This window comes from Cryptomeria japonica, chromosome 6 (assembly GCF_030272615.1).
Source record: "Cryptomeria japonica chromosome 6, Sugi_1.0, whole genome shotgun sequence".
NCBI lineage: Eukaryota > Viridiplantae > Streptophyta > Pinopsida > Cupressales > Cupressaceae > Cryptomeria > Cryptomeria japonica.
The window spans coordinates 504,684,157-504,828,335 of record NC_081410.1 but is presented as its reverse complement, the minus strand read 5'-3'; the positions used below and the strand labels follow the sequence as shown (position 1 = coordinate 504,828,335).

At 37.2% G+C, this 144,179-nt stretch overlaps 1 protein-coding gene across 15 annotated transcripts; it reads left to right on the top strand.

Moving 5' to 3' along the window:
- Positions 1-50,296: 50,296 nt before the first annotated feature.
- LOC131052778 (uncharacterized) lies at positions 50,297-105,292 on the top strand. 15 transcript variants are annotated; one of them, XM_057987389.2, is made up of 5 exons: positions 50,397-50,542; positions 50,641-50,691; positions 51,107-51,156; positions 103,837-103,895; positions 104,123-105,292. In XM_057987389.2, exons 4-5 carry the CDS (start codon positions 103,857-103,859, stop codon positions 105,029-105,031), a joined length of 948 nt encoding a protein of 315 aa, XP_057843372.1. In that variant the 5' UTR covers positions 50,397-50,542; positions 50,641-50,691; positions 51,107-51,156; positions 103,837-103,856; the 3' UTR covers positions 105,032-105,292. The 15 variants fall into 15 exon arrangements, 13 of the variants coding, with proteins under 13 accessions (XP_057843372.1, XP_057843380.1, XP_057843374.1 ...); XM_057987397.2 differs by lacking the exon at positions 103,837-103,895 and adding an exon at positions 101,232-101,265; XM_057987391.2 differs by having other exon boundaries at positions 51,102-51,156.
- Positions 105,293-144,179: the final 38,887 nt, after the last annotated feature.

Below are 144,179 nucleotides of genomic sequence, written 5' to 3'. Positions count from 1 at the left end.
ATGTACGATATAACAGGTAAAAGACATTCATAATAAAGAAGGCTTGTGGCAACAAAACCATGACAAGTTGTCATTATGTCAGGTCGCTAGCACAAGCAAACACATCTCCACTCAACACGATGAAAAGACTTGTTATAATCATAAGGTGAGGAACCAATAATCTAATAATCAATGGGGCTTCTCATATAGGATACTCTTTCAATCCTTCCCAATCATCCTTGTGCACTAATTAATGATGTGATGCTATTACAAAAATCTAATTTCAATTGTCTATTTCTACATTTAACTTCTCGAGGTGAAACCTAGGTTCAATGCTTTTGTTCCAAAATTTTAATTTACTAATTTTTCAAATGAATGATCTTTGACTTAGATACCATGTTGGATGGGTTAATTATATTATCAATATGCTAATGCCCTTAATATTTAAGATTATTGTATTTTTTTTTTGCTTGTGTAACATATAGGATATAATTAAATGGCTTATAATTATAGTGTGCGTGTGTTGATGGGCATGGACACATCTTTGATTCTTTTGAAACTTAAGACCCATATATTAATTTTGAATTTCAATGATTGAGTTATTTGACTTTCTCTAGAAACATTGTTGAAGGTAAAGAGCTTGAATTTTGTTTCTTGTGTACTATATAGTACGAGCATCCAATCAAGCCACCATAAATCATTATAAAATTTGTTCTTATTGTGGGCTTGAAAATTGGCTTTTTATAGCATTTTTTTGGTGCTTCGGGCTTAAAAAGATGTGTATAAGGACCTCAAATTGATGACCTACTTATTATTTTATGTGGGTGCTATGGACATCAAACCATGCCTAGAAAACCTTTATTTGTCTTTAAAATGGTTGACAAACTACTATCTGGAATTTGTGATTTGGAACTATATTATTGTTGATTTTTTAGGTCCAGAAATTGGTGGTTTGTATTTTACTTTTTGTGCTATTGACATCATGTCACACATGTAAAGCATATATTTTGACTGCTACAATTGTAGAGTAAACCATAGTAGAATAAGTCAAGCCTCTTTCAAGATACTTTTGCTATAAGCAGAGAGTACACTGAAAAACCTTATTGAGATATACACCTACCAATTCCATTTTCTTGAAAGTTTCTAAACACTTTTCAAGAAATCCAATAAATGTAGTTTCCTCTTGTTTAATATAGGTTCTCATTTTGAAAAGAAAAAAAAGCATTTTGACTTTAATTTCCAATGATAATAATTATAATTTAATACTTTAAGATAAAGTAAAATATAAGATTTTCCATCTTCAATTAAAAAAATAATATAAGATATATGCATGTAAAAATTAACTTTATTAATACAAGAAAAAAAATGATAATCTAATTAAAATTTAGGAAAAGATACTATCTAAAATTTTAATATTATTAATAGTATTAAAATTTAGAAGAACCCAAAGTTTTAAGATACCAATCAACATCAATATGATAATAATAAGAAAGTACTTAAAATAGTATAAATATAAATATTTGAGAGAAATAAAATGTATGAAATAATTCCCTTGTTCATGGGTCGAGTGCATTAATTTGTGGGTCAATCTTAGAGAAAATACGATTTAGGTTCTACTATACATGAGAGATGGAACAAGGTAAATGATGGGTTCGTTAAGGGTAACTTGGGCCTATTGAGGGTAGGGTGTATATTGAGAGACCATTATGGAAATATTTTTGTAATGAAGGCCAAAATGTTGAAAAATTAAACTAATAATGAGGTTGAATTCCAAGCAACCTAGATGACACATAGTATTTGCAACAAATAACATATAAGAGTTCATTTGAAGGGAGAATCTCAAATCATACTCAATGCTATTCAACGTTGACGCACACTAAAATGGAGATTAAGTAATTTTTTTAGGCTCATTTAGGGTTTATTGTAAGATTTGGAAGAATTGCAAATTTCACACACTTATAGGAAGGAAATTCATTGGTGGTCCACCTCACAAATCGAGTGATCAAAATGATTGGGGGAAATGAAGAGATTGGTCACATGAGTGGGATGCATAGGTATTGTGGGATTAGACAATGGCATTAAGAAGGTTTAATGCTTGCACAAAGTGAGCATTAAATGGTGGAGAATGATAGATGGCCTCTGGGCATGGTGGTGCAGTGTCGTAAATTATATACCTTTTACAATTTCTCATTCTATTTGACACCTACTTTAGTGTGATTTCCCTTAGACAATTTGTAGCTCATTTGTGCTCTATGCTACCCTATAACTTTTTTGCTAAGCCCACAAATTAATCATCATTAAATTTTAATTTCTGGACTATGAGATTTAGCCATGGACACTAGGCAAATATAAAGAAAAGGAGAGACATATTAATTGCAAAAAAATGAAGATGAACATGCATAGAATAAGTGAGTGAGTACATAGGAGAGAAATGAAGGTATATAAATGAAAAATATCTTACCTATCACCCTACCTAACTTGCCACGTGGGTAAAACACTTAAGCACCCAAACATGATTATACACCAAACCCTCCCTTTAGTGTAGCTGAGATGAGGAAAAATATTGGGTCCCAACATCAAAGACTAATAAGGTAACCAAGTACAATCTCACCTCATAAAGAATAGAAAACCATATGAGGGATAACTCCCCCTAAACAAGGGAAGAGATGCACTCTCTACGAGATAAGAAAAAAACCTAAATGATGAACTTCCCATAAGAGATAAGAAGGAGAGACATCATGCAACACCCCCCCCCCCCCCCCCCCCTTAATGAAGAATCTCCTCCAGTGATGGTAGATGTACGACAATGAATGTTGAAGATGATCCAAGCCTGCCAAACAACATTCCTCCCCTCAGGAAGAAATAGATCCATATAATTATGCAAGTTATCCTCTCATTCTTGAAAGGAATATGAGAGAAGAAAACTCAAGATGTATGATGCCCCTTAACTTTACTCAAATGTCTCCATGTTGATGTTGAAAGGTAGCATAGTCAAATAAAGTGTTTTAGACCACAATAATGAAGATGGCAATCTAGAATTTGATGAAGACCAATGGATGCCATATCCAAAAGACAACGATGAAACCATCAAATGAAGCTTAATTGTCCTCATGCCAATGTCAAATGGTGACAAAGGATGATGTAGAGATGGAATAAGAAGATCTAAAGATGCACCTATAACATTAAAAGAAGATGATGTAACTCCACAAGATCTATCAAAAAAGAGGATGTGAATGTCCTCTAAGTCTGCAATGTGAGACTCTACAAACAAAGATGCAATGTCTAGTAGAAATGTGTTCCAATAAGCCATCTCGAGAAGATGATGAAAATTCTACTACACTGAACCACTCAAAGTTGTTAAAGAAGCATCACTAAACTCAAAAGTAGAAACAACATATGAAGTGTTCTCAACTAAAGGAGATGAAATGTTCTCAACTAGAGGAGATGATGTATCCTCAATTGTGGAAACAATAATATGTGAAGGAACGTTGTATAGCAATTGATCACTCCCTTAGGATGTGTCTACACAAGTTAGGGTAGTAGGTGACTCAGTGAAGGGCACACCACAATTAGATTAAGATTCAAAATATCCAAACAATTTCTATGTGATGGCCCAAGTAGTGAAAGGACACTCGACGTGCTCTATGTGATAAATATATCCCTCATAAATTGCAATGCCTATTAGTCCATAAACCTTATCATTTTTTCTAAACTACTTGTTCTTTTTATTTTTTCAATGTAGCTCAAGAAAGAATCCAAAGAGATAGGGTAGTAGACTATACTCACAATAGTGATTCATAATCCCTTGTTTCTAAGATAAATAGTTCTATGAAATAAACCTAACTACAAAAGGATGAAATTGTGGTTTTGACATGATGGACCACCCAAATAAGAACTTTATCTTAGTTCATAATTGCAATCCCCATGACATCTCAATTGGTCTCCAAATAAAGAAATGTAAGAAGTGTGGTGGTATACAAGATACCACATGTTACACCTCACTTGATTCAGTTTTAGAGACACCCAATTGGCACTTTATGAGTGTAGTGCATAAGCAACACAAATTGAAGTGAAAAGTGACACTTTATAATGATAATGTGAAATCAACTCCATTGTATTGGGCTTCAAAAGCCACTTTCAAGGAAAAAAAACACTTAAATTGGAGTTTCCAAATGAAAGAGATGAAATTTTTGAGTTTTCTCAGATTGCCTTAAAATATATTAAAACTTAAATGCCTAAAAAAAATTTTAAAACAATTTTGTTGTTACAAATTCAAAGGGAAAAGATGAGAGGAGAAAATCTAGAAAAGTTATTGGGAAGAACCAAGGGCTAAAATACCATGTGACTTGAGGGCTTAATTCAAGTGGAGGCTCTTATGTTTTGAATGCTGAAAAGGTTCACATAGAATGTTGGTTTTCTAAGGCCTCAAAAGCGAGCCAAAATTTAAATTTAATATATGCTAGACTCCTCATGCCTTCCTTTGCTTTTTGAGCAAAAAATAATACGCTAAGGCAATGAAGAGAGGCTAAAAAAAGTACAAATACCAAGCAAATTTATAATATATAGTAAGAAACTGCAAATAATGGAGCTGTTTGCAACAATTTCACCTTACTTCACAAAATTCAAGTTGATTTGCAACATGCATGCTAAAATAGGTCAATTTAAAAACTTGCACAAATTTTTCCGAACTTTGCACACACATTTTCAATTTGACCTCAATTATGTAAATATCAACTGGTTCTTTACAAATATAGCTTCAAAAGGCATCCAAATTTTCAAATAATTCAAAATCAAGTGTAAATTTTTACAAATTTTAGCCAAATTTTACAAATATTCAACAAATATTTGTGAAGATGAAGTTGATTTTAACAAATATCTCCAAATTGATGGAAATAAGTGCATGTTCATTCAACAGTTACACTAAATTCTTCTATATTTCAACAAATATTTTAAATATTGTCATATAACAACAAATTTTTCATATTTTTTCAACATTATTTGAATATATTTGCTAAAAATGAAGAGAAGATAGAAATGATGTTCAAATTTCACCAAATTATTACTGATTTATGCAAGATTTGCACAAACAAGTTGAATCTGCAATTTTCAAAGTCCAATTTGAGGCCCTCACTCTAAATTTCCATGAGAAACTTTTTTGGAAATTATTTGCATCTCTATCGAAATAAGAAAGGCTTTGATACCATGTGAGATTTAGTTGGGAACACTTGGCAAAAAGAAACAACAAAAGAGATTAAATTGTAAAGAAATGAAGATGAATGCATAGACTGAGTGAGTGGGTAAATAGGAGAGGAGTGGAGGTATAGAAAGGAAAAATATCCTACCTACTAGCCTGCCTAACTCGTGACATGGGAAAGATGCCACATGGACAAATCACCTAAGCACCTAATCATGATTATACACCAACAAATACTAGGTCATATGTTTTAATTTGGACTCTGACACACTTTTTCACCTTTCATTGGCTCCCTTCTGAGTGGAATAGGGTGCCCAATTCCATAACTCCTCCAAAAGGTACCCAAATTTAAATCTTTGCAAGTGTTGGCTTTCATCATTTATGATCCAATCTCAATCTTTGCATTTGATTGCTAGTTGTCAGCCTACATTTGAAATGCCTTGTGATTCCTATATAAAGCATATCTTCTATCATTCAAAGGGTCAACAATCTAAAGAAACATTCTATTTAAGCATTCAAGAGCAATCTATTTACAAGAAGCAACAAACTATCAACATTCTACATTCAAGTATAAATTCACATTTGTCATTTGTTATTTTTATGTTATTGCATTAACACTTGTCTAAAAAACATTATATCACCACCTATATCTGGAACTTCGTGAGAGGGTTTCATACCAAGGTAAACTTATCAATTCATTATTTTATAATTCTCCATTTGATTTTCCTCTATCCTTCCTAAGGTACACACTCTTACACTCATCATAGCTAATCTAGAGATGGGATCACCAACACAAGGTTTGACTTAGACAAGCCCCTATATGACAAACCATTATTCTTTATTTTTTGTGTATGTAGGTTTAGATCTGACATCAAAATTAGTACAAGAGTACAAAGTAGACTATTATAGGTTGTGATAGACTTCAAATGAGTGAAAAACTCTGGACTAATTTACTAGGCAGCCCTGTCCTACCACTTTGGGTTGATTTCTGGGAGACAATACTTTAGAGCATCCTAACTATATCCCTGTTCACCTTCATTAGTTTTGAATAGCTTCAAATTAGGATGCCCAACACCTATGCCTAACACTTTTAGCTCCAATTTTAAGATCTAGATTCCTATATGAATCTTTGTTTGATATTTGGATTACCATGTTTATTATCTTTTTGTAATTTATGTTGTTCATTGATGAAATCACTCATTAGTTTGATAGTTAACCCTATATCACATACACGCACTTCAAAATATCAATTCCATTTCAACAAAGGGACAAAATCCCAACATTCAAATCTCTCCTATTAGGACTATAGGTGAACCTATTTATGTTTCAATGTTACAAACAGACCATTGAGATCCTTAGGTTACATTAATTTAAGAGATCTCATTTCCATATGTTTCGGGTGGTGGAGGGGCAACAATGTGAGAGGGGTATTTTAAATAGCAACATAAATCCCATTTGATCGTAGACATAATGAATACCACCATTTTTTTTACAATCAGGTGCTCGACATATGGCTTTCTAGGGGCACATTTTGAATGCTTGTCTCAAAATTATTTTCAATTGTTGAACGAATATGGTCTTATAGGCCATAAAAATGATTATCAATAAAGAGGAAATTGAGCTAGAATACAAATACAATACCAGTTCAAATTGGGTATTTCCCTTTCTGGCATGTCTACTAGAGTTAGAAGAGATCAAGGTTGTCAAGTAGATGATGGAGAGTGTTTTCGGGCCAAGTACAGAGTGGGCTTAAACTAGTGGTTGGAAATGATGGTGGTTAGAAGAAGGCTGGGGAGTCTATGGGAATGCCTTGACTAGAGCTAGATAAATAGAAGCACAAGGAGAGATAAACACAAAATTGATAATTATATAAGTTTTTATCATCGTTTTATATGCAACGTAAAGACTAGTAGTCATCCCATTGGAGTAATGTATGGGGGTGTATAACAATGTAGGGTAGTTAGTGGGTAGACCAAACATCTGCTTAGATATTTGTATGCAAATATTTTCTTACTAGACATCTTGTAATCGAGTGTGGCCTTGTTTTGGCATACTAATCTTGCTCTCTTGTAATAATAATAATAATAATAATAATAATAATAATTAATGATTTGCTAAAATATATTTAAATTATTATAGTGGGCCAAGTGCAGAGTGGGATTAAACTAGCGGTTGGAAATGATGGTGGTTAGAAGAAGGTCGGGGAGTCTATGATAGTAATAGCAATAGCGATAGCAATAGCAAAATAATAATAATAATAATAATAATAATAATAATAATAATAATAATAATAATAATAATAATAATAGCAATAATAGTAGTAGTAATAGTAGTAGTGATAGTAGTAGTGATAGTAATAGTAATAGTAATAGTAATAGTAATAGTTGATGCTCTGCAAAAAGGGCAAGTGTTAGATCAAAAACCTGTGGTAGTGTAACACACAAACAACAAGAAACAAGTGTTAAGGTTAATGTTATTCAACCAAAGATCAACCTGAGTAGGCATATCAAAAGAGACACCAAGAACAAAGTAAAACATTTAACTACGAATGTAAATGCAAGAAGACATCTCCAAATGCATTCTACCATACTCTTGGCTCCTTCTCCTTTGTTCCTCTCCTCTCCAAGTTCCAAACTAGTGTAGCTCTCAGCAGCTTTTTGCACTATGGATGCTTATGGAGGTTTGAGATTGAAGTATTTGCTCTAAATGTGAATAAAAAGCTAATACTATGCTATTGATACTAAAATGATTTATTTTAACCAAAATGACAATATATGAGTTGATTATGCTAAAATGCTCTCTCAAAATGCCTATAGCTTAAATGCATACAAGTTTTCAAGATTATGATTATGAATACTAAATGCTTGAGGATTTGAAAATGAGGAATGTGAGCTCTATTTATAGGTAAAATGGTGCAATGGATGGTTGAGATTGAGTAATCTCAACAAGGGTTAGGATTGAATGATATTCAATCCATGTGAGGGCTTTCAACCCAATCCCAGGATGACAAGTGTCAATGTGAGATAGGTTGAGAGGAGAGGGAATAAGCATTAAATGCTTGACATGACCTAAGAGTTAACTTCCAGGGAGTTAAGGTCAAGGTTAGTTGAATGAATAAATTCTTTATTCAAAGAATAAAGCTTTTATCCAATGGATAAACTCTTGTGCAAAGGCAAAAGGGATAACCATGGTCAAAGCAATAAATGCTTGAGGAGACACATGAGTGCAAGTTGAAATAACCATAAATGGTTATGTAAGAGCCATAAGTGGTCATGTAAGAGCCATTAGTGGTTTTGGAAGACTTTGGAGGTTAGATTGTTGAACACACAAAGCATTAAATGCTTTTCAAAGACTTTGAAGTCTTTGAGAAGTGACTCCAAGTTGCTGAGGAATGTGACAATAATTATGGGATGGATTAGGCTAATTAGGAAGGGTTAGAAGAATCTAGAAGGGGGTTAGGTTTGCAAGTGGATTTGGTGGGTGAGGGAAAATAGGATTTTTATTTAAAATAAATTAATTTATTTCAATAAATGTGTGCAAGTTGCATTTGTAGGAAAATGCAAGTGGGGGGGGGGGGAATAAATGATTTAAATAAATGTTTTATTTAATTTATTTAAAAGAGGAAAAGGGTTAAATGAAATAAATAGGATTTATTCATTTAATTGATTTGTGAATTTGGTATAATGAATTAATTAAAATAAATTGAATAATTTATTTAATTAATAGTAGAATTGTTTAAGATGAATTAATTAAATATTAATTTAATTAACTATGGGCTAGTGGATTTTTAATCAAATAAATAGGAAATATTCATTTAATTAAATTGGACAGATTTATGTGACTACAATAGTAATAGTAATAGTAATAGTACTGAAATTTGGGAGCTATGGCATATAGACCTTGACAGGGTTTCACACACCATGAGGGTTTAAACTATAGAGACGGGCTCAATGGTAAATGGTCTTTGAATAGGAAATGGAATCGCGACTATTTCAGAGACAACTACTTAGGACTCAGAAAATAGTCATGGCCATGGAAGGGTCCAGAGACCATGCAACAAAGAAGGTTGTCGGCTAGAGTTAATAAGAGAAATGACAGGGAATGGAGCACAACAAGATTCAGAGGTTATGAAGCTCTGAACAACTGATAGAAGGTGGATTTAAAGACGGTGCAGGTGAAATTCTGGAAGCCGAAGCCTTTGATGGAAGCCGTGAAATTTTTAGAGGTATTCCCAAACTCAGTCTTCAATAGAGTCCTGATTATTGAAATTTTGAATGAAGAATGGTGTGAAAATATCATATTCCTCAATGAACGCACTCTCTTCCTGAAATGGAGGGCTCATGGCCATCTTTTCAAAGATCAAGGCATGGTGCGATTCCATTTGGGGTGAGGGTGTGGAACTGAAAACAATAGAAAATGGCTTTTTCTTAGTTATATGCTCTTCTAGTATAGATAGGAATTGGATTCTAGACAATGGACCATTCTTTATGGATGGTAAAGGTTTTAATATTCTCAAATGGAAACCAAACTTCAATTCAAAAACAAAAATCATCAATAGGTTTCCATTATGGCTCAAATTTTCAGGATTGCCTCATGAATACAAGGATACAGAAACCCTAAGGAGAATAGGGGAAAACCTAGGAATTTTCAGAAAAGCCAAGGAGTTTATAGATCTTGCAGACTTCGGTATGGTTTTGTGGATCTGCATTTATTGGGATCTGGTTCATCATTTATCGAATACCCTAGAAATCCAAACCGGTTTAAGGATCTGGATACAAAAGGTGGTCCTTGAAGAAATGATGGAATCATGCTCAATTCCTTTGCACACCCTAAAGGGGATTGCAAAATCGGGGACAAAGGAAAACTCAAAGTGCAAAATGTTTTGGCAGAGGATATAATAAGGCTATCGGAACCCAGGGATTGGGAACACCAATGGGAAGCCTTGGATTGGGATGTGCTTCAGAAATTTAAGTAGGGAAGTGTAACTGAGTTGAACACAATATCCTCATTTAGTTTCAGGAAAGGGCTTATAGATGATCTATTTTCCTCAGAATCATCTACAATAGGACTGAAACCCTTCATAACTACAAATGGGTCAGAATCTTTGATTAGAGAGACCAAAAATCAAGGAAGTGATCCTCAAATGCAGAGTATGGTGAAATGTACAGAGGAGAACAACTGGGTCTCTGATAAAACCCAAAAGGATAAACATTCGCGAGATGTTGACCACCTTGAAAATGTAGGCAACTTCACTTCAAAGGAAACTCAAGTTGTCTACATAGCTAATGAGGAAGAGACAATAGTCCCAGAGGTTCAGGCAAAGGACATGATCAAGGGACCCATAGGGGTGTCTCAAGAATGGACACACTTTCAAGACAACAGGTTTTCCTCTCAACCTCTAATAGTCGTTCAGGCACTGGAAGAAATGGTTTTCAAGGACACTCAAATTTCTCCTATCCAAAACCTATAAGCATCCTTTGAAGGAGTGAAAGATAGTGGAGGGGACTTGGTTTTGTCAGACTCAGAGGGAGATTTATCTAATAATCCAGAGGGAGAGGATGACCTAGGGCTTCTTGCTCTAGGAGGCGTTCAGGACGAGATCTCTAGAAATAACTTTGGCTCCAAATGCTAAAGTGGAGACAGGTGAAAATAAGAAAAGAGGACCTAAATCCAACAGAGTTAGACTGGAAATTGCAGGTATTGTTGTTGGCCAGAGTAAACTCGAACTTAGATCAGGAAGGGACATGGTCTCTTCCCAGAAGCAATGAGGTTCCTTTCATGGAATGTCAAAGGCTGCAATGCCCCTGACAAGGTTAGACTGATTAAGAGATGCCTTGATCAATCTCGGTTGGATCTTGTTTGCTTACAGGAAACCAAAATTAAGTCAGAAGATTTTGATACCTTTTATAGTAGATTCAAAAAATGGAAATGTGTCTTAGTTGAAGCTCAAGGAGCCTCGAGTGGTTTAGCCATTTTATGGAATGAGTCCTTAGTGGAAGTTAGCAGTATGAGCTAGGGAAACTGGTGGCAATGGGTGAGAATTTATTCTAAGCAACTTCAAATGCAACTGTTTTTAACCAATGTTTATGGACCAAACAACTCCTTTTAAAAAAATAGTTGTGGAATGATATTTTGAATGCCTTAAACAGGATACTGAAACACCTTTTCTCATAGGTGGTGACTTTAATGCTTTGATTAGACTGTCAGACAAAATGGGTGGCAGTGGTTGGATGCGACGTAGTAACATAGATTTTATCTCTTTCATCACAGAGTCGGGATTAATTGAGATCCCCTTCAAGACTGGGGAATACACTTAGACAAATAGAAGAAGTGGTTTCTTAAACATCACAGAAAGACTTAACAGATTTTTATAGCAGGTGATTGGTCATCTTACCCTTGGACGTGCATTGTTGATATCCTTCCCTTCACGTGATCGGATCATTATCCCATTGGCATCCAAATTCAGGATGAAAAAGCCCCTAATAGATGCCCTTTCAAATTTGAAGCTATGTGGCTTAGGGACAACAATATTAGATCACTGATGGAGGTTTGGTGGAAGCAATCCCCCGAAATATCTAGTAACAAAGCTTTTATATTCTACAAAAAACTCCAAATTGTTAAGCAACAATTAAAGAAATTGTTAAGAGTGTAGAGATGGCCTATGGAAGGGTGTAAGGATTGCTACAGGGGTGGATCCTCTGACCCACCTGCAATTTGTTGATGACACATTTTTGGCTGGAGAGGCTTCGGCAAGGGAGTCTAGAGTTATTAAATAGGTGATAGATAGGTATGAACAAGTGTCACGTCAAAGAGTGAACTAACTCAAATCTGAGATATTTTTTTTCAACACTTCACATCTTAAACAGAGGGAGATTAGTAGAATACTTGGCATGAAGTTGGGAACTTTACCAAGTAAATTTTTAGGCGTCCCCCTTTTTGGAGGAGCAAATAAGTCAGCAATATGGACAAATTTGGTGGAGAGTTGTTTCAACAGACTTGAGGGGTGGAAAGTAAATGGCTAACTTTGGCAGGTAGAATTCTAATGCTTAAAACAGTAGTCTCAGCCATCCCCATATTTTCAGTGACATGCCTTAAAATTCCTAGTAAAATCATTAATGTGATTAAATAGAAAATGAGGAATTTTTTCTGGAATGGAGCTAATGAGCAAGATAAAATCCCATTATTGGCCTGGGAAAAAGTTTCCAGCTCGAAAGTGAAGGGAGGTGTTGGTCTCGGGAATTGGCAAACCATGAATGAGGCTTTGGGAGATAAACTTTCTTGGAGCCTTTACGCTAACCCAAATCAATTGTGGGTTAGGAGAATCATAGAATCTTCACAGTCAGAAATCCCCCAAGGGATTTGCTATTTGGAATTTCATAGTAAGTAGCAGGAAATTTCTTACAGGCCACCTTACATGGCACATTGGTAATGAAAATTCAGCTAAATTATGGGATGACTCATGGGCAGCCTATCCGGTTATAAAACACATGGCTAACTTTTCAGATATTAAAACACATCTATACAGTATCTAGGGTGACAGGGTCAGTGACTATATGGTGGTTAAACAAAGTCAATTTAGTGAAGTCTGGTGCTGGAAAGGCCTTTCAGACACAGGTCTATCAGAACATCAACAATTGATTTTAAAACATATTTTGGATCAGAGAAAGATTTATCTCATGAAAGATCAGGACAAAGTGATTTGGTGTGGATCTAAGGATGGTAACTACTCAGTTAAATTAGGCTATAATATTTTGGAAGGCATGGTGGAAGACCACCCAACAGTTAATTATTTAATTTGGCACAAACACTACTTACCCAAAGCAGGAGCGTTTGCATGGCTGGCTTTAAAAGGGAGAATACTAATAGGTGAAAGAAGGAAATGGTTAGGCCTAGCATGACCGACCAAGTGAATAATGTGTGGGGAAGATGAAGAGGATCTTGATCACCTCTTATTACAATGCAAGATAGCACAAAAATGTTGGATTATGGTAAAAGGTAAATTGCAGTGGCACGACCCATTGCCAAATTCTCTCAAAGATGTTTTTGATAGCTGGACAAGGCTAAACAAGATATCAACTTTTTCAAGCATATGGAACATATGCCCATCTCTTGTGATATGGGAAATCTGGAAGGAAAGAAACCATAGGATTTTCCAAGACAAGTCTGAGGATGTCAGGAGGTTGTTTAGTAGAATTGATCAGGCAATTGAGGAAACTTTGGGGGTTGTAGCTTCACAGATGGATTCTACGAGTATCCCCTTTACTATAGAGTACATGAAAATCCAAAAATCATGGCCTAATGTCAAAGCAAGGCATGGGGCTTGGACTAATAGGAAGAAGAGTAAGAAGTGTAATTCACCGACAGAGTGGGTTCCACCCGAGAGGGAGTGGATCAAAGCAAATTTTGATAGTGCTACTTAACTTGGAGGGGGTCTTTCTGGTGTGTGAGTGGTGTTTTGGGATCATAGTGGCAATTTAGTAAAAATTGGGGCACAACGTATTAAGCAGGGCACTAACAATGAAGTGAAAGCATATGCAGCATTGTTGGCAACTCGATGTGCTTGGAATATGGGGATTAAAAAAATTACATCTGGAAGGGGATTTGCTCCTCATAATCCAAGCTATTAAAAATGGTGAAATTAAAGCATGACATTTGCAAAATTTTATTTCTCTGATCTTAGAGGACTTGAATCAATTTGAAGATGTCGCGGTTAGTCATATCAGGAGGGAGGCTAATACAGTGGCGGATAAATTATCTAAATGGGCCCTATCTTTCAATCAAGAAGAGGATGCATTTTTTGAAGTTTTTGATGGTGAGCTAAATTTAGAATAAGTCTTTCTATTTACTATTGATCCAAAATGATGCCTATATGTTTTCAAGGCAATGTCAACATATTTCTATAGACAACAGTCGATAGAATTTGGTTTCTGGGTGCGAGTGTGTATTTTGTGTAACACAAAATTTATGTTTTTATTCCTTGCTTTTGCAATGATTGGCAGTTTAATTGTTTGCTCCTCATTTTTTTCAAGTGGTGTGCATGCATGATGGTAGTGGTGGTAGTGATATGAACCTAAACATGTGGGTTCTTACAACAAGTTCTCTGTTATGATGACTCTCCCTATGAGAGCAGGTGGTGATGTGATGTTCTCAACGTCGAGCATTTACTATCAGGGGCCACAATAGTTATGGGATTGATTACTCACACGAACTAACTTTCTTTTTAAAGAAGCCAAACTTGTTGTTTCATCTTCAATTTTCTGTTTGGCTATTTTTTTGTTCTTATGTGCAGGTGTTGTTCGGTGGTCAGATGGAGGCCATGTTTACCTTCCAAATGCAGAAGCAATAGAAGGTGCTTTATGGGTCGGTTGAGAATCATAGACTCGAGCTCCTTCTCAAATTCCGATCAGAGGAGGTGATAAATGTGGTGTAGGGGATGCTGGGTTATTTCTTCCAGCAAGCTACTCACCGATGGAAGTGCAATGTGGATATTGCAGCGATGATTTTGTCCTAGGGCCTTGAATTGGGGATTGCCGAGGAGGACATTCGTTGGGTTATGAATTCATTGTTTGAGCATGATTTAATCACGGGAATGGACTCTATCCTGGAATGGGTGTACCTGAGATACGGGTTTGATCTTGGCGAATCTTTAAGAGTCAGATTGTGGTGGAAGAGCTGGGTTTTGTTCCTTTTGTGAGATGGCCAAATATGGTAAACCAAAGACTTTATCTGATTCATATCCGGGTTGAACGGAATTTGCTGATGGAAGGTATAAAAATACACCACTGTGTGTGGGAGAATAGGAGGCCATGGTATCTGAGCTTCATTCCAAGGCGACGACAAAGTATGAGACAACGACCAACTCAGGGTTGAGGTCTGTGCGATTGGGTTTTTTCTCTTCTTCGACTAGATAGGAGGGTGTTTGTCAGTAAGCTTTTGGTTCTCTAATTTTTTCACAGATGAAGCTTCTATCCCTCTCAGGGGTGATTTTGTTTTACTATTGATATGGACACATGACAATATTAGGAAATTTTAACGATAAGGATGGTGGAACCAGTTCTTTGTTGTCTAAGTTCTTATTTTGTAAGGGGTATAGGGTGCAGATTCTAAATTCAATGATTATGTTATGTAAATGGGTAGGTTGTAGACAATCAATAGTGTATGGGTTATTTTGGGCACAAGTTAGGCCCATTTTGTAATGTTAACTTCTTTATTTATATATTAATAAAAATCTTTATTATCGGCCAAAAAAATAGTAATAGTAATAGTAATAGTAATAGTAATAGTAATAGTAATAGTAATAGTAATAGTAATAGTAATAGTAATAGTGTACAACTTGAGTTGGCCTTGTTTATGGTAAAAATGGAAACAAAAATATTGAAAGACTTAATGAATTCAACCACAAAACCCTAGCCTAACAACAACAAAGATCCACCATAACATATGAAGATTACCTAAGACAATGTAAATCAACAAAATCACAAAGATTAAACCATCACATGTCCAATAGGGTTTGGATCTCCATTCTTCCTATCTCCATTGATCTTGCTTGATATATTTGCTCTTAGATTTTATGTGTGCACAAGAGCTCAACAAAGAACGGAAATATGGTTGATAGCTAGATCGCATATGAAAGTTCAAATGCGTAGTTGGGAAGTGCTTAGAATGCGTAGGAGTGCTAGTAGTTGAATAGAATAGATTAGGAGTTGAATAGGATGAATAGGGTTGGTAATGAAGGAAGCATATCCTTGTATAGAAGACACTGTGAGAAATGGAGGAATAAGATTGAGAGGTGTAACAGATAAATGGTCGACTAGGATTAGAGGGTAGGTAGAGAAAATAAGAAAATAATGAGAGGGTAGGTGGTGTAGGAATTAAGAGATGAATGACATGTGTCATGGGTAGAAAAGGTTAATGAATTAATTAAATAAATAAAGATTTATTTAATTAATAGAAGAAGTGGGATCAATTAAATAAATAAAAGTATTTATTTAATTTAGGGGAAGGATAATTTAAATAAATAAAAGTATTTATTTAAATGAGAAATAAGGCTAGAAGAGGATAAATGAATTAATTAAATACATAAAGATTTATTTAATTATAGAAGAATTAGGCTTAAAATAATTAAATAAATAAAGATACTTATTTAATTAGACAATACAATTTTAGGTGTTTAGAGGCCTAGTGGTGGAGAGCTTGTGCTCTTGAAAGAGAGGTCACGAGTTCAAATCCCACAAGGGGGTAGGGTATGTACATCTTATCGGTTTTGGCCCATTACCTATCAAAAAAAAAATAGTAATAGTAATAGTAATAGTAATAGTAATAGTAATAGTAATTGTAATAGTAATTGTAATGGTAATGGTAATAGTAATAGTAGTAGTAGTAGTAGTAGTAGTAATAATAATAATAATAATAATAAGTCACTCATGGGAGAAAAGAATCATTGCTTGTAATTCAGTTTGCTTAGGACAAGCCACCAATAACTTTGTGGAACTTCATGGCTTAATTGAAGGACTCTTACTCTCCAAATAGTTAGGCCTCTTAAATGTGGAAATTGAAGGGGACTTGGCTATTATCATCAATGTAGTCAGATTGCTAGATATTCCCAATTGGAAGCTTAAGGGACTTCTTGACCGTGCTCTTGAAATCTTGGACATGATCAAAGACTTTGCAATCAACCATATCTATCGAGAGGCTAATGGATCAACAAACAACCTAGCCAATCGGGGTGTGGGTGGTGAGAATTTTACAATGTATGATGTGGCAACCACTTCAGCTCCCATTGCCACATAATGTGGATTTGATTTTTATGTCATTTGTCCAATAGGACATTTCCTTTGAATGATTTGAAACTCTCATTTAATGAGTAATACGTAGTAATCATTTCCAATGTCATTCAAAATTATAGGCCACAATCAATTTCCAAGTGGGTTCAGATTTTAAATTTGGCAAGTTATTAATATCACCATATGTGTAGGATCACCTTGAGATTGTTCTATTCATTGTGAGACGATACCCCTCCTCACAAAAAATAATCTATACCCAAGATTGAGATAGAAGCTAGGATCTAGCAATCATAAGTCTGGATTTCATGGAGTCCACTCTACGCCTTTTGTTGAAAAATATGCAAATGTCTTTCCTTGGACCCATCAAGAATAAGAGATGAAGGGAGATTCTGGAATCAAAGGATGATCTTGTCAATATGGCGGTGAGGCAAATCTGAGGGGATGATTTTATTGTGGCAGAGCATTGCTATCGGGTAAACACAAATATCGCTGGAGTGTTTGTTTCCATTCTTTTAGTGACAGGTCTGAAAAAATTTGAAGCCACTATGCTATGTCATGCACTCTTTCAAAAAGAGATCCTAGGTGACCTCAATTTGGTAGTAGACAATGTTGATGAGGAGATGATAGCCTTATACCCTGAAGATTACTTTGTTAGAGATGGGCCAAGGGTTTCAAGAGAAACTGGGCAACACGCCCCCGAAAGACCTATTCTCGTTATCAAAGATGAGGCGGCCTTTGAAGAAAGAAAGCCGAGTATTGCCAGAAATATTGAATTTCTGCAAATATGGCTAGGACAGAAAGCCTCTCCTGGTGGTGATTGGTGGAAGGAGTCTATTATTGTTGAAGGTTATGTGCTTTGGTCCCTTGAGTTGGCTGATCCAAAGAGGAGGAGGAAGTTGTGGAGGTCCCCCAACATCTGATGAAGAGTCAGCATGACTGGTCAAAGTGATTTGTAGAGGGAGTCCAGTTGTGTTGCCAAGCAACCCATCCCCCCACATGGGGATAGTGTTTATGTTGATTAGAGCATGCTAAAGGTGAAAGGCAGAAGAAAGAAGTGTGATCCTGCACTTGGGATCTCTTCTTTAGATAAGGTGTAATCTTCTTTTTCTTTGTTGTCAGTTTGGATGCATGGAGTTTTGTTAAATATTTCCATGCTATAGTAGTGACTGGATAGTTCTCCGTGAGTGTCGTATAGGGCACTATAGTTTCTCATTTTGTTATAGATAGCATGAATTTTGTCAAAATTTCATGCCTTATATCTGGAGGCAGCGTTAGGATATGCTGGTGGTATGGTATTTTCCGTTACATAGTTGTGGTTAGTGCCATATAGGGCACCCAGACTTTGATAGTAGACATGTCCTGCACTTGCAGTATTTCGTAAAACCTTTATTATTATTAATATATTAGCGTTGTGGTTGTGATTTAAAATAATAACAATAATAATAATTAATGATAACAATAATAATAATAATAATTAATGATTTGCTAAAATATATTTAAATTCTTATAGTATTATAATTATCATTTTAAAATAAATAAAATATTATGATATATTCTATGTACAATAAAACTAAAATACTATAAAAGATAAGAAAGCATATGGTTTTTTTATCGAGATAAAAGTTATATATTTTGTATTAATAAAAAGACAATTACATAACTACTAAGCAAACCCCTTACATACTTAATCATCCAAACCCCCAGTGTCTATCCTCCTAATCAACCTAAAAACCATCTATATTAACTTCCTAAACGCTTTTCTCTATCTTCCCTACCCTTCAAAACATAGATACAAAATGAGCATTCTCCTAAGCCCTGATACATATATTAAAATATTAAAGACATACAAATATCTTTACTATTTGGAAGATTCTCCTTTGTTGATTCCTCTACTGAACCAATAGTCCTCCTTCCTGAAATATGGCTTCTTCTTGTTCCTCTTCTTTCCATCCTCTCCTTCCTCATCTTGCATGATCACCTATCTATTTTTTAGACAATCCTTAATATGCCTCCATCCATCCTATGCTTCAACCCTCCTTGCTTCATGGTCATCATCAACAACCCAAATTAAAAATGGCCTCAATGGTGGCTTGAATTCAGCGACATGCACTCACTCTCCATCCTTTGTGATAAATCCTTCTCCTGGTCGTGCCATTACTAAGAAGGCATTGAGACCCTCTTTTCATTCCTCTTTGATACATTTTACTCATCACCCATTTTGCATCCTCCTTTGTTTCCAACTCCAAGCACCAGGCCAAAAAAATGGAGGCCACATTTGCATTTGTCCAAAATCTAAAAGAAGACTTCATGAATTTTTTTCCCAACAACATTTCCACCATGCCTAAGAACTAGGTGTATATGCTTAAATTCATGATTGCTTAACTAGAAATAAAGGATAATCACGAATCCTTATCTAATTAAAGAATTCTAACAAATATCAATGAAATAATGCAAACAAGACAATAGGGTTTATAAAATTCATTCAAAACTCCCTATTCCATGACTGCATATGGCTTTCATTTTTCCTCTCTTCTTTGTGGTATGATGGCTCTCAGATATCGTGTCGGTAACCTACAAATGACACAAAGATTCAAAGTTCGTGATTGTATCGTGATTATTGAAAATGAAGATTGAATGCTCAATTTATAGATTTTTGGGTGAGATTGATTGAGAGGTGAAACATATTGATTAAGAGGTGAACTTAGGTGAGCTCACATGTTGATTGATAGTTGAACTGCTAATTTGGAGGTGGAACATAATAGATTGAATAGTTAATTAAGTTAACTGATTGAGAAAAACGATGATTGAAAGATGAAAAAGAATGATTGGAGGATAATTGATTGATGACAAAGAAATCTTTATTTAGAGAAAGCTAACTAGAAGATAGAAAAAGAATGATGGGAGGAAATTAAAGAAAATGATGTAATTAATCAATTAATTGAAATGATCAATTAAAATAGATGGAATAGTTAATTGATTGAAAGCTTTTTGGAAAAAACAAACAAAGTGGAAGATAGAAATAGAGATTGAAAAGATAATTGATTTAATTAATTAATTAATTGAATTAATTAATTTAGCATGTGCTTGCACTTTGACTTTGATTTTCAATTTAACCTTTGCATGAGATTTAATTCAAATATTGTTTTTTTTTTTTTTAAATTCAATTTGTTATTTGAATATATTTAGAACTTGACTTTGATTTTTGAAATCATGCACATGTATTTGAAATTGGAAGAAATTGGAAGAATATGAATTTGAACTTGGAGAATTAATGAAATTTAATGAAATTAGAAGAAATAATTAGTTAATTAAATAATAAAGATTATTTGAATTAAAGGAATTAAATTGTAATTAATTAAATAAATATTTAATTAATATTTAGAAAATGGTTAATGATTAAATGATTAGAGATAGAATTGAATTTGGAATAATTAGTAAGATGATGAAGAAATAGGAATTTAGAAGAATAAGCTTAATTAAATTAATTAAATAATTAAATAATTATTTAATCAATTGGAGGAATAACTAGTACATGATAAATGTGACATTTTCAGGTGTCTACATTTGCCCCTCTTTGAGACAATATCGGAACGACTTTGTTTCAAAGAAAACGAAAAATTTCTGCCCCAGTATGCCCCGGTAATGCTTGGGGTGTAAATATGTGGAGAAGAAAACGAAAAATTTCTGCCCCAGTAATGCTTGGGGTGTAGATATGTGGAGAGATGGAGGTAGGATGCCCCATCGAGAGATTGTTTATCCATTAAAGAAATGAATGATCACTCGAAAGAAGAAGAATGTGAGATAGAAGAATAGTTAGTTGATTAGAAATAAATATAGGTGATGTGAAGATGATATTGAGATAGAGTATGAGAGAATAAACCTTAGAATGAAAGATGATAGTTAGAAGCAATTGAAGATGGTTGATATGAGATGATGGATTGGTAATGATAGATAGAAAATGAAGATGATGGTTTTCACGAACTTTTGTGCCTTTAGTCATAGCGCAATGTATATTCATCACTGAGCCTTATTATGTAACAATGGAGCTTTGCACATCAGGGTATAAGGAACCAAGATGTAAATATATCTCATTGAAGAAACAAACACGTAGCAGACAAGGAGTGAACCCTTCATTTTGGGAATTACGCTAGGGGTCGAAGTATGTGCGATAGTCACAAGCATAACTATCCTTGACTTAAATGCATAGGATATTTGCTGAATGAACGTACCAACACAGACACCCAGTGGAACTATTTCCCCAGAACTTCATTGGTCCACACCACAAACAAAAAAGAAATAAAAAGATAATGCCCATCACAGCTCCTCTAGTCACTTATGGACATCCTTGAGTAGCAAAGGAACATAATCTGTCACCAAATGATAAAAGATAAAGACTAACTAGGACCAAATTCAGCATCCATACTGATCTGTGTCTTCTTTTTGATTGCTTGATGTGATAGTTGATAATGTATGATCTTAGAAAGTTGTGGACCCCGTTTAAGACCGACCTGTCTGATTTTGAGTGTATCCACTTCTATTTAAGACAAGGTAATGATCACTTGATATGGATAGTTGATACGATTGATAAGACAACTTGATCAGTTGATTGCATTTATCTTTGATTAGATAGTTGTATCATTTGTTAACTTCATGCGAAGTGTTTGCTAGATATTTGCTAGAGTGTTTGATTCTTGCGAGACATTTTATTGCAAGTTTTTTTGATTGATTTTTTATTGTTTTTCGATTTTGTGGATTGATATTTGAATGTTTTTGGTTGATTTTTTCAGGATCGTGTATGGATGTTTTTTATTGATTTTTTTAGGACTTTTTACGATTTTTAGGATTTTTTCACGACTTTAAATGATTTTTAGGATTTTTTCAGGACTTTATATGCTTTTTTAGGATTTTTTCAAGACTTTATCTGAATGTTTTGGTATTTTTCAGGACTTTACATGAATGTTTTTTCAATTTTTCAGGTATGCCCCCAGTATGCAGACCTATATGACATGATGATCTGCATAATGAATGTGGAGACAATGAATTTTCGACATGACTTATTTTAATGCAATATGCATGATGAAGATGCATTTCCTATTCGAACTAGGATGACTGTGTCTGTTTAGCATTTTGGAATACACTAATTGAATTGGAGGTACAAAACATTTCATAGATAAGCAGTCAATCGATCCTTAAGGTCCCTTGGAACATACAAATTAACACACTTAGTGACTAGGATTTACAAATGGAGACGTGGAAAACTTCCCCATTGGTTATTGAAATTTTGATCTTCTTTTGCCCATGTGTGTGCAAATGAGTTAATTCTTACTCTTGTGTTCCCTAAAGATCCTTAGCATCCTATATGACTAGCTACGTGGATTATTCTAACTTCAAAAGCATCCTGAATAGAGCCTCGCTTCTAGCAAGCTTGTAGAGCTCCGACGAGGTTATAGACTGTAATCTCTCAAATATTGCTCCATTGCCAGCAGGAATTCATAGCCCTAATGGAGTTACTCGCATGTTACCATAGTCAAGCTTTTTGTCGCACCTGCATGCATGATATTTCAGTTATATATCATTGCTCTTTTGTCTTGAGATGAATATTTGGCATCACTTTTTATTTTTTTATTTTCCTTGCCTTGACTTGCAAGTAATGAAACCTTCTTGGGTGTGACAATTACAATGACGTTAAAGTAAAATTTTAGATTTTTCACTAGTCATATGATCAACTAGGTGTCTAGAATGAATTAGAGATTATGTTAATGTGTTTGAAATATAGCAATTGAAAGATTTTGGGTTAACAAGTCTCAATTAGTGAAATCAATACCCAACCATAAGTAAAGCACCGTCACAAGGTAGTGTTGAAAATGAATGACCTTAGGACATCAAAGACTTCATGTCCAAATATCTAAGAAATGAGATGACCCTTGTTTCTCTTGAATGGAAACAAATGATATAAACTTGGACAATTGCCTTGTTTTATTGATGTTGCTACATGCAAATGCAGGAATTTTGTGAATGTGATGCATTTGAAAAAGAAACTATATGTAATGCGGTGCTTTGAATAAAATGAGATCCAATGTGGAAAGCAAAACCTAAACTAACCCAGCCCTTAGATATAGTATTGTTTAAGGTGCATGTTGTTCATAGGGTCATTGTGTAGGTAGTTCATTGGTCATTGTTTAAAAAGTTGGATAAAGATGTCTTTTCCAATAGGATCTAAGGACTCTGCTGAGTGCGCATGTTTGACATCTCCAATGTTGATTTCTTTAGTTTTTAGATTTTGTGGATCATCAGAGGGAAATCTCGCTCAGGCACCCATGAATTCAGCTATAGCCTTATCATTTTCAAAGCAATCCAATTGTGGTAGATTCTCTTGCCCCCAATATATCGAGTGTGGGTGTATGAGGCAAATAGATTTTGGTTCCAAAGTTGTGACATGAGCGGGTGCTATGCCTGTTTCTATTGATGCACTTGAAGAGGATGATGAAGTCAACCAGGTATTGATCTCATTAGCTAGTGTTATGCTTGTTCTTGAAGAAGATGATGAAATAATTTGGGTGTTCATTTCATTAGTTGGTGCCATGCTTGTTTCTGTCACCACATTGGCATGTGAAAATGGCACACATATAATCATTGATAAATTGTTCTCTACAGTATGATCAGGATGGGTGATTTCATTGATAAGGATTTCATGCAAAACTTGTGTAGAGGGATTGGGATCATGAGGGGTACTAGGAGAAATGGTAAGTTCATTTGAGAGAAAATCTTGTGAGGAACATGGAGGATTATGGCATGGAGATGAAGGGATGGAGGGATCTTGATTAGGATCTAGAGAAATAATGGGATCTTGTTTAGGACATGAAGGTGAAGGAATACTTTGATCTTGACTTGGAAAGAGATAATTGGGAAGGATGGAAGGGATGTCCTGATCTTGCTTAGGAGGTGGATGTTGGATGGGACTTGAAAGGACACTTTGTTCTTGAGATTAAAGGGTATCATTATGAACGAAATAGAAAAGAGTGAGGGGATCATCATAAGATTCTTGGTCGGTGGGATCTTGATCAAAAATTGGATTAGATGAAAGGGTTTGTTATTGATCTTTATTTATTTCAAAACTCATTTCTTCTGATTTTGAATCATCCTCTTGACATGGGGAAGGAGTTTGGATATGCATGGGAGATTCTTGGAATGTTTCAACACATTGGCCTGATGAGAAAGGGTTTTGAATGAGACTCTCTATAATAGAAGTGTATGATGGCTTTGGATCTTGAATTTTTGAATCATGGAAAGGACTAGCGTCATGACTTGGATTAGATTGGATTTGTATTATGGATAGTCCTTGGAAGGTTGTGTTATTGGATAGAGATGGTGTGGACTAATCTTGTGTGACTTCGAGGTATAAGGAAATGGTGGAAGATATGGAGGCTACTTGAGGCACAAAGTCTTGATGGAAAGAGCCATTGCTAGACATGGGCAGATGACCTTGTTGCATGATAGGTGACACATTGACCATGTTCGATTGATGTCCAAAGGGTGACATGTTTGTAAATACACTTGCATTCGTTTGGGACACCCTTGGTGGTACATTTGAAGATATGGGAGGATATTTTCAAACATGTGATGTGACTAAAGGCATAATTGACCGTGTGATTGTGTGTGACCTTGGTAGTGGTTGACTTGTTTGCACAATTTGTGGTGTTGAGAGTTGTGTTGTTTGTTGTATTGGTTGTTGGACTTGCATTGTTGGATGATGAAATGGTGGATATATATGATTGATTTGGACTTTGGTTGAATGGGATTTGATTTTGGTTGAAAGGGGTTTTAATGTTGGGTTGATGTGATTAATATGATTGATATGTTGGGTTGAAAGAAAAAGAAGGTTAACATGACTCTGATGTTGGTTGAACTGAAGTAGGAGCGATTTTATTGAAGAATGAAGTTTGACCTATTTGAATTGTCTCACAAGAAAAAGAAGGTTGGTCTGATAATGATTCCCTCATGGTTATCACTCCCCTCATCATTTTTTCTAACCAATCCCTATGGTTGTTAGGACTAGTCATGTCTCTTATTTGTTGTTGCAAAGTCTTAAATTGTTGAGATAAAATCTATATGGATGGTGATGGAATAGGAATGGAAGGAATGAATTCTTCACCTTCCTTACGAAATGTATAACACAATTCCATGGTGTTTTCTTGATTGGTTTGGACCTAAGATTGCAACAGATAAGATGTTTTCTCCATTTCTCTAAATGCGACAATGTTTGATTTGTTGAACTTGACAAACTTGTTTGAGTTGAGGTTGAGTTTGAATGATCCTCTAATTGTGTTTTGGATGTTTGGGGTATGACTTTATATGACCATTATGCAAATGATGATGGACTAAGACATACGTATATGAGATCTAAAAAAAGACTAAAAATGAAGATTATAATGACACTAAAATGAACTAGGAGGTTAATCAGACACAAATAAGGACTTATGTGAAGATTTTAACGATGTAAATTATAATGAGGATGATAAAGAGGACTATGGAAGGACTTATGCAAATTATAAGAATGTAAATGATAACTATAATGAGGACGATAATGAGGACTATGCAAGGACTAAGGACTCTAAGAACTCCTATGCTCACAAGTATTCAAAATTTTGGACTTTGTTGGATTTGTCAAATGTTTCAAGGTAGAATCTATTTCAAAGAACTCTGTTTGTAGGACAAGTCTATTTTTCAATTATGAGAACACTATCTGAAGATAAGTCTAGCTGGATGAACTGTGTTCTGACAAACTCTGAGAATTCAGAGATGCGCAAGGTAGGGCCTGAAATAGCCCAAATACTGACTCAATACTGGTATAGCACAACGATACACACAAAAACACGAAAGACAATCTTAGGCTGGATATTGAAAACCATTCAAAGAGGACGTTACGAAATAATAAAACAATATAAACAACTAGAGAGTCTGGCTCCACTTCATGGCACACACTTCTTGGGCATGCCAGTTTCTCGTACCCTGAAGATCCAAAGATATTATCACCGAGGGATTTATGTCTCATAATGCAAGGTACATGAAGGGTATCTATGGGGTACGATCCGCACTCCCAGAATCAATGAATGTGGGATTTGGGCTACTAAATTAGTTCTTGTTGTAAGTTTTGAGGGATCCCAATCCAATGACGGGTTCTCAGAGAAAGCCACTTATGGCTTTAGTTAAGCTTATCGATGTAGGGAAGGCCCCCACATACATCAAATTCACTCAACACTCTAGCCGCTTGACCAGTATGCTTATATAGTAGCTCGAAAAACCCGCTCGAGGATATGCTGGGAGAGATGATATCCCCAACACATCCCAATTCGAAGTACCTTCGTGGGGCGATGAAATCCCCAGTCAAAGATATCCCTCACTACTAAAAAGAAAAAGTGGGTATCGTTATCACCTTTCCCTCTCTCCCAAGACCCTGAAGGCAGGTGGAAAGGTACTTAATGCAACAATAGGTCCACTCCAGACACAATAAAAAGCTCTTTTTCCCTTTAATATCACAATGTGTGATTTATGCTATTGATAAGCCTAATTCACATTCATTTTAAAAGCCCAAACTAAGGTGTGAAATACGCATGTGCATGTCAATTTTAAGCACCAAGCTGAAGTGTGAAAGCATGCATGTCAATTTTAACCAAATTTATTTTAAGTACCAAGTTGAAGTGTGAACGCATGCATGTCAATTTTAACCCTAAAATCCAAAAGTGATTTAACCCTAAAGGATCCTGCAATCAAATTGCTTGTGGTTTCCAAAATAATCTGGGATGATCAAGCCTTCTCTATAATTTCACCACATGTTGCAAACAGGGAATTAGTAACCAAAGAAAAACACAGAAAAACAAAAAACCAAACTACCATTTAAACAAATGCGTGATTATACCCGAGCGAATGCGTGATACTGTTTGAGCAATTGCGTGATAATGTCTGAGCGACACCGTTAAATTGACAATGTGAATGCGGTAAACTGACAGAGCGAATGCGTGAAAAGTATAGAGCGAATGTGTGACAAACAAACAAACAATTTAAAAATAAAAATCTAAAAAGCTCAAATTTAATCAGAAACCCGCAAAAGAAATTGTGAGGCCCTAGTCAGATCTCTCATCAACCATTCTATATTAAGAAAGTCATATTTCACTCTATATGAAAGAACTAGACTGTTGTATCTGTCAATAGCTGATTGATCCTCTAGGTCTTGTATCCTCTTTTCTGCCCTTAGAATTCGCCGATAGCGTATGGCTTGCCTCCTTTGTTTTGTTGTTCTTCGAGAACCTGAAATTTTAAATTTTACCTTATGTGCCATAAGATGTTATATTGAAAGCATCATGAAAGTATTAAACAATCTTCAGATTTACATAATTTAATGCAGAATTAAGACAGAGTAGAGGATATAAAATCAGAAAAACAAGATAAACATAATGCCTAAATAGGTATGACAAATGCATAATGATATCTAGGCTAATGTGTGATCAGGTCTGCATGAATGCGTCACCCTGTCTCAACGAATGCGTAATTTTGTCTATGCGATTGCGTGATTTTGTATGCACGATTGCGTGATGATTAAATCCACCTTTTAAGTTTGTACAAAACCTGCAAAAAATCTGAAAATCTGTACAATCTGCAAAAATCACACAAAAAACATAAAGGGTTAATTAGTTGTTGATTCACATCGGATTCACCAAAATGTACATGCTTAAATTCATCATTGCTTAACTAGAAATAAAGGATAATCACGAATCCTTATCTAATTAAAGAATTCTAACAAATATCAATGAAATAATGCAAACAAGACAGTAGGGTTTATAAAATTCAATCAAAACTCCCTATTTCATGATTGCATATTGCTTCCATTATTCCTCTCTTCTTTGTGGTATGATGGCTCTTAGATATTGCGTTGGCAACCTACAAATGACACAAAGATTCAAAGTTCGTGATTGTTGAAAATGAAGATTGAATGCTCAATTTATAGATTTTTGGGAGAGATTGATTGAGAGGTGGAACAAATTGATTAAGAGGTGGAAATCAGATGAGCTCACATTTTGATTGATAGTTGAACTACTTATTTGGAGGTGGAATGAAATAGATTGAATAGTTAATTAAGTTAACCGAGTGAGAAAAAAGTTGATTGAAAGATGAAAAATAATGATTGGAGGATAATTGATTGATGACAAAGAAAGTTTTATTTAGAAAAATCTAACTAGAAGATAGAAAAAGAATGATTGGAGGAAATTAAAGAAAATGATGTAATTAATCAATTAATTGAAATGATCAATTAAAATAGATGGAATAGTTAATTGGTTGAAAGCTTTTTGGAAAAAAAGCAAAGTGGAAGATAGAAATAGAGATTGAAAAGATAATCGATTTAATTAATTAATTAATTTAGCATGTGCTTGCACTTTGACCTTGATTTTCAATTTAACCTTTGCATGAGATTTAATTCTGTTAGAGTTATCTTTTATTATCTAATAATTATTTATTTAATTATTAGTCTATTATACTCTATGCTTGAGCTAAACTTGGGAATCTTAAAATTCTTTAGGGTTTTCACCTTTAGGGTTTCGAGTATCCTCTTATAAGGATTCTTTCTTTGTATTTTCAATAACAAGTGTAATTATTGAATTGCATTCTTGTTGCACAATCAATATGACTCCTCTTTTCTGGATCTCTAAATTCTGGCCTCCATAGTTTTTTGGCTTCTCTCCTTCTGTGACAGGGTCGCATGCAGGTGATCTTTGGGAACTATAGAGTTTATTTTTCTTCAACTTCAATATGGTATCAGAGCTCCAGATCCGCATGCCCATGTTCTCTTCATTAGAGATTTTGGGCCTTGTTCTTCAGATCTGTGTATTCGGGGGTTTGTGCAGTTGTTTTTTTCTATTTCTGGGGGTAGCTAATTTTTTGGTAAATTTTGGTGCCAAAAGGACCTCATAGTTGGATTCAGAAGGCTGATTCCATGAATTTTGATATATAATTTGCCTATTTTCAGTGACAAGGGCATGTGGGGCATGATTTCTTGGCACGTTTTTCAAGGCACACAAAATCCGTACGGTTGTACCTGCAAATGCGTTAAAAAAAATTCGTCTTACCTTCTTTATGCCCTACAAGAGGTTTTTTTTCTTTTCTTTTGGTCGTAACTTGGTCATGCAAAGGTGTTTTTTCAAAAACCTTATATCGTCGGAAAGCTCTTTCCGAGCTCTATCTTGATCTGGAGGTTTGAACTTTTGATTTTACTTTTTTTTGTGGCATTTTATGCTGTCAAAGCCAGAGGTTCCCTTTTTGCACTCCAAGAGACATCACTTGAGCATCTGAACTCTATTTTTCGAACACTTTATATTGTTGGAAAGCTTGTTCTGTGTACTTTCCAGTCATATGAGTGTTCTTTCCATATTCTTCTTTAGGTATATTTATTCAATTTTTTACTTTTCAGCACTGTAGTGAATATCTTGGGTGTTTCAGCTCCTGGGATCTATTTCTTTGAGTAGGATGTCTCATTTTTTGTTGTTCTTTCTATTTCCAGTCTTCTGTCTCTTCTTATCATTGTAGCATTTTATTTATGCAAACGCACTGAGATAAAGTGCCATCATGCATTGTATACTTGGGATCTTGCACATCTTGTGTCTTATTGTACATGCACTACTTATAAAGTGCCATGGGGGGGGGGGTTGATGTTTGCCTTTTGTTTGATATCTACCTTTGTCAAATGAAGGTTCCTTCCATGACATTAGCCTCGTGATGTGTGCCAATTGAGTGTTCCTTCCATGACACTATGTACTTTCTCTACACCTTTGATGTTCCTGGTTCTTCGTCATGCAGTTCTTGTTGGTCGTTCTTTTCAATGTACCTGTCCCTCTCCCTTTTCAGCATTATGGGGAGGTTTGTCTTATTGGTTCTAATGCTTCCTTGGTTTGATTGATCAGCTCTTCAGGCTTTGGTGTTTCATGCCATCTGTATCTTCAAGTTCAGTCGTTTGTCTTTGTTTGCCATCTAGTTCAAGTAGTGTAATTTGAGGACACTCATGCAGATTATAGTCTTCTCTACCTGGTCATGTTCTATTTCAGTGGAGGTTCTTCAGATCAACAGTTACTCTTCGACAGTGTTTGCATCTATTTCATGCTTCATTGGTGTTCTTCATTCTCTTCTTTTTGTTCCTATCTTCTGGAACACTCTTGTTTGGAGGCCTTTTAGTCCTTCACTTGAGCTTTCATCTCTTCTTGGAGAGGATTTTTGTTCCCATGGGGTTTTCTCCTTTTTCTCCACTTTACAGAGATTTTTATTGTACTTGGGTACCTCATTAGGCCTAGTTATCGGGACCCATTGTTGCTTTCCCGCATTTTTTACATGTTTTTTTAGTCCTTAGTTGTTTTTTAGCTACTCCCTAAGCTCATCTTAAGGGGGCATGTTAGAGTTATCTTTTATTAGCTAATACTTATTTATTTAATTATTAGTCTATTATACTCTATGCTTAAGCTAAACTTAGAAATATTATAATTCTTTAGGGGTTTCACCTTTAGGGTTTCAAGTATCCTCTTATAAGGATTCTCTCTTTGTATTTTCAATAACAATTGTAATTATTGAATTGCATTCTTGTTGCACAATCAATATGACTCCTCTTTTCTGGATCTCTGAATTCTAGCCTCAATAGTTTTTTTGCTTCTCTCCTTCTATAACAGGTTTGCATGTAGGTGATCTTTGGGAGTTGTAGAGTTGATTTTTCCTCAACTCCAATAAATTCAAATATTGAATTTATTCTAAATTCAATTTGTTATTTGAATATATTTAGAACTTGACTTTGATTTTTGAAATCATGCACATGTATTTGAAATTGGAAGAAATTGGAAGAATATGAATTTGAATTTGGAGAATTAATGAAATTAGAAGAAACGATTAATTAATTAAATAATAAAAAATTATTTAAATTAAAGGAATTAAATTGTAATTAATTAAATAAATATTTAATTAACATTTAGAAAAGGGTTAATGATTAAATGATTAGAGATAGGATTGAAATTGGAATAATTAGTGAGATGATGAAGAAATATAAATTTAGAAGAATAAGATTAATTAAATTAATCAAATAATTATTTAATCAATTAGAGGAATAATTAGTACATGATAAATGAGACATTTTTAGATGTCTACACTAGGGGTCTTCAATTTTGAAGATATGCCTCATGCACTCCTCTGTAATGACCCCCTTGAAAGCACATTGTTGTTTTGTAGCCCCTAATGAGAAGTTGGCTTCCATCTTTGCTCGCCCTACAAGCAACTCTGTCTTCCTTTAGTTGAAATCTCCACACAATCCCTCTATCTCCTTTCTGGCACGCCCTCAACATAGAAGTTAGAATTTTTTTTGATTAATTTAAGTTTGTTCTCCTCACTTTGAATGATGTGCTCTTGGAAGCAAAGATACTGAAAAAGTCAGTGTTGAAAGCAGTATGTTGTTCTGCATAGGGGCTCCATCCCATCCACAAGGTATATTCAATGGGAAACTCTGCCTTCACGTATCCCTTGTTATCATCTCACTAAAACTATCAACATCCTCACAAATTGAGAAGGGGATTTTTTCCTTCTCATCCAACCATTTTATATAATCCACATTGTCTAATCCGCACCCCTAGTTTGATGCCCTGTCAGCTAGTACATTACCTTCCCTTATATTATGGGAGAATCTAAAGTCTTGAAATTGTTCTAGGAGGTGTAAAATCAATCTCATATATCTATTGATCTTCCAATTTTCAGCTTCACCCAATTCCATAACATTTACTATTATCTGTGAATTGCCTTCAAGATTTAATTTAGAAACATCAAGATGTCTTGCTAGCCTGATTGCAAGTAGAGTCACTTGAGCTTCAACCTCATTATTGGTTCCATCCTTGAGTCTTTGAGATCCAATAGCTAATATAACTCCATACTCATTCCAAGCCACACAACCAACCCTAGACACTCTAGGATTTCTTTTAGAGGCACCATCAAAGTTTATCTTCACCTATCCTTGACTTGGCCTTTTCCATCTCACCTTTCTCATCTGCTAGGAAGAAGGATCAACCCCAAAGTACCCATTAATAGGCTAAAAGTCTATGATATTTTTATTTATATAAGAAAATAAAATATAATCTAATTAATATTTAAGATTAAATAATATTTGAAATTATTAGTTCTTGCCAAGAGAATTATAGACAGTGGTTGTATTTAATTAGTTACTAGCAATTTTTTTTTAAGGAAATGAGAGATGATAATTTTTCTTATTTAATAAATATTTGTCTTTACCAAAATACAAATGTAAATCTTATAAGAAAATATATTTGAAAAATGAATTATCTTAAATGTTATTGATTTAAAAAAAATTAAGAGGGATTGTCTTAGAACACTTATAATTGTTGAATATATCTTTTTAATATATTATTTTATTTAAACTATAATGTAATATATATTTTTTGGTAAGTAAATAGTTGGAATGGGTCAACTCCCTTTATATTTGTTGGTATAAATAAATATTCATCATGGATATTATTACACTTTACTTAAGTTAACTTAGGATAATGCATATCTTCATAGTTTGGATATGAGACACTTAGGGAAGTGTGCACATAGGGATATAGCTTGTAGGAGAATTTCCACCTTTTGTGGTCTTATCTTGTTGTTACACTCCACATTCAATGGGTCATCCACCTCTTGTGGAATATTATATTATTTCTCCTACCTACCCCTAGTATTTCTTACCTACCCTTGTTTCTCATTGAGCCACATGTCATGATTGTGTGCTCGTACATCCATATGGCCTTGCCTATGTAAGCAGGTTCATATTTATTGTATTGGTTAAATCTAGTTGATCATTTGTATATTGATGAGAATACAGTTTGTTCTTGTCATTCTATTGTCTTTTTTTATGCTTTTCATTGTGCCCTTGATCTTGGCAAAATCTCACATGGTATCAGAGCTATTGGGGTTTCATTGATTGGTTTTGGGAGACATCTTGGAAGGCTTCTATTTTCGGATTTGAGGGACTGCACTTTTTAGGGGCATCTTAGAACATTTTCGACCTCAACATTGCGTCCGAGAGGCCATTTCCATAAAAATTGAGTATAAACTCGACCTATTTTGGCGAAAGTCGAATTTTGGGTGTTGGAGGATTTTTTTGCCCAATTTGGGCGGTACGGTATGGAATTTTTCGGATTTGAAAAAAAAATTCTGAAATTTCTTCTTTCATTTTCGGAGAGAAAAAAAAGGGCATTTTTTTTAAAAAAGGGGTTTTTTATTTTTAAAAAAAAGAGGAAAAAATAAAAATAAAAATAAATATTTGTTTGGGGGTCCGTAGGACCCCCCCTCTGCTCCCGTCGTACCTTTCCACAGGTTTTCACAGGTGTACCCACCAGCCTCGGCCACCGGACACCGCCGCTTCCCGGCCCGTCAGCCTCCGCAACTTCCCCGCCCGTCATCCTTCGCCGCTCCGGCAGCCATAGCCAGCCCTCCGGCTCACCCGTCAGCTCTCTGACACCTCTCGTTGGCCCTCCGGCCCCAGCGCCTCTCGCTGGTGATCCGACCACCGCCACCTCAGCAGTCGGGCCCACCTCCACCTGCCATCTCAGCAATTGGGACCACCGCCTGCCTAGTCAACGCTGCGTTAGGTGCCCAGTCAGCACCATGTCAGCATCTTCTGCCCAGTCAACAACACACAGTTAGCGCCCATTCAACCTGGTCCAGGGGTGCAATGACCATTTTGACGGTCAGACGACCATCAAATTTAGCACAATTTTTTGTTGACATCATCATTTAAAAAAAAATTTAGACCCCTCTCCGTTGAGCAGTTTGGATTTTTGGGTCAACTTAGAAGGCTCATAACTTGCTCAATTTTGCTCCTTTTTGGGTGCAATTTTTTTTTATTTGGGCTAATTTTTTGTGCTCTTTGCAATGGCATGGTTATTTTCTGATTTTGGTGAATAGTTTTTTCAGAATTTTTGGATTCTCTCAGTTGTACCTGTCCAATCCTCAATTTTGCAACTTCAAAGGCTTCGTTTGAGCTCATACAACCTTCTTTTCAAGTGCCATTTTCTTTGAAAGTGCATATTTTTTCATCTACTTTCATAATATATGATCATTTTTCAGATATTTTGAGTGGATATTGTACTTTCAGATATTGGTCTTTTTTGGCATATTTGGTACTTGTAATTTGCTTGGATCTTAGTTTAGATCTCTTGCATTATCAGTTTGAGTCTCCTTTGGCCTTATTGAGTCAATTGTAAAGTTGAAATCAGAAGTCCATTTTGCCATTTTTTTGCAAGTGGCCCATTGTACACGCACTAAGTATAAAGTGTCAAATCATCAATTTTTATTTTTTTTTGGGGGAGGGGGGTTCTTTGATTGAGTGAATTTGGGGGGCTATCTTGTGTGATTATGCTTCTCTTTCCTTGTGATATTTAATTTTTGTTGCAATGAGTCCTCATAAATTTCCACCTTTAACTCCACATAATCATGCATCTTCAAAAATTAAGTATGGAGCAAATTAATGGAAAAAGGTCTCACACATTACATAGATGGAACAATAGCAGCACCACCTGATCCTAATGCTCAGTTAGAATGGCTCACTAAGAATTGCATGGCTCTTGGAACTTTGCGTAAGTATGTATCAGATGATATCAGATGACCTCATTTTTCACACTGAGAAGTGTACTACAATCAAAGAGGCTTGGGATATGTTTCAAAAATTGTATGGTCAAGTTCACGAAATCACAGGTTACAAGATTGATAATGAGCTCACCAACTTAGATCCCAGAAGTTTTGATACAATCCAAGATTATGTCACCAAAGCAAATGAGTTAAGAGAAAAGCTTAAGGATTGTGGAATTGACAAAAAGGATGCTCAGTTGACATTCAACTTGTTGGACAAGCTTGCACCAGAATATGCAGCATTTTTGTCTAGCTTCCAAACTCATCATTTGACAGTGGGGAGTTCCTACACTATGCCTTCATTTGATGCTTTCACCGAAATGTTGATATTGGAACAATTTAAGTTGTTGAACATGGGGCTTCTCAAGTCTTCAAAGTCCAAGGCTTTGGTGGCTAATCAAGGGAGTCAAGGGAGTCAAGGCAAATATTCCAACAAGAAGAAGAAGCAATCTAAGTCAAAGCCACAGCAGGAAAAGGGGCAATCATCCTCTCCATCAAAAGGCGATTTTTCATCCTCTTCCAAGAAGGGGACTCCACCTAAGAAGGATAAACCAACTTGTGCTTATTGCAAGAAGTATGGTCATGATGAGCATCGATACCACGCCAAGCAAGTTGATGAGTTGACAAATCTTCTTAAGAAAAACAACATCAACTTGCCATCCACCTACACAAAGAAGGATTCATCTCCTTCCTCTTCCTCTCAGTCTAAGGGAAAAGGGAAAGCATTTGTGGCTACAATAGGTTCTTCACAACATTGGATACTTGACTCGGGTACCTCTTATCACATGGGTTCTACAAAAGAGCAGTTTTCTTCATTGGAGCCATCAAAGGTACCTCACATTTACATAGGTGATGATACTCAAGTTGAGGTTGAAGGGAAAGGTTCAGTTGACATGGATGATGGAACATTTGAGAATGTTCTTTATGTTCCTAATTTGTTTACCAACCTTCTCTCTATCTACCAAATCACTCACTATGGGAATGGGAAAAAGGTTGAGTTTACACCTGATTCAATTGTGGTAAAAGAACTTGATGATGATACCTTGGTAGCAGTGGGACAAGTCAATGACAACTCAAGGCTTTATTCATTCTCCCACTTTGTGCCAAGTTCTCCTTCTAGGGCCTTGCTTACTCATTCAAATTCAAAAAGTAAGCTATGTCATGAGTGGTTTGGTCACCTCAACTACCGCTATCTTCAGCAGCTCAACACTAAAGACATGGTCACAGGTCTACCTCGAATCAGTTTTTCAAAGGGTGTATGTTCAGGATGTTCCATGGGCAAGCATCCCGAGGAGAAGTTTGATAAGGGGAAAGCTCGGAGAGCTTTGGAAGTTCTTCAACTTGTTCATAGCGATGTAGCAGGTCCATTTCCAGTACCTTCATTTAGTAAGGCCCGCTATGTCCTCACCTTCATTGATGACTACTCCCACTTCATTTGGGTCTACTTTCTTATTCATAAGAGTGAATTATTTGACAGATTTCAAAACTTCAAGACTCGTGTGGAGAAGCAATCCAAGAAAGTGGTCAAGATTCTTCGCACAGATAATGGAAGGGAATATGTGAACAAACAACTTGAGGATTTTTGTATATTTGAGGGGATTGATCTTCAACATTCTGTTGCATACATTCCACACCAGAACAGAGTTGTAGAGCGCAAGAATAGAACTCTCAAAGAAATGTCTAGTTGTATGATACATGCACATTCTCTTGATCCCACCTTTTGGGTAGAGGCTATCAGTTGTGCCACACACATCCAAAATCGAGTTCCTCAGAAAGCTTTGCAGGGTATTATTCCTTTTGAAGCTTGGGGTGGTAGGAAACTGATTGTGAGACATTTCAGAGTCTTTGGGTATCCAACATGGGCTTGTATACCTCCACAGAAATGCAAGGCATTGAAACCTCAGAGTAGGCCTTGCATAATTGTTGGATATACTGAGGGTTATAAGGCATATAGATTGATGGATCTTGAGACACATGAGGTGTTTATTGAGAGGGGTGTTCACTTTCAGGAAATCTCTACTAGCTTAGCCTCTCTACCTCCTCCACCTTTCCCCATTGTGGATAGTGATGTTAGTGATTTAGATGATGAGACTCCTTCAACTCTGACTCATAGGGTTACACCTCCGCAGGGTCCACTTGCAGTTGAGGAGCCTCGTTCTCCACCCCCACCTAGACCTCGTTGGGCTCGACAGACACTTGAGTTAGCGGGTTCTCTTGTTGGGGATCCTTTAGATACACGAAAGACTCAATCACAACATCAGGACCTTCCACATGCTTTCATTGCTACCAATTCTGATCCATAGACATTTCGGGAAGCATCAGGGGTTCCTGAGTGCGACCACACTATGGAGGAAGAGTATAGTTCCTTGATGAGGAACAACACATGGGAGTTAGTCCCTCTCCCTAAGGGGAGAAAGATGGTTCGATATAAGTGGATCTATCGAACCAAGTTTGTAGCGGATGGTAGTGTGGATAAGTATAAGGCTTGGCTTGTTGTGAAAGGTTTCTCTCTGGTTCCAGGTGTTGACTATACTGAGACCTTTGCGCCCATAGCTAAGATGAACTCCATTCGCTTGACACTTGCTATTGGTGCAACTCATGGTTGGGTTGTATATCAGATGGATGTGAAGAGTGCTTTTCTTCATGGGGATCTTGATGAGGAGATTTATATGGAGCAGCCACAAGGTTTCATCCAGGATTCTTCCTTGGTTTGGAGACTAAGGAAATCTATCTATGACCTTAAGTAGGCTCCCCGGGCTTGGTATTTCAAGATGGATTCCTTTTTTCTCTCAGCAGGGTTCACCAGGTGTCATTCCGATCCAAATGTCTACATTTTGCGACAGGATGACTCACACTTGATACTTGTGCTCTATGTTGATGATTTGATCATTATAGGGAGCACCGCATCCATCATTAGCAGTGTCAAATATGTTTTGCATGATAGATTTGCTATGACTGACTTGGGTCTTTTGCACTACTTTCTCAGGATAGAGATTTCACAGTCACCTTCCGGGATTACACTATCGCAACCCAAATATGCTCTTGATCTTCTTGCATGCTTTCATATGGCTGATTTTAAGCCTGCACTGACTCGCTTTCTTTCAGGAGTCAAGCTTGAGGTTCAATGTTTTTTCTCCACCAGTTGATGCCACATTGTATTGTCAGCTTGTGGGTAGTATCATTTACTTGACACACACATGCCCTGATATTTCATTTGCGGTTGGCATGGTTTCTCGCTTCATGCAGGAACCACATGAGCTTCATTGGAAAGCCGCCAAACACATCCTTCATTACATCCAGGGTGCACATCACTATGGGATTCACTATGCAACAGGCACAGGACTTCACTTGGTTGGTTACACAGACTCTGACTGGGCTGGCGATCTTGATGATCATAAGTCTACTTCTAGTTATAGTTTTCACCTTGGTTCAGGCCCCATTTGTTGGCAGAGCAAGAAGCAACATGCTATTGCTCTCTCTTTGACTGAGGCTGAGTATCGAGGAGTTGTTAATGCAGTGACTGAGACCATTTGGCTTTATCAGATTCTCACAGAGTTTGGGTTCACCATTCCATGACCGACAATTCTACATTACGACAATCAGAGTGCTATTGCAATCTCAAAGAACCCGGTCCAGCATCAGCGAACCAAACACATCGAGATCCACATGCACTATATCTGAGAGTTGATTCAGGAGCATGTCATTCATTTGTAGTATTGTCCTATAGTGGAGCAGGTTGTAGACATATTCACCAAACCCTTCACCGAGAGTAAGTTACAACAATTGCGAGCTCCCTTGAGGGTGCGGGATGTTTCATTGGGGGGGTCAACTGACTTCTCCTTCCTCTCTTATGGGGGGGACTTTTTCCACTTTGAGGTTTTGTCCTTCTTCTTTGAGAGTCTTTTGTACATTCATCTCTCTTTTGTGGGGGGGGGGGGGGGGAGTTTTTTCCCACTAGGTTTTCTCCCTTTCTATGTTTGTGAGAGATTGCATTGCATGGGTTTGCTTGCATTTGCATATTATTTGCCTATTGTCCATGGGTACCTATCATGGCCTAGTAGTCGGGACCCATCTTGCATTGTTGACTCGAGTCTTCATTTCCCTAAGTTGCACTTAAGGGGGGTGTTGGTGTAAATAAATATTCATCATGGATATTATTATACTTTACTTAAGTTAACTTAGGATAATGCATCTCTTCGTAGTTTGGATATGAGACACTTAGGGAAGTGTGCACATAGGGATATAGCTTGTAGGAGAAATTCCACCTTTTGTGGTCTTATCTTGTTGTTACACTCCACATTTGGTGGGTCACCCACCTCTTGTGGAATATTATATTATATGTCCTACCTACTCCTAGTATTTCTTACCTACCCTTGTTTCTCATTGAGCTACATGTCATGATTGTGTGCTCGTACATCCATATGGCCTTGCGTATATAAGCAGACTCATATTAATTGTATTGGTTAAATCCAGTTGATCATTTGTATATTGATGAGAATACAGTTTGTTCTTGTCATTCCATTGTCTCTCTTTATGCTTTTCATTGTGCCCTTGATCTTGACAAAATCTCACAATATTAATATAAAAGTGTATTACATTATGTTCATTGTATCCATTTATCTCAATACATATTGAGTAGTAGTTCCAATCCCCTCTTTACCATAGTCCACCTATGCAATTAATAATTTCTATTGATTCCTCTTTTAGTTTGTGAATGAAGGAGCATATAAAAGGTTCCTTCCTGCTTAGCTTTCTTGACTTTCTTTCCCTTCACAAATTGCCAATGGACCTCCTTTTGTCACATCAATGTGTCCTCAATGGAGGATTTTTCCTCCCCTTCAGAGTTGTTCAAACAACCACCAAAAATTTTCTTAGCGTTACTAAGGTTGCAACCAACCACACTAAAATCTTTTTTTCAATGTTGTTGTTTCTCTAACAACCACAAAGTTTGAAATGGGACTCACCCCTTTGTTTGATTTCTGGAAACACCCTTTGTTGGCCACTTTCTTCTCCTCTAAATAACAGTCAACATTAGCACTATTCTTTGTCTTTACCTTGACCCCTTTGAGGCATCACAAAACATCAAGAGCCTTGCAATACAACCCATCAATAGATCCCTTCTCCTTAATGGTCTCTAGTGTTTTTCCATCAACAAATCCCTTCTCCTCAACTGTCTCTAGTATTTTAGACTCTACTATTTCAACCACATAGAGCTGAGGATTTTCCTCTTTCCACTAGGTTGCTTGATTATGACATTTTCTTTTGACATAGTTTGCAACCACATGCCTTGTCTGATAACAATGCCTAAATTTGAGAGGAATTCCTTCGTAATCCATAGGTTGTAGCCAAACCCCATTTGTAGATTTCATACATAATTCTACTGAAGGGGCCCTCTTCATGTTAATTTTAACCAGAATACGAGCATAGGTAGTGTGATTGAAGTCAAGAGTGCCCTCATCCACCCTAAAAAAATTACCCAACATGTCCCCAACAAACTCAAAACATGATTCAAACCATTATTGTAGTGGTAGGTTAGGAAGTCTTACCCATAGTGGAATCTTCTTGAAGGGTTCAATGGCAGGGTTGAAAGTGGTACCAAGGTTTTAGCATTGACATGAACTTCTCCTCCTAACTCTATTAGTAATTACATAAGGCTTTCTATCTATCTTACTTACCATCGAGCACAACCACGAAAAACCCTTGGGCTCCAGGGTAGATCTGAATATCCCCCTCCAAAATGGGGCTCCAAAACTAAGCAATCCATTTGTGCAAATCACTAAGGCTTGGCCAAAAGCCCCTAAATCTCCCAATCAAACCTATCTCAAGAAATAATTTTTCATTTTCTACCACATTTCTATTAACATCCTCATCCAAACAAATTGTTGGCCTGCCCTCTAATGGCTCGATGAATTTTTTATTCATTTCCTTTCTATTGATAACCCTTGATATCTCCTGTCCATGTTGGCCCAACTTAATTGTATCACCCTTGCTGGGAAAACCCTTTTGCACCCCCACATGGCAAGGGGATCTTGTCGAGCTTAGTGCTGCTAAGATTTCCCTAGCCAAGAGAGGGGCCATCAAAGTGATCAAACCCATGGGTCACCATACACTTGGGAGAGCAAGCATTGTCACACCAAACTGTCGAATACTTGAGAGAGGAAGGAGGCACGAAAGTGCTAGAAGGAGTTTGTTGTATTCTGTCACTGGCTCCAAAGAAAGGCTTCCTGCAATCTTCTCAAAATTCCTCATTGACCTTGGCATTGCCCTCCCTCCATTTCTTACCTTGGACACCATGAGAAGGCTAAGGAGCATGTCGGTTCCATTGGAAAAACACAATAGAAGGCTTTCACCCTTGAGCGCAACCACATAAGCCCTAGTCAGAAGCATTGCACCACACAATTCAATATTTATAATGTAATATTTATTATTTAATAGTAATAATAACTATACATTTTTTTTATTTATGATTATGTATTACTATTTAATAGCAATTTGCATCTGATGTGCTATTTTTGATGTTAATATAAGGAGAATACGTAGATACTCCTCTAGTAGCACTTACCATTATATATACCCATAAGATATATTTTTTTATTACTAATAATAACTATACAGATTTATTCAAGCTTAAGGGCCCGACCCAGGTGGAAGTTTCAGTGCCAAATGCTCCTATTATTCATCAAGACTTGGCTGTGGGACCTGTGGTCACTCCTACTCCTGGCCCAGACCTGCCTCCCTTAGCAATCAAGGACCCAATTATGGAAGAATACCCCTTTGCTGAGAGTATCAACAACCTTCTCAAATCTCTTGCAAAGATTGTGGTGGAAGCCTCTAATTCGGCCCATAAGGAACAATGCATCTCCCCGACAGTCAACTCGGTTTCACTGGTTGATCAACTAGAAGATGGTGAGATTGTGAGGGACCCCTCTCTCGCCCGAGAGACAGCTCGCTCCCTGTTGGTGTCTCCCACCCTGAACCAGTGTTTACTCTCACCTGGTGCCCCTGGTGCATCATCCAGTGGTTGTATAACTCCTGTTGATGAGGGCTAGATTACTCAAAGACGCAAGACCAGGATTGCAAAGCTTGATGTGGGGATGAATCTCAAAGTGGGCCAGCCATCGCAGAGACTATCAAGACAAAAGGAAGCCACAAGGGATATTGCTAATGGCAGGCAACGGACCTTGGAGACATCCATAAAAGGTAAGAAATGAAGGTCCTCTCCTGGAACATGAGGGGCCTTAACAAACCCCAAAAGCAATATGCTCTTAAAAAGTGTATTTTTCTGAAAATAAAATTATGGTCCTTCTCCAAGAAGTTAAGATGTTTATGTCCTCCTTTTCCCTTGTTGCTGGTAAAAATTGGCCTGGTGTGAAGTTTGTTATTAGTGATGCTACTAGAGCCTCCGGTGGCTTGGTCACCATGTGGGACCCCTCCCATTTTTTTGGTAGTCTTCTCTCCTCCTCGACCAACCTTTTGGTCTCTGAACTCTCTTCCTCGATGGACTCATGCATTCTTGTTAATGTTTATGCCCCCAATGTCAGATCTGGTAGATTAAAGCTCTGGAACGACATAACTTCTCTAATACAAAATAATGCCAATGCCCACTGGTTTATTGCGGGTGATTTCAAATCTCCCTTGATCCCCTCTGAGAAGTTGGGAGGCCTTCCAGAGTACTCTAACAGCATGACTGATCTAGTTGACTTCATTGGTAGGAATGGGTTAATGGATGTGGAACTATCAGGGCAAAAATTCACTTGGTCCAATCTCAGGAAGGGAAAGGATCTTATTCAGGTCAGACTTGACAGATTTTTCATCTCGGGCAACTATTGGTCCGACCTTGAAGCTCATTGCCCTCCCCAGAATGGTCATTGACCACAACCCCCTGCTCCTTTGGAATACCACAAATGTTGCAAGTAAGAATCATCCTTTTCGATATGAAATTATGTGGAACTCTCATTCAGAGTTCAAGGATTGCATTACAAGATGGTGGAGCACCAACATACCTGGTACTCCTATGTTCAGGATTTCCCAGAAGCTCGACTTGGTCAAAAGAAATGTTTGGGGCTGGAACAAATACACCTTCAGGGATATCTTCAAGAAAAAAAAGGAGCTCAATAGTAAACTGATTGTTATCCAAGAGCGTATTGATCAAGGTGACTCCCTTGAAGCCACCCATATGGAGGAGGTTGCCTTCCGAAGAAAATGGAAGGAAAATTCCCACAAAGAGGAACTCTATTGGAAACAGAAATCCAGGGTTCAATGGCTCAAAGAGGGTGATAAAAATACTACTTTCTTCCACATATCTTCTTCTATCCATAGGCGTAGAAATCACATCTCTTCCATCATGGACGACAACAATAAGGTGGTCAACGATGTTGATAGTTTGAGTAGACTGACTACGAACTATTTTGCCACTTTATTTAGGGATGATGATGACCGAGGGGGCCTGTTGGGGAGGACCTTCTTAACTACCTCCTGCCACCCCTCTCAGAGGAAGATAGCAACCTTATTTTGGCCCGTGTTTCTGAGGAGGAAGTCAAGTCTGCTATTTTTGCTATGGGCCCCTTCAAAGCCCCGGGTCCTGATAGTTTCCCTCTAGTTTTTTTTCAAGATTTTTGGGATGTGGTGGGCCCTAATGTTGTTCTGGCTACTAGAGATTTTTTAAGATTAGGAAGGCTCCTCAACAAACTCAATCACACCTTCATTTCTCTTGTCCCCAAAACTCAGGAGGCATCTACTCTCAAGGAATTCCGCCCTATCAGTCTCTGCAACACTATTTATAAAATCTTCAACAAAGTTCTTGTTAATAGGCTCAAACATTTCTTGGATCCTTTGATTAGCCCCTCCCAGAAGGGTTTTATTCCTGGTAGACAGATTCTTGATGCGGTCATCTCTACTCGTGAGATTATCCACTCCATGGATAAGTGTCATCAGTCGGGGATGGTTCTCAAGCTTGATATCTCCAAGGCTTATGACAAGGTCAACTGGAACTTCCTTTTCAAAGTTCTCAAAGCTATGGGGTTTGGAGACAAACTCATCAAACTTATTGGGGAATGCATATCTACTATCACCTACGCGGTGCTGCTAAACGGGAGCCCCCTGGAGAAGTTCAGGGCCTCCAAATGGTTGCGGCAAGGGGATCCTCTATCCCCTTACCTCTTTATCATCCTAGCTAAAGTGTTGGCCTCTAACCTGAACTCTATGGTCCGCAGGGGCACTCTTTTGGGCATCAAACCTGCCTCTACGCTCCCCCCCAATGTTCTACAATAGTTCATTGACGATACTATCCTTTTTGGTATCTCCTTTGTTTGGGAAGCTAAGGATTGGAAATCCTTTCTCAACACCTATGCTCTAGCATCTGACCACCACATTAACTATGAAAAGAGCAACATTTACTTCTTCCACACTAATGCCCAACTCCGAGATAAAGTCTGCAGAATCCTTGGTTGTCAAAGGGCCTCCCTCCCTGGCTCCTACCTAGGCCTCCCCTTGACTGTTAAAGATGTCTCTAATTCCTTCTAGATCTCTATCCTTGAAAGAATGAAGAAAAAGTTGGTTGGTTGGAAAGGTAGATTCCTGAGTAGTGCTGGGAAATTGCAGCTGCTTTCCTCCTCCCTCTAGGGGATCCCTGTGTACTTTCTCTCCCTATTCAAGATATCTGCGGCTATCGCTGCTAAGCTAGAAAACATTCAAAAGACTTTCCTCTGATGGGAATGGAAGAAAATAAGAGGCTAGCCTTGCTGGGCCGGGACAAAGTTTGTCTTCCCAAGGCCATGGGCGACTTGGGAACCCGCAAGATCTCAAGGTTCAATAAAGCCCTTATGACTAAAATTGCGTGGAAGCTTCTGAACAAGGATATGGATTGGAGTAGGATCATCAGGACTAAGTACCTGGGTAATGCGAACTTCTCCTCTGTCCTGAAAGAGGAGGGCCTTCTTAGGGGTTCCAAAATTTGGAATAACATCTTGAGCTGCAGTGACCCTTTTTCTCTTGGTTTGAGGTGGATTATTGGAAATGACAGGATCATTCTCTTATGGGAAGATTGCTGGTTAGGAGAGAGACCCCTTGCTTCTTCCCCCTCCCTGAGACGACTATAGGATGCCACCAAAGGCTTCTTTGGTGAAAGGGTTAGTGATTACTTCAACAATTGCACTTGGAGGGCCTTGGAGGACTGCTGCATTGACCATCCCTTCCTCCTCCCTGCTGCTAGAGAGCTTTAGAAGCTTTTGGCCAGTATATTCCTCCCCTTGTTTCCTAGGGAGGACAAACTTATTTGGAAGTGGGACCCCTTTGGAGACTTCTTTGTCATAATTGCCTACACCAGCTTACTTAGGGAACCTATTTTCTCCTTTATCTAGAAAGAGGTTTGGAATCCCCAACTCCTCCCCAAGGTTAATTTCTTCTGGTGGACTGCTCTCCTCAACAAAATCTTGACCCAAGACAACTTGGTCAAGCGGGGATTCCATTTCCCTAACAGATGCATCCTCTGCAAAAATGATGAAGAAAGTCTTGCCCATCTCTTCCTCCACTGTGCCTTCACTTGGGAGCTATGGGGGATGGTCTACAATAGGCTTAATATATGTTGGGTAATGAATGATAATTTGTTAAATCTGTCTCAGGAATTTCAGGGCCCCTCTTCCAACTCCCTTATCCAACAACTGTGGAAGCAGATCCCCCCACGTGAGCTGGTGTATATGGAAGGAACGTAATGACAGGATATTCAGAGACAAGGAGGCCTTCATGGAAACTGTGTTTGCTCGATTCCTTAATCTAATTCTTGAGAATATCTTTGTTTCTAAAACCTGGATAGCGTCCAAGCCCCCCTCTACCTGGGACTGGGAAATTGCTAGACACTGGAACCTTCCCTCCTCGTTCTCTCTTGTTGACTTGTCTAAGAGACTTCTAAGACAAAGCATGGTCTGGTTCCCCTCGACTACAAATTTAAAACTCAATTTTGATGGGGCTACCAGGGGTGCCTAGCTGCTGGTGGAGGGGTGATCAAAGCCCATTCAGGGGCCCTTATTGCTGCTTATGCGGGTAACCTGAATGGGAATTCCTCTAATTAGGCTGAAGCGATGGCCTTAGCCTGGGGAATCCACATTGCCCTCTCCATGGGAATCAGGATTATGGACATTGAGGGGGACTTCATGCTTATCATTGATGTTGTCAAAGGGCGAAATAAGCTTAATTGGACAATTGAGCGAACCATCAGGGACACCTTGAGGCTCATCTCCGGGCTTAACTCATTCAGAGTTATGCATATCTACAGGGAAGGCAACTGTGTGGCGGACACCATGGCAGCCATTGGCCTAAACCTCTCAGGGCTGAGATGTTGGAGGAGTCACAACTCCCTCCCAGACCATGTTAACTTCCTCCTCCAGGAAGAGAAATCCAAAATCTCCACTAATGATTGAGCGGCTGCCAAGTGCTTCCCTTACCCTCCTCTCTTCTCTCGGGGCAGTCTAGAGGCGGTGGTTTCATAATTCAAACAATGGAAATATCCGTATGATCCCTTTTGATGTGGTGGTGGCTCGTTCGGCTAGGTTGGCGATGACGCACGCGTTGTTGTGTTGGCATTTTACTTGGGCTTGCAAAGTCATGATGAGGTATGACTGGATTGGAAACGTGTTGGTTGCCGTCGGTATTTGCTGGCCTTTAATGCCTCGTAACCAGGAAATCATTTCTAAAAGTGACTTCATTTTTTCCCATGCGCCCAACTTCATTTCTCATTTATTGACACTGGGCTCACACACTTCCCTTTTCTCTTCTTGGCTTGCTTCTCGAAGGGTCTCTGCAACTTTTTTTGTTTCATGACTAAAGAAGCTTTGTTGGTGGAAGATATGGGGGGCGACAAAGTTAGATATGAACCAGATAATCCAGATGATTTTAAAAATGACCCCCTGGTCTGGAACTTTTGTGTTGAAGGCGGGGTTGTCGATTTTCTGGATTTCCTGAAGGGCCATGATGAGTAGCTCTCGACTGCTTTTGCCTCCTCCTGGTCTGGGAGGCGGGTCTTGATTGACGACATTGCCTTTGATGTCTGAGGAGACTATTGCCCAAGCTACGAAGCTAACACTTGATGGCCACCGCTGGAAGCGTACCGGTCATGTTGCAAACAATGAAGGTTTGAAACGATTCTTTTGTAACCGCGAAGAACCTGTCAAGTTGCAAGGCAGGTTTGTGGGAGGAGCTCAAGCACCCGTGGAACATGATTTGCCTCATGATCATGACGTACTTCACTCTGGAAGGCAGGTATAAGGTATTATACTACTACCATTTGCCCCTCCTCAATCACTTCCGTAACAATGAATTGCTTTGTCTGTCATTTTATTTACTGCACTCTATAGAGAGCTCTGTTAAAGACACTATGGACCCCAAGCATGGGGATAAGCCTCCCTACCTCCTCCACCAGGGCCTTATTTATAGGTTATATAAATTCCATGAGGCTCTTTGCCCCCCTTGCAATCTTTCGCTCTCTCAGCCCCCCATGTCGACTCCCCAACAACTCGCGACCTTGTCTATGGCTTTCCCTAGATTCTTTCAATATCCCCATGAGGGCTTTTCTATGACCACCATGTCCCTGCCTACTTATGCCTCGACTGTCTCCTTATTGGCGATCTCCCCTAATTTAACTCTTCCTGCCTCTCCCAGTGCTTTTCGCTCCCTATCCAAGGGCAAAAGCAAAACCCCCGCTAAACGCAAATGCATTGTCTTTGATGACAATTCCTCCTTTGAGGACGCTGAGAATGACAATCCTTCCCCAGATTTTGAGGTTAAAAGGAGATTCTCCAGGCTTGCTTCCAAAAGCCGTAGAAAGAAGACCCCGATGATTGAGAATCTGGACTCTGAGGAGGACCCCATTGGGGACAAGAAGGAGGAAGGCCCTAATACCACTATGGGGCCCCTGATGGAGATGCTATGGATGTGAATGTGACTAGGGACCCCATGGTCCCAACCACTGTTGGTGCCGTTGATATGAGTATCTCTGAAATGAAAACCCAGGACCTCATTGATGATAAGGATACGACCCCTATGAACACGGACACCGAGGGTCTTATGGGCGTGGAAATATCTGCTAGCAAAGCACTGGAATCTGGTAATTTGGATTCAAATTCTAAAATGACTAAATAGGTGATGCATTACATCCCTTTGATGGGTCTGGTTAATGATAGTGATAACTCCCTTGCTGGTGGCGTGCCCAAAGTGACTGAAGAAACTACGGATGACTTGGCTGTTGAGAACCCCCAGGAGGTCCCTACTCTCTAACAAATGGAAAAGTTGAGCACGGATGTGCTAGACATCACGCAGAGAATTGAAAACCTCAGCCCTGTGCTTGATCTGCAGACTATCAAGGAGGATGTCAACCAACTCAAGAATAAGATGGAGGCTTGGGAAGCCCAAATGGTGGGTCTTAACAAATTCCATGTGCAGGTTTTACATAGTTCCGCGCTCACCCTCTCTCTACCGAGGGAACACTATGCGGAAGGAGGACAAGCAGGAGGCTAGGGACCTCTACAAGTTCTTGTCAAACGAATGGAACAATACTATGGATGCCACTGGGGTGCGCAAGGCACCCTCGTAGTTTGTTTTTGTTTTTGTTGTTGTTTCTGATTTCTAAAGACTTGGTTCCTTTTTGGTGATAGTTGCTGTTAATTGCTGTTATAGTGCTATTTCTGTGCTATGATTTTTAATAGTTTTGCTATGTAAAGGGCCAGTGCCCTTGTTCTCACTGCTTTATTAATAAAAAACCATACAAATTTATAGTTTTTACCCCTTTTATTCAAAAAACTATACAGATTTATAATTTTTATTATTATATATTTTATTACTATATTTAATCTTAAGCTAATATATAATAAATATTTATGAAAACAAATACTTTTTGAGATGGGGACCGTGATAAGTTTGAAGAGTCTCCACTCCATTTAATCCTAACCTATCTAATAATAAATACGTTATTATGAATATAATTATTTAATATATTTTTTTAATTTAATTTCTACCATAATCTAATATTTATTATTTTATTACTAATAATTCTGTTTTTGTATTTTTTTTTTACTAACATATTATTATTTAATATTTTAAAAGTAGATATATTTTTAAATTTAATAAATAATACATGTATTACAATATTTAATATTTAAATAATATTATTTATTATATATATTTAATAATTAATATTTTTTTCTAGTTTAATATTAAATAATATAAAATAATAAATATACTTAACTCTAATCTAACATTTTAGATTATATTATATAAATTTAATGTTATATAATAAAAATATTTATTTTATTTTATTTTATATTATGTTACTGAAAATTTAATGTTATATTATTAAATATTATTATATTAAATTATAATGAACAATAATCAATTTACATATATATGAGAATAATTATTTATTAAGGGAGGATTAAATTCAAATAGATTTTAAATTGAATTAAGGCTTATTTTCCTAATTCATAATAGTAAAAACACCTTCATAAAAATTATTACATAAATATGTAAAAATCATACCAGAAAGCAATTAACATAATATAAAAAAATAATAATAAAGAAGTAACTAGTAATATTAAAAGAAATATGTGCAAGTATGAATATCTTATATAAGCATAAACTCTCATGTCAATGAATACTCTTAGCACAATGAAACAATACAATGAACTCTTTAAACGAATTATGTGTAATTAGCATAAATTGGTCCTCACATAGATATGGTTGGGAAAATATGTTAAACATGTGCAATAAATATAAACTCTCAAGTTTTAGAAACATCATGTACAATCTTCTTAGCAAAGCTCCAAAAAAACTTCTAGAAACAATACACACAATCTTCTTAAAAACACTTGAAAAATTATAAGTGTCAATTATTATAAACACACGTGCAATATTACATATAAATTGGGAGAATTGATCTCGACAGAGATATGGTTAGGAGGATCCATCCTGACATAGATATGGTTTGGTGAATAAGTTAAGCACACATAATAAATATAAACTCTCAATTTTTAGAAACAATACTGGTTGGGATAATTGATCCCGACATAGATATGGTTGGGAGGATCCATCCCGACATAGATATGGTTTGGTGAATATGTTAAACACACATAATAAATATAAACTCTCAATTTTTAGAAACAATACTTCTCCCCACAAAGATATGATTGGGTGAAAAAGTTAAATAAATGTAATAAATATAAACTTCAACATTAAACTGATGTGAACATAGATATGGTTGGGTAAATATGTTAAATAAGTATAATAGATATAAACTTCAACTATACATTGATTCTACAAAGATATCTTATACATTAAACTGATGTGAACATAGATATGGTTGGGTAAATATGTTAAATAAGTATAATAGATATAAACTTCAACTATACATTGATTCTACAAAGATATCGTTGGATGAATAAACTTCAACTATAAATTGATTCTCACCTAGGTATGGTTGGAATAATATGTTAAACAAGAATAATTTATTCATAAAACTAAAAAATTTTAAGAAGAAAAAATACTAGGACAACTCATACCCACCCAAATAGCCCAACTAATGATGACTTTGAAAATTGAAATATAAAATTTATTAGAATAGAACCCTAAAATATGATGTAAATTGTGCCCTAAAGATTATTTAATGCACCTTTTACTCATTTCATATATATTAATAATTAATAATAAATATTAAAAAATATATATTTTTCTTTACATTTAATGAAGGCAATAAAAAAGATCAGAATTCACACTTCCCAATTATTTTTAGAAATCCCATGAGTTAAACCGCCATTTGACATTTGTATTTGCCATTATCGTAACGCGAGTGATTTATAAACAGCTGGTTTTATCAAATTCCATTACAAATCTAAAGATAGGCATAACGGTGGGTTTTAAAACGACTGGTTTTTTAATTTTATTTTCTGCAGCATATCTTGTTTTAATGTTGTTAACAGGTGAATATTTGTGATCCGAAACATGCAGGAGAAATATTCGAAGCGGATTTTTTTTACATTTTAACCTCACGCAGTATCCGTAAGTATATACACATTACGTATATTCATTCATTCGTTTCGCTTCATATTTAAATATACGGAGTGTGCTTATTTGTAAAATAAGGATCTAAATATACGGATATATGAAGTAAATAGGATTGAAATTTGCCTGGGCGCAATATTTAGTGTTAGATTGCAGTTCTTAAAAAATGCACAGGCGAAGGAAATGGAATATGTTAGAATATTCAGATGGCTTTACATGTTTTCCTTTATGTATATTATAAACAAGATTTATTTATTATTTTATTTTTATTTTTGACCGAGAATCTATCACTTTTAGTCTTGCTGGGCTTCATTTTATTTGGGTCAGTGTCCTTCATTTGTAGTATTATCTGATTTTCTTTTAATATTATTTTTTAAAGGAGGCCTGTAAAATGCTTTCTCGTTTAGTGCAGTTTAAAGCTGGAGACATAAGATTTGCGTCTGTTACAGTAGGATTATGGAGGTACGATTCATAACCTCCACTCTGTATAGAAATTTTTTCATGTTCAATATTCCAGAGGCTTATAAGCAGTTTTTACTTTCTGTTAATAAACCATTCTAATGATGGAATATATAAACTCAGTTAAATATTTGAAAGAGTAGTTAATATTGTTGTTTTTGTTTGAGAAGGATGTCTGTCCCGTAAGTATTTGCTTCATCAACTCAGTCTATTATCAATGAAGCCTCTATAGCTTAGGACCTGCGGCTTTCTTGTGTATATTTTGATGGTGCTTAGGGTTTCTAAGTTCATTGTAACATAAAGTGTAATGATTTGTGTTCCACTGCATCACGGTACCCAAGGCACCTGTCCTATAGGGAGTGAAACCGGAATTTAACTGGGATGTCCTCAAGTTATTCCCATCAATGGGCGATAGATAGGAGGCTGTTTTGCAGCATTCCCCATTTGCGTATTGTTGCGGTTAAGGGATGCCGTATCATACCTTGGACATTTGGGGAGTCGCACATGAAAAAAAACAGGAGGAAGAAAAAAAGGAAAAAAAAAAAGGAAAATTTCATAAAAGCTAGTTTTGCTAAGAATAACTATAAAGATTTTCTAAAAACCTAAATCGAAGAATCAAGATACGTTTTGTGAGTTGTTTGTAATTTTTATGCGTCAAATGGACATGACAATCACAAACATATAGGTGATGAATAGCTATCTTTTTGACGCGATGAATGTAATGCATTTCAGTGCTGTAGTAGCCCGTGGTTTTTATGTAACATTGGGTCTACTGCTATCAACGAGAAACGCTAGGATTGCTTCAAACCTGTACGCTGTTTAAGGTATTCTGATTTGTAATCTTATAGAATTTTTGTGTTTTTAATTTTTTTTCATCCGTCTCTTTTTCTGTTCCCCCCTTTTCTCAATGATTTGGGGAACGCTTCCAGCTGTTCCGTTTTTTTCTTCTTCCATTTTATTGGTCCTTTCAAAATGTACTTGGTGGCATATAGGCAATAGCTATGTGGGTGCAATCGTATTGTTGGTTTACCATAGCAACGTTGCTGCAAAATTAGCTGGAACCAACATAACTCATCTTATTTTTTTCATTTCAAAAGTATCACTGAAATAATCAGTAATGTGGCGTCATAGTGTTGGGTATGCAGGGATAGGAGATTGGCAACTGATATTGGGGATTAGTGGAGGCACCTTCAAGTTTGAAGAAGTGATTGGGTGTAGTGACTTGGAGGACATATTTGTGTATGGCGAAGGTTAAGGCCCTTAGGAAGAAACAAATGACATGTCGGATATTTATTTGTTCTTTTTTTGGTGGAGCTGAGTGTCCAAAAGCACCTCAATGAGATCAGGTACTTCTTGATGTTCCGGTGGCATATAAATATTCCCTTATTTGGGTGACATCTCTGGCCATGTTCCCAATGCTCCTAGGGCGTTAGAGATACCCTTGCAATGTCCATAAACATACTGGGGACATAGTTGATGCATTCCCAACCCTTGGATATGAGCACTCGAGTAATATTTTGTCATGGGTACTAATACTGAAAGTTTTCTTTTCTAGTGTTAACCAATTTCAAGCCCTGCTTAAGGATAATTTGTAAACTGAGGTGGCTGTGCCATCCTCACAGACATTAGCAATTTGGATTTAATGAGAAGCTCTCAAAAACCACAAAATGCTCCAATATGACCTATAAATTTATAATGGATGCCAATCACCGTTACACATGCAAATCAAGGGAAAATAGAGAACATGTGAGACATGTGGAAATGAAACAATCTTGCAGTCACATACATTTGCAATAAGAAGGTTAATTCTGGAGAAACCCTCAAATGGGTATAGAACTCTAGAAAGAGAAAGCAAACGCTCCTTATGGCATTAATCTACAATTGTACCATAGTTTTACATTTCTTCAAGGGCTTTTACACACATCCACATCCTGTCCTGAAAATGATATAGGCCTGCAACAGTGAATCAAAGGACTGCAACCTCTGCAAAAAAACAAGGACCTATACCACCAACTCTGAGAAAGGATTTGCTACTCCGTTTGCAGCAGTCCAAGGAGCTAGTTGCTTTAACCCCACTGGTTCAATGTGCAACCTGTTCAGAGAGTTTTACCACTGCCCAAATGGGACAAGAATGGCTGCTCAACTGGTTGCTTTATGGATTGCTTTGCCACACTTAAAGCAGCATACTTTCTCCTTCTTTTGACACCCTCTGCTAACTAGCTTTAGCTAACCAATAGCTTGCTTGGCTTCAGCTTGCACTATCACCTGACAAGTGTGGCTTCAGCTAACACAGCCATCCAGCCTAAGGTCCCAAAACAATGGCTTCCCACAATATAAAACAGGGAGGCTTTTCTTCCCTTGAACGCTTCACATTCTGCCTCTGCCCCTTGAGATTTATGCTGCTCCAGGGAAAATGAATGGTTGCTGTTCCTAGCTGTCACCTGCAGCCATCGATAAACAATTGTGGCCCTGTAGGGAAATGATGCTGCCAGCAAAGAGAAAATACACACCTTCCAAAGAAGGAGAACAAATTTGCTGGGAAGAGGAATCACTTGTGCTAATGAGGGTGGAATACACAACCAGGGAAAACAGTTGCCACCCAAAGAGGGAAAACAATTGCCGCTAAAGAAGAGGAACAATCATGCACCCGTGAAGGAAAACATTGCCCATGACAAGGAAAATGGTTGCCGGCCAAGACAGGGTAAGTGGTCACTGCCTTTGAAGCTAAGTTACCAGAAACGAGAAACGAGAAACGCAACCGCAACGGCAACGTGACGAGAAACGGAATATTTAAAGGTTGCTTATAAGAAACGTATCTATATATATATATATATAATAAAAGTATACACATATACAAGCTATTATTATAAAAAAATATTTTACATAAATGAAATAGCATGAAGTTTTATATATATTTTCATTAAAAAACTTTATTCTGAAACATTAGTGGTAGATATTTATATTAGGAGATAAATTATTAAGATATTGCAATGCATGAATTGCAGATAATTATATTGAAATATTTTACATGAGGCTGTATAATTAATGTTAGTTAAAGTTATATATTTAATGTAACTAACATGACTTAGAAAACTATAATCTGCCTCTACTAGTTAATCCAAAGTTAAGCCATGAAACATGCAATTTCACATGCCAAAAAAAATCAGTCTGTCAATGTTAACTCAATAAAAAACAATTACTTTATTGTCAAATCTGTTAAAAACATTTACTTTACTGTCAAACCTGTTAAAAACAATTACTTTACTGTCAAACCTGTTAAAAACAATTACTTTACTGCACTTATAATAGAAAACAATTATTTTACTGCACTTATAATGAAAAGCAATTATTTAATGACAAATCGAAAACACTGGAAAACACCTTACAAACGAATTTCCCTGCAGAAACGGCCGTTAGAAACGAGAAACGCGTTTCTCACGTTGAAACGCGAAACGACGGGAGACCGTTGCGTTTCTGGCAACTAAGCTTTGAAGGCTGCTTTATCCTTTGCCGCAGCATTGCTGCAATCAATAATATTGCCTCAACTGAAGTGATTTATGTTGTTAAGTGTATCTTTTTGGATGACTGTAACAGAGATGATGCTGACAATGGTTAATTGACAGCTGGAGTGATACTTATCACTTGCAAAGCTGCTGCAGGTGAACTTGCAGCAAACTGAAATGCTTGTGGCTTTTGCTGCAGGTTAACTTGCAGTATTGCTGCTGGTGTCTTGCAACTTGCTCCAGGTAACTCTCAGCTTAGTCTTGCTAGTCGATCTAAATTGATCCACTTTTTAGATAAAAGGAGGATCATAACTCCAACACACATGAAGCAATTTCGTACTGTGATACATTTGAGCTTGAACCTAGGTTTACATGTATTAAGAATTGTACTTCAAGCTTACTTCACATCCACTTAACACTATGTTAAAGGTAGTCAATAGCATCACCTATGACATATGGCGATTAATATTGCAAATTCATTAATAGGTTTGACTTATCATACTCTAGGATCATTCATAAAATGGTCTACATTCTTATCATAGCCACTTGCAATTATTCGACAAGGCCAAAACTTCTGTGGAAGATTGAATTGGTGCAAGGGAGCTTGCTATCTACTAAAAAGGATTGTTTAGAGAGAGTATGTATAAGTTTTGTTTCGACAGGAGAGTAAGGAAAGTTATTTCATATTGGGTAATGTGTTTATGTCTGAAATCGTAATCCAAGTATTTAAGCACAATATTTGTGAGTAACCTTTACCCAACTCAAACCACACCAAAACATTAGGTTTCTAGATGTGCTTCCAATAATACCAAAATAGAAAATCCTAATTGCAAGAATCACCATATTGTCTAAGCACTTGAAGGATTACTTTTCGAATGAATCACAAACAAAATTATAATATAGAGAAATGTCATTTGTAAGTGATATGTACGAAGAGTATTGTGAAATCTTATTTATAAGTACATTTTAACAACACACGCCTAATATGTTCCTCATAGAATTGGAATCCAGGATCCTTCTTACGAATTGCTTGCTTCATTTGATCAAGCATGCTATCAAAAGTCTCACAAATCTTTGCAAGGCTAGGAGAGCATGTATCCATGTACCTATACCAAGTGATATGATAGAGCAAATATATCTGCAAGCAGCATTTAAAATTTATAAAATTTAAAATTATGACATCAGCAGTTAATAATGTAAATTAAAATTTGAAAATAGAAAGTAAAACAAAGTACAAACTCAAATATTTTTTTTACTAGATGTTGGACCACCAATTGTCATTAAGCACAATTTCTCTCACTACCTTCCCTTCTTCTGTCTTTGATTCAGCCCACTTTTTTCACTCTTCATAAACCACCATTGATTGAAGAGCATTTTACACCTCCAACATCCTCTCTAGCAAAATAAAATAGCTAGCATATCTAGGCTCAATTGGTTTGAGGAATTCTTTGTTTGAATAAGACTAGAATAGTGCAAGTGAAGTATGGTGATTACATACAACCATTTGTATGTGTCTAGCTTCGGCCACTGCTACCTTCAACCAATCTATTTTGCCAACATCTTTCAAAGCATTATTCAAATCATGTACATAGCATGGAGTCCAAAAAATGTGTTTGTAAGCACTCAACCATCAAACCAGCTAACTTACAAACATGAGCTGAATTTGTCACAACCTGCACAACATTACAAGACAAATTCAGCTCATGTGTCTAGCTTCGGCCACTGCTACCTTCAACCAATCTATTTTGCCAACATCTTTCAAAGCATTATTCAAATCATGTACATAGCATGGAGTCCAAAAAATGTGTTTGTAAGCACTCAACCATCAAACCAGCTAACTTACAAACATGAGCTGAATTTGTCACAACCTGCACAACATTACAAGACAAATTCAGCTCATGTGTCTAGCTTCGGCCACTGCTACCTTCAACCAATCTATTTTGCCAACATCAGCATTATTCAAATCATGTACATAGCATGTAGTCCAAAAAATGTGTTTGTAAGCACTCAACCATCAAACCAGCTAACTTACAAACATGAGCTGAATTTGTCACAGCTTGCACAACATTACAAGACCCAACCTCCTCTATGTCCTTTTTCAAAATGTCAAATTGGTAATCAACATCCTCATGTTTCCGAGAATAATCAATAGCTCTAAGAAAGTATGAACCAACCGGGCATGTAACAGTAATATTAATGAGTGGTCGATGGCAAATATCAGTTCACACATCCATGATAATGGAATAGCCAGTCCTAATCAATGTTTGTCTCATCTCCTCCATCAACACCTTCACCTTGGAATATTGTTTGTCAAGGAGGAAGTATGCAATCCATGTTCTCTAGGGGGAACATAAGAGGGTCCAATTCTCATTGCATTTGTCAAATAGCTTTGAAATAAGGAGACCTTGCCAAAAATTTGGCCACTGAATCATTGACTTGCTCACATTTTTGCAAATTCATTACTCTTACCATTGTATTTTTTTCACATGTAATAGAAGTGGCCTTTCTATTCCCTCTATCACAACTCTCTCCAATTGATACATTGGAATAGTCATATTGATCAATAGATGACCGTTTCTTATTGTGAGTAGTACTAGTGATTTTTGGCTCACTAATTCCAACCAACTTTGCCATTTCAACCTGTTGTTCCAATGTTATATTTTCACAAACTCTAACCCCATGTCCGCTCTTACTCAATAGATGGTTTCTAACCCCAATATATCTCCCACGGTAACCAGTTCTGCAAATATGACGTAGCCAATGCTTGCTGCCCTCTGTATTTTTACCCTTATTGACTGTTGAATTGGTGACAAATTAAAGCAAGGGTTTTTTGGGGTTGAAAGGGCCTTGTGCAAATTTTTGAAGAGAGGGTGAAGGGCATGCAAAACGGTCTTGTGGAGCTTCAATAGAACATGTGTTTGGATTTTCAGAATGAGAAGAAATGTCTATTTTGTTTTCTTTATTTCTTCACTGCCCTCATTCACATTGACATTAGTGAACTGCTGCAAGTGCTCATTGTAATGTCCCTACTAGTTAGAGATCATTAACCTGCAAAACAGATTGTTAGAACACAACTAACATATATATATATATATATATATATATATAATCTAAATTGCAATCTAACGTAAATACTTAATTAACATATTCATAATTTTCATCTAATAAAAAGGATACGAATGCCATACGAAAGTATGTCCTTAGGCGGCCGTTAAGCTCGCCTTCTTGGAACCCCTCGGTCCCAAGCCCTCCAGGAAATCGAAGATGAGTTCGAATCCTGTCTTGGGTGTAACCTCTTACACCCAAGCCACCCAAGGAAGACCCTTGTCTATTCCTTGCCTTAGGTGATGCCTCCATCATCCAAGTCCTCAGAGGGGATCGGCCAGATCCGTTGAGTCCTGTCTTGGGTGTAACCTCTTACACCCAAGCCATCCAAGGAAGACCCTTGTCTATTCCTTGCCTTGGGTGATGCCTCCATCATCCAAGTCCTCAAAGGGGGTTGGCCAGATCCGTCTCTTCTTAGTTGAGTTTTAAACAACCAAGCCATACATTTGCATCTCAGTTTTCAGTTCATAGTCTATCCCTTTGTGTTAACATGGATTCCTAATGTATTCTTTAACTTATATATATCAATGTGCTTTACCATCTTTAACATATGCATTACATTTCATTAAATACCTTTGTATTACATAATCCTTCCTAATGTGTAAACTTGTGTATACAACAATTACATGATTATATCCTTTACCTATATTTAATGACCAGTGAATACTATACATTAATTAATATATATATATTCCCTAGACTACAATTAACTTCATCTATTAATGAACATTACACATTACCCATTAACTAATATTAATGAGTATCACACATTAACTAATAATGATGACATTTCATATTAACTAATATGAACACATTTCGTTTGCAGTAGAAGACTTCTTCTTCCGTTTTCTCTACTTTTCCCCTCCCTTTTTACCCTTACTGCTGCTACCTTATATAACCCGTGAGGGGTTGTGCCCCTCCACGGGCCCCTTCCGCATGAAGGGGTGCGGAAGTAACCCAACCCATATCGGGTTTATTGAAGTCATGTTTTTTTTTGTAATATATATATATTAAATATATTAAATATTATATATTGTTTCCTTTTTAATATATTAAATATTAAATAACATTTCATTTAAATATATTAAATATTACATATCAAAATATATTTAAATATCTTTCCATTCAAATATATATTAATTATTTAAATAACATTTCCTTTATTAAAACAAATTAAATATATTTCCTTTATTTTTCATAGATTACTTATATTATTATTTTAATCATTTATTTACAATAACCTTATTTAATTAATCCATATATTAATATTATTAAGTAATCAGAACCATGAACTACTGAAGGGTGTCCGAGTAGAAGGCTACGTCGTAAATCCCCTTAGAGTGCCCGATATGTCCTTAATCATGATCATTGACTATAGTGTTCTTAAATGGTGGTCCATGCTAAGCACCACCCTTGAACCCTCTATAATAATGTCTTCCAATTACATTCGCAATTTTGTCTCTTTCAGAGACTTCCACAAAATTGAGGAATACTAGCGATGTAATGTCCGATTAAATGTTAATGTCAATTAGTCTAGATGCTATTCTTGTTTGTTGGAGAAACCATATGATTGCTCGTATGTATTCTTTTTACCCATCCTTATCATTTAAAGAATATTATTAGTTATAACTATTAATAAATGTTAATTCAATAATAATATTTAATAATAAATAAATATTAAATATTTATTTGTTGGTAATTATTATATAATTAATAATAATAACTTCTTCATTTAGGGTCTCTCTCTCGTTCTCTCCATATTTATAACGACCCAGGAGGGGACATGACACTCATTTTGTGATATAACAAACTGAAACCAAAACAATTTTTAAGTTTAATAAAACTAGTTACAATTTTAAACCCTCTCTAATAAGCTACAAAAACTTTAAAAAAAAAAGTGAAATAACATATCTTGACTTTGCTGTATGCTCTTTAAAATTTCCTTATTGTTAAGCTTCAACTCAGGCTACCAAGCTTCAAGTTTTCAATTGCAATGTTATTGAGGCTTAAAATTCGTTGCTTTAGTTTGTAGGGGAGGCATCTCCACCTCCCAAATCTCCTTCCCTTCGGTAAAAGTTTAAAAGTAAAACTGAGAATGAACACACAACAATGGAGGCTTAAAGTTCGTTGCTTTAGTTTGTAGGGGAGGCATCTCCACCTCTCAAATCTCCTTCCCTTTGGTAAAAGTTTAAAAGTAAAACTGAGAATGAACACACAACAATGGAGGCAGTGCTGTAACTCTTCTTAATTTTTTTTGTTTTGCTTTGAAAATATGATTTTAGGGCTTATAAGGGGCATGGAGGGTTTGTGGGACCCCCACCCCCTTTACAACCCTAAAAAAAATTAAAAACTCATTCTTTTTTGCTAAAACTGATTCATAGAAATACTTTTCCAGGGGGGATACCTGGCGGTCCTTGGGATGGTCAGGGAATAATTGAGATGGCCTTGATTGTCTTGAGGATGGCTAGGTGTCCTCTTTGTGTTCCTTGATGTCCTCGATTTCGGGGATGCGTTTGGGGATGTTTCCTACGAATGATAGTTTGGGGAAGACGACAAGGGGAAATTCCCAAATGTTGCACAGTCTCGAAAATGCACTAGGGGACGAGGACGGGGGTTTGAGGGGTGGGGACGCATCCGTGTGGAAAACTCCTCGTGGAACACAGATTTAAATCCCCATGCAAGGGAGTTTGAATAGTACAAAATGGTGGTCACTATACTATAATGTTCAAGCATGTTAAATCACCTTCATTAATGTGACAAGGTTTGGAAATTAGGAGGAGGAGGTGGAAAACTGAGAAGCTTTTCACTTTTAATATCAACATTTGCTGCTACTCTTTAGAATCAAATAATATTTGTAGAGAAGAGAAATTGAGCAATACTGAATTCAGCAATCTATCAACTATTGTATTGCTCTCTTTGAAGCAATGCTTAAAATTAATCTCTTGAAAACTTCCCCCAATAAGCTTAACTTCTTCAATGATGCTTTTATGATTCTAATCTTTAAGTCTACTATTGATGTACCCATTAATTATAACTTGAGAACCACCTTCAGTCTCTAGAAGTCAACAATGCACAGATTTTGCTAACATAATACTTTCTAGATGCACAAGTGCTTCAGCTTCAGCTTCAATGTTGGTCTTAAAGCCCAGGAAAAAAGAACCGCCTCCGAGAAACAATCCATTATGGGACCATTATGCCACCCTGCACTTGCCGGCTTGGTGTTGACTTTAGCTATACTATCAAAGTTGAGTTTCAAAGCCCATCCTTTGGAGGAGTTCACTTCTAAATCTCTTGTTCCTACTTTCGGGTACCCCTTTAAGAAGGGGGATAGGGAAATGTTTTTAGTATTTTACTGGTAGGAACCAAAGTCCAATGTGGCAAGTCTCATACTTTGAGTATTTGCCTCATGCTATCATTGTTGCAGTAGTCCCCTATTCCAAGTTGATGACCTTGCTCTTCTTTTACAAGGTCTTCTATTGAATCCCACATTTTGAAAAACTACATCTGGCTTTTGGAGTGGATGACTATCTGTTGACGTGTATTTTGTACACAATCATACACAGAATAAAATACCCAAAGGCATCTTATCCTCTCTTGAATAAAGTCGCTAACTGCTGAAGATATCGCAAGAAGGATCAGTTAGGATGACTCCAATGTTCTTTTTAGTAGGATCTCTACGTGTGGATAAGCACCAGTGGTCGTTGTGATTGCTGTGTCATCAAGGGGCCTTACGTTGCCGAAGATTTTAAACTAAACAAGCTTTTCAAAAAATATCAAAAGGATAGGGTTTGCAAGAGGTCTAATCTAGTCTAACCCTAAGAATGACTCAATGTGGACAAGACTTGGTGAGATTCTACCAACTTCAATATTGCCATAAATTAACAACTCAATTGAAATTGATGCGATCTTCTAAGGTAACAAATGATTTTTCAATACATCAAAGATCAAGGACACTATCACGAAGTTACATATCCAAGATACAACAATGATTGAAGGTTTAAGCGATTCAAATATCTCCAGTCGACCACGCAAGGCGTTCCTACAATCAGCAAGAAGCTAGTGGTTTGGAAAGCGAATCCTACCAAAGGTCAAGTCCAACACTTTGTCCTTCGAATTAACACACTACTTTGATTGAGAATGATTCAAGAAAATTGAACAACCATGAAGATAACCAAGAGAGTTGCAACAAAATACCATAACTTCAATACTTTATTGATCTCAAAGCCATCATGCACAACAATTGTTTGAATTCCTTTCTCAAAGCTCAATCTAACTACAAAAGTAAATTGCTTCTAAACTTTAATCTCTCCCTAATACATCAATAATCTGATCTTCTAATTTTCTCGTTACAAAAATGAAAGAAATGAGGGTATAAATAGCATCCTCAATTACAATGAACGGTCCAGATCAAAATAAGATCAATGGCCAAGATTATGACACCTAAACCCTAATTAGGGTTTGTTACAACCATTACATAACATTTAATGCTTGACCAATGATAAAATTGTATTGCTTGGACACATGTCCTCTCTAGAAATTTCCACCAATGGATAGCTAGGGTAGGTACATCGGAGTTCGTGCCACCTTCTATGGATTAGATACATTGATCCTGGACATTGTTGAGGTGGACCAATCCGACTGGAGGAGTGATGACTAGGATGCCACCTCGTCTGACACTTGTAGCTTGGTAGATATTCAATTTGATGTCGTTGAGAAGCTATCTTTAATTAGCTCTTGTTCTAACTCCTTCTGTCCTTGATTCGCAGGATGATTGATGTACCTCGCCTTGGAAGGCTGGATTGGAAGAGGTTGCCTTGTCAACGCTAGACTGGAGGAGGTTGCCCTTATCTTTTCTTGATCGTCCTTGATGAGACCGTCCTTGATCTGGCTTGATTTTCCTTGAGAAGAGTCTTTCGACTTGTAGATCTTTCGAGCTTGGGAGTCGCCATCTTGATACCTACACAACATTTCATAATAAGTAACAGATTTTGCAATGTATAACTATAGATTAGAGATTAAATTTAGGAAACTTCATGATAAGTCTTTGAGTTATCATTTCCTAAATATGATCGAGCTATTGAAATTCAAAATTTCAAAATTTCAAAATTTAAGGCCATGACGATCAAAATTAAAACAAGGAATCACATCGCCATACCTCTCTTGAGAGCCAACTCTAAAATGCAAAATAAAGAGATTCGCCTAGGCAAAAATCGATGTTTGGAAGATTCCAACGTGATCCTTTTCAAACTAACGTCCACCTTAGCAATTCGCCACCTTTGGGGTCTTTGACGTGATCTTAGCAGGTTCGCTCAACTCCAATCAAACTCGCACTCCCCTTTGATGAAGCTCGCGCCTTCCTTTGAATGGAAATTCGCACCTTGTAATTGATGAAATTCGCTCCACTTGAACACAATTCGCACTTCTCCTTTACTCTCCAAAATCGCATATGAATGAAGGTTTAAATGATGATTTGAAAATGAAATTTTCACCTTCCTTTATAGGCGCTTACCCCCTCCATTACCTCTAGGCCGACTTTTTTTAAAATAAGGCAATTTAAAACAATTTTTAAATAAAAACCAAGGGCCGACTTTGTAAAAATATAAGATTTAAAATTCAAGCGCTCACCCCAATTTAATTTTTTATTTAAAATAATAATTAATTAATTAAATGCCTTCGTTTTTAATTAATTCGATTTTCCAAGAGGCAAAATTAATTAATAAATGCTCATGCGCAAATTTTAAATGCTATTAATTAAATATTCAAATTTTATCGATTTTTTAGCATTTAATAAAATTTAAGAATTGTGTTAGCGCCAAAATTTGGGAGAGGTAAGGGTACAAACCACATCGCTCTGGTCCCTGGGAGAGGGAGAGGAGCGAATTATCATCTTAGTCTTGATTCTTTTGCCTTTTACGTTCAAAATCTCCATCTTCACGTTGAAATTGACATCTTCGACAAGGATCTTGAGCTTGATTGACTTGATTTCGTAGACGAATGCCCTTTGTGACCATTATCGCCCTGGTCCCTGACTGAGGGACAGGAGCGAACTTCCATTTTTAGCTCAAATTTGTGATCTTTGACGTTCACTTCTTGTTTGTCGCCTTCCAAATGACGTTTTTAACCTTATGCATCTTTGTTTTGATGTGATCTTTGGAAGAAAATGAGTGATGTAGTTAATATCGCCCTGGTCCTTGGCTGAGGGACAGGAGCGATCTTGTCTCCTTGCTCTAGTTGATCACCTTTTAACGTTTAACTCCCTCGCATATCATCTTCTCAAGACACCTTAGACTTTGTGCAACCTTGTACGTCCTTGACTTAGCGTGATTTTTGAAAGAACTGGCTAGTATAATGAATATCGCCCTGGTCCTTGGGAGAGGGACAGGAGCGATTCTTGGTATCCTGGGCTCATCCTTGTTCCTATCAACTTGCAATCGCCTTCACAATGTAAAACGGTGTCCTTTGATCCCTCTTGAACACCTGAAATGTGATTATCATTCAAAACTTAAACCTTTATAGAGATTTCGCTCTGGTCCCTGACTGAGGGACAGGAGCGAATTTGGGTATATAGTATAAATCTTTCATCATATTAACTTGCAATTGTCTTCAAGGTTCAAAATGATGCTCTTTACTCCCTTTCGAACACTTAAAATGTGAGTGGCGACTTAAATTTGGACACATTTGAATATTTCGCTCTGGTCCCTGACTGAGGGACAGGAGCGAACTTGAGCATATAGTGCAATTCCTTCATCTTTGGCGGTCCTTGCAACTTCATTCTTCGTCGAGACACCTCAAAACGTCATCGCCACCTTACACCTTGACTTGGAGTGACTTGAATTTGGGTGGAAGGCAAGATAACTAACATTTCGCCCTGGTCCCTGGCTGAGGGACAGGAGCGAATTTTCATTTTCAAGCTCAATCACACTTTGCCAACTTCCAAAATTATCTTCAATGGACTCGTTGTGCCCCCTTTCATTCATCTTTGGCCTGGAGTTCGTTTTAACTTGGCAAGAAATTGATCCAAGGAAGAAATCGCTCTGGTCCCTAACTGAGGGACAGGAGCGCCTAGGCCAATATGGAGTTCATCAGGCGTCTTTCAATCTTCAATTTGGCTTCAACAGGTTCGTTATACCTCCTTTACTTGCTTCAAACTCAAAACTTACTTGATCTTCACTCGAATTTTGCCCTATGAGGAAAATCGCTCTGGTCCTTGGGAGAGGGACGAGAGCTATCATCAAATTTCGCCCTGGTCCCTGACTGAGGGACAGGAGCGAATTAGTTTCTAGGCCAAGTTTTCCTCATGTTAGTGCTTTCAAATTATATTCAACTGATAAAATGCACTTCCTTGGTTCTCCTCAAATCGCGAAATTGTTGAAATCTTGCAAGGACAAGGCAATGCTGGATTTTAAGCTCCGGTCCCTCACTGAGGGACAGGAGCGATTTTTGCTCCTGGCACATTTCCATGCTTGTGAAATTCTTCAAATTATATTCAACGGAAAGAACATGCCTCCCTTTATCACTTCCAATCCGAAATTTGTCTTGATCCTGCAGAGACAGTAAAATTTTGAGAAACAAGCTCTGGTCCTTCACTGAGGGACAGGAGCGATTTTGCTTCCACAGGCCAAAATATCATGATTTCAAGGGTTTAGTCACTTCACAAGGCAACAACAAGACCTTCCCAATGCCCAGAATCAATTATCAAAATTTTCAAAATTTGGTCAAAATCACTCAATCGGACAAATTTGGACTTTGCATTAAAATTTCGACTGAAACTAGACCAACTTGCTTGGCCTCTGGCGAATTCACTTTATTCAAAATTGCATCCTACGGGAGGAAGCTCAAAAGCTCACAAGGCGGACTGGACTCTGGCCTGAAAACGTCAAAACGGGAACCCTAAGGCTTGACCCTAATCCAGACAACTGACACACTAAACCAAAACCCTAAAAAACGAAGAGAAAGGCGAGCAAAACGAGCAAAAAGAGGGGGTCCCCATTTTAATGGGGCGATGTGTGAAATGGTCACAACACTATCTAATATTAATGATAAGAGTCGCCCATCTCAACAATCATCATGCATTTAGCTGTCGTAGAATCATTAGACTGAGAGGCACCGTTAAGCAGAGAGTGGTCTAACATTAACTAGAGTTAAGAGCCAAGCAAGAGTGAGTTGGAGGAGATAGTTGAGAACCCTTTAAAGTTGCCTCAGCTTTGTATTACATGACTTATGATAGCATTTGATCTGTACATGGCTAGAGGAGGGGTGGATTTAAGGCATAATTTTGCATCTTCTTCGTGCCATTAAGGCAATATCTTCCTTCTGTTGATCTAGATTGTTCCTGTTGAACATAGTGGTATGGCATGTTCACAATCACTCCAAAGAAGGAACTTGGGAGTGGGTAGAGTAATGGTTGCCAAGGCATGTTGCTTTGCTTGTTGCCTCACGTATTAACACACCTCCATGTTTAGATTCATCTTAATGCTAGTGAAATTTTATAGATTCTCAGAGCCATTGTAAAGGAAATATGGGCTATGTTACTTGATTCTCCAGAACTGAAAAGGCTTTGGTACTGATCTTGGTTTTGGTTCTCCCCAAAAAAGCCTTTTTGGCAGCATATTTGCAAAGAATTTAACATTTTTGGTTGTTTTTGGGATGAACCTACATCAACGGTCTGTTGAAAGTTAAAAAAAAAGAACTAATTTATCCTAAATAAACTATAATCTATAAACCTAAAGATGTTTTGAATTTTGCAATTTCTAAAAAATGTTTGTTTTATTTTAATTTTAATCACAGACCATATTTGATATAATGGTCATTTTTGTTTTTAATGTATGGATGTTTCCAAGATAAACTGTATATAATGTCCCTAACAAATCAACATTTTTCATACTTGTACCATTCTCTTGGTAACATACTTATCCTTAACATTCATACTAGAGTCACAAGCAATATCATTAAGGATAAGATTCTAGTTGCTTATCCAATATTCTGGATATTTTTCCATACTCTCTAGCCAACTCTATAATCTCCCATGAGAGAGCAATTTTGCCATTTTGTCATTGAGCTTGTTAGCTATCTGCCCCTTATGCATAAAGACTGCCTTTTAAACTGTTGGAACTGATAAAAGGAATGCCATATTTATGTTATGAAGAGATTGATTTTCCCTTGATTTAATGGACTCTAATTTTTCATCTCCGTTGAACTCTTTCTCATCCCGATGATGAATCACGGAGTGTGATTCGAAACGTTGACGATAATTTTTTTTTTGGCACACAATCGAATCCAGAAGCTCTAAAAGAATTATGATATGGATTGTGGAAATCTGATAGCATTAATTAATGGACTCTACATTCACCTTAAGAAGGTTGGTTAATATTTGAGTGTTTTGGAAATATAATTGAAGGTAACCCCAATTTTCTTCAAGAAACAATCTAGGATTCCAAAGGGACAATCCTGGATAATGCTTCCATTTACAGGCCTACTTGTGTTACCATGTGAAGCACAACCTGTTTTAAGCTTAATAAAAGGGAGTTCAGGGGTTTAATAGCTCCAAAATTCTTGCAGCTTATTGCCCATTGGCCTATGCTCCTTTGTCAAGGATGTATGAGGGTTTTTGCATGGTAAAACTAAGGCAATAAATCTTGGGAAGCACAAAGCTAAGTTTATACCAAGTATGGCATACAGGATATTGATATTTGGTGGCTGCTTTGGGTATTTATTATATCAGAGTGGCAAATAGTTTGGTACCTATTGTGCAAAATTATAATTTGTTAAAGTGGTTGAAATTCTAAAATAATTTTTTAGAAAGAACATGGAATCTATGATATATTGATTACACTTACACTTGCCACTTCTTGGCTTGTCGAAAAGGCTTTTATGAGCAGTTATTGACATGACTATGTTTTTGAAAGTTTTGGTTCCTTATTAATGTCTACCTATTGTTATGCTGCTTTCATTTTTTAGAATTTGCTGGTAGAGACAGAAGATCAGTGTGCATGAGTTTTCTAGATAAAGGATAAGACATGTATTACTTTATCATTGCAAATGATTGTTAAATTCTTTTGTTGCAAGTTCATCCACAAATCCCTGTAGGGGGGTCAAGAAACTATACCTGAAACGTCTTAAACAAAAGAGGATAGAACACAGTTTGAGTTTGTATATACCATGTAAATTGTTGACCTGTTGAAATTTCAGAACTTTATCTTATGTACTCATTTACTGATTTTTGGGGTTCTCGAGTGATTATTCACTGAGTAACTGATTATGAGTCTTTGGGAATCAACTGCATGGCTTTATGAACCATAATTAGTAAGGCTATTCTATTGCTACCTCTCAAACATGAATCTTACTTTGTAAGCATGCAATTTTCTCAACATTTGCTTAGAAGATGGTAAATTCTTTTGCTAGAAATAAGGTTTTCAAGTGTTTAAACTGATTAGAGATAGTTGGAAACAAATGAAAGAACAAAACAAGAAGTGATTGTGAAACATCACGAGAAGCAGAGTACAAACACATGGGATTGCCTTAGAGAATGCAATGTGGGAAGAAACTCAAAAGAGTTAGGCAATTAGACCTCGAGGCATTATCTCTGCTACAATCACAAGTGTTTGGCCTTATTGAGGTCTTCAAGGACACCAATTTGGAAAGTGACAGTCTTACCATTTGCACCGCTTTTTAACTGTCTCAAAAATACACCATTCTACTGCATTTAACTCTCTATGCCCTAAAGAAAGAAGAACTAATTGATTTTTCTCACTTAGCTTCAACTAGACTCAATAGGATTGCTTCTAAATTCTTACAATGATCTAGAGGGTTATATATATACAATTATAATACTTAATGCTTAAAACAAAAGCCACAAAACTAGAAAATACTGTTAGGGTTTACTCAGATTGGAGCAATAAACAATATTAATTATAATGCAGAATAAAAAAGACATAAAATAATAATTCACAATAAAACAAATTTAATGTGGCTCACCCAATGCTGGCTACATCCACAGAGAAACAGCTGCCCACTTTCTTTTTATTATCCAATGAAGAGCAAATTGCAATCTGATAGCTTTTTACATTCTACAGCCACTTATTTATCAAGTGTTTTTGGTGGTTTGCAAAGGTCAGTTTACATACCAAAATAAAAATTTACTCCTTTATTAAGTAATGGGCAATTTTTGCTTCAGGGGCACTGCCCCTAGCAGCCCCTGTTGGGGGCATTACTCTCAAATCCCTACCATGGGCTTTGTTGACGTGCATTTTGTGACCATGCGCAACACAGAATAAAGTTTGCCAACAGTCACTTTACTTTTTCTTGATCAAAGTCTAATTGTATGCTAAGATCGTGATAAGTTCAAACAATTAACTCCAAGGTTCCGATTATGCAATGGATGTGACTCAGTTGGCTTGATGTGATATCTCGGTAATCCAAGGGGACTTACGCACACTTAAAGAAGAGATAACAATTTTACGACTTTCAAGGAATTTGATCACGAATGATTTGTCAATGAAAAACGTTTTTTTTTGTATTTTTGATTTGAAAATGTGGAAAGTAAAATGGGAGAGGGTTTAGGGAAGCTATGCTAAATCTAAGAACAAAGGAGACAATGATTGCTTGAGTGAAACCAACCACACTTTGCTTCGTCAACTTCGTAGAACTATGCAAAGGCGGTGCAATCTTCAAACGATGTGCAAGAGATTTTCACAACACCAATGAACACCATCAACAAACAGTGCTCATCTGATGAGTGAAGTTAAACTTTCACATAAAAAAGGCTCAGACTAACCTTGCACTGTTAATAACAATCAGCTATTAACAAAAGGTATGAGCAAAGATTTCACTACAAACAATATCATCAATACCGTTCATCTAAATGCTGAAAATAAATCTACTCTAAGTGAGGAAAGCAAGACCATGCAAGCTACAAAACATGACTAGTATACACCATCAAAAGAACAATGTATTATAGTTTACTTCTGCAATAGCTCATCACAACAATCTTAGACTATCTCTCCTCCCTTTACGAATGAGGGGATCACCCCTTTATATAGGCCTCAAGCCTTGATTACATGCAAACCCTAATTAGGGTTTGACCCAAAAGATTCCACATAAAAGATGCAACAAGCTAGGAATAAACAATAAATGCCCATCATGCCCACTTACAATAAATTCTTTTCTGCCCCCCAAAATGGTGTCCATTGTGCATTAAATGCACCATTCTCCATCAAATTCGCCTAGCTTGCAATAAATATTCCACCATGCAAAATCGCCCATAATGTCATGAAAGCTCTATCATCTCATAAATATTCCAGCCATGCATGCACCATTATGTCAAAAGATTCTCGTCCAGAAATGGACGTCCATTATCTTGCTCATTAATAGCATATGCAATGAACCTGGTGACGACAACCTCCAATTATCCTACGGAGACACTTGGCATGCTTTCCATCCTGAATTCCATCAAGGCAATTTCTTCTTTGCACTTGGAGAAAAACTTCTCCCATTCTGTGGCCATTTCCCAAGTCTTTCGCATTATGCTGGAAAATAAGGAAACATTTTCTAGATGTGCCTTGGAAAATGATTCCACTAAAAAATACTCATGCAATCTGTCCCTTAGGAAGTCTACTATCAATTCTCCCTCAACTAGCCTTCTTGCGAATAATGCCTCAACCCTGTTGAGGATTTCCTCTCGTACCTTCTTGATTGAGTCCTTCAAAGTCATAGACTCCATGCTGAATTTTTCAAAAGATTCCCTTCTAGTGCAGATGACATAAAGCCACCGTGGGAAATCATAGATTTCATTCTCCTGGACCACTTTTCCATCTATCAGTGTCTGCCTAGGAACTTTCATTAATGCTTTGAGTTGCGAAATAGTTAAATCTTGATAAATGTGCACATCCTCCCATCAACTATCCACAACTTCCAACCTGTTCAGGATTGCATGAATTTTGGAGTGAAGGCGAGCCAAGTTCTCCCTGAATCCTCCAGCTGAAGTGAAAACACCTTCCGCCCACTCCTTAGAGCATTGAGCTCTTTTCCTAACTTCTTCAACGTCATTAATGGATTCTTTAGGAAGAGAGGAAGGAAGAACAAAGAATGGGTCTTCCTCTTTGAGTGTCTTCCTCTTTGAGTGGATGTTTGAAACTCCGCACATATTCACACAATGCTCGGTTTTCACTCTTCAGCCTCTTGCACTTCTCTTTCATCTTCTTCATTTTCTCTTTCATGGCCAAGGAAGATTTTTCAAAATCTTCCACTACCTGTGTCGTGGATGCACGCCCCAAATTGACTTCTCTGGTCACATATTCATCGGCCGTGATCTCATTTTTGCCTTTGTCTATTGTAGACCCAGCCAAGTGCAACTTTCTGAATCTAGACTCATCCCTTGTAATCTTTGAAAATTTCCTGGCTGCCTTCTTCTCTACCGGTTTATCCATCCTACTCAAAAGTCTTTCTAGTTCTTGCGAGGGATCCATTTCCTCTACCGACACTCTTCTCATTTCTTTCCCTAAGCCAATCAGGAGCAGTTGCCGTCTGATCCCCAACTTCCATATGTACTTGCTCTTGTGAAACTTCCTCCATGTCTTCGAGAATTGTATTAATGAAAGCATCCTGGTCTCATTGCTCTGGCCTGTGAGGAAGCTCTTGCCTTTGAATTCTCGACTGAACAGGCTCGTGAGAAGTGTCAACGTTAAGCAAGTCTTGTGCTGGGATATCACCAAGAAAATTATCCAGAGGCTGATTTCGTGGAATCTCCTGTGCAAACATCTCCACTTCCTGCACACTGGAGGAACTAGCCGGCGATTGTGCCTCTTCTACCCTTGGCCTCTTCTGTTGAGGCTCTTCCAGTTGAACTTTTGGCTAGACTTGAGGTTGGGCATCTTTCCTCTTCTTTGTTTTGGACTTCTTAGGAACATTCATTTCTTTACTATGTCCAGCTCCTTCTTGCTGGATTTCTCCTTCTTTAGCTAGGGCTTGAGATGATCCTTCTGTGGTGTCACTATGGGAATCCATATTCCCCATCAACTAGTAACTAAGGCGAACATTTCCATCTTTCAGTGTCCTGATGTGCCGGTCCACCCAATGTCAGGTAAATTTTAGAACTGGCCAAGCCAAAATATCTAAATCATCAATTTTAGGTTTTAACCAATTTGGAGCCTGGATAGGTGTATCCTTCAACTTTTCAAATCCTGGCTGTATCACATCTTGATCTTCCTTCACCCGATCTGGCACTTGAATAATTTTACCAATTCGGATCATGTCAAGGGGCAATTTGGAAAACATTCTTTTCCCGATCTCAAGATCATCCTTGGCATTTGCCCAAAAATTTTCCAAGTGAAATTTGTGTGTGAACTTTATTCTGGCGACCATCCTGATTTTGTTATATGGATCAAAGTAGGATCTGGTCGTATGGAATGCCAAGTGATAAAATGCCAATTCTTCCATAGACTTTTCAGCCGCTGCCAATGACAGACACAATTCCACATAGTTTGGTCGCCTACGACAATAGGGAATTTAATGGACAACTTCCTTTTCTTCTTCTGAATCATGTCATAAGTTGTCAATTGTCTGGTGAGTTCCAACAATACCATTTTATCCGAGGGATACCTTGGTAATTTGTATGGCTGAAAGGAAAATCCTTGGACCCGAATATAAGTAAAATTTGAAAATTGAATGTACAAGGCTCCAAATTTCTGTATCAGTGCCTTGGCCTCAGGCGATACTCTTGTGTGAAGTTCACCCTGCAATAGTTTGGTTAAATACATTGTGAACGTATCATTCACCAGCTTGAAAGAATTAGTGCTATACAGGTGCAATTGGGGAGAGCATTCGTGGACTTTAAACTACCTTGGTCCACATCCCATAGGTCCTTTTCTTGGTAAGCCATCGAAGCTGCCCATCCTTGCCAGCGAATAAATCACTTACGAGCTCATGTAAAAGGACTGGGTATGCTTCTCCTTCAGATTCTTCAGCTGTTCATGCACATAATGGCTTATCAATCTCGCCCAATTGGCATTCATAACTTTGCCAATGAAGAAGAACATCCAAGTCTCAAATGTGAAGACATGCAGACATCCCATTATCCTATTTAACATCATTACAAGGTCCGCATATTCTTGCTTGAAGTCAAAATTAGTGATCTGTTTAGGCATCTTAGAAATATGGGGTCTTGACTTTTGCATCCAAGTCTTGTTAATAATCTCATCACATCTTTCAACACCAGCCTCATATACTGCTGCTGCCCTATCCTTGAGTCTGTTAGTCATGGAATGATAAGCCGAAATTCCAAAAGTTTCTCCAATAGCTTTGGCGGTCAAGTTAGCCAAAAGCTTGCCATCTGATGTCAAAATCAATTCTAAACATTGAATGGTTGGAGGGAAGCCTGCAGTTGAGACAATTCCGCTCTTGACAAATTTAATAGTAGTAGGTGATGGAGCACGTCTAATCTTTCCAAAAATCCTGTGCTTGAAAACTCCTAGTTGGAAAGTTCCCAAGTTGGTGTCACTGATTTCCTTCCACTTGGAAATAATCTTGGACTCTGAAAGGAATCCCTTCATCTCGTTCTTGATCTGTGCTTGCTGGGAAGTAGCTGCAATCTTGACGGATTCTGCCATTCCTACAAAACAAACTAAATTAACATTAAAATCATCGTAAGGAATTAAATAAAATTATGGAGAAGAAGTCCTTGGTTGATAAATTCCTAATTCGGAATAAAATAGAACCTCCGCGAACAAGAGCCTCTTGGAAAATAAATAAATCCTTCGAATCTGATTTTTCTCCACTTCTCTCTGACTTCAAATTTCTCCAAATCGCGTGTGAGAAATGAATTGAAATTCATCGTTTAAATAGAATTTCTTCACCAAGTTGCTAAGTTGGCGAGGGGTTAAACATAGCAGTTGCATGTAAAATGTGTCATACTTTCCTTGACAACTTGCCATGCAAAATGGGTCCCGCTGTTAATGTTGAGTTCAAAAAATGGAATTTTCCATTGTTCCTTAAGTCGTGCGTCATAAATTTGGAATATCCCTCTTGCATGTTGCCAACTCACCCGATTGTGAGAATTTTTCCATTTTGAATTCAAAAGGATATCTTTGAAAGATTTTTTTTTATTCACTTAGAATTTCTTTGACAATTTTATTCATTTGGAAAGAATTCTTGGAGAGAGAAAATTCCTGGAGAGAGAATTTTATTTGGGAAGAATTTTTTGTGCTTTTTGAACTCATGTCCTGAGGGAGATTTTTCATCAATTTTCAAAATTTCCTATTTTTAGAAATTTTTTCAAATTCTAGTTTTGGAGTTTAGGAGAGAAATTTTCCTAACTTGACCAATTTTGTCTTTGCCTCGAAATTTCTTCAACTTTTGGGCGAATTTTTTTTCTGAGAAGGATATTTTGAACTTCTTCCCTGAGGGGATTTTCCTTTCCTCCTTATCCTTGACTTAATTTCCATGCCCCTCTTTTCAGCTTCTTTCTTGGGTGTGGATTGACCTTGTGGAGGAAAAATCATGCTTGGAGAGAATTCCTTCCTTACCCTTGCTTCAACGTGTATTTTTTGCCTTGGGCGTGGAATCTACCTCATGGAGGAATTTGTCTTGGGAAGGAGAAATCCTTTATCACCTTGCTCTAGCGCTCCTACTAGGACTTGGGCGTTGTTTTGCTCATGAGGAGGAATTTGATGCCGAGGAGAAATTCCTCTTGACCCCAGTTTTGGCGCTCTCTTACTTGACTTGGGCGCTGTTTCCATGTGGTCAAGGAATTTTGGTCAAGGAGGAAAATTCCTCTTGACCCTCAGTTTGGCGCTCCCTTACTTGACCTGGGCGTTGATTTGATAGTGTGGAGGAAAATTCCTCCGCAACCCCATTTTAGCGCCCATCTCCCATGCTTGAGCGCTAGATTGACCATTTGCAGGAATTTTGGTCATGGAGGATTTTTCCTCCATGACCCCATTTCGGCACCCATGCACATGTGGAAATACATTCTGCCATGGCAAGGATTTCCTTGGACTTCGCTAGACTTGGCCATTTTTGCTCATTTCCGGATTGGGATGCCATTTTAGGATTGAAGTTATTTTCTTTGCCTTGGAAGATTTTTCAAAGCCTTTCCACTTTTGGAATGAATTCCACACTTAGCCATTCTTGATCAATTGTCTGCTTTTTCAAACTTTTTGGATTTAGGCAAATATTTAGGAATGTTCAGTCTTCAGTGTCGGGACCCCTGCCAGTGAAGAACCTACCAAAAATAGACTTACTAATAATAGTAAGTTCTTCAAAATGTCAAAATTAGGGCAAACCAGGTTAGGATGACACTTACTAAAAATAGAATTTGCTAAAAATAGTAAGTTTGATTTTTGGCAAAATAAAGACAATCCAGGAGGCAGTGAAATCCCTAAAAAATAGGAACTTTCTAAAAATAGAAAGTTGTTCAGAATTTGCTCAAATTTCACTGGTAGGTTCCTTGAAGGATCTTGATTTCAAAGCAATGTTTAGTTTTTTCAAAACCCTAAGGAAAAGGCCTCAAACGACTTGCAGACTTGATCAAATTCACCCAAAACACTTGCAAACCAAGGAGATTGAAGAGACTTCTGCGAAAAGGCCCAAAGAACCAAAACCAAAAGACCAAGAGGACCTAAAAAGTAGGGGGTCCCCATTTGGAATGGGATGATGTGTGATAGGTCACAACAGGCTCCAACCCTGGGCTCCCATTAATTGATATGAGGGGAAAACTCAGTTGACAAAGTCATCAAAATTTAAGCTTGGTAGCATGATTAGTTGCCATGTACCATAAAAAATCATTGGAAGTCTCCTTACATGTTTAATTCTCTTTATTAAAACTGCTAGATCAGACATGACAAATTTGCCACTTATAGGCCTAACTGTCACTTTCAGTGTCTGGCAGTTCCACAACAGTCACCTACTGCATCTGACAGTTGTGTCATTTGCAGAATTGCCTCTGTTTTCCCATTGTTTTTTCTTTGAACTAGTTTCAACTTTCAACTTGACCTTGAGTTGCCTGAGTCACTTTATCCTTTTTAGACTTATGCACAACTATCATTCTTCACTCTTAGTTGAATTTGATTGTTTTAGAGTGTTTCCGAGTTGTATTTTAGTCAGTTTTACTAATAATGAGGATAGTGGCTTAGTTGATTTTACAATCTTTCGTTATCTGATTTGGGTTTCATGTCCGCAATTAGGAGGGTCTTTTGGTCCCTTAAAACTTGGGACTCAAGAAATGAGGAAACATTTCCTGCTTCTGAAAATATCACTTGATTTTACTTTGCAATTGTCGTTTTTAACCAATTTGCCAACTTGCTTGCTTTCCTCTCCTACATGTTCTCACCAGTTTTTGCAAAGCATATCCATGTTCAGCTCTTCTTGAGCATTTGGAGTACGGTCTTGGTCTTGTATGGCACGTGATAAAAGACTCTCTTCATAGAAGGCTTAGAGAGAGACAGGTTCTTGACTTTCACACTTGAAGATATTTTTCTATAAATAACAAGTTCAATCTGAAAGCATTAAGTGCCCATATGTGCAAAGAATTCAAATGGACCATACCTAAGTGGTTTTCAATTTCTTCACCTTACTTTGGGGTCACTTTTTGCCCCTTACTTGGAACTTGTGGTCAACCTACTTGTCATTGCTGGCTTTGTACTTAGCTTGAGGCTCTTTCAACTTCTCTTGCACTTGGAGGATAAAATTTAATTTTTTAATTAAAGCTGAGGGAAAAAGGTAAATGATGAATAAAACAAATAATATATAATTGGTTAGGATGGGGTAGAGCCAAGTGTGGTTGAGTATGAGCAAATTTAGGTGTCTACAAGTTAATGAGTTTTGGATAGCTGAAAAACAACCGCCTACTAAGGTTCTATGTTTTGAACATATTCCTAACTTGGATTAATATATTCTTGTTTGCCCTTGTTCATTACTCTCACAATGCTACATTGTGAAACATATTACCATATTACATGCCAGACTAATTTCAATATGTAAATTCACTTCCATGAACTTATAACATTCTTTCCAAGGGGCCATCAAACCTTTTGTTCCTTTCTTGATGTTACAAAATTTTGGGCTCTTGACATGTGCTTGTTTGAAAATTTATTTTCAATTTTGATGTTGCTTACCTTATCCATTTTGTTTCATTACATCAGCCGAAATTCCTCTGTGACAAATATAATTCTTGATTTCATAACATGGATTAATATGTGACTCTCACTTTGCTAAGCTGTTAACCTTTTTTAATGCAAAAATCCATTCATATATGTGAACTCACTTTCATGAACATCAAACATCCTTTCAAAGGGGCCATCCAATCTTTTCTCCTTTTTTGATGTTACAAAATTGTGGTTTTTTGACATGTGCTTGTTTGGAAAAAATGTTCTCAATTTGGAGTTGCATGCCTTAACTTTTATTTTGGTTTATGAGCCACTAATTCCTGTGTGGCATAAATCCTCTATTGCAAGGGTCTTTGATCATCTAACAACTTTACATTAGGCTCTTTAATTTGTGTATTTTGGTGCATTGGTATATATTAATTAACACATTCATTCTATCTGATTAGCCTTCTCCCAAATTCGTTGGTTTTGTGACATGCCTTGTAAGAGAAATAACATTGTTTTGGAATTTATTGTTCTTGAGGGCTGAGGCTATTGTTGAAGGAGAACTAGTAGGCATGAAAAAATAATAAATATGAAACTGTCACTGAATCTGTGTGCCAAGCCGGTGGATCTGGTTTCATTTTGATCCGATTCAAGAAATAGTTTGGTGCGGTAGGGATTTGTTTCATGTAATGTGGCTGGCTATAAATTCCTCAAGGAAGTTTGATAATCAAGAGTTTCATTCCCATCCCAAATGGTACTACTGCAGAATGGAACAAACGAACAATATTCTGATTCAACTTACGGGTTGGAACGACTATATATGGATAGTGAGCTGTGGCTGATGACAACCACAAATCGATAGATTGGTGTGTGTGACCATAGGATTGAGGCAAATGACTCCATATTGTAGATATTGAGCTGATAGCCTATAGTGGGGACAATGGTAGTTTTGTCTGCTCAACCAAAACCATTTCAACATTATATTATTATACTTATAATACTGATATTTATATATTTTAGTATTATGAGATAATATTTCTATTAGTATATTAATTATTATAATAATATTATTATTATATTGATATTAAATTATTTATATATTATAAATTATAATCTTATATTATATTATTAATATTTGCAAATTATAATATTATATTTATTTATATATTACCATAGAAATATTTTTTAAATTAATTAGTTTATTATGATATTATATTATATTATAATTTTATTTATATTTTATATTGTTTATAAGTATTTCTCTATATAAAAATACTAAGAAATATGTATGTTATTTCTGCTTCATATGTACACACACACACACACACACACACACACTAAGATACCGGTTCTTGGCAAAATGGGCTGGGTTCGGGTCCTGGTTCTTGCCCGGTCCTAGTTCTCCCCGGGTTCTCCCTGGGTTCCACCTGGGTCCTGCCCAGGTGGGTGGGTTCTGTGTGGGTCAGAACCTAGCCACCTGGGCAGAACCCGGGCAGACCTGGGAGAACCAAGGCCCTCGGGTTCCCAAAAATGGGGCCCACGGGTCATAAAAACACAAAAATCAATAAAAAACACCTTTTTAAATATTTTTTAACATCTAAATCCTAATTTCGCCCCTTATGATACATGAAATGCATCAAAACATATATATAATTTTGAAGTTTGAACATATATATATATATATATGTACGGACATACCCGTACCCAAGATTTTTTTTTGTTTTGTTTTGCCGAATCCTCGAATCCGTACCTGTACCTGTACCCGAACAGTAACTTAGTGTATTTATATATTTGTGATACACACACATATAAATATGTTTCTCTCTCTCTCTCTCTCACACACACACACACACAACACACACACACACACACACACATATATATATATATATATATATATGCACACACACATTTGCGTTTTTAATTTTTTTTAAACCCAAAATGAACCCAAACCCCCAAAAGAGTTTGCCGAATCCATGAATTAAATCTGTGAACCCAAACCAGAATTCAAACCAGAATCAGCAACATAGATAAGAAACAATGAAAAGAATCAGTTTTGGAAAAGAGAGGCCTCTATTTGTGTAGGTAGGTTGGTAGAAAAGAACACATTTACTTAATGAGATCAGCATCCTTATGTTTGTGACATGCCTTGAAAGATGAAAATCATCATTTTCACATTTAGTGTTCTTGGGACTGAGCCAATTATTGAGAAGAACTAGAAGGTATTAATAAATTTGAACTTTGAAACCATAAAATATGAAAAAAAGAAAAAACAAAACAAAACAAAACAAAAAAACTATCAACTTTGCAAAAGTAAGCCCTCAAACTTTTGCAGGTATGTTGGTACAAACTATCACATACTTTATATGAGATCAACTTCCTTATTTTTGTGACTTGTCTCGAAAGAGGAAAATTATCATTTTGACATTTATTGCTTTTGGGGTTGAGGTACTTGTTGAAGCAGAATGAGATGTCACAGAAATATGATGCAATAAAATTCTCTTCTGTTCTGTAATAAGTGGGGCATCGGAAGTGAGTAGTAATAAATTATTGAGGAGAACTAGAAGGTATTAATAAATTTGAACATTGAAACCATAAACAAACAAACAAAAAAAAAACCAATCAATTTTCCAAAAGTAAGCCCTCAAACTTTTGCAGGTGTGTTGGTACAAACTATCACATTCTTTATATGAGATCAACTTCCTTATTTTTGTGACTTGTCTTGAAAGAGGAAAATTATCATTTTGACATTTATTGCTTTTGGGGTTGAGGTACTTGTTGAAGTAGAATGAGATGTCACAGATAAATATGATGCAATAAAATGATTATCTGTTTTGTGAAAAGTGGGCCATTGCAAGTGAGTTGTAATTTCCTCCCAAACTACTTGGTTTTGTGACATGCCTCTTAAAACGAAAATCATCAGATTTATAATTTTCTATCAAGGCGGTCGTAATTCTTGAAGAACTAGAAGGTATGGATAGCTATGAAGAAATAAAAGTTAAAATGAGATATGACTCATATTTTATGTTCTGCAGTACTGCCAAATACTCTCTAGAGGTCTGTGGTACATCCAAGGACCAATATTGTCAATCCGTCTTACCAGACGCTGCACATACCTTTCCAGGAGGGCAGGGCAATGTGGGGAGATCATTCGTGGTGCTATCTGAGCATGAACCAAATATTTGGCTTTCAACGCTGACTTTGTTAGGCTTCTAGACACCTATAGATTGAATCACTAAGTTCTACTCACAGCATGCAGCTTTGCCAAGTGCCAGCAATGTTTTTCCCTTTGTCTTTGGGGGCCAATCCCCCCATATGACTTGAGGTTTCCCTTCATGGGTTGGGGCAGTGCCCCACAAGTGAGATTAGATTGCAACATTGGCACCATTCAATCTAATTGGTTTCTTAATTTTTAGCCTTTGTAGATAAATAATGTTATGTAAACATATTTGCATCTCCAGATAACATATGATAGACATTGAATATCATGAGGATAGATGTAAGTGGAAGAAGACAACAATATATCTTCCTTGAGATTAAGCCATGTACTGAATGCAGCTGCTAATAAGTATTTTTATTCCAATTATATTATCTTTCCTATGTGTCTTTCTCTGATTAATAATTACCATCTTTGATTTATTGTTGGATTTTGCTTCTGTATAACTATATAACATCAAGATTCTCATAGTTCTAATTCCAGAGTGATGTTCTTTAGATATTTCTTGGGGTCTGGATCAGTCTTGTTGCTTCCATCTCCTTGAGCACTGAAGTATATTCTCTTTGCTTCTAACTCTGTTGTAGTTTTAACAACTCCTCTCTGTATCACGTATCTATTGGCTACAAATATTCTCTCCTTAGTGCCCAAAATTTTGGTTTTCTTGCAAAAATTTTCACAACTTGTTACTTGATTTTCAATTGTTAGTGACGAGGAAACAAGATTGTAGGCTGTGGGTATCTTATAGTTATTTAGGATAACTTTTGGAGGGTTCTTTTTTATGGGTATCTATCAGTTTGTTTGTGTGATATTGAAGCTTAGAACAATTAATTGGTGAACCCAAGCACATTTTGAAAAAATGTCAGGAGTCATTCAACTGAATTTGTGTTCATCAAAAAGCATCTTTTGTTTTTAATCAGAATATGTAAATTTTCTAGTTCAAATTTCAAGATTTAGGATGGTTCCAGAATTTCCCATGATTTAATTTGATGCAGATCTGGGAGTATGTATGTATAGTGAATCAATATTTTAGGACTCTAGGAGTTCTATTGTATCCCCTGTTAAAAAATGCGGTGTGAAAGAACCTTCATGAAACCTTGAGCTGCTAACTTGCAACTATGCCAACAGCTTTTTTAAATTGTTTGTGACCTGCATTCCCTTCTAAGTAGATTTCACTATTATCTGTGCTGAGCCATGGGAATATTTGTTGACTTGATGGCATTTCAGCATTTCAATCTTCTCAAGCCTGGATGTGCTTGTTCTGCATTGACAATTCATTAATGGACTTACTTACTGAAGGGTAGCTGTTGATGTGTTTTTTAGACACCTCTAACATGGAATAAAATACTAAAGTATTTTAACCTCTCTTGATCGAAATCACCTCGGATGCTAAATATATGATCAACCAAGACAACTCCAAGGTTTCTATTGTCAGGTCTTGATGTGTGGGTAACTTAGTGGTTGATGTGATTGCTGTATGCACAAAGGGACTTACACAATTGTTCTAATGAGACCTCAGATCTTCATGAATAGAAGGATTTTTTGCCACGGTTTTGAAATGACTTATGATTTAGCAAGATGGGCACTTGATCCTATCCCTAACAAAGCTTTTGAATTAAAATGCAAAAGGAAAGGGATTAGCAATTCTATTCTAATCCTAGAATGCAAGAGATAGTGAATGACTCTGAAATTCTTCCAGACTTAGTTTTGTCATGCAAAGAACAACTCTACAAAGCTTAGTGCAATCTTCTAAGGTAATTAACAGATATTCAAATTTATACCCACAACACTAACACCATCCATTTGATGCATATCAATGAGCAAATAAAAATCGAAGTTAAGCCTAGATCAAATTCCAGTTGACTGCACAAAGCAAAATTGCAATCAGCAAATAGCTAGTGGAATGGATAAACGAATTTCATATAGATTCATTCAACAATTTCTTCATTCAACCAAAAATACTTAAAGCAAAATTCTAAACTAAATTGAGGATTAAAGAACCACACAATACTCCAAGATCTCATAAAATCACCCAAGTTCAATGATTATTTCAATTTTGGCAGCATCTAAGTGACAATTCTCAAAATCTCTCCCTTACAAATGAGAGAAGGGGTTTATATAGAGTCGCAAATGAAATGAATGGCTAGGATTCATTTAGAATCAAGGGCCAAGATCATGCCAACACAGCCCTAATTAGGTTTTCTACCAAAAAATGGAATCTTATCCATATCATAAAGCTCGATGTATGAGGTCCAATTATTGTTTGTAACTAGGCTCAGAAAAGGGGGTTCGGATTGCCTAAGGCAACATCCGAACCCCTAAAGGGCTGGGCCCCCCTTTCCCAAAGTTTAACGTGTAGGGCTGGACCCTTCACCCCAAAGAGGGTAGCGTGCCCCTAAACAGGGCCAGCCCTATAATGACATGCCACACTAAAACCTATATTGGCACCAAACATATTTATCTAATTAAGGCCGACTTGAAGGTTATATGCTCATATAAATAAAGACCATTTGCCAAGATCAATTCACTCAATCAGTTCATGCAATCAGCGAAATCCATCTGCTCCTTGGTGTGCGAAATTAAGAGGTGAACTGGGCGAACTTATTCAAGAAAGACAAAGCTATTTTGGTGTTCCTAATTACTGTTAGATGGTGCATTAAAGAGCAGACTTGGTGAATTTAGAAGTGCAGACCTGATATAATAAAAGGGCAGATCTGATTCATTCAAATAAGAGGTTGAAGATCCCAGATTTGAGTCACATGACTGGAGCTAAGTATTGTATTGTTACAATTCAAGATTGAATACATAATCTGACCTGTGGGTCTTTAGTGCTGGGTTTTTCCTCCTTGGAGGTTTTCCCAGGGTAATTGTGTTGGTCTCTTGTGCACTTGTTTTCTCTCTTTCATTTACTTGCTTATCATTTACTTAATGTTATTCTGAAATTAAATACTGAAAGTCTGATCGCTGGTCTGAGACACAAAACCAACATGGTATCGGAGCTAAGGTTTTACTAACTTCAGATTTCAATAAATTATTTGTTGCATCTAGTTGCTGTTTGTTTTCAGATTAAAATGTCAGGTTTTGAGGGGTGAAGATAGACTTGATGGAGCCCTTGATTTTGCTGCTTGGAAAGTCCGTATTCTATTGATTCTTGAAGAGAATGAACTGCTTAAATTTGTAGAAGAAGAAAGGCTGTCCCTTCCTGAAGATGTTGAAGAATTGAGGCAATTCAAGAAAGACTCTCTCAAGGCTAGGAAGATCATAATTGAATTAGTCAAGAATCATCTTGTCACCGTCATATCAAAATTTGCTTCTGCCAGGGAAATGATCAAACACTTGGAAGGGATGTATGAAGTTAACAACCTTAGCAGGGCTCTTGCTCTAAGGCAGCAACTACTTCACATCAAAATGAAAGAAGCCTCAATCATGGCCTACTTCATGAAGATCAATGAATTGAAGGATAAGCTAAGTACTCTTGATTGCCAAATTTCAGATAAAGATCTTGTTATGATTGCATTAAATGGTCTACCTGATGAATGGGAACCATTCATTCGTAGCATTGGTGGAAGAGCTGAATGACCCAACTTTGAGCGTCTCCAATCTGATTGTATTGAAGAGGAATCTCGAATTGAGGTAAGAGGAAAACTCAAGAACTCTCACAAAGATGATAATCATGTTCTCACAACTAAGTTTAGGAAAGGTGGGCATTGGAAGAAAGAAAAGAGAAGCAAAGATTTTAGATCCTCTTCCTACGATCCAAGGAAGAAGTCAAGAGATTCCTCCCACATTCGTTGTTTCAGATGTGATAAGTATGGTCACTATGCTAGAGATTGTCAGAATGATCCTAAGGAAAGGGAAGCCAATTTAAATGAAGTCGTTGAACAAAATGAGGACTATCTTCTTATCTCTGTTCTATCGAGCAACGTTCCTATAGACAATGATACTTGGATAATTGACAGTGGAGCCTCCAGACACATCTCAGGTTATCGTGAGCATCTTTCAGATCTGATAGAAAAGGATACCAACCTTCATGTGGTAATCGATGATGATGCTCGATATTCAGTAAAAGGTTCTGGTACTACTTTAAAACTAGATTCTGGTATTTCCTTACAACTCAGTGATATTCTTTTTGTACCTGGAATTAAAAGAAATCTTATTTCCATTTTTGCTTTAGAAGATAAGGGTTTGCAAATAGCATTTTCTGAAGGGAAAGTACTTGCTTGGTCTAAGAAATCTAGTTTCAAATCTGCTCGTGTTATTGGAAATAGATGTGATAGTTTGTATAAGCTTGTAGCTAGCCCAATTCAAGCTCTCATTCATGAGGCTCTTGAATCATGCGAGCTATGGCATAGAAGACTTGGACATCTGCACTTTCAAACTCTTCCCACTCTTGGTAAAATGGTTAAAGGTATGCCTAAACTTAGTTTATCTCATGATGATGCTTGTAAAGGTTGTGCAATTGGTAAGAATGTGAAGAGCCCATTTCACAAAAGTGATAGTAGAGCTAAAGAAAAGTTAGAGCTTATTCATTCAGATTTATGTGGTCCTATGTCTGTAGCATTTCCTAGCGGTTTCCTTTATTATGTTATCTTCATAGATGATTTTTCGAGGAAAACATGGATTTACTTTCTGAAATCTAAAGAGTCTGACGAAGTCTTAAATAGATTTAAAGAATTCAAAGCCTTGGTTGAAAATACTTCTGGAAAACGAATTAAATGTTTAAGGTCTGACAATGGAGGTGAGTACACCTCAGGTAGTTTTCATGATTTCTGTATTGAGACATTAATTAAGAGGGAGTTCTGTGTTCCCTACAATCCTCAACAAAATGGAGTTACTGAAAGAAAGAACAGGACCATTGTTGAAGCTACAAGAGCCATGATTCATGATCAAGACCTGCAACCCTTCCTATGGGCGGAGGCATCCAAAACAACAGTTTACATTCAGAATAGATGTCCTCATCGTGCTCTAAAGAATGTAACCCCTGAAAAAGCTTTTACAGGAATCAAACCTGACATCAGCCACTTAAGGATCTTCGGGAGCCCTGTGTATGTTCATGTGCCTAAGGAAAAATGAACCAAGTTGGATCCCTCTGGAAAGAAAGGCATCTTAGTAGGATACAGTGAATCTTCCAAAGCCTTCAGGATCTACTTTTTAGGTCAAAGGTATGTTGAGGTAAGTAGAGATGTAACTTTTGAAGAAGATATTGCATTCAAAAGATCTAAAGGCTTATTATCTGATAATGATGATATTGTGACTGAAAATCAAGAATCAAATGTTGATACTAACCCTGAGATACAGATGAGTCCATTGACCTCTTGGATTAGGAAGTTCAGGATGATCCATTAGAACCCATGGACTCTACAGATATACCTAAGGATATTGTGGTCAGCAAGAAGAGGCCACTTTGGGTTAGAAACACCATTCAAGATGCCGAAGGATTTTCTGCTTCCAGAGGAACCTTCAGAGATACATAGAGACCTCAAAATCATGCCAACTACATTTCTGTAATGTGCAACATCATTAAGTCGAAGAAGCTATGACTCATCGTGCTTTGAAATTAGCCATGGATGAAGAGTATGAGTCTATCATCAAGAATGATGTTTGGGACATTGTACCCAGACCCAAAGGTAACTCTGTTGTTTCCTATAAATGGTTATTTAAAATTAAGCATAATGCTGATGGTAGTATTGAGAAATATAAAGCTAGATTTGTAGCTCGTGATTTTTCTCAAAAGGAAGGAATAGATTATGAGGAAACATTCGCTCCTGTTGCTAGATATACTTCTATTAGATCTATAATAGCTATTGGTGCAGCTAAAGGTTGGGAGCTATATCAAATGGATGTTAAGACAACTTTCCTCAATCGTGTTATTGAGGAAGAAGTCTATATTGAGCAACCAGAAGGTTATGTAATACATAAAAGAGATACTCATGTTTGCAGGTTGAAGAAAGCCTTATATGGGCTCAAACAGGCTCCTCGTGCTTGGTATTAAAGAATTGATAAGTACTTACTAAGCTTAGGATTTCGTAAGAATGATGCTGATGCTAACCTTTACTTGAAAATATGTAATGATGATATGCTAATTCTAGTTTTATATGTGGATGATTTATTTCTCATTGGTGAAAATAAACTGATCGTGAGATGTAAGAAAGAATTAGCCTCAGAATTTGAAATGAAGGATTTAGGTCTAATGCATTACTTCCTAGGGTTAGAAGTATGGCAAAAATCCAATGAAATTTTTCTAAGTCAAGGAAAGTACACTATTGATATTCTGAAAAGATTTAGAATGATGGATTGTAAACCTATGTCTACTCCTATGGAATCTAACTTAAAGAAGTTGAGTGCTTCTGCAGCTAACTCTGATTTTGCAGATCTATCTGAGTACAGGCAGTTGATTGGATCCTTGATGTATCTAGTCAATACTAGACCAGATATCTGTTATGCTGTGAATGCTCTCAGTCAGTTCATGAGCTTGCCTAAACTTGTTCACTTGGTTGCAGCCAAGCACATTCTGAGATACTTGCGAGGCACTATTGGTTATGGGCTAAAGTATTCACTTAATACCTCAATTTTCTTGGAAGGCTCTTCAGATTCAGATTGGGCAGGAAGTGTCGAGGACAGGAAAAGTACTTCGGGTATCTGCAGTAATCTCTTGGGCATGAAGAAAGCAATCTTCGGTAGCATTGAGTACTGCAGAAGCTGAGTACATTGCAGCATTTGTTGCATCTAGAGAAGCAGTGTGGCTTCGAAAACTTCTTTTTGGATTATTTGGTCAACCTAGTGGTCCTACCACTATTCATTGTGATAATCAAAGCTGTATAAAGATGTCAGTAAATCCTGTGTTCCATGACAGGTCCAAGCATGTGGAAACTCATTATCACTTCATTCGGGATATGTGGTGCAAAGAGACACCATTTAACTGAAGTATATTAGCACAGATGAACAGGTTGCAGATATTCTTACCAAACCCTTATCCAGAGTGAAGTTTGAATACTTCAGAGACAGACTTGGTATTGTGGAAAATGAAACCCTGGTTGAGAGGGAGTTTCAATCTTAGTGATTCTCTACTGCAGAGTTTTGTCCATTCTTTGCTTGTGTGCAAGAATGGAAGGTTCCATTCTATGCTTGTGTGCTAGATGGAAAATTGTAATTATGTAAAGACCCACTTGTGTACTACACCCTCCATGCTTGTGTGCTAGAACCATCCTATGCTCGTGTGCTAGGTGGAAGATGTAATTCTATGCTTGTGTGCTAGATGGAACTCTAAAGGTTCAGATTATGTATTCTCTTCTTTCCTAGTTAAGAGGGAGTATTGTTTGTAACTAGGCTCAGAAAAAGGGATTCGGATTGCCTAAGGCAACATCCGAACCCCTAAAGGGCTAGGCCCCCCTTTCCCAAAGTTTAACGTGTAGGGCTGGACCCTTCACGCCAAAGAGGGTAGTGTGCCCCTAAACAGGGCCAGCCCTATAATGACACGCCACACTAAAACCTATATTGGCGCCAAACATATATATCTAATTAAGGCCGACTTGAAGGTTATATGCTCATATAAATAAAGACCATTTGCCAAGATCAGTTCACTCAATCAATTCATGCAATCAGCGAAATCCATCTGCTCCTTGGTGTGCGAAATTAAGAGGTGAACTGGGCAAACTTATACAAGGAAGACAAAGCTATTTTGGTGTTCCTAATTACTGTTAGATGGTGCATTAAAGAGCAGACTTGGTGACTTTAGAAGTGCAGACCTGATATAATAAAAGGGCAGATCTGATTCATTCAAATAAGAGGTTGAAGATCCCAGATCCGAGTCACATGACTAGAGCTAAGTATTGTATTGTTACAATTCAAGATTGAATACATAATTTGACCTGTGGGTCTTTAGTGTTGGGTTTTTCCTCCTTGGAGGTTTTCCCAGGGTAATTGTGCTGGTCTCCCGTGCACTTGTTTTCTCTCTTTCATTTACTTGCTTATCATTTATTTAATGTTAATTTGAAATTAAATACTGAAAGTCTGATCGCTGTCTGAGACACAAAACCAACACCAATGAGATGTCATAGTCATCAAGCAAGCTGTCTCCTAGAAGATTCTTTCCTCTATCCCTCCCTTTGGCTGCATATTCAATGAATCTAGAAATGACTGAATTGAGCTCTTCCATTGTGACACTTGGCAAACCATCCTGCTGCAATTCAATCACATCCAAGGCATTTTGGTTCAATCATTCCAAATTCAAACTGCTAGTAGTGCTGGCATCTTGTCCCAATAATTCCTCAATTGAAGTGAGGATCTTTGATTGTATCTCTAAGATTGATCCTTCCACTTCCATGCACTCATCTTTCGCATGATCAAACATTGATTTCTTCATTGCCAAAGAACAATACCATCCATGGAAATCATGCACACTTCCCTCCTGAATTACTCCCTCTTGGATCAATGTTGATGTAGGAATCCGCTTCAACACCTTGAGGCGAGGAATAGTCTTGTCTTGGATTGGTGGAAAATCTTTCCATATTCCCTCCAAGCATTGCTTCCTATTCACGAGTAACATTGTCCTATCGTAGGCATGGACAAATTGGACTAGGAAGTCCTTTGCTTGCTTCGAAATATGTTCTATCCATTTTCCAACCTCTTGATATGTACTCCTCATTGCCTCGTGATCATTAAGTGACCCTTGAGCAATAGCAATGGGTGGAACCATAGTTGGACTACTTGCGACTTGGCTCGACTCGCCAAGCCCCTGAGAAAAAAACTCGGCAAAAACTCGGCGAAAAACTCGGCAACGTAAAAACACGCTTAATTTTAATAAAAAATGCATTTTTTTTTGCAAAATTTAATGAGAAGATGCATCCAATGAGTCAATAAATAATAACACAAAAGAAACAAGCTGATTCTAGATATATTTAAATGCAAAGTGTCTACAAAATCGCATCCTCATGAGGAATGCTGATGGCTGGAAGCAAAATAGTAAATAGTTTTTGTAAAACCAAAAGTAAATACATCGTTACAAATTACAATTACAACTTCCTCTTCCTAGCTCTAGCTAAAACTATTTACTATTCCTCTTCCTCTTCCCAGTGGAGATCTTCCCAGTTCCGAGGGTGAGAAAAAGAGGGGTAGAGAGATAGGTCTAGATCTTGGTGGAGATTTACAAACGCGCAATATTTGAAATTTCATCATTCATACTGATAGTTTCAAACTTTCAACTCTAAAATGTATAATACCAAGATTTCTTCAATTCTAATTATGTTGTTATATGGAGCCTAATCAGCCTCGGAGGTTAAATTTTCCCTACTTCCATCAGTGCAGTTTCCCCCTATATTTTTCGACGGGGGTTTGGGGGCATCGCCCCCAGTTGGGGTCAAGGGGCATCGCCCCTTGCAGGGTCGAGGGGCAGCACCCCTCGAGGCCAAAAATACTTTTATTATTTTATAAAGGCGTCGGGTGTTATAAAGTATAAGAAAGGAAAAAGACATATTGAAATGCCACTTATACTTAAATGTTATATTTCATGTGTATATTCTGATGAAGAGAATGAAACTGACCTGAAAAAATAAAAAATGATAATTTTTTGAAATGTTTGGGCCTCTTTTTTTAGTCTAGCTGAGTTTTTTAAAGAAACTTGCCGGGTTTTTGCTGTGAGTTAAAGTCATAAAAACTCGCAGAGCTCAAAAACTAGGCGAGTTTTTGAAACTTGCCGAGTACTCTGCGAGTGTGCCATCTATGGGTGGAACAAATGTAGGATCCTCATGCCTTAGGGGATTCAACAACCCCTCAATGTATTCCTCGAGTTTCTTATTCTCTATTTCTAACATTTCCTTTTTCTCTTCAACTCTATTTAACCGCGCCTCAATGGCCTTGGTAGAATCATTCAGCTCCTGAAACTCTTGTTGTTTTGTGGATGCTAACATTTCCTTTTTCTCTTCAACTCTATTTAACCGCGCCTCAATGGCCTTGGTAGAATCATTCAGCTCCTGAAACTCTTGTTGTTTTGTGGATGGTCCAAGATCAATTGTTGTAACCTAATAGTCCATGTGAGTGATCTCATCTCTAGGTTTGTCAACTGCTGGGACAGCCACTTGCAAAATGCGGGATCTTGAAGCATCTCTAGTAATTTTAGAGAACTTCTTTGCCTTCTTTTCTTTAGCCTTACCAATTTGGGCTAAGAAGTCATCTACGTCTTCAATGGGCTGCATTTCTCCAACTTTCTTCTTTTCCATATTGTTCATCAACCAATCAGTGATTGTAGAAAATTCCATTCCATCCTCGAGCTAATGATTGTCATCAATTCCTCTCAAGGCAGAAAATACCTCTTCATCAGCTCTCCTCTAACTGAGGTCTTCCACATCATCTCCTAAATGGACCTCAAGCTGAATGGTTGGAGATCCTGGTTGCTGTTCTTCATCTGCATGTGGTGCTGATTGAGCTGATGCGTGCTCATCTTGATCATTATCTGGTAGGATCTTCATGTTGGAACCTTGTTTGGATTCATTGTCTTCTTCTGGTATAGCATTTTGCTTAACAAATGAGGAACTCATGGTAGACTGAGAAGCATCGAACTTGTGCTTCTTTTGTCTGGATTCTTGACTGGCAATCTCCTTACCCTTGCTTGTGTTCCTCCAGCTGTACTCGTTCTTCTCTTAGGAGCTTGACCCTCTTCATCATTGTTTGTTCTCACATCACTTATAGTTCTTTCATCATCATTAATAGAAGACTCAACACTTTTCATTTTCTCATAGGTCAAAGTGGTACTCAACCTCTTTAACTTGTTGATTTGTTTGTCTACCCATTCCCTGGAGCAATTATTCACTTCCCTCATCAAAATGTTTAAGTCTACTACTTTGGGCTGTGACCAATTAGGTGATGGAACCAGCTTGTCTTTCTCCTGACTACACTGAGGATGAATATGATTCCCATCATCTTTTACTTGATCTGGAATTGAGAACAATCTACACTTCCTCATGAAGTCCATTGACATTCAAGACCACATCTTTCTCCTAACTCCAAACTCATTTGTAAGATTTGCCTAGAGTCTTTGATGTCAACCTTGTGTGTAAACTTCTCTCCTTTGGCTATTAAAATCCTTTGGAATGGATCAAAACGGCTCCTAGCCTTGTATATTCCAAGACGAAAAAATTCCAATTCTTCATTAATTATAGCTGTCGCTGCTGTAGTGGGGCATATTTCCATCATTTTACCAAGCATGAGAGGAAAAGTTATACCCTGCCTATGCTTTTCTTTCTGTATCAATCAAACTTTGATAGCTGCCTCACCACCTCAAGGAACACCATCTTGTCTGTTAGATACTTGGGAAGCTTGTAAGGTTTGGAGGTGAATCCTTGGATCCTTATGTATGTGAAGGTAGGGAATTGAATAAACCATGATTCATTTTTTTTTCTACTAATGACATTGCCTCCTTGTACAATCTCTTATGTACTCCACCTTGTAGCAACCATGTGAGGTACATGGTGAATGTATCATTCACCCTTCTATACTGTTCTTTCTCATGTAGGTGGAGTTGCGGATAACATTCATACACCTTATGTTGTTCCTTCTTGTTCCCGACTTCACCCTTGCATATTAGTCCTTTGTATTTGATGTGTCTTGCTAGCATGCATACCAAGTAGGAAGTCATGTAGAACGACTTCGTTCTCTTCAAGTTCTTGAACTGGATATCCAAGTTATCACTTATGATCTTCGCCCAATTTATCATTACTATTCTAGTTGATATCTCCTCAATGAAATAAAACATCTATCTCTCAAATAAAGCTCCTTGAGGTGCTCCCATGATCTTGTTGAGTAGGAAGATCATATCACTAAACTCTTCTATGAAATCTGAACTTAGGAGTTTCGTCGGTAGCTTGGAATGGTGATGCCTTGTTTCTAGGACCCACTCATTGTTAATGAGAGTTATACATGCATTTGGTCCTTTCTCGAACATAGCTTGGGCGTCCTCCTTAGTTCTTGTTTGCATGCCCTGGTAATTGGGAATCCCAAATGCTTCTCTTATTGCATCTTCGGTGAGATATGCAAGCACCAACCCCTTAGGTGTTAGGATTGTTCTTGACTGTGGGTTGTAGTGCTTGGCATACTCATCCATGAGTTCATTGCATTGCATTGTTGATGGGAATCTAGCTGCGTGGTAGATTCCATTCTTCATCATGTTAACTGCCAAGGGAGAGGGTAGTTGGTTCTTCGTATCTTTCGTTTCATCTTTTTCCTATCCAGGCACTCCATGTTGGTGTCTCCAACCTTCTTCCACTTGGAAGATATTTGAGATTCCGGGTAGTATTCTTCAAGTACTTTCTTCAACTAGGTCTTCCTTGCAGCTATCCCTTCTTTTGACATTGTACCTGTATGAAGCTAGAAGTCAACAAATTTGAACAAATAATTTTCCACAATTAACCTAGGTTCTGATTTTAATTGATTTTCAGACTTATTAGCTTTCTGAAATCAGAAAATTGAAACTATGTAATGCTGATTCTGGAAAATACAAAGGATTCATTCTAAATCTGGAAATTTTGCCTTAAGGAAACCTGATTTTCAGACTTATGGAAGGTTTGATTATAATTTGTAAGTCTGAAAATATCTTTCAACTCAGAATTAGGAATGATGTCGCAACCAAATTCGCTGTCTAAGTCTGATTTCTGAGTGTGAAAGTCTGAAAAATGCCTGAAAATTGTCTTATCAGCCGAATTTTATTCCTTTCCTTGTGTGATTCATGTGGTTGATACAATCTGCATTTGTATTGGCTGAAATGATGTGATTTTTGTTAGAATTCGTGAAATGCGAATCCCACAAGCCCAATTGTCTTCTGCAAGAATACTTGTCACACATACAGAGAAAATTGAACAGCAAAGAGAATTGAAGACAATTAATAATAATTGAATGTATTGCTTTGAAATTGCTTATTGCTTGAGTAACAATGAAGGATATGACATCCTTATAAAGAAATCTAACTCTAAAGATAGAAACCCTAAATGGTGGAGTCTACAAGATAGACTGAGAGTTTGAAACACAATGCATGAATAAGTCATGTATGTACAAATAGCATAATAGACTAATTAATGCATGAAACTCTCGAAATCTAAACATAGTTTGCTTTTTCTAGTTTGCATTATGCATGGAGATAAATATTAATTAATTATTCATAATTAATTAATTAACTAACTAATAAATGCCAATAATTAATTACTAAGGCATCGATTATTTAGTGAATTAATGCAATTAAGTGAATAATTAATATATAAATTATTTACTCCAACACCCCCCCTGAATGCACAACTGGGAGAGGCAAAGATGTAGGAAAAAACATGCAAAGATGAATGCAAGATGGGTCCCGATCTAAACCCTGATGAGGTACCATGAACAAACATGGAAGTTTCTCAAAAATAGAGCAAAGGAGAAAACCCTGAATGGGAACAAAACTCCTCTCCAAAAGAGAAACAAAAGACAAGCATGAAGAAACATTGAAGCATGAAGAAGCTACAAACGCTGTCGTAGTAAGATTGCTATGATGGTGAAAATCTAACCTCTAGAAATAGGAATGTAAGAGTGTCGATATGGTAAGTATTCCATCTCACTGACAATGCATGAGTAAATGGCTGCTACATCTCATAGTACATAGGAACAAGTACGTAAGTGCTCCATCTCACAGACAATGCATGGGTAAATGGCCTTGCATCTCCTAGTACATAGGAACAAGGACTAAATACATAGAACACTCCAACGTGAAACCAAGGAAGCATTAGCAACAACAGTAGAAACCCCCCCATAATGCTGATAAGGGAGAGGTATGACAAGTAGTGAGAATCTGAATGCTTTTCTCCATGATGCTAAAAAAGTAGAGATTTGTGCCAAAAACATGGAGCTCGGATCACAGGAGAGCAGAATAGGGCCAGGAAGTCATTGATTACTTCAGAAGGAAGAGACAGTGGGCTGGAAAGCTATTTGCAAAAATGGACTTGAGATCTGGATAGAGCTCTGAATCACCTTTCAGACGATATCTCATTTGCGAAAAATGGAGTGTAATGTCCCTTAATGGGACCCTCTAATATTGTGTCCTAGAATCACACTTTTTAATATATAGTGATTACAATAGAGAGACACTATAGTTATAGGAAAGCATTTATTAAACTATCATTATGACATTATTATATTATATTTCATTAACAACATTGTATTATGTTATCTGTATTATGTAATAACAATATTATATTATATTATAGTTTTATATTATATTACCAGCATTATGTTATATTGGCATCGTTATATTATATTATATTATATTATAGTATTAGATTATGTAACTTCCTTGTCATATTAATAGTATTGAATTGCGTCATACCATATTAGTATTACTTTATGTTAACAGCATCATCTATATTATGTTAATGGTATTATATTCTCAGATTCATACTCAATGTGATTCCCAGACAATATAATAACAGAGGCCTTTGTCTTTTCTTATTTCCGTATCCATTATTTCTACTCTTAAATCTATCATAAACCAAATCACCGACTTCTCACAAGTCTGTCATAAATTCTTTATATACACTTCATTCTTTATTTTCTGATTTCTGGTGCATTCGTATTGCGTATCCTATACCTTTATATGTTAAACAGTCATAAGCAATAATACAATGTGTATCAGCAATGAACAGATAGAAGTAACATTCATTATGCAATATTTAACAATCATAAACGACAATACGTTACTAGTCAGTAGTATACAGATATAAATAGTAATCATTATGTCATGTATGGGGAACTCATACCACAAGTACAGAATTGAATCGAACTGCTGTATATTTAATCTCTTATAAATGCTAGTATCTTATCCCCTTACATCCTCCCCCCCCCAAATGAGTTTCTCTTCTCCCGTATATACCTCACGTTTGAGAAAGTCACAACTTATCATTTCATGCCTTTTGACCTTTCATTAACTTTAATCAAATTTTAATTATATTTAATTATATTCTTTTATATTTTAATTTTAATTTTTATATTTATTCTTTTGTATTTTAATTTTATTATTATTTATTATTAAATTATATTTCAAAGTAGGGACATTACATGGAGCCGGATGCACAAGATATGCCCTCGGGAGTGCAAACAGCAACTTCTGACTTCAACTGGCAAAAAAACTTGCGAAATGAAAAAATCAGAAAAAAATACCTCCATATCTGGATAGGGCTCGGAAAGAGCTTTCCAACGATATATGGTTTTCACGATTTCGACTCCGTATGTTCAAGTTATGAGCAAAATACCAACTGCTTCTTTTTTGAACTTTGAAGGGCTAAAAATAGAGAAAATAAACTAAATTTAGAAGAGCTCCAAATTTAGTGGGTCTGTATCGCTGACATCATGCTGACATCAGCGGCTGGAAAAGCTACTAAAGGTACTTTGACTTCCTTTATTTTAATTGATTAAAAAATTAACCTTTTTGAAAAAACATGCACCCACTTGATTTTAAAAAAAAAAATTAAAAAACCAACAATCAATTTTTTTTTGGAAAATATTTCTCACGTAGGTGCAGGTATGGCCGTACGGATTTTTGTGCTTCAAAAAACGTGCCAATAAAAAATCATGCCCCAGATGCCCCTGATGCCGAAAATAGGCAAATTATATATCAAAATTCATGGAAACAACCTTCTGAATCCAGCCGTGAGGTCCTTTTGGGCTAAAAAAGCTTCGAATTTTCAGGTACCCTCTGGAACAAAGAAAAACACTCAAACTTCAAACCCTTGCAAAATGGACTCTGTATATCGGATTTCAACGAAACGAAAAGCGATCCTGCTTTATCGAGCCTTCTGGAACTGATGGTGAGCTCCAATTTAACCCAAGATGAACAATTTGCTGTGTAAATGCAAATAATCTCCAAAAAAGCGAACAAGAATCTTTAGATCTGGAGCTCTGATACCATGTTAGAATTCGTGAAATGCGAATCCCACAAGTCCAGTTGTCTTCTGCAAGAATACCTGTCACACATACAGAGAAAATTGAACAACAAAGAGAATTGAAGACAATTAACAATAATTGAATGTACTGCTTTGAAATTGCTTATTGCTTATTGCTTGAGTTACAATGAAGGTTATGGCATCCTTATAAAGAAATCTAAGTCTAAAGATAGAAACCCTAAATGGTGGAGTCTACAAGATAGACTAAGAGTTTGAAACACAATGCATGAATAAGTCATGTATGCACAAATAGCATAATAGACTAATTAATGCATGAAACTCTCGAAATCTAAACATAGTTTGCTTTTCCTAGTTTGCATCGATTATTTAGTGAATTAATGCAATTAAGTGAATAATTAATATATAAATTATTTACTCCAACAATTTTCCCTTGAGGTGATGGCTGGCAATGGCATCTTCAGCTGGCAATATCGTCCCCCTCTATGTGTTGCAAAACATCTTCAATGGTGATGTCATTAATGCCTTAGGCAAATGTTGCACCCTTTCCTCTTGCTGGCCTAGGTGATTCTGATCTCCTTCTCTTTCAGCTCACTTGGCATCAAATCAGCAACTTAATGATTATTTCATTGCTTGCTGGTATGTGTTTATTCAACACTTCACCTCTCATTTTCACCACTTAGCCAATGTGGGAAAAATAAAATGTCAAACCAGCCAGGTGAGGATAAAAAGATATGCATAGGGACATTAAAATTCAGTCACATTTCCCCTAGTTTCGTCCACCAAATGAAATGGTGGAGATCGATCTCCATCTGGACTGATTTGTCCTTAAAATCCTCACTTAACTTTGATCTTATTCCCCTTGGTGGAAAATCGATGCTCATTGGGACACTTAAATTTGGTCAAATCTTTGTAATTCAGCCCCAAGTGGAAAATTGACCTCCATTAGGACACTCTATCCATGTTATTTTTGCATCATTTGATCCTTTACTCAAGTGGAAAATCAATCCTTAGTAGGACACATGATCACTTTTCCCTCAAGTAGAAAATCGTGGGTCTTCCTTGTATATTTTCATCTTGTAAGCTCAATGGAAAAATGACCTCCATTGGGACACTTTATTTCCATTGTTTTGCCTTGAGTGGAAATTCTTTAGTTATCGGGACTTTTATTTCCATTGTTTTGCCTTGAGTGGAAATTCTTTAGTTATCGGGACTTTTCACAATAACACCTTCATTTGCTTGTAAACTAAGTCCTGGAGTGAAAATTTGACCTCCATCAAAACTTTACTTGTCCTTGACATTAAATAGGTAATTTGATGCCCATAATGGAGTGGAAAAATGTCCTTCATCGAGACTTCGCTGATTTTCATCTGGATTGCTTAGTGGAGAAATGCTTTCCATCGGGACTTTGCTGATTTTAACTTAACTGCTCAGTGGAAAAACGTCCATCATCAGGACTTATTTGATTTTCATGCTTTTTAAGTCCAAACTAACCCAATTTCATCAATTTATGCAGTGGAAATTCTATTTTCATTGGGACTTTGTGAATTATCCCAAGTTTTCAAGGGTGGAAAATAAAAGTCCATTGGGACCTTGTGCATTTTTGAGCTCATTTCACCTCCTAGGAGTGGAAAAACGACTCCTATAGGGACTTTTAACATTTTCACACAAAATTCACATCAGTTAGCAACATTTTCATCATTTTTCGCTCAAATTCTAAGGCAAATTGAAACTCACTTAGCAAGATAGATTGACAAGCTAAGGCAACCTGACACTTAGGATCATTTTTAACATTTTAAAAATCTTTTTCAGCATTTTGATCCTATTGGCTTCAAAACTTAAAGATTTATCATTATTTGCATCATGAAGACCTGAAAACACGACCATATCCAAGGAGGAGACTCGGACATTTGAAGCTCAAAATTGTCCTTTGATTGCCAAAACCCTAAACTAACAAGACCGGAAAGTAGGAAAGAGGGGGTCCCCATTTGCAATGGGGCAATGTGTGAAAAGGTCACAACAGTAGCCTTCTCCTTTCTGGCAATAAAACATTTGTGATGGCTAGAATTGAGTGCTGATGTGCCAAATTAAATTGGCATAATAGAGCAATCTGTTGCTAAGCCAATGCTAATAGAATAACCAAGCATGTTTTTCAACTGCGTGTGATTGCTGACAATTGTTCTCAGTAGAAGTAGTTTAGGTATCTATAATATTTGAAGGGCTTTCAGTCACTTTCTATTTGCTGTCTTTTAAAGTATTCAAAGCTGGTGTTGCTACTGAGGAAATTAATCTACTAAGTGTGTATTTTTGTGGTCTCCCACTGCTAATTTTTAAAATAAAAAAATTGAGTTGATTTATGGATTACATCTAGAATGTTCCTTTCCATGCTATCATTGGAGCAAAATTTATACACATGGATTGGTTATCCCATTGGTATTTGTAGTGCAGTAATGTCCCTTTTTGGGATTTACCTGAATTTAGTCCTGAAACAGTAATTCCAACTTAAGATGAGAAATGCAATATATTTATAAATATAACTTTATAATAAAATTACCAATCGTAATGCCCTTTATGGGCTATCCTTGGTTTAGGGCCTGCAAACAATATTAATTACTAGAGATTGACATGAAAACATTAAATATCAAGAATCCATGATAGCATCTATATCCATATAAGCATCATTCATATTTAAAACAATATACTCTGATATCATTAATATTTAGTCCAAATTCCAAGCGTATTCCTATAGTTAACCATATTAAGAATACATTGGAAATGCTCACAACTAGCAATCTCAAGGATAGTCGTCCTTGTATTGTGAGAGCATGGAAGGATTTTAGATCCATTACATCCCTCAGTCCACCTTGGAGGCTGGTTGTCTTCCTTGACCGAGCCCAATAGCATGGAATAGATTTATGGTCCATTTGGCCTCTCAGCCCACGAGAATGGCAGGATCTTCAGTCCATCTATATTGGGGTAGTGTGCTTCATAAGATGCATGAAGACTGTCCTCTTCAACCAAGCCCAAGAGCACAGAGTGGATTATGGTCCATTTGGCCTTGTGGCCCACGAGCATGGTGGGACCTCCAATCCATCCATCCATCTAGAGGTGGCATACTTGATATGAAGAATGATTGGTCCTTTAGCTCTCCTGAACTTGGAAGGCTGGCCGTCCTTCCTATTTGCAAGACACTTCCTTAAAATTCAAAACTGATTGCTCAAGGAGTTTTCTAGAGTATCAGTGATTGCTTGATTTCTCTTTATCATCATTTCTTGAAGAATTGACGAGTGGATACTTAAATGATACTTAAATGAATTGATCTTGAATGATTTGATGATAGAATGGTTGATGCTTGAATAGTTGATGTTCTCATGATGGATGTTTGATGATTTCCCTTGATTTGATTATTTGATATATTGGTGAATGAGGATTGAATGAATGCTACATACATAAAGTGACGAGTGATGATTGAGTGAGTGCTGATTTGATGTATTGGTGAGTGATGATTGATAAGTGATCCTTGAATGCTTGGAATGATTTATCCTTTATACTTTGTTGGTGAAGGATCACCACCTTTCATAAGAATTGAGTCGCCACTCTCCGTTGCTGCCTTCTGAGAATAATACATTATTTTCCAAATTGATCTTTCTTGCCTCTCCTCAAATGAAATCTTCTCCCCTTTATATATCTTCCAATTTGAGGGAGAAGTCACACCTTTTCATCATGTCTGCAAGAGTCGCAACCTTTCACAATTACCACCCTTTGAAAGAGTACAAACCTTTGTAATTTCTGCCCTTCGAAAGAGTCGCAACCTTTCACAATTACCACCCTATGAAAGAGTACAATCCTTCATTATTTTTGTCCTTTGAAAGAGTCAACTTTATTTTCTTCCCAGTAATCCTTCCTTGATTGACATGCTCTATTCTTTCTTCCTTCTTCCATATCCCCTTTCAAATGAACTCTTCTTCCTTTTATATCTCATGTTAGGGAGTTACAACTCTTCATTTCATGTCTTTTGACCATTCATTAAACTTGAGTAAATTTTAATTATATTATAATATATATATATATATATATTATATTTAAATGCTATTATTATTATTATTTATTATTAATCCTATTTCAAAAAGGGGGCATTACAAGTGCTCTCTTTCCTTGTTAACAAGTGGTTTCATATGCATTCTGAGGATGTATCTATTACCAGAACTTAATCAATGAATCAGTTTTATTCAATTTCAGAAAACCCAAGCTCTACTTATAACAAAGAAAATATCTTTCCTCAAGAGTACTTGTAAGGTGTTCATGTTATGCTTCACTGCTTTCAATACATATGGCATTCAATGTTGATGGAGATTAAGATGGTTTGGCTTCTAAACAAACTTTGTATCTACTATGTTAAACAATATAAGTGGCATGAAATTTATCTCAAACGAAAACATAGACAGGAAAAGTGTCACATGTATGGATTATACGGAATAATGTTTCTCTGTTTTCAATAGACATGCCACTGGATGTTGATGGATTAAAGACATGAAAAGATTAAGAGGTGTTGATTTCTAAGCAAGCTTTGTATAATTTAATATTTTGTGATTGAATTCTCTAGAATGCACTGAAATTGACCTCCATCCAAATATATAATGGAAATTATGTTGCATCCATTAATGTTTACATGCAGTGGACATTCATCACTTTTTTATGAACTACAAGGAGAGTGTGTGTACTTTCTTTAATATGAATGTCCCAAATCACGACTAATTGGATGGATTGGGCATTAAACTGATCAAGATTTTCTGGACAACAATCTTGATCTCCTGTGTATAAGAAAACACAATGGATGAATTAGTCTACAAGATATATAAGGAACTGTAAGGATGAGCTGTGGTCCTTATAAAGTAAGTTATGCCCATGAACGTTGTATTCAAATTTTATAGAAGGGGATCATCAAATTTCACAAGATCTCAATTAGGGGGACTAGTATTAAAGTACTAGTTGACATTCAAGGATTTAGATCATATTACTTTTCCTTTCTTAATATGGGTAGCCCGCAGAACCAAGATAGTTGTTCTTTATTTTCTGGGATGTACATTCAAACTGGTTGCTGATATATGAAGTAACAACTGAAGCTTATTTGGCATTCAATAAGAATGTTAAAACATGGTCACATGGGATACTTAATTGATTTGATCTTTTGTTGAAATATAGATTTTCATGTAAATGAAATAAGGATTTGAATCCTTAGCATGTTTATTTGGTTTATTTTCAGGGATGCACATTCAAACTGGTTGCTGATATATGAAGTAACAACTGAAGCTTATTTGGCATTCAATAAGAATGTTAAAACATGGTCACATGGGATACTTAATTGATTTGATCTTTTGTTGAAATATAGATTTTCATGTAAATGAAATAAGGATTTGAATCCTTTTCATGTTTATTCGTAGGATAACATTTTCATCTGTAAACATTTCCTTATATGGGCTTGGATTTTGGTTAATGATATTTGTTAAGAATTATGCTTGCTTTGTTTCCAAATCATTAGTGCAATCAAATTTTCTAGAAGATAAGTCCTTGTCGCTAAGAAAAGAAATCTGGTTCATGTTCTTCATATATTTTTATGTCTAGCTTGGTAAAAAATATAGCAAAGGTGGGATCAGATTCTAGAAATTCTAATTCTGTATGTTATCATGATCAAAAGCCAATGAGATAGTCCAAGGGGTTGAGCTTAACTGGTTGAAGTTTAAACTATTGAGTTCTCATCGTGGAGTCCCGAGTTCAATCCCAAAGGGACATCTAATATGGAATTATAAGTTGTGACTCTGTCTTCCACAGCTGGCTTCTAGTGTGGAGATGATTTTTAAATAAGTGGATGGTCTTCCATAGGTGGTTTCTATTGTGGTTGCTTGAAAGAAGCTGGTATTAGTGTCATTGTTATGCTTGCAAGAGCTTGTATTGGTCTCTTGTTGATGCTCGTAGGAGCATAATATTTGCAAACGATTATTAATATAAACAAAAGCCAACGAGATGCACCAGATTAGAAATTGTTATTTGTTAGATTGATTTTTTCAGAGGTTTTGAAGAATCTAGAGTATTGTAACCTCAAGTACGCTCATTTGTACTTTATAATATTATTCCTTCATGAGCAGGAATCCAATCCTTGATTGTAAACATGATGATCCCTTACTTTGATGAAATGAACAAATGACTGCTAGCTGATTTTTCGTGCACAGTTTTCCAGTAACTGCAAATTCTTGGAAAGCCAAATAATGTTCTAGGCTGTCCATTCCAATGTCTTTACTCACTTCAGTGTTCAAATCTGGTCATCTGCTGTATAGCTGCAAAGAATATCAAGGCAATAATACTTGTACAATTCATTTCTTAAAATATGGTTGCTTGATTGCCTGTGCATGGGTCTCCTATAAATAAACTAAACTTGTCCATGGTGCTTTGTCCAAGAATCTTCTGTTTATTTGTTAATTATAATCTACATTGTTTGCAATTGTTGGCTACGTTACCTTCATTATGCTAATGAGTTGAGTATTTATGTTGGTATCTATTCTTATTAATATATTTAAGTATCTTAGGTGTGGTGCTCAAGATCCAGATGAAACTAGTGAAAGTTTGTGTATATGGTGGTGCTGGCTACTATTGCAGTAAATAATCAATATAAAGACCTTTTGTAGAAACATGTGAAGGATCTTCGTAGTGATTGCAAAAGAAAAAAGCTCTTTTATTCCTACAATGAAGCAGTCAAATAGATTTATGGATGATGATTTTTTCTGCTTGAACTGACTGTGAGGCATTGTAATGCTTATGAGATCATGTTCCAATATGAGAGATGTATATCATATATAAAAATCAGTTTCATCTTTTGCTGCATGTTACTTTAAGAAAGATACAGGGGTCTAATGGGTATGCATTTTAATCAGCTAAAAGTTGATTGGACTATTGCGTTCGATGTGTTGGTTGATTTGGTAAGTGGAGTTGGGGTTGTTTTGCATGATCTAAAACTCTTTTCTTTATTTCGATGAAGAAAAATATATATACAAATTTTTATAAAGTACAAAAACTCTTTCCAAGCAAGTGCTTTTAAGGGCAGATTACAATCACCTTGTCAAAGGTAGTCCTGCTTAAAACTATGGTAAAGTAAAATATATTTCCGGGAAAATTGAAGGCAACATTTTATGTGAAATTTGAAACTTAGCATAGAAAAGAAAAAGATCAGAAGCAAAGACAACTAAAAATGAGCAAAAAGGACGTGGGATTCTTCAGTTGTTATTCCTGATGTTAATGTGTCTTTAAGGTGGATTTGGTCCAGCATGCATCATTCTATTCTTCATGTGCTATATCCAACAATTTGCCCTTTCCCTTGGCTGACAACAGGATCTTCAAAAAGTGTATGAGATTCAATCAATAAGATCAATTGATGTAACAGAGTCTAAGATTCTAATGTATTATGGATTTTTCAAAAGCTATAAGCCTGTTTAGGGACAAGATTCCAGTTCGCTAAATATATTGCTCACTTCTCGACCTATCAGTCTAATGGCAGGTATGATTAAGTCAATGTGTAGCTATTTTCGTTGATGGAGTTAGCAATGTGGTTGGGCCAGGAATGATTGACCAGCATGGAGTGATCCGTTCCTCCATGCAGTTGAGATGCTTGTCCTGGACATCAGTGACAGCGGCTTAAATGATTCTTATTTTTGCATTTGCTTACATAAATTATTCAGAGCGTTTATTCTAAATCCGCTTGGCATCATTTATGTACTAGGGTTTTCATTTCTGTTTAAAGTGTTTATGGTGCAATTTAATTTGGCAACCTTAGAAAGTTCATCCCTGATTAAAAAACACTCCTACTTTTCATGATGTAGGTCACACTAACAACAAATATATGCTAATGGCTGCAGTAATCGCTCATTTGAGATATATGGTGTATTTCTAACTTTTTGCAAGGATATCATATTTATTTGTTTTGACATGTAGGCTTGCTTTTAGTTTTATCTTTTGATCCTGTTGAAGGAAGTTGCAGAAACTTATATGTTCTGAGGGAACTGACAGAATTTTATATGGTCCTATATAAATTTACAGAATTGTTTGTTCTGCCTTTAAGTTTTCAGTATCACAGTATTGATCAAGTGGGAGATGTTTCCATTGCAGGTGCTTAAAATGAACGAGACAAGCCAGGAAGCTCATATTGGCTCAACAAGTCTTGCACCACCCAAACGAAAGCGTGGCCGGCCTCGTAAAACCCACCTTCTGTGTTCTGGTGGGGAGACTTCTGTACAGCAACAACTGGAGATCAAGAAAAAGGCAAAACGAAAGAAATTAGATGCTTCATTATCATCGTTTGCGGAAAATACTTTTGTGGGCCAGGAAGTTCATGGCATGTTGGATGGTTCATTTGATGCTGGCTACTTACTTACAGTTCGAGTGGGAGACACGGACACTGTCTTGCGAGGTGTTGTATTTGAGCCAGGATTGTCAGTTCCTGTATCTCAAGCAAATGACATTGCCCCAAATGTTAAGATGACAAGGAGAGATGAGAATACTGTGGCAATTTCATCCACTTCCGTTCCTTTCTTGACAGCTCCTGTTCTGAATTCACCAGGAACAACATCTGTTTCCATACCACAGCAAACTAGACCTCCTGTAGCAGTTGGCGCAGAGCAACTAGGTGTTGTTTCACTTCAACCAAATGGAAGCCCACTGAATTCTGTACTTCAGAGCCATGCCAATCAGGATTCTGCTCCAAAATTGCCCGAGCCTGTCTCTCAATTGCAGCAGTTCATCCCCTGTTCTGTTAAATCTGTAACTTACTTACCGCAGCCAGTCCCTAGCCCTTCTGATCCTGCTTGTCACTTACAGAAGTCAATCCAGATCCCTGTTGCTCCTGTTCCTCAACAGAATAAGGCAACACTTTTTCCTGCTGAGCCCTCCTCTCATCAGTCGAAGCCAATCCTCCCTCCTTGTGCTGAAACTACATCTCAGCCACAGCAACCAATTGCTGATCCTCCAGAACCTGTCGGATTGCAAATGAATGTTAAGGAGAATCAGCCACATACATAGAGAGAAGTTCTACATTTGTTCTGTTTGCTAGCGATCGAACTGTTGACCTATAGCTTTTTTTGGAATGGCTACTTCACATGTGAACATGGTCATTCTATCAAGCATTAGACGTGCCTGTTAATTTTTTACTTTTCAGTTGGACTAAAGAACATATTCTGCAAATTGACTCTTGTTTTCAAGCTTGAGTGGTTGTCTACCTGTATGGGATTATGTTGTACCATTTAAGGTGTCACTACATAAAGTACAATTGTTGTCTCTCTATGCCCTTTGCTTAATTCCTGATTAATTGTGATTGTGTTCAGTTAGAGTTTCTGTAATATTTGAAATATCTAGATACTTTAATGGACTAATAATAACTATTTTCACTCCCTTGAATATTTTCATTTCTACATTTACAGATTCTTTTGTGTTCTTTTAATTTCCTTCATGTGGTTCAAACTCGTGCTCATTAATTGCATGGGCAGGGAATGCCTATATTTTCCAATTTACAATAAGCTGAGGTAGAAGTTTGTCATAATGCTCCAAGTTGTGTTTAACTGACAAAATATGTCAAGGCTATCATATCCATCCTCAGAAGGCCATCTTATGACAGCTTTTTTGATCAACTAAGAAAAATTCCCAAACCATCATAAAGGCAGCAGATACTTAGTGAGGATCCATTAGCTGGGTTTCCTTTCAATCAAAGCTGTTTACAAGTGGCCTTTTGTTTCCTCGCAATAAGTTTGAGATAAGATAGCTTTAACAAGTTATTTGATTTGCTTGTTTTTCGTTTTTTCCAAATTTTTTTAGTTAATTACATTGAAAATTTAAATTCTCAATCTTACTTTGGCAGTTCAAAAATTATGTGGAAAGTGTTTTCTACTTCTCCCATTTTCAAATTTGGGCTACCCAAAATATTACAGTGATTGTAGGATCAATCTGATTGAATTTTTTTATAGATTTGAAAATTTAACTTCTAAATCTTACTTTGGAAGTTCAAAAATTATATGTGGAAAGTGTTTTCTACTTCCTCTTCTATTTTAAAATTTGGGCTACCCAAAATACAACAGTAATTGTAGGATCAATCTGATTCTTCTGCTGCAATTTTCTATCTGTATGGAAAGCTAGGGTTCGTCACTTAGTTGTAGTGAATGTAACTCCTGAAATGCACTGCTAAAGGAGCCCGTGGATTGAGCTTTGAATTTTTACACCAAAGCTTACATTCTTTGTATTTCTTTAGGTAATGTGTTGCTAAAGATGTAAAGACGGTTATGACACTGACAATGAAATTAGTTCATCTGAAAATATACATTTCATAAACTTGCCTATAAGGTCATCCTATATAACTGGAGATTTTCCTAGATTGTTAGCAAAGACAGTGGTCATGAGGTTGCAGAATGCCTGTAAAGCATCCCCTCTAAACTATTGGTTTCTGGCCTTGATGGTTTTAATTCTTCTTGCTTAACAGCGACATTCTACACTTGGCCTCTAATGCTCTGTTCAGAATTTCAATCTTTATCTTCTATATTAAATTGTGTTTTGCTGGGTAAAATAACAACTTTGGTATTATCTCCAGAGCCTGAACCCGAAAGTCTACATATGATAGAGTAAGTGAAAGTTTTACAGGAAGCGGAGGATATAAAAACTTGTAAATTCACAGTATCATCAGAATGGCGAGCTGATTACTAGTTAATCAAATGTATATAATATTTGAAAGGATAACATCAAATACTCAAATAATGCAATTTTTTTGAATTCCATTAAAATTATCTAAAGATCCTGAGATAGCCCCCATTAAGCCACATAACTGAGAATTGCATTCAGCACACCTAAACGATGACCAATACTCTCAATTGGTTTTTTTCAAGTCAGCCAAGATTCAAACTTACTGAAACTGCTTTCAGTACACCAGAAGTTACCTACTTATTATGGGAAACAGTGGACAGTTTTTATGCCTACTGGGCCTGTGATAAACCTATTAGAGTCTACCAAAAGACAGTTTTTATGCCTACTGGGCCTGTGATAAACCTATTAGAGTCTACCAAAAGATGAAAGTTTATGTTTTGGAGCTCGATACTAGTTTTTAGTCATATGATGCACATAAGTGAAACCCCATCCTGAGGATAGTGCTAGATGTTGGGACTATGCTTACTCAATGCCAAAAGCTGCATCTCCAATCCATTGTAGTAGTACTGTATGTGATCATAAGTGTAAATATGTAGTAACAGTGGATACACCAAATCTTGATTTGGCCAGAATCTTGAGGAAATGTAGGGTGTGGAATATATAAAAACACTTGATCTTCGCTGTTCTGAACAACTCCCACGCAGGCCATAACAGGGATAAATTTGGAAGCATTGTGAAAGTTGAGCCGATTAATATGTTAAACCACAGCAAGAAGTATATACAAGTGCAAATAACCATTGGAATGGAAAAGCAATGAAACAAGAGTTAATGAAGATAAAAGTTGGAGCCTGGAAACTAGCCATGATATCCTCTGCAGGTTACAGTTAATATGTGCATTTGCAGAACCGTGCCAACAATTTTTTATCATAGTATTGTATCTTGGATTTTATTTGCAATTGTAAACCATAAGAATGTCTTTTTTAGGTCATGCTTGGGAATGCCAGAAGGCTTTACACTTAACTAAAAGTAACTATTAGAAGCTCTCACTGAGCATGTACAGTAATCTTCCTCGAATCATTTTCTTGTTTCTTTACAAACTAGTTCTTGCTGCTACGATGAACTGAACTTGCCAACAAACTTTCTACATTTATATATCTACAACTGGGCTCGCATGTATTACGAGCAGACATTATGATTGTCTCACGTTACAGGACTCTTAGATGCCAATGAAGTGAAGTTGTTGAACTGCCATTGCTATAAGGGCAGAATATTCATGGCTATTAGGCCAAAACCATAATGACACGCCAAAACCATAATGACACTGACAATTATTATGGCAATGATGAAATTTCCAGGATAATTTCACTGATGTGACTGCTGCAGCAGGTGCAAAACTGCCATGACAATAATGAAGTCTCCATAACAGATGTGAAAATGGCATTGTGTTTTATTTAGCATTTTTGTTGACAAAACTGATCTCCATGTACTGCTTTGATATGATTGGGGTCTTAGGTTGATTGATGAAAATTATTTTATATGAGACTTTTGGTTCGACAAAAAATTAGTGGTTTAGGATATGTAAAAGTTTATCCATCGAGGTGCTATTTTGTTTGCTTTGGTGCCTATACAAAGACGTTGTGTCCTCCAACAATTTTTCCGCATCCAATACCATGCTTTTAATAGTGAGCAGTAGTTGTCCTTCATCCAACTTCAATATGGCACACGGTCCTAAGGTTTGACATTCCTAGCTTTTCCTTGGAGGTTCTGGCTAGCATAAAGCTACATGCAATTTACCATCTTGAATGTGTGTAAGCCATGGCTATGCTTATATTTGGCTCAAGACTTACGCTATCCTTGCACCTTGAGAAGAATGTTTTTTTGATCAGTAAAGGCAGAGCCAGATTTGTATTAATTGTGCATAAATACAGTGTTGATATGACTAGTTGATAATTATCGAAAAGCTTGTTGGAAGCATCTGTGAGCTTTCTGAGAATTCAAGAAGGAGAGCAACCAGACAAGCAGACCATACCAAACATATAGTATCCTTCCAAACCTAACATATACAGTCTAAGATCATTAAAAACTATAAAGAGTCTAGGTGGCAGATTCTCTACTGCCAAATTAACAGAGATTTTACTTGTTAAAGCCAAAATTAATCTTTCGAGAGTCTAAAAAACAGTAAATATCTTTAAACAGAGCTCAATTAGGAACCTAGCTCGTAGTTTCATTGGAGGCTTTAGGTTGACAAGTAGCATTTCTCGCTCTCCCACGACCTCTGCTCGGGGGACGGCCACGACCACGTCTAGACCCACGACGACACCTACTAGAACCGCCCCTGCATACCTACTTAGCCTGGGGTCTCTCATCTTTTGCTTTCATAGGCAGGAGGCCGTTGAGTCTAGCAAATTGGAGAAGGTCATCCTCTCTACCCTGGTCTTCTGAATTTTCCCCAAAAAACTGCCATTTAAGGTATCCAAGGCCTACTCCGGCAAACACCCTGTGTCTATCCAAATCCTTCCCTTTCAAATCCAACAAAAAAGAGTAGTAGTTGATAAGCTCGCCATGGGCATTAAACAAAATTCTGTCACTTGGCCAAGGAGCCCCTAAATCATGGATAGCCTTGTTTAGGATTTCTTGAAGCTCTTGGAAAATCTCTTATGGGCATAGCTTATTTGTGAGACTCCAAACTGCTTGCTTTGCTAGTTTTAAATCCATCAAAGAAGCGACAAACCTGGAGGAAATGCTAGTGTTATCTCGGGGATACTCGTCCCAGTTCAAATGCCCACTACCCAAAATCATCTTGACTGCCAATATAATAGGGAATTCCGAATGGAGAAGGAGGAGCTTCAGCCTCAGGTCTGTTATCTTCCTGAAAGAGACTTGGTGCGTCGAGGCCGAGAGGGAGATTGGAGTATCTGCACCAAAACAAGAGGTGGGCCTAGGGTAGACACTCATTACAAACCCAAATGGAGGCTCTGTCGACATGATTAGCAAATGCAGGGCTACCAGACAAGAAAGGGAATGAGAAAACAAAGCTTTGGGATAAAACTAGCAAGAGATTGATAACGACTTGCAGAAGGCATTACAGAGAAATAATCGGGCACTCTCTTTTACGCCAAATTATGAGGGGCAGAATTGCATTTACTTCGCCAGCTAAGGTGGCAGAGGATGTTTGTCCTCGACATGCCAAATCTGTCGTTTGAGCTACACAAACCTTAATTAGATTTGACAACTTTACCAGCTGGGTCTCGAGAAGTGGTTTAGGGAAAGCTTAGCTCAAACCTACGATTTGGATGACATCAATAAATCTGGGCCCACTCTACCCAAAAAAAAGTGAAGTTTGAATTTTAAATGGGAAGTAGCCGTTTTCACTAGACCGCCAAAGAAGAAATTTAATGTTTGCTCTGTAAAGGGAAGCATTTTTAGCTAACTTTCGTGCCTCTCACAAAAATGTCTCTTGCATTGAGCTTGGTGTCCTTTAGGGGCATTACCTGTCAATTAACCTGATCTGCTAGGCTAATAGGCAGGTTTCCCTGATCCCACCTGTAGATGTAGGTTCCTTGGGCAACAATTTTTGAGAGAGCATCTGCCTCTGAATTTGCTTCTTTATAGATGTGCTTAGCTTCATAATGTTCAATTCTTTCCAAGCTTGCTATTATATTGTCTAAGATTCCTTGCAATCTCCAATTTGGAGTTTTTCCTCTCTTGATTGCATTTATTGCTATCTATAAATCACCCTCCACTGAAATGTTTTTTAAACCATGCTTTATGCAATCTATCAATCCAAGCTGCAATGCTTTGAATTCTGCTATATTATTTGTGTTCGGTGGAATCGGCTTTGCCATTTTCCCTAGAATTGATCCTGTGTGATCTCTGATTACATATCCTATGCCTGAAGGGCCTGGATTGCCTCTAGAATCACCATCAAAATTTAGTTTTAGCCAGCCAGGATTTGGAGGGGACCAGGTAGCGCGGCCTTCCTTATATTGTTTCTTTGCCCAAAGGAAGGAGGAATCCTAATTCCATGCCAATTTTTCCTAATGCTTTCATCCCATGAGGAGAAAACTTTAGGCAGTTCCAAAGAGAAGGCTGTCTTGCAATTGACTGTATCCACTATAACCGATTCAATTGAATTTAGGATTGATTCTAAACTTCTGTAATTGTCATCAAATAACCTGCGGTTCCTCTCCTTCCAAATTTCCCAGACTACACATGATGGGGATACTTCCATAATTATGCTCAAGGTGCTCTCCTTACTTGGAAGAGGCTAGCTTTGAAAAAGGGATTTAATGTCATTTGGCAGAGCTGTGACCAACCCAAGTTTAGCACAGAGCCATCACCAGCATTTGGACACAAAGGGGTAGTTCAACAGGAGATGGTCCACTGTCACTGCCTGAACTTTACACATAATGCACCTTGAAGGTCCTTCATACCCCATTTTTGTGAACTTTTCTGCAGTTAAGATCTTCCTTTGATAGGCTAGCCACGCAAAAATCCCTGCCTTAGGATGACCTTGGAGCTCCAAAATAGTTTCTTCGGAATATCCTGTTGATCCTGATCAGGATTACTAACTAGCACTTTGTAGCCATCTTTAGGATTGTACTGCACTGTTTTAGAAGATGCCCACATTAAAGAATCTTTCCCTCTTCTCGGATTGATATTTCTTGCTTTTAGAAGTTCTGAAAGTTGATCTAAATCTTCCCCTGAGGTTGGTACTCCTTCCATTGATTTCCACCTCCAGCTTTGAGAATTGGGAAGGTCGTCCTCAATCAAATAATCTCTCACTCGGACACCCCAATGTTGCTTAAGCTAGTTCTTTGTTATGGGTATGTTAATGGAGCTCACAACAGATGGATAACCTCCCCAAGAATCCTCCCAAAAAAGACTTGATAATCCATCATGAATGTCCCATGTGATCTGTTCTGAAATCAAATTTCTGCAAGAGATAATGAAATTCCAAGTCCTCGAACCCTTGGGGAAGATGCCTGTTCTTAGAAGATTGAGAAGATCTTGATCTGGTAAATACTTGGTTGCCAGCATTCTGACCCATGTGATGTTAGGATACTTTATGAACTTCCATACTAGTTTGGCCCCTAAAGCTTTGTTTTGCAGTTTAAGATCCTTAATGCCTAAACCCCCTAGAATCTTAGGCTTGATTATTTTTTCCCAAGCAATTAGGGCAATTTTATGTTTTTCCTCAGTATTTTGCCAAAAAGAGTTTCTCATCTTCTTAATTAAAAAGGCGTTGGCACTTGTTGATAGGGATAGGATGGATACTAGATAAATGGGAAGAGCCGAGATCACTGCTTGAATCATCACTAGTTTGCTCGCCCAAGAAAGCCATTTTCCTTTCCAAGAATTCGAGGTTTGTTCCACTTTTAGCTTTAAAGGATCCCAAGATTTAGTGCTCCTCACACCTTGATCAATTGGAATGCCCAAATGGATACAAGGGAGAGAACCTTCACTGTAGTCTAGAATTCTAAGTATTTTAGTATGCAATAATTTAGAGGTAAAGAAGAAATAGACCTTCGACTTATCCTTATTTCTTAATTGGTCTGAAGCTTTCCCATAGCTTTCTAATATCTGTTTTAGGTGGGTTGCTTCTTTGATTTTTGCTGCCCCCAAAAGGAGATTATCATCTGCAAACTGTTGGTGTGTGGCTGCAAAGTTCTTAGTTACTTTGATTCCCTCTTAAAAATTATTCAAATGACTTATTTTAATTGCCCTTCCCAATGCCTCCCCCATTATTATATAGAGAAAAGGAGAGATAGGATCTCCTTGTCTGATCCCCCTCGAAGAAGAGAAGAAGCCTTCTGGCTTTCCATTTACCAGGATTGAAAATTTAGGAGTGGAGATGCATTCAAACACCTAGTCAATCCATTGTTTTGCAAAGCCGAAAGCTTGCATAACCTTGCATAGGAAACGCCAATCTACACTATCATAGGCTTTTGATATATCTACTTTTATTATCATACCTGGTCTTTTTTTGCTTTGAAGAGTGTGGATTGCTTCTTACGCTATTATTGCCCCATCAAGAATTGAGCGACCTGGTGCAAACCCTGTCTGTTCATCTGATATAATAGTTTCCACGAGGGGCTTCATTCTGTTCGTCATGACTTTTGAAAGAATTTTGTAAACTATATTGCATAGAGAAATGGGTCTGAAATCTCCTAGATTTAATGCATTCTCCTTCTTTGGGATGAGGGCAATAAACGTATTGTTTACTTCCTTAAGAATTCTCCCTGATCTTCTTGAGCATTCCAAAGCTTTCCGCAAGATCCTGACCTAAAATATGCCAACACTTCTTGAAGAAATCCGTAGGGAAGCCATCCGGGCCAGTAGCTTTACCCAAGGGAAGTTGATTAAGAGCTTGAAATACTTCCTCCAACTTAATTCTGTCATTAAGATTTTGATTCTGTTCATCTGTGATAATCTTGGGGCTCACTTCCAGCAACTTTTTTTGCTCAGACAATTGGGATCCATCTAAATTATTTAAAATATTAAAGAAGAAGGTGGTGATTTCTTTCTTTATCTCATCAGGGTCCTCTGTGATTTGATTATCCTTAGACTCCAGTTTTGATATCCAGTTCTTACCCCTTCTAATCTTTGTTACATTATGAAAAAACTTGGTATTTTTGTCACCCATTCTAAGCCACTTCTCTCTAGATTTCTGTTTCCATAAGATTTCTTCTTTAGATAGAATATCCTCATATTTCAAGAGGAGCATCTTTTCTTGATGAAAGGATTCTTGGTCCATTCCCTCCAGGATGATCTTATCATTTAGTGTTGCCATTCTTTCTTCTATCAATCTTTTTGTTGAAAAGATATTTTTGAAATGCTGTGAGTTCCATTGAAGCAATTTTTGCTTTACAAATTTCACTTTTGCGGTAAAGGAAAAGAGTTTTGAACCTTGAAATGATTTTTCCTTCCACCAGTTCTCTATCAAAGTGAGGAAGTTTGGATCTTTCATCCACATGTTCTCAAACCTAAATGGGGCTATGCAGCCATCCTTATTGCCGAGCAAAGAAAGCAAAATGGGATAATGATCTGATCTTGAGCAAGGGATAACAGAACAGAAGGGGGAGAATGGAAAGTGCCTCAAATCTCCTTGCCAAAAGAATTATCTATTTTTTCCGCTATGTTACTAAATCCTTTCCTTCTGTTTGTCCAAGTGAACAAGTCCCCTGAGTCTATTTCCAAAAGACCATTCCTATCAATCCAGTCATTGAAGTCCTGCTGAGATCCACCTAGGCGGGTAATTCCTCCCCTTTTATCAGAAGCTTTTCTAATAGCATTGAAGTCTCCACCTATAAAAAGTTGTTCCTCAGTCAATGAAGACAAGACTTCATCTAAGGAAGACCATAAGAGTCATTTTTTGAGTGGGGAAACTGGGCCATACGTGTTTATAACAAAGAAGATTGTATTTGTCTAAAGATGGGAAATTTTAGCCAGAATCCAGTTTCTATTTGAAGCAATACCCTCAACTTTAACTTGGGAAGGCTTCCAGATTATCATTAAGCTTCTTGAAGCCCCTTCTGAAGCCACTGTCAAGTGCAAAGACGTCTGAAATAAGGGGCTAATTCCACTTCCAAATGTGACTGCTTGCTTACTTTCCAGTTTAGTTTCTTGCAAAAAAATGATGTCTGCACTGACCAAAAGAATCCTTCTTTTGATCACCCTTTGTTTGTTAGGGGCATTGAGGCCCCTAACATTCCAAGATAAGATTTTCATTGCCGTTCAGGAAGGGGATTACCCTTCCCTACTTTCCATAGATCTTGAAGTTTTGATTGATTCTCTGCAACACCATCTAAAGATCTGGCTTCAATAAGGGATTTGCGACCCTTGTTAGGAGGGAAAGAGCCAAAGTCTGGTTTTTCCAATCCCTCATGGTTTTGATGCAGGCCTAGTTTCCTTTTTTCTTTAACTTGAGAGTACAAAACTGCTAGGGGGGTATCTAAAATTGTATCCGGGTCTTCATCGTCAATCATAAGATCCTGAAGAAGTTTCTTAGCATTCTGGTCTAAATTCGAAACTAGATCTTGAGGAGTTAAAGATAGAGACAACATGAATGGATTAGGAATTTACGCCGATAGATTAAGAAACTAGTCTGAGGTGGGTAAATCCGAGGAAGAGTAAATCTCACCATCAGATAGATGTGGCTTCTGGTCCTCTTCCAAATCAGCTTTAAGATCATTTTCAATGACATCCTCTTCCTGCGGGATTTTAGCAAGTTGCATAGGTTTTTTGCTGGACTTAATTTGCAGTAGGGATCCTCTTTGCTTATTTCGCCTTGGGCTATTTTCCCTTTTTGAGACCTTAATAAGAGGCTGAGAGAAAATGTTAAATGCTCCTCTGGTCAGGGAAGGAGTTTTTTTTTGACCAAACAGACTTCTAACAACTTTTTGAGACTGGATCTTAACAATCGGGGAAAGTATAAGAGGAGGACAACTAAAAGGAGAAGGAAGAGAAGACTGAGAGACCATACCTGTGCTAGAATGAGTCAACTCGCCTAGTTTCCCTTTAGATAGTTGATTTGATCTAGGAGTGTGAAGGAGCTGTGAGTCTAGAGGAGCCGAAGAGACAGGTGAAGAAGCATGAGCTCTATCTTGAGGTTGCTGAGTAACATTCTTGCATGCCTGGTCTGCAACCATTGCAGTTGATACCAATAGATTTTCTTGACCCCTGACCTTCTTGTTCAGTAGCAGTTAGCTCTATAGGCTGGTGTGTAAGGTGGATAGCACCCATTGAAGCTGCCACTAAGCTATTTTTGACTATTTGGTTTCAAAGGATACATTTGCCAGGGATTTCCTTTCCCATCCTTCTCACTTTCTGTTTCCATCTGCCCATTTCTGAAATAATTTCTAAGTCGCTATAGAAGCCTTTTTTAAGGTCAATCTCCACATAGATATTTGCTACATCTCCTTTAAGGCCTTTCATAAAATCTGCCTCAATACCCGCTAGAGATCCTAAAGCATCACCTATCTTCATCAAAGCCTCTGGGCACCAAAACTGAGATGGGAGGCCCACTAAAGACAACCAGACTGGGGATTTTTCAAATCTATGATTCACCGGGTCAAAGCCTGGTTTCCAATCTATAAAGTGAAAGGTTGACCCTTGGAAGAACAAAGAACAACCTTCCGTGATCGCTTTCTTTAGAGACGAATCAACACATTCTAAAAGAAAGAAATCATTCTGAAGTAGTCTGATTGAGATCAAGCCTAGGAATAAAGACTTCCATGATGAGATTATATCTTTTCTATTCCTGCCTATACCACACCATTGTGTTAAAAAGGCATTTTCTTTAAATCGGGCAATCATGGGGTTCATTGAATCCGAAGGAAGAACAAACAATTTGCTACCCATGGATTTCCTGCTCCATTTCTGGTCCTTACAAACAAAGTTAGGAGTTGGTCGATGAGAAGATGGTTTTTTGAAACCCAATGCCTTAGTGCCCCTGAAAGACAAGGTGGGTGCAGCTAATGGGCAAGCTTGCATATTTTGGCGAACATCATGATTGTAGGATAGAGGTGCCTTGGATGAAGAGCATTTATGAACCCTAGCTGAAATTGGAATGTTATTTGGGCCTATTGCCACTTTCTTAGCCCAGGAGTCTAAGCTTAAGTGTTTCGCATCAACATTGGACCATTGTTTTCGAGAGCTTACATTCTAAGCATTGCCAGACCAGCGGGGAAAGACTTTTCTCTGTAGGGGGAGACTTGCCTGAGAGCCCAACCAGGAGTGCCTTTGATAAGTCTAGTTCTTCTTTTCCTGAGTGCTCGAGGGCTTCTGGGTATCTGTCCAATTAGTTTGCCGCCTAGAGGGGCCCTGATATGAGTGTTGTTTTTGGAATCACATTGATTTATGAAAGCCTTGATTTCTATGGGATCTCTGAACAAACAACGAAAGATCTTGAGGTCTGGAAGAATATCCTCGGGGGATCCATGGCCTACCTAACCCCTTGCCTGGCCTTGGTTCGAAGCCACCATGAATCCGCCATGTTTGTGAAATTGGTTAATGCCCTAAAAGAATTTTGCCGCCCTTCTTAACTTCAAGATCGTTCCTCCTCTTCTATTTGTAGTCCCAAAGCTGAACAAAAACTAAATTAAAAGAAATAGGAAGAACCAAAAAATAAATAAATATAAAATTGAACTTATTTTTCTGTCTAGTGTAAGCATGGATACATGCTTTTTATAGAAAAACCCGAAGAAGTCGAACTAAACTACCCTATTTTTATTCATTAAAGGACAATTAATTTATTCCATAATTGTTCTACTGTGTTCAACTAATTTGTTCCACGATTATTCTACTATGTTCTCTTTCATTGAATTAGAAAGCTCTAAATGCAATACTAAATCCTTAAGTATATACCAAGTTTGCATATTGAACAAAATAAATATAAATGGGTTAGTAGGAAAATAACCCAATCATGAATTAAAAGGTAAATTGTTATTTCATGCATGTACTACTTTGTTATAAGGTTGTTGAATATATGCAAAAGATTCATTCAATCTTCTTCAATGTTCACGATTGTGGCCCATTAGTAGAATCAAGGTCCTATTCACAACTTTGACTTACCTAGGATGCTTATTGTGAATGATTAAATAAGCTTTCTCATTATTATAATGAATAGCCCTAACAAATCTTTGTTTTCGTAGTACTCTCTAGTATAGGTCTATTGGTAATATCCTCACTATTTTCTTCAAGATCAATTCTTAACTCCAATCACATGCCTCAAATAGATTAGTGATTGCCTTGCATACATTATTTACGTTGCTCAAAAAAATGTTTTTTTCCTTCTCGCTTGGAAGACTTACAAAACTTATATTAAATGAGTTAGATGATCTTATCATTAGTATTGATAACTAAAATATCATTTATATACAATATATGATATAATTACAATACTATATATACTATATACTATGATATGATTGATTATTATATAAAAATAGATAAGAAAATCATAATAATAAAAATAATAAGTTAATTATCATATCATTATATCATATTTGTATCTACCTCATAAATATTGAGGACATGAACCATTAATATATACCTTTTTTTTTTTGTCTTGAAAGCCATCTTCAACACATCTTCATTTTTACAATTGATTGACATTCAACTTTCCAAGGTATTTAGTAGCTTTGGTCAAAAAGTCATAATTTTTGGGGAGTAGTGATTTATTCCTAGTGGTAATTTTGTTCTAGACTTCACAATATATGCATATTTTTTAGGAACTATTTTTATTTTGCATCATAATTCTAGATGCTTCGTATGCTTGGACCCTTCTCCAAAAACTCTTGGAGTTGTTTCTTTTTGTCTATATGAAAAAATGTTTGTAGAGGAGGTTGAGATAGTAAATAAATCTCATTCTCTACTTCCCTCTTTAGTGGTACATGATATAAAGATATATTTTAATAAATCTTTAATGTTTATCTATTAGTCACAATGTAATTTTCCATGTTTATTTAAAACATAATCATACTAAAACTAATTAGCATATTGTTTTAGATTATAGATAACAAAAAAAATACCAAGTTAAGGTTGCATTAGAAGTAGTGAAACCAAAAAAAAAGAGTTAGAGAAAGCATGTTGGGTTAAGTGACTGTAGAAGGTTGAAGACGTATTAAAAGATGGTTGGAGGAGGTTCGAAGGTGCTACAAATAGCTTTTGGAAGTTTTTGTTGGACTATAATCAATGCTCTCTTGCTCCATGCACTTGTATCTCAAATTCCATGCTCTTGTCATTTTGTTGCATGAGTGTCGTATACGTAGGTGCTAGTGTTCTTTGTGAATGACTACTTTGAATATGATATTTGTATATGCAAAAAATGAGTGCTTGGGAGCTATTTGTCGAACGTGCCTTAGTTGGATCCTAGGGTTGATTCAATATTATTGATATTGAAGCTTGTAATGTGTGAGTGGTTGAGTGTAGGTGTGGGGGAGAGACTACCTACATTTGGATGCAAGGGACACCAACACACGTGCACATTTAGGTGAGCACAAACATAAGTACTCGTGTGCATGACAAGTGTACACCAACGTAGGGCACATGACAACATGGGAATGAAATATGCTTGAGAGTGGGGTAACAATCATGGGTTCGGCTATAGGATGGAAAAATGAAAAAAAAAATTTAGGATGGAAGTATGGGAAAGTGAATAACAATAAAAAAATCTTATACTTGATAAAAAGATAGACAGAGGATATTGGTTTTTTTTTTTTTTTTTTTTTGATCATTCGTCTATCTTTGCTTGATTATCATTTTTATATTTGTAAAGCATAGAAGAAAAAGAATTAGAGCATGCTAGAAAACTATTTGCAACTAAATTCACACATGCAAAGACCTAATTTTAAAACTATTAACAAACTAGAAAATGGGTCGTGTAGTTAGAATTGATCTAGCCTCCATGATAGAGAAAATTGGGAAGTAGGTATTTTAGATTTCATGGACGTTCACTTTAATCAAGAATGATGTGAGATGAGGATACAAAGGAGACCATATAAAAATGGGTTTGTGACTTTGAAAGAACTTTCATAAGGAAACTAGTGTGGCTATGAAGGGGATGACACTAAATGATACAAGATATGGCCACAATGGAGCCACCTTAATAAAAAGGGTATAGTTGTTATGGAGTCTTTGTAACAAGAAATGTTATGGCTATGGTAGATCCTTCATAATTAAAAAAAGGTATGGCTATGAAAAAAACACCATGATTATTAAATTGAGTGGTGTAGAGCTCTTGGAGAGATACCTTATCCATTTTATGTGTTTGATTGTTTATGATATGTAACAAGTGTATGATCCTTCAAATTGATTGCAAGTAGGGGAATAAATCAATTGGAGGTGAGAGAAAATTAGTGAAGGAATAAGGAAATAAATTTTTAGGTCTAAGAAGACAAGTGTACATTGATGGAATGATTGAGGAGGGAACAAGGAGATTGAAATGTGAGAGAAAGAGGGAAGAAATCTTGCCCCTAGTCAATTTTCTCCATGGAGGAAGAAGTAGAGGAAAATTAGATCAAGATATTGGTATTAGAAAAAAGACAAGAGAACAATGATGTAGTCAGCATATAGAGGAGTCAAAGTACCTAACAAAGGAATTATGGGAGCAATTAGTTAGGAAGTGGAGAGAAAGGGAATTTTTGACAAGGAGAGAATTAAAAAAGGGAGCACATTGCATTGAGAAAGAGGAGGGGAGCAAAATAAATTGCTTTAAAAAAAAAAAGAAAGCAACATAGGAAAATGAAAGGGAAAGAAGTAAAATGGTAATTTAATTTATCTATTTCCTTTATGTCATTTGAACTCCAAGAGGAACAAAATATGCTACAGAGATGAGTGTTTAGGGGATGCAAGCATATTAGACATGGGACAAGGCAACTTGATGAGATACCACAAGTACTAGAAATTCATCACGAGGTACAAGAGAGACCACATAATGTTGCATTGTGGTTTTTAAAAGTTGTGTGTGATAGTTAAGTATATGACATTATTAAGGAAAGTGGAATTGAGATTTATTTTGAGTTTTATTGACATACAATATCTTGGCTAGATGTTGACCATAGCATGAGGCATACAAGTGTTGCATGTGTATATCATGAAGAGAGAGAAATGGAATGCATATGTATATTTCACATAGTGGTTAGTATAGTGGGTAGTGTTGGGACATCATTTTGTGATATCATGGTAGGAGATGAACCATGAGGGTGCAAGATAATGGTGGTGTTGATGGTAGTTTTGGTGGTGCAAATGGATGGGAGTGATAATTATTCAAGTTTTGATACACTAAATATAGAAAATTGAGAAGAAAATACTATTTTCATGGGGATAGTGTATGCTATCCAATGAATATCATGTTGGAGATTCATGTGCAAAGATGGATCACACATTGTGACTAGGAATCTACTAGAGCCTTGGGCAATTCAACACATTGTAGTCATAAGACTCAATGGGGGACCTACAAAGATAATTGAGGAGACATCACATACATATATAGATGGGAGACAAGGTAGCTCCGCCATTAGTGACAAATATTACACTATTGGAGACAATGAATACACGAACTTAAGGAGATCTATATCATATAATAAAACTATAGGTATACGTGAAGATGGCTCAAGGATGTAATTGAGGAGATATCACACACATACAATAGGAGATGAGGTAGCTATGCCATTATTAGATTAGGATATTTGACTATTGGAGACAATGAATACATGAACTTAGTGAGATGTATATAATATAATGAACGCATAGGTAATGGTGGTTTGAAGTGCAAAATAGGACCACACTAGACCAATTTTTTATGAGAGTATTACAATAATTTGTAATACTATGTACAAATTTATTACTTATAATATTGATATCATAAAAAAGTAAATGAATCACATGATATAAGAGAATGATGTAAGGTAGCTATTTCATGCATAAGTTACCATGGATGATGATGAGGAAGTGTAATTGAGGAGAAAAATAAATAACATTAATGTGATTGATGAGTGACACCATCAAAGGGTGATGAGGTGATCGACACCATTATTAGTAGGAAGATGGGGAAGAGGAGGGATGGGAAAATGGTGGGGTAGGAAGTGGTTTAGATGACGATATGCCTCATATTGGAGGAGATAGGAAGGAGGGATAGGTAGATAGAGGAGACAATGTATCCCCAAATTTGGGAGTTAGTATAAGTAATGATTGAATAGAGCTAGATTATCACAAATCCAAGTATGGAGACAAAAGACAAATATGAAGGATACTTGTATGTCATATTAGAGTAGAAATATAGATATAAGGGAGCTTAACAAAATAATTGAATTGTGCTTGCAAATACCATCAATTAGTGGGCGTATGATATTTGCATCACTAGAGACTATGTTGAGGGACAATCCAAAGGTCTTGATAGAGGAGTGAGAGGCCATATGAGGAGGTCAATACATTTTTATTCTTAATTGAAATTACCCTCTAAGCATAGATAACATTTAGGGAATGTTGGTCAATAGGGAAACAAGAGGATTATATAGGATTGTATCAAAGAGGGAGTAGTGGTAGGAGGAGAGACATGGAATATAAAATAAAGCATTTATATAGAGAAAAGGTAGTAGTTGGGTGAGATTGAAAACTAAATTCCACCACTAGTAAATAGTACTATAGAGATGCATATTTAGTTCAATTGGAGTCAACTTAGGAATAGATATCATGATTTCAAGAGGTGCTCAAGAGAGTAGAGGGAAAACTATAGGAGATGTATGAGTTGTGGAATTGGTACATGTTGATGTGTCTTTTGACACAACCAACTCAAGTTGAATGAATAACACTACTTTTCCTAAAAAAATGATCCATATCGATAATTAATTAGCTACATGGTCACTTTAGTTCTAGGTCTTAACAATGTGAAACAAATAAGTGGTTTATGTGAATTTTTTAGTAAGGGAGATGTGTTGGTAAATATCAAGCTATACAAAACATACATAAAAAAAAAAACCTACTATGGTAGTAGATAAACATTTAAGTTTTCAATTGGAATTAATGCTATTCTACTTTTGATATATTCCTAATCTACTTCTAACCAAAATTGGATATTCTTCTAAGTTTTAATTAGAATGAAAAAAAAGAAAAATATTTTAGGTTTTAGAGAAAGAAACATAATATGAGCAGATAATTAATACTAACTTTTAGCATAAATTTTGAAACATCTAATGAAATCCAAAGTAACCTATAATCCAATGACCATTATTCACATAGTCATAAACACTACAAGTGTAAGATTCTAAGGAATTCAAAATAAATATTTTAAAGGTAGATGCATAAAACTACCATATTTCATGTGCACATTTTACATGTAACCTAGTTACAAAGCACAATCAATATATCACAAATTTATTCAAATTATAGAACACAAAACAAAGATACACCACTTCCAAGATTAAAAACAATTACATAAATTAGGCACGATCCTTTGATTGATTTGCAGTTAGTAGATTAGAACATCCATTAGGATTCCCACACCAAAAATTCAATAGTTTTCTTTTATATCAAAAATTTCCAACCCTTAATAATGCTTACAAAATTCTTATAAATACTTATCTTGGGTGTTGAACTCTACATCCAAATGGGCAAGTTGGCTTGGACATTAAATTGACTCGAGCCCAATATCTATAAGACAATTATTTCAAAATATTGTCTCCAAAATTTAATTTACCTTTTTATTTGATTGAGCCGTAAATAATGGGGCACAACCCTATGAAGGTGGTTCATCTCAACATAAAAAATTAAAATAAAATTAATAAAATGACCCATTGATCTAAAAAAATTGGGCCTAGAAATTACATAGTACCTCTAAAACATCACTGAGATTGTGAATGACTATGCATCAAACTCTCATCTTCTTAGAAAAGAGGTTCTTTTTTATCTTCTCCACAATGCCCATCTTTGGAATCTTGGTCTAGAATATATTAAAATTCCCCTTCACCCTCATCAAGTCATTAATTAGTTTCACTATTAGATGTTTCCTTACCATTCCCACGGACTTCTTATGACAATAATAGTCATATAAAGGACCCTATTAGGATTCTCTTAGAAAGTGCAAGAAAGGGCCTCAATAAATCCTTCAATCTCTTTTGAAGCAGTCACCGGCTAGGAGGGACCTCAAATCTTAAGATGTATCTTCTATACTCTGTCTAACTTTCTCCGTTACATTCTAATACCCTATTACAATGATTTATACGATCCAAGGGGATCTGATTGGCCCAAAAGGGATCAAAACCCGAAGAACAAGACCTAACTTGTAAAATCAACAAGGTTGGCCTCCGCCAAAGAAATTATTCCAAAAAATCCAAAGGATTTAGTGTAGATCACGAGGAAAGGTTGACCAGACGCCAAGGAACATTATAATCAATGCTCAGGGCTCCACAAGCTACAAAAAGGATCTGGTAGATCACCAATGCAAATAGGTCCAAGCAATAGATAACAGAAATCTGTCTCAAAAATCGGTAGCGATAACTTGCTAGAAAATGATCCAAATGCTCCATGGTTTGGGAATAAGGAAGATGATCAAGTCTTCAAGCAAAATCCAACTCCACAGGTTCCGGTGAGCCAAATCCGGGAAACCTAGAAAGAAATGTTGAAACTACAAATAAAAAACAAAACATAAAGGAAATATTTTTGGTTGATGAAATATTGCTATGAACCGAGGATGCTCCTACATCATCTTCCATGAATGAATAAGCAACTACCTTCCTTACAAAAAAATTGCTTTTACAAGGCTTTAATGCTTTTATTCTTTTTTTAGTGGCTATTAGCCACTCCTTGTGAGTATTTGTATTACCATCAGTAAAGATCCCTTTGTAATTCAACAAATATAATCTTGACCATTCTTTTGAGTTAGAAAAATTTGCTCGCTAACACTATAAGATCTTCATCAAGAGATTCCTAAAAATAAACCATTGCACTAGCTTTGTCACTTATTTTTTGGTAGCATTGGATGGAATCAAATCTCAACCTAATGCCCAATGAATATAAAGTCCCCCTCTACTTAGTATCACTTACCACACTTCTAGCATCTTGTCATTACTTGACCTTGTTAATGTTTTCATAATTATAGGATCAAGTGAGTTGGTATCCACTAGATCTATGAAATAATTGATATAGGCTGTGAGCTCACCAATCTAATCCTTGAGTTATTCCTTGGTTTTCTTATCTTTATTCATTTTGCATGATAATAGATGTAGAAGTTTGGAGAGAATATTTCTCTCCCTCTTGTTTTTGATGGCCAAGATTATTAGTTTGTAGCAAATAATCTCCTAGCTACATGTCAACTTCATCTTTTTTTATTAAAGGAAATGTAACTTGTGCAATCTAATCTCCATGAACATCCACACCAATAGAGGGTAATTTCCTAGCTTTTGTCTTCCTTGGTTGAACGTGATATAATTCTACCAGCCAATAAAGGTCATTTAAATTAGGCTTGCATATTCTTTGCCTCTTCTAGATAGGGGAGCTTAGCCACAATGTGATCTTGAATCCATAGAATTTTCTCCTAGATTTTCTCTAGTGGGACTTGGTGGTCTTACATGAGTATTAATATGATTTGGAGGAGGATAAGGGATTCATCTTGAGGTGTACCATGAATGAGTCACCAATTATGAAACTTGTTAGAAGATTGCTTAACACCATTAAGTATACCTCCTTTTAGAACATCTAAAAGGGCATGAGATTCTTTTGAAATGGTTCCTCTTGTAAATATCTAATAATAACTTCTTGTTCTTCCTTGGCGCTATAATAGATGAAGACTCACTCATTGTTTCTTCATATGATGAGATTGACAAGATGCTTGAGAAGGCTTATTCTATCATGCATGAGGATCGTCCATCAAGTAAGGGTGACTCAACCACCTTTTGGTGCTTGTTATCATAGCCTTGGTCCTAGCCTCTATAGAGGCATATTTTGGTATACACTACTCTATCCTTTCCATTGGTAGATTATATAATTTATCCCTATTGTAAGAAGGGTCCAATATCATTCCGTACTAATGCATTACCATTGGGAATTTATCTACATTGACCCCTTGATCATAAGAGGGAGTTCCATCCTATATAAATAATTGATTTTGACTTCATGCTCATTTGGGGAATCATCCTAGAAATCTTTAGTGGCAGGAACATGTACAAAAAATGACCCAATGAAGGGCCCAATCTTTCCAATGGGATCAAGTCTATCTCTAAATTCATATAAGTGCACTATAAAGTGATCCATCTCATACTCAACATTATTTGCATATTAAATACTAGAGTATGAATAAACAACAATCTTGATGGGGAAATAAATTCTAGATTTATGCTTGCTAGCAATCAATTTTTGAATTTCCACCAACTGTGTATAAATCACTAGATAAATTATTTTATCACTAGGGTACTTGTGGAGTTTGTCAGGAGGATTATATAAACCACCTACTTTGATAACTGATAATGTTTTAAAGTAGATAAACTAGTTTCCTAGCACAATCATGACTTTAGTTACCTCTAGAAATAACCTCTTTGCATAATCATTCTCCAAACATCTAACAATAGAATAAACAAATGCACAATTAACCCTATTGTAATGATTGCAAATTTCCTTCAAATCTAGCCAAGGATAATAATCATAGACTTCTTATTGTAGGGTTATTACACGATTTATACTTAGATAGTTAGCCTATAAAGCCAAAAAGTACACCAAATAATAGGTCATGTGGAACTTAGTGGATTCTAACATCTTTAATAATTCTTCATCAATTTTATCATTGGTGAGAGTAGCTTATCTATTCTATTTCTATTAAAAATATGCATATTAAAAAAGAAAATCTAAGGATAGAATCCTTTGGCATTAGGTTAATTTTTTTCTTAAAAAAAGTAGTGACATCCTTAGGATACTCTTAAACTCACTCTTGTGTATGATCTTGACCATTTTATTATATACTTCATTTCCTATGGCAATAATTTGCCATTTATGAAGTTGGCAGCCTATGTCGTTCCATTCTCATAGAATATTACTTCTTCATCTTTATCTTGTCATATTGGGAATAAATGGGGAGCCCAAATACTCTTTCAATAACCCTAGGATGAATATCCAATATCCTTCTATTATTTTAATCATATCTTGTGCACAAGTGAAAACCCAATTTGGAGATTGGATAAATAAGAGCCTGCACCAGTCTTGACTTTTCTATCAATCGAGCTATGAAATTCTCTCTCCAATGTGGAATCTCTAAAGCAACTCTTCAATATCCACATGTCCAACATTCATATCTCCATTTTTCATCTGACAAGATATCATCTTATATGAAGGGTCATATAGTTGGATGTTTGGTGAGATTGTTGCAAATATGTGCTTTGATGATATCCGAGAGATGTGTTGTCATTGATGTCAACATATTTCTCTGTCTATGACAATGTTGCAATGAAGTTCAGAGTGTTGGTTTGTTCTGATCATTGATGATTAGAGTTTTCAGATTAAAGGGTTTGTAGAGGATTGTGTATAGATGATTCAGTATGATTTTCAAAGGTCCACATGAAGATTTGGGTAAGTTATGAGTATCTTTGTTGTGGCTGGTTTTCCTGTTGTTTAGTGATGCTAGTGTGCTTGGTATTTTGATCTGTATTGCTCCACATTGTAATATCTTATTTTGTGGATTTGGAGGAATGTTAGGGATGTTGATGTGTATCTTCCATTCAAGTGGTTTGTGTTTTGGAGCTCCGCAAGTGATTTTTCTAGGTTGATAGTCATTCTATTTAAGTGTTCTTGAAGTTCGGTATAATGATGATGTGATTCTAGTAGTTTGAGTTTTTGTGGATGTTTCAGTGGTGATTCATGATGCTTGTGGATGTTTCTGGATAGTGTACCTTTTGTGTTGGTGGTCCGCATTGATCGTTGTTCTTGTGATTGATGTTTTTCTTTGCTGTGTTGGTGTTCTTCATATTTGTGGTCGACTAGACTAGATGCTTGTAGCATGTTGCGGATGTTTGATGCATAATTCTTGGAGGTGTTTCATATTCGAGGAGTGTGATATGGGTCTGTGCTATGTCTTGGCCAATATTGCTTGGTCCGCATTTGATTTTGTAGCATGTATGGTTATATTTTTGTAATTAGCTGATGTGTGTTGAGCCGACCTAGATGAGGTTGATGTCATGTATAAATAAATGTAATATCTTTATAATTGTATGCGGTGGATGAATGTATGTGTGAATAATGTATTAATGTTTTAGAGGTAGAGAAGATGTATGAGAAGATAGTTCTGATGTGCTTAACTGAAACTGTAACTAGGCATTGGGAGATTCTATTTCTTCAGTTCATGATCTTCCAGATGTGATCCAAATCTATTTGTAAGATAGTGAGTCCTCCTCAGGGTTGTAGCCCTTGTTGTTTCTGAACAGTGAGCTCTAGGTAGTGTTCCTGAATGGATGTGCATTCCCCATTGTAATATTTCATATACTTCTAACAGAGTATCATCATATGGTGGGTAGGTTCCCACCATGGTTTTCCCTTGACCGAGTTTTCCATGTCAAAAATCTTGGTGTTATGTGTGTTCTTGATGTGTTGTTGATTTATGTGTGTGGGGGAAAAAGCGAGACTAGGTTAATCATGCCCTAATCCTACCTTTTGACACACATTACGGAATACGAAAGAGCCTAGAGATATCGCACAATTGGCTACTTCTTTTTGTGAAAGAGAGAGCCATGGGATATCTATTAGGATTTCTATTCCCTTGTTGAAATTGTAAGATCAAGTAATGCAAGTTCAAACCCTAATCCCAAAATGCAAGTATGAGATAATAAAAAGATTGCAGAATTGAGATTAAACAATGAACAACTGTAAATACAAGGATGAAATAAGAATGCAGATGTGTACCCAGAGTCAAAATCAGACTGAAAATGTTCGGGACGGGGGCGCGGGCGCCACTGTCCTGAAAACTGCACCGGAAACTGCTGTTCTGCACTCTGGAACACTGTCGGAAAGCTGTCTGTCCGGAGGACCAGGGCGCCCAGCGCCTCTGTCCCAGGGACCAGGGTGCCCAGCGCCCCTGTCCCAGTCTTCTGCTCTGCAATTTGATACAGAGTGCTGTCTCGACCTTCTCTCTTCGGATCTGTATCCCGTGGCGTCGTCTGAATCCCGAAACCTGCAATGATATCTGAAAAAGGGTGTATGGGCGGTTATATAGGGTTTTGCCTTAGTCAAACCCCCGCTTCGGTGATTTCCACCTCCACGAATAGCCAAGTTGTTTTGTAAAATGTATTGTGTGTGCAGACCTAGTGTGTGTGCAAGGTCCTAAAATGCAAGAAAGCAAACTAGAGCAACCTAGAAAGTAAACCCTAATTGCTTGTGAATGATAACGTAAATGCTCTAAATCAAGATGCAAAGTGATCTAAAGCATGAATAAATGATGTATTGAAGCTTACGTAAAGACATGAAAACAACATGAAATCATACCCAACCCTCAAGGGAGGAGTACAAGCCAATCTTTAGTTGGTAATCTCCTATTGTTCTTCAATGTCTTCCAAGCCCTAAGTGGATGAATGAATTTGATAGATGCTTGATAGAGGGATGTTGTAAGATGTTGAAGTCTTCAAAGATCTTCTCTTTCGCTGCATATGAAGTTCCTGAAAACAAAAATCGGATCCTTTCAAATGAAGAAAGAGAGCTCTTATGTATGAAACCCTAGGTCGCAATTTCGTCTTTTGGCCGACCTAGAGATTGAATATCCCGCCAATTTCTTGGGTTTAAGCTTTATTTTATGATTGGATCGCGCTCCTAAAATTTCAGGAAAAATGTCCGGGACCGTGTGCACTCCGGGCGCCACGGTCCCGACAACTTTTCACCAAATTTTCAGGACCGTCAGACATGATGATTTTAGAGAGAATCCCGAAGTTACAGGTGATTTCGAGATGTTTTGACCCCCGAAATTAAGCCCCCAAGTTCAGAATAGGGCCTAATTAGGGTTTTTGATTAAGTGATGTATTGGAGGAATAAAATGAAAGGGGCACGCTTTAATGAAAGGGCCCGACTTTGTGATGTGGAAAATGGTGAAATAGAACCTTTAGACCTAATTAATTCGATTAATTAAGTGCTAAAGGGGAAATGCCATGCAAAGTGCAACTGCGCCAAGGCGGGTGCTAAACTAGGTGTTAAATTTTACTGCTTTAGCAAGTGCGTACAATTTATGACGTTACATTTAGCCCCCACTTTAGCGGTCATATGAGTACTACGTGCATATGCAAGCTAAAGTACAGAAAGTAAACATTATTTGAAAAAGGATATATCCATAAGTTGTCGGACGAAGCCCCCAGCGACATCTGCAGTACATAGTTAGGAACCGCACCCTACAAAACACACGTTAGATCACAAAAATCATCTAATGCTTACTAAGGAAAGTGATGAAATTTGTGAGTAGCTGTATGCCCCCCCTGTTTCGACTTGCTTATTAGGGAGGTGAAACAAGGTAGCATGTTTACTTACGACAAATTGTGTAAGAGAGTATTGATGAGGGATGTTCACTGAAAAGGCTTCATCAGAGAACTTTTTGGAACATCCCGAGAGTAGGGGAATGAAAATACGATTCCTACGCAACAAACGGTTCGAAAATCGCATCTCCCAAACTCAAGTTATGATGAAATGAGTGAAAGAGGAGAATTAGGGTTTTGAAAATAAAGGTAAAGGAATGAACGTATATACCTTGAAAGAGACACTTGCATTTGTCACTTTGTTGATTCTGAGTACTGTTCATTGCAGCGGAGCCCACATAGCTATCATCATGCCTTCACGATGACCGGAGCATCCCACGAGGGTTGAGATCCTGCGCCAGGCCGTGATTGACGACGAGCCACTGGACGAGGTGAGTTGACTGAACTTTGACTTTTGATTTTCTACATTTTGACTTTTCTGTGATCGTATGCGGGCCTTGAAGGCTGACCCGGGGCCCACCCAGGGCGCCATGGTCCCTGTGGGGCGCCCTGGTCCCCCCAGGGCGCCATGGTCCCTGACAAGGGCGCCATGGTCCCTGACAGGACACTATGGTCCCCAATCAGGGCTTGGCGAGGGGTTTCAGGACTAGCACACGATGTTCGACAGTTTGCATTAGCGATTTTGATGATCGAGTACTGATTACGGTTATGTTTTTGTGTTGCAGGGCCTTCTGTACATGAGAGAGCATACTGCGGGACATATTCTTCGCAGTTTACAAGATCAGATTCCGTGGCTTACTCAGTCAGAGAGAGACACACTGTCGATAGTAGGATTATGGTATGTGATCCTCATGCCAGCCATTCGGTTCCATCCTACGATGCTGATGGCATTGATGGAGCGATGGGATCCTGACACATGCACATTTCATCTTCCAGTAGGGGAGCTGACGGTCACACTCGAGGATGTGTACCGTATACTTCGTCTTCCTATCAGAGGAGCGACTGTTACATACGCGACTGATCAATCAGCGGAGGATCATCAGAGAGAGCAGGTGTATTGCATAGGGAGAGTCATGCCGAGTGAGACGAGAGGTCGCATCATGGTCAGCTGGCTCTTACATCCTACAGGGGAGGTACCCCTTCTGAGACGCCTTATGATAGCCATCATAGCACTAGCCATCTGCCCTAATGGGCGAGGCACGCACATGCATGGGGGTCTCACATGGTGCATCAGAGCGATGGAGAGACACAGGAGAGTGTATGCTTGGGGTCGGAGTATGCTTGTGCATCTCTATCACGACCTTGAGGAGTATGTATTTGGATAGGGTTGTAGTTTGATGACATGCACACTTCTGCAGGTGTGGATTTTAGAGCACTTCACATGCGCCAGGCCCGTCGGCTTTCCGCTGAGTACAGTGAGCGAGCAACCTAGGGTGTTCGCTTATCCACTTACCAACGAGTGGAGATTTGGAGATTTGTTATATTGGAGAGTGATTTTTGACAGACTGACAGCCGAGGTGACAGTGTGGAGACCTTACCTACGGATGCACAGATGGGATGGGATGGAGAGACAGTTAGCATGCCTACAGAGGAACCGCCTACTGCGGGGACGGTATGCACACATCATAGTCCCTTTCTACTTCGACCGAGTACGGAGGCAGTTCGGGCTAGAGCAGTGTGTTCCAGCCGATGTGCCCATCTATACTCGACACTCGCGGGTCCTTCCCAGACCTAGAGCAGTAGCGAGACCGACGATAGATGACATCGAGACTACAGACTTAGAGGGATCTGATCAGGATGTAGTCACTGACTACTCTGCAGCGCCTGGAGCACAACGTAGGTACGTCTCATGGTTTATGAGATCATATCCAGGTCCTATCTTTCCACCAGATCATCCGACAGGCTATCCAGGCCCATGGAGACATGGAGACCAAGACGAGGACCAGGGATCCAGGTCAGAGGAGCCAGAGGAGGGAGAGGGTCATGAGGAGGTGGGAGATCCTGATCCACCTATAGGCGATCAGCCCAGTGCCGAGGAGGAGGAGGAGGATACAGATAGAGAGGAGGACGAGGGAGATGCAAGTGATGATGCGGATGAGGACGAGGATGAGGATGACGAGGAGGAGGATAGAGATGATGAGGAGGAGTCGGATGTAGCTCCCCACCATTCAGGAGATGATACCATAGCTCTGGATCCACCTCTTATTCCCCAACAGGGGGAACATGAGGCGATACGGAGACCTGTTCCTAGTACCGTCCAGCCCACACCCATCGTGCACAGATTATTCGAGCGAGGGGAGCCTAGTGGTGCCCAGGCACAGATGCTACCATATCATGATCCCTACTGGCATGAGGGAGATCCAGGTATAGTAGTTTTATATTGATTGATTGATGTTTTGATGATATAGAATGGTACTAACAAAAAATCTGTTCTACTGCCACAGCTAATGTGCAGGAGTGGCGTTCCTTAATTCAGCAGGCAATGACAGACATTTCCATGATAGAACAGATCCCCAGTTCCTCACAGATTGCCTATAGGCCTCAGGGGAATGCGGGTCGGCATGAGGACCTATTTTCCCCATTCCGAATACAGGTAGATATATGGAGGGAGAGAGAGAGAGTCCTATCAGAGGACCTCCAGCAGGCACGGCAGAGAGAGAGAGAGTCCTATCAGAGGACCTCCAGCAGGCGCGGCGAGATCTAGTAGCGGCTCAGGCCGAGGCTACCACCTATCATGCGATCCTTATGGATAGGGATCGTAGGAGTTCCTCTCGGAGTCACTCACGGTCTGTATCTCGCTATACACCCATGGGTCCACCTTCACGGCCAGATCAAGAGGGAGCGTCCAGTCGACACTCTCCAGCCACCAGTCCTAGGGATAGGAGATGATTTTATGATGTAGGAGAGGTCACATTTTGGATATACAGTGACCTATATTTGTATACGATCCACACATATATATATATATATGTATATATACATGCTTCTCTTTTGTCTCAAATGTGTTATCTTTAATGCTTAAAACAATGTATATTTTGTTTTGATTAAATCTAATACATCTGGTAAATGTACATGTATGTTCAGAATTTAATTTCCATGTGATTGATTTCTCAATGCTCCATGATTAAATTGATACATGTGTGACTTTATTAAATATGTAATCAAGTACTACATTGATGATAGGGAAGAGATATGCATTAAGTCTAAGAATCATATAACTAATGTGATTTAAATTTGAATTTAAACACAACATGATACGATTCTACTTAACACCTAAAGACACTGTATAATATGCTAGCATAATGGGAATGTAAATCTTTCACAATTTACATAAATGAATTCAAGACAAACCATAAAGTAAGAAGACACGTTTGTCAGGAACGAAGCAATATAGATTAAACAACATAACATTTAATTCTATTTTGCTTTAATTAAGAGACACTAACATATTATCCAATGTTGAAGAATTGAAAAGAAGATAAATAAGGAATGAAGAATTAAGCATAATATCTACGCAAGTGCATAGCATTTATAGGTTCTTTAAGAGGCGTACCGTCTACATCTGCTATTTTGTAAGCACCTGATCCATAATCCTCAATAACGATATATGGTCCAAGCCAATTAGGACTAAATTTTCCCTTTTCTGCAGGTAAGGCATTCACATTGCGTTGATTCTCATAGAGGACTAAGTCACCTACTGAGAAGGAACGTTGAATAACCTTATCATTATAGCTTCGTTGTAGAGTTTTGTGATACGCTTGAATATGCTCAAGAGCGTTTATATGCTGTTCATCAAGCATCTCAAGCTGTTGAAGTCGTTGTTCTCTATAAGAGTCATCATCTACTATACCTTTGAGAGAAACCCTAAGTGATGGAATCTCCAATTCTAAGGGCATAATAGCGTCAGCACCATAAACAAGATTATAAGGAGTAGTTCCCGTAGCAATTCGTACACTCGTTCGGTAGGCCCAAAGAGCATAGATTAGCTGGTTACTCCAATCCTTACCATGCTTATTCACGGTTTTGCGAAGAATTTGTTCAATTATCTTATTGGATGATTCGGCTTGAACATTTGACTGAGGATAGTATGGTGTAGAAAATCGATGTTTGATATGATACTTCTCGAGGAATTTCTTCACGTCCTTGTTCTTAAATGATGTCCCATTATCTGAGATTATAGTAGAAGGTATCCCGAATCGAGAAATGATGTTTTCTAGAAGAAATTGACAAATCACTTCAGCAGTGGTAGAGCGAAGGGGAATAGCTTCTACCCACTTCGTAAAGTAATCTGTTGCGGTTATAATGAAGGTGTGTCCTTGAGATGAAGGAGGAGAGATTTTACCAATAAGATCCAAACCCCATGCGGAAAAAGGCCAAGAAGCTACTTGAGAACGGAGTTCTTGGGCAGGAGCATGAATCAGATTATTGTGTTGTTGACATTGATGACATTTTTTAACAAATGAAAAGGAATCCTTCTGCATAGTTTGCCAATAGTATCCCATACGAAGCAATCTATGAACCAAGGATTTGCCCCCAAAATGCCCCCCACAGGCACCTGAATGTGCCTCTTCAAGAGCAATAGGGATTTCTGACTTGTTAAGACAACGAAGGAGAAGACCATCATAACCCCTTCGGTAAAGGACATTAGAAAGAATGATATACCTAGCAGACAGCTTGCGGATTCTAGCCCTAGTGTTCCTATTAGCGGAATCAGGAAAGGTACCATCGGTCAAATATCTTACGATATGCGAGTACCATTCATCTGAGTCTATAAAATCACAACATGTTACCAAGCTAGAATCGTCTACAATAGTTGGAGAAATAAGGTTGTGAATAACAAATTTAAGATCAACCACAGGGTCCTCTAAAGATACAAGAGAAGCCACACATGCCATTGCATCCGCATGTCGATTATCTTTTCGAGGAACAAGTTCCATGGTATAAGAATCAAATTTCTATAATAAAGAGATGGCAAGATCTTTATATTGTGATAATTTGTCTTGTTTTGCTTGATATATTCCTGTTACTTGTCTTATAATCAATTGCGAATCTCCATAGATATGTATGTGTTTTATGTTCAGAGCTAAGGCTACTTTTATTCCCGCTATAAGAGCTTCATACTCAGCAATGTTATTGGTACACAGGAAATTTAGACGATAGGATAAGGGAATGGGTTTCTTTGTAGGAGAAATCAGAACAACACCTGCCCCCGATCTCGTATGACACTTAGAGCCATCAAAGTATAACTCCCAAGTTTCATCTTTCTCTATAGAAAGAATGAAGTCGTCAGGAAAGGACTCAGGGTTAGGGAAGGAGAAAGGTGAAGGGGCCTCAACTAAGTGATCGGTCAACGCTTGTCCTTTAATTGCTCTTTGTGAAACAAATTTAAGGTCAAATTCAGTTAACATCATAACCCACTTAGCTAGACGTCCTGATAAATCAGTTTTAGAGAAAAGATGCTTCAAAGGATCAAACTTTACCATGACATGGACTTCTGAATTTAAAAGATAATGTCTCAATTTCTGAGTCGCAAATACCAAGGCCAAGCATTGTCTTTCTATCGCAGAATATCGGGACTCATAATCGAGTAAGGTACGACTTATGTAATAAACCAAACATTCCTTACCATCTTTATCATGTTGTGCCAACAATGCTGCGAGAGCATGAGAGGAAGCAACTGTATACAGAAGGAAGGGTTTAGAAGGTTCGGCAGGTTGAACAATAGGAGGACTAGCCAAATACACTTTTAAATCTTCAAATGCTTGCTGACAATCCTCATTCCATTTAAAAGTGATATCCTTTTTAAGAAGTTGAGTAAAAGGAAAGGTACGATCCGCAAGCTGAGACACAAACCTACGAATAGCTTGAATCTTTCCTTGTAAGCTTTTAAGTTGAGACACATTTCTAGGAGGTGGCATGTTGACAATAGCATCTATTTTCTTAGTATCCACCTCAATCCCACGATGCGAAACTATGAACCCTAATAGTTTTCCACTATCCACACCAAAAACACATTTGCGGGGATTCAAGCGCATGTGATATTTACAAATTCTTTCAAAGATTTGATGAAGGATTTTAACACGATCCATGCGAAGAAAGGATTTGGCCAAAATATCATCAACATAATCCTCTAAAATCTTATGCATATAATCATGAAAGATAAGGGTCATCGCTCGTTGATAAGTTGCACCGGCGTTTTTAAGTCCAAAAGGCATCATTATCCAACAAAACGTACCCCAAGGAGTGGTGAAAGCAGTTTTGAATTGATCTTGAGGGTTAATAAAAATTTGATTGTAGCCTGAAAACCCATCCATGAAGGATAACAAGGCATGTCCTACCGTAGAATCAACTATCATGTCAATGTTTGGAAGAGGGAAATCATCTTTTAAAGAAGCCTTATTTAGATCCCGAAAGTCAGTACACATTCTTATTTTGTTGTCTGGTTTAGCCATAGCGACAATATTTGAAATCCATGGGGAATAGTCAATAGGGCGGATAAATCCAGCCTCCAATAATTTTTCAATCTCAGCCTTAACAAGCAGAGCCACCTTAGGATTCATTTTTCGAACCTTTTGTTTCACGGGCTTAGCATCAGGAACTAAGACAATATTATGAGTAACGATCTTAGGATCTATACCAGGCATATCAGAATATGCCCAAGCAAAGATCTCAGGGAATTCATGCAATAGTTCTTCATATTGTTTCTGTTCCTCTTCATCCAAACATTTCCCAATTTTAATGACTTTCTCTTTATTGCAAGGATCCATCTTAACATCAGTGGTGTCACTTATGAGAAGATTACTTTGTTGAGGAATATCCTTTAACTGAGGGAATTCTTTCACAATCTCGTCATTATCAATCTCTTTTCCAAAATAGGCTTCAGTGTTCAAACAATAAGGGAGTCCCCTATTGTGATGATAACGAGGAAGAGTGTCATAGGCTCCCAAGAACTCAGCTAAAGCATCGTCGGTAGGGAAGATATCCAAAGCACAATCACCCGAGGATCCCCATCAATATACTCAGGGTGTTGTATTGATAGAGATGTAGAGATAGCATTAACACTAATGCATGGTCTTTTAGAAGCTTTAGTACGTCTGCAGGGATTATAGCCAAGTCCAAAGGCATAATTGTGAAAATTAGTCTCTAGAGGAACTCTTATCCCTTGTTCATGAGCACCACAACCTTTTCCATGATACCCATGCTTAGCAAAAATGCGAAAACCATGACCATAACGATCAACCATTTCAGGAAGAGAAGGTGGTTTTTCATAAGACAAAGAATCAAACTCTTCATAATTAGAGATGTGAGGAGAAGAAGTTTGAGAGGCGGCCACAAAATTATTACTCATAGATTCAGGTAAGGTTGATTGATTTTTAGTTTCTTCTTTCTATTCAACTTTATGATTTTCAGCTTCTTCCTTCTTTTCAACTTTAATTTCTCTAGAAGGAACCTTATATTCACCCACAAAGGTAGGATTAAAATCAAGGGATCCTCAATCGTCGTCTTCGAGGATCTTCCCAGGATCAAAATCCTTCTTATGTGTAGTTTCAAGTCGAGAAGAATCTTCTCCAAGAGCTCCAGACTCATCCAAAGAATTTTGATCATCGGAGAGCGAGGATTCACCGATAGGTATCTTATTTAAAGATTCATCACTAGATGAGGATGGCTTAGAAGAACCCCCCTTAGAAGTGGATGTTTGCAAACAAGCTTGAAAATTAGTATCACCTATCAAGGTATATGTCTTATTGTTATAAATAAATTTAACTTGTCTATGCAATGTAGAAGGGACAGCTTGCATACTGTGAATCGAAGGTCTCCCCAGTAGCAAGTTGTACGTTAGATTTCCCGACATAACATGGATAGGTGTAGGCAAAGTAACAGGCCCCACTGTGATGGGTAAGGTGATAGTACCTAATGAAGTTTTAGCCACATTATCAAAGCCTCGAATAGGACGAGAGTCCGGTTCAATTAAGGATGTATCCACATTCATCTTATGCAAAAGATTAATGCTACACACATTAAGACCAGAGCCATTATCTAAAAGTGTTCGCCTTATAGCCGTGTCTTTCATGATAACCACAATCATCAAGGGATCATATTGATGTTGGATTTCACTAGTAGGCAACTCATCTTGGGTAAACACAATTTGAGCTTTAGGATTCATCACAGAGTTAACCAAAGATGCTATATTACTAGATGTATTCGGTGGAGGAGCATTCAAATCTTTCAAGGCATCTTGTAACATTCCATGATGAGCGGAAGAAGTTTGAATCAAATCCCAAAGGGATATCTTAGCAGGGGTAGCTTTAAGTTGTTCTATGAGATCATATTCCTTTCCAAGAACTTGTGAAATACGTGGAGCTTGTGGAAGAACCGGTTGAGGATTCGGAAGGGAAACTGGGGTAACAGGAGGAGGACTAGGCTGCCTATTATTTCTGGTATGATAAGTATGGGCAACCGCATGATAACTCTCTCTAGTTATTTGCTTGGCATAATTATAAGGACTTATAGGTTTTCTTCCTTGCACAGTGATGATTGGTTTATTCGGAGTACGAAAGGAATCATGATCATACCCTCCTTGGACAGTAAGGAGAGGTGACTTAGAAACTTGAAAGGTGGGAGAAGGATAAGCTCCTTGGACTTCAAAGAGAGGCTTTTATGCTCATTCAAGTTTATCATGTTAACTAATTTAGAAGTTTTGTTCTTGTTTAAAGATTTCGATAAAGCCACAAAGTCATCAAGAGCATCATCCAACAAAGCATGATCATATCTATTGAAAGGTTTATCTTTTGATTCAAAAGGAGACATCTCCTCATAGAGGGGATTGGTGAAAACAACCATGTTACTAGATTTAGTGGAAGAGTTGATAGGAATGTACCCTTGAGAGGACTCATTCAACTTATCTTTCTCATCACAACGAAATGGCATAGTAACAAGGTTTATGAGTTTTTGGTAAAATGAAGGTTTGGCATCTTTAGGGTTCAAAAACTCATCTAAAGCTTCATCTAATTCATCTTGGCTATACTCATAATAATCATCGAAAGCATGAACATTTTGCAAATAAAAATCTGACATTTTGAAAAGATTGCACAAAACTTTAAACACCCAATGCAAAGAAACACACTTTTTTTTTTCCTTTTTAATGAAAATGAAATGAAAACACACTAAATCTAGATCTAGATCTAACAAATGCAATGCAAGAGGAAGCAATGATAGATTCATGTCAGGTTCACCAAAATGTGTGGGGGAAAAAGCGAGACTAGGTTAATCATGCCCTAATCCTACCTTTTGACACACATTACGGAATACGAAAGAGCCTAGAGATATCGCACAATTGGCTACTTCTTTTTGTGAAAGAGAGAGCCACGGGATATCTATTAGGATTTCTATTCCCTTGTTGAAATTGTAAGATCAAGTAATGCAAGTTCAAACCCTAATCCCAAAATGCAAGTATGAGATAATAACAAGATTGCAGAATTGAGATTAAACAATGAACAGCTGTAAATACAAGGATGAAATAAGAATGCAGATGTGTACCCGGAGTCAAAATCGGACTGAAAATGTTCGGGACGGGGGCGCGGGCACCACTGTCCTGAAAACTGCACCGGAAATTGCTGTTCTGCACTCTGGAACATTGTCGGAAAGCTGTCTGAAAGCTGTCTGTCCGGAGGACCAGGGCGCCCAGCGCCTCTGTCCTAGGGACCAGGGCGCCCAGCGCCGCTGTCCTGGTAGGACCAGGGCACCCAGCGCCGCTGTCCTGGTAGGACCAGGGCGCCCAGCGCCCCTGTCCTAGTCTTCTGCTCTGCAATTTGATACAGAGTGCTGTCTCGACCTTCTCTCTCCGGATCTGTATCCCGCGACGTCGTCTGAATCCCGAAACCTGCAATGATATCTGAAAAAGGGTGTATGGGCGGCTATATAGGGTTTTGCCTTAGTCAAACCCCCGCTTCGGTGATTTCCACCTCCACGAATAGCCAAGTTGTTTTGTAAAATGTATTGTGTGTGCAGACCTAGTGTGTGTGCAAGGTCCTAAAATGCAAGAAAGCAAACTAGAGCAACCTAGAAAGTAAACCCTAATTGCTTGTGAATGATAACGTAAATGCTCTAAATCAAGATGCAAAGTGATCTAAAGCATGAATAAATGATGTATTGAAGCTTACGTAAAGACATGAAAACAACATGAAATCATACCCAACCCTCAAGGAAGGAGTACAAGCCAATCTTTAGTCGGTAATCTCCTATTGTTCTTCAATGTCTTCCAAGCCCTAAGTGGATGAATGAATTTGATAGATGCTTGATAGAGGGATGTTGTAAGATGTTGAAGTCTTCAAAGATCTTCTCTTTCGCTGCATATGAAGTTCCTGAAAACAAAAATTGGATCCTTTCAAATGAAGAAAGAGAGCTCTTATGTATGAAACCCTAGGTCGCAATTTCGTCTTTTGGCCGACCTAGAGATTGAATATCCCGCCAATTTCTTGGGGTTAAGCTTTATTTTATGATTGGATCGCGCTCCTAAAATTTCAGGAAAAATGTCCGGGACCGTGTGCACTCCGGGCGCCACGGTCCCGACAACTTTTCACCAAATTTTCAGGACCGTCAGATATGATGATTTTAGAGAGAATCCTGAAGTTACAGGTGATTTCGAGATGTTTTGACCCCCGAAATTAAGCCCCCAAGCTCAGAATAGGGCCTAATTAGGGTTTTTGATTAAGTGATGTATTGGAGGAATAAAATGAAAGGGGCATGCTTTAATGAAAGGGCCCGACTTTGTGATGTGGAAAATCGTGAAATAGAACCTTTAGACCTAATTAATTCGATTAATTAAGTGCTAAAGGGGAAATGTCATGCAAAGTGCAACTGCGCCAAGGCGGGTGCTAAACTAGGTGTTAAATTGTACTGCTTTAGCAAGTGCGTACAATTTATGACATTACATTATGCTTTCATGGTTAATAATCATATCAAATTTTAAGTTTAATTTCTATGAGTTTGTGAGACAATTGATTCACCCCCCCTCTCAGTTGTCTGCCGGTTGTCAAATCTATTCCATCACATATCCCTTGTATTCATACTTCATCTCTTTTTATATCCTTGGTTATGCTTGCATGTGCAATACCAAGCACATATAAGACCATTAATGGTGTCAAGAAACATGTCTTCCTCAAGATTAAGTCATTTTTAATTTGATAAACATGCATCCTATTATGTAATCAAATATCTTAGATTATGTTACTTAATATACAAGTTTTAAAGTACCATTTGAGTAACACCATATTTTCTACCATAGACTAAGAACAGAGTTCCGAAGAAAGATATAAGGGAATCAAAGTTAGGAGTCCCAACATGATTTATTCTTTTAGATATTAGGGATCTTGAAAGTTTAATACCTGAGAGTACAATACAATGACCTGCAATAATTTAAGTTTTGAAGTGCATAATTTAGGCATGAAAAGTCACCAATAAAAGAAAAACCAATCTAGAACTAAAGAAAGTAGACCTCTAAGAAGGATTGAGGCTCGGGATTAGATGTACCTCTAAAAAGATATATAAACATATGCGCAAAACCACGATCACTAATAATAAATCATTATAAATATGTTGGGGGACAAAAATTTAGACACATGAAACTAGTACCAAAATAAGACCAACTTTGAGATCTCAATCATGTAAGATATAATAGTTGTAAAGCGGAAAATCGCGATCGAACCCTAGTTGTTCTCCCCTCTTCCAACTCCGAGGAGAGAGAAGGGAGGTTCGCTAGGATTCGATGGTTTTCACTTAGGGGAGAGACTTTACATTCAAAAGAGGGGTTGAAACCCACAAGATCCAATCCCACGCAATGCAAGATTGGATGCTAAATGTGTTTCAAGGGTTAAGAAAGCAAGGCTACCCTCTTTTGTAAAGAATGTTGATAGAAGAATTAAGCTAAGCATGCATAGAAAGTGACAAAGATTCGCTTATAAACTGAGATAGGAATATAGTATGAAGCTGCGGACCTGGAATTAGCAGTAAAATGTCGATACGGCGCTGTCCTGCAAATTTGAGCAAAAGTTGTCGGGACGATGGCGCCCGGCGCCACTGTCCTATGAAAAATCCGTTAAACGAAGGGGGATCGGTTCGTCTCTGCACAAGGATTCCAGATCTTCAATTTCAGCCGCGTACCTGCAACCTACACACAGAAAAGCGAAGACGATTGGGGGGTTAGGGATTAGGGGTTTGCCTTTAGGTCAAACCCCGGTTTTGGAATTAACCAAGAAATGAGCAAGAGCTGTAAATGTAAATGACTGTAAAACAAGTACTAATACCTTGTTCTAAGGATGTTTTTATCCTTATGTGCGAAGGTATAGATGTTGTATGTTGTTGTAGTATGTTGTATGTAGCATGTAGTAAGTGATCTCCTCTTCAATGGTTGAATCCTTGTCTTGAATGCAACACTTAGCCTTGAATGGAGACTTAGAAGGAATGCTTGAATGCTTGAATGCTTGAATGCTTGAATATAGTTTCCACGCTTTTTCCGTCATGTATGTGTTATCTCCAAATGAGAGAGAAAAATGTAGTTTATATACTTGTCAATTAGGGCTGATAGACTGATTTTCTCGACCTTAGGCCGACCAAGAAATGTAATTTCCAAATTGCAAACAAAAAGACCCGCAATCTCCTTAGGAGACCGGGCCCAAAATAGGACCCAGGGACCAGGGCACTGGGCGCCCTGGTCCTGAAGGACCAGGGTGCTGGGCGCTCTGGTCCCACCTCCCGGGACAGCAGGGTGCAAGGAGGTTCAGGCCAGGGTGCTTGAAAAATGCAGTTTTCAGTGTCGTGAGCAAGTTTCAGGGTCTCCATTCAGGTTGCGTGTTGCGTCGCCATCGTGAAGACCGAAATGCAGTCGAAATTGCAAATGTCACAATTTTAGGATGCTACATTTAGCCCCCACTTTAGCGGGAGTATGTATTCTCATACTTCCGGTAAAGTACAAGGAAACAACATTGAAAGACTTTCACCACATCAAGGAGGCAAGATACACCAAGCCCCCAGTGGACTAAGGATCTTACGACTTCGATTGACAAAGTAAAAGGGAAAATCATGAGGGAGAACCATGACTGTCAGTAGTAAGGTTCCCTCACTATGAGTCATGCAAGAAAGATATAAAAAATTCTCAAGGCAAGGTTAAATTTACCAAGAAATTTTCAAGTATCTTGAAAAGATATGAACGGGATGTATGCCCCCCTACGTTAAAGCGATCGCACACGCCTCACCGGGGGTGATTGTTTTAACGTAGTGATACATATAAAAAGTGAGAAAGGAAAGGAGCACGCTATCGCAAGGATTTAGCCCCCAAGTGTGAGATAAACCGAAGGATAATAGACACAAAACACAAAGCACGAGGTGACTTCGCTTTCCTCGGGGTCAGTATGCTGTATGATAATTCATGTATATATATCATATGTATGTATGCATAATTGTTCTTCATTCCCCAATCAAGGAAGGTCACCTAGAAGAAGGGAACACATGTGTCTTTTGAGTCAACATGAGAGAGATCGAGAGATCTCAATGCTTTGCATCGTCCTCAAGTAGACAACACTAAGGACAACAAATAGAAGAATGAGAATAACATATAGAAGAAGTAACGAAAGAGAGGAGGAAAGAATCTGCTATGCTAATGAAACTAGTCTAGCACGTCATCTACCCCCCGATCTTGCTGATCAATGTTTCGGGAAGGCAGGGAACACGCTAGAGGAGGAACATCCAACACAACAGATGGAGCTATCACAAGATCCAAACAAGGGCTATGTTCATGTTCCGAGCCACGTTGTTCTTGTCTAGGAGCTAGGATAAGTGCTTTAGAAAATTCATTAGATAAATGGTTATCAACATCAACAAGTTCATATTCACTATCAGAAGCAAGAGGAGTAACATTTTCATCATGCATAACATTTTCATCTATATCATCATCAAGATTTATAAAAATAGGATCTTTAACTCGCACAGGATCAAGACCATCATGCATCTTATGTTTAGGAGATTTAGGCTCAATGTCCGGCTGAGGAGAAAATGGAATAATGCTTGTTGAAGGTGTTTTTGGAGATTGCAAAGTTTGAGCTCTAAGATGACGCTTTCGCCGGAGTTCACGTGCAGAACGATTTCATCTAGTCTTAGTAGGAAGTGGAGAAGATTGAGGAGGAGGAATGTTCTCGTCCTTAGCACTTGGGTGTTTAGGTTGTGGTCTCTTAGGCTGGATAATAGGAGAAGGAGAAGGTCTCTTCTCTCTATAAAAAGAAGGAGGAGGAACTGCTCCATATAAGGGAAAAATATTTGGTTTAGGGAGAAGACCAAGTCCGTCATGACGAGGAGGTATAGATCTACTCTTAGGAAGTTTATTAGGCATAGACATAGTCACATCCATAGGGATGGGTTGGGAATCTTCTTGAGGAAAGACACTAGTTTTATCTTTCAAAGGAAGAACTTCCTTCTCAAGAATGATAGGAATGTCAAGTTTAGGTGTTCTAGGTTCACTTAGAGATAAGAGCATATCTGTTTTCCACTTTTGATAAGATTTGAAAAGATGATCACTTCGCGGGGGAAGAGATTGGAATTGTTTAGGCCAAAAGTAATCAATA

What these genes read in the sequence shown, in the direction of transcription:
- LOC131052778 (XM_057987387.2), top strand. Translation starts at nt 50,901, where the DNA reads ATGGCTTTACATGTTTTCCTTTAT. An exon ending in GTTACAGTAGGATTATGGAG is followed by an intron (nt 51,157 to 101,231) that starts GTACGATTCATA and finishes GTTTATTTTCAG; the next exon opens with GGATGCACATTCAAACTGGT. An exon ending in ACTGGTTGCTGATATATGAA is followed by an intron (nt 101,266 to 104,122) that starts GTAACAACTGAA and finishes TTTCCATTGCAG; the next exon opens with GTGCTTAAAATGAACGAGAC.